The sequence below is a fragment of the Diabrotica virgifera genome, chromosome 1 (genome assembly GCF_917563875.1).
Source record: "Diabrotica virgifera virgifera chromosome 1, PGI_DIABVI_V3a".
NCBI classification, from domain to species: Eukaryota; Metazoa; Arthropoda; class Insecta; order Coleoptera; family Chrysomelidae; genus Diabrotica; species Diabrotica virgifera.
This window is the reverse complement of record NC_065443.1, coordinates 250492960-250624641: the sequence shown is the minus strand read 5'-3', so window position 1 is coordinate 250624641 and position 131682 is coordinate 250492960. Positions and strand designations below refer to the sequence as shown.

At 32.4% G+C, this 131682-nt stretch overlaps 1 protein-coding gene across 2 annotated transcripts; it reads left to right on the top strand.

Moving 5' to 3' along the window:
* Positions 1-39940: 39940 nt before the first annotated feature.
* On the top strand, positions 39941-114441 carry LOC114329101 (cytochrome P450 9e2). 2 transcript variants are annotated; one of them, XM_028278114.2, is made up of 6 exons: positions 39941-40191; positions 71997-72373; positions 81582-81913; positions 95365-95572; positions 101064-101300; positions 110576-114441. In XM_028278114.2, exons 2-6 carry the CDS (start codon positions 72010-72012, stop codon positions 111010-111012), a joined length of 1578 nt encoding a protein of 525 aa, XP_028133915.2. In that variant the 5' UTR covers positions 39941-40191; positions 71997-72009; the 3' UTR covers positions 111013-114441. The 2 variants fall into 2 exon arrangements, with proteins under 2 accessions (XP_028133915.2, XP_028133916.2); XM_028278115.2 differs by lacking the exon at positions 39941-40191 and adding an exon at positions 60137-60235.
* The last annotated feature ends 17241 nt before the right edge of the window (positions 114442-131682 follow it).

Sequence of the window (131682 nt, the reverse complement as noted above, 5' to 3'; positions counted from 1 at the left end):
AAAAATTATAGCATGTGATCTGTCTTTAAAAAGACAACCAAATGCAACGATGACAGTCAAATTCTCGCGTTAGAGATTCCATAGTAAATCACGAGGGAAAACCAGGAAAAAAACTTCGTGATACTATCCCGACATCGTAAGTATTTGGTCTTACATTTAATTTACTTTCAAAAAACTAATACCAAATTCTGACTTTATTATGTTTAAATTTTAAATAATATTAATAATACATAGATATACAATAAGTAATACTAAAATATAAAATTTGTACTAACTCGATATGTTATTGACTTACTAATCGTGGTATTTTCTTTCTATTGACTTCCTCTTTCAGTATGGGTAACCACATCCTACTGCATTCTACCGAGGAATTTGTGACACAATTGGTTTCATTTAGCATAATTAGAGCCGCTTCTTTGATTTTTCTCTTTTTACTATCTGATTCTTTCAGGACTATACTTGAATCTCTCCACTGACCTCTATGTTCATTATCCCATGCGTGTTGACATATTTGAGATCTATCAAATTCTCTCTTTTTAATATAAGACTGATGTTCACTTATTCTAACGTTTAATGGTCTTGGTGTTTCACCTAAATAAAATTGTTCGCATTCACAAGGTATTTTATAAATGCAATTATTTGTTCTTTCTTGTTCATTGTTAGGATTAAGTAGTTTTAGATAGAATAGATCTCAATGTGTTTGTTGTTTTGAATGTTGTTGAAATGTTGAATTTATTTCCAATTGTTTTATGTTTCTCGGAGTGTTCTCGGTATGTCTATTTAATAACAGCGGAGTAAACTTGCCTGCGGTTGAACCAATTAGAAACAAGCATTACGGCGCGGTAAATTTGAGTCACTCCTCTTGGTTAAAAAACAAACTGTAGATAGAAAGATCTTAGTCGGAGAGATAGAAGCTGATTTTGTGCGTGATAAGTCATACGGAAAAACTATACAGGGATATGTTGAATTAGTTGTGTGCATGACTTTCCACAACGGCCGGAAACCAGAGTGGGGGACGAGGCTAGTTATAAGTCGTCAAATATCGCGGTTTTTATTATTTTTTTTGTGACGCTCATGATCGAGATAGTGCACCAAAATTTGGGAATAAGTAGGCCATGACGTAACTAAGTAGAATCTCTAGTGGCGGAACGCTGCGTGGTCGACAAAGGGGTGGGGATAGGGTGAATCTTAGTGCACCAAAATTTGGGAATAAGTAGACCATGACATAAATAAGTAAAATCACCAGAGCCGCAAACCACACTGGGGGACGAGGGTAGTTATAAGGGGTCAAAGTCGCGGTTTTTATTATATTTTTTGTGACGCTCATGATCGAAAGAGTGCACCAGAATTTGGTAATAAGTAGATCATGACGTAACTAAGTAAAATCTCCAGGGGCGGAGCCCTGCGTGGCCGAGAAAGGGGTGGGGGCAGGGGTAAAAATAAAAATTATAAGGGATTTTTTGTGACGTTCGTGAAAGAGATAATGAACCAAAATTTGGGAGTAAGTAGATCATGACGTAACTAAGCAAAATCTCCAGAGGCGAAAACCAGTGTTGGGGATGAGGGTAGTATTAAGCGGTCAAAATCGCAGTTTGTATTATTTTTTTTTGTGACGCAGCACAACATTTGTCCCTCACGCAGCGTTCCACCCCTGGATATTTTATTTAGTAATGTCATGATCTACTTTTTCCCAAATTTGGTGCACTATCTCTATCACGAACGACAAAAACCCCTTATATTTTTACACTCACCCCTGCCTATCACCCCTTTGTACCCAAAGCAGCGTTCCGCCCCTGGAGATTTTACTTAGTTACGTCATGACTTACTTACTCCAAAATTTTGGTGCACTATCTCCATCATGAGCGTCACAAAAAAAAATAATAGAAACCGCGACTTTTACCCCTTATAACTACCCTCATCCCCGGCTCTCGTTTCCGCCTCTGGGTATTTTACTTCGTTATGTCATGTTCTACTTATTTCCAAATTTTGGTGCACTATCTCAATCCCGAACGTCGCAAAAACCCCTTATATTTTTTATATTCACCTCTGCCCCACCCAATTGTCGGCCCCGCAGCGTTCCCCCTTGGAGATTTTACTTAGTTACGTGATGACCTACTTATCCCAAATTTTGGTGCACTATCTCGACTATGAGCGTCACAAAAAAAAATAATAAAAACAGCGACTTTGACCCCTTATAACTACCCTCGTCCCCCACTCTGGTTTTCGGCTCTGAGGATTTTACTTAGTTATGTCATGGTCTACTTATTCCCAAATTTTGGTGCACTATATCATCACGAACGTCGCAAAAAAACCCTTACATTTTTTATATTCACCCCTACCCCTACCCCTTTGTCGGCCACGCAGCGTTATGCCCTTAGAGATTTTACTTAGTTACGTCATGACCTACTTATTCCCAAATGTTGGTGCCCTATCTCGATCATGAGCGTCACAAAAAAAATAATAAATACCGCGACTTTGACTCCTTATAACTACCCTCGTCCCCCACTCTGGTTTCCATCCGTTGTGGAAAGTCATGTACACAACTAATTCAACATATCCCTGTATAGTTTTTCCATATTACTTATCACGCACAAAATCCGCTCCCAGCTCTTAGACTATACCGTACGATCTTACCGTCAATACGCTCATTGTTAATAGTTAAAAATAACAGCTTAGTAATAAATTAATGACACAAATTTCTTTAGGATCATTTAACGGGGGGCTTTAAAATTTGATTTAGTCTCTTTTTGACTTTCATAATAATAATTTTTAACCGAGTTATTAAGTTTAAAAAATGGCTATATTCGCTTTTTACAAATTTGTCCAGATTGGTGGTTAACGTAGCTTAAACCCCCATTTTCGTGTCAGATCTTTAGCATACGTAGATCGTATGATTGTGATTTATTTTTTGCACTATTTTGAGTTTGACCCTAAATACTCCCATCAGTGGAACGTCGTCGGTCTCTAAGTCTGCTCCAAGATAAGTCTTGATAGATGTAAAGTTGTTTCGGAATCTTTTGTTTACTAAAATGAAATCTATTTAATTTCTAATATTTCTCCCGGGTTTATCTTGAGAGGATTTCCACGTGTACAGATTTCGAGGTGGTAATTGGAAAAATGTGTTGGTGACAAAGAATTCTGAGTCTTCTGCGAATTTTTCTAGGAGGTCTCCTCTGTCGTTTCTGACTCCAAGACCATGTGACCGATGTACTGCGACTTCAATCTTGGCATTATAGTCCAGTCGGGTTAGACGAATAACAGCCCTAACCTTGCATTAGGAGCTGCCCCAAATTTTATTTTTCTAATCTTTAGGGCGGATTAATATTAGTATAAATTTAAAATCTCGACTGAATTCCACCGTTGCGTTAGCCGCCATCTTGATTTTAAACGAGAACCGTTTTTGCTCAATATCTCCGCCATTTTCAATTTTTTGACAAAAAGTATAGAAACTGAAATTCTTGAAAATGCGATTTTCTATAATTTCATTTATTCTAATTTTTTTGTGCGGTCGATATTTTCCGAGTTATGAGGGGAAAATAGTGACAGTTGGAGCATAATTATTGAATTATTGAATTATCTCGTTTATTATTAGTTTTACAACAAATATGTACCTATACAAAAATTAAGAGAATTAAATTCTACACAATTTTGATTTCTTTAATTTTTTTTGCTAAAATTAATATTTAAGGTAGTACGTATGCGGTAATGGCGCGAGCGTAAGACCGGATTGATTTTATAGCAATTGTTTTTGTTCAATATCTACGCCATTTTCAACTAAAATTGTTCAAAATATAATTTCCTACAATTTCTTTTAAACAATTTTTTTCATGCGATTGATATTTTCCGAGTTACATGGGAAAATAGTAAAAAGTTGTGGGGGGATCATAATTATTGAATTGAATTTTGTTTCCGAGCTGCCCCAAATTTTATAATTATATCCTTTATGAGAGATCAATAGTAGTGTAAATTTAAAATCTCGACTGAATTCCGCGGTTGCATTAGCCCCCATATTGATTTTAAATGAGAACTGTTGTTGCTTAATATCTCCGCTATTTTCAACTTTTCGACATAAATGGTAGGAAAGAAAATTGTTGGAAATGCAATTTCCTACAATTTCTTTGGCACAATTTTTTTATGCGATCAATATTCTCCGAGTTAAGGGGGAAAATAATGGAAGCGGAGGGGAGGCATAATTATTGAATTGTCTCATTTATTATTAACTTTACGACATAATTGTACATAAACAAAAATAAAGAGAATTATATTTTATACGATTTTTGAAACTTCCAATGAAACGTCAACCAAACTAAGTATATAAAAGACATAAAAAGACATTATATGCATTAAGTTCACTTAATTTTATTAACTAACGGGTTTTATTGGTTGAATTTGTCGGTCGATATTTTAAGTTTTATGTCAGCTAATATATTGTGATGTTTCAACAATTTTTTTTAAATTTTGGACCCTCTTGGGGGAATTTTCCCATTCCCCCCCCCCTTTAGACCCGCCACTGGTTCTCTCGAAAAATTGTAGTAAATCGTAATTGCAACACTTTCAGTTCTTACACTTTTAGTCGAAAAGTTGAAAATGGCGGAGATATTGAACAAAAACAATTGCTACAAAATCAATCAGGTCTTACGCTCGCACCTTTACCACATACGCACTACCTTAAATATTGATTTTATCAAAAAAATGAATGGCATCAAAATTGTACAAAATTTACTTTCTATTCATTTTTGTATAGGTATATATTTGTTGTAAAACTAATAATAAACGAGATAATTCAATAATTAAATAATTATGCTACAACTGTCACTATTTTCCCCTCATAACTCGGAAAATATCGACCGCACGAAAAAAAAATTATAATAAATGAAATTATAGAAAATCGTATTTTAAACAATTTCAGTTTATACACTTTTTGTCAAAAAATTGAAAATGGCGGAGATATTGAGCAAAAACGGTTCTCGTTTAAAATCAAGATGGCGGCTAACGCAACGGTGGAATTCAGTCGAGATTTTAAATTTATACTAATATTGACCCTCCCTAAAGACTAGAAAAATAAAATTTGGGGCAGCTCCTAATGCAAGGTCAAATGATATCCCTTCTGGGCTATTAAATTATTATTATTATAATTCTGTTGATTTTTTTACAAAACTCAATAGCTTCTTCCTTTTCTTTGTCTGCAGTGGTAGCGTAGACTTGCATGATATTTATATTAACGGGGTTGACTTGTACTTGCAGTAACATCACTCTCTCTGATATTGGCGTAAAGTTAGTAACTCATTTGGCAACTTTGGATGATACGATAAATCCCACTCCATATGCATGTGATCCATCACTTTTTTTTTCGAGTAGTATACCTTGTGATTTTCCACTTGTATTTCTCCAGAATCTGGCCATCTCATTTCTGCTATTCCCATGATTTCAATATGCATTCTCTTCATCTTATGTATTGAATTGTGGATTTTTCCTGCTTTAAATAAAGTTTTGACATTCCACGTACCGGGTGTCCCAATAAGAAGGAACCGTTTATAATACAGCTTTGAAAAAAAAATTTATAACAAAAGTTGCCTAGGGAAAAGCCTGGAAATTATTTTCATAATTGTAGCTATACCGCTAGAGGGCGTAATTGAAAATTAAAAAGATCTAAATTTTACAAAATTTGCCAAATGAAAGGGCACTGATAATCCGATTATCATATTCTTCATAAAATTCTGATATTTTATTTCACAAGTATAAGTCCAGCTTTGCAAATAAGAGGTGGGGGTGAGTAGGACCCTTGTTATGAATAAATGGCTGAAAGTCCGGTTCTTCTTAATCGAATTTTGCAAACTTGGTCTTGTTGAAAACAGCTCTTTTTCTTCAATGTAAGAGTTATAATTTAGAAACAGCCTAATAAGTAATATGCCAGCTAGGAGGCGTTACTTAATTTTTTTCAGAAATCTAGTTTTCTTTGGAAAATACTAAATACAAGTATGCATTTTAAATTCTGTATTACAAATTTAGACCCAATTACCAACAGAATAGCGAAAACCGCATGTAGATACCTTTTTTTCTGTATCGAGATATGTTAAGAAATGTGTACTTACCTAAATTTTGAAAATAACTTACTGTCACCGGTAAACGAAGTTAAGGAAAAGTAGTGTGCTATGGAAAAAACAAAGGAAAATTTTTCAGATGTCAAAGTATATAATTAATTAAAACAACAATAAGATAAGCAACACTATAAAATATAACAAAGAAATAAAAACAACTACTTAGTGACGACCTATATGTTCAAATTGTTGCCTAAAATTTTCGATGCAAGTATTTACTCTTTCAGTCATTTACTCTTTCAGAGTAAATTAAACAGCAATCTCAATGTATGCTCTCAAAATGCTTTGAATGGCCTTTGGTATTCTTTGGATAATCTTTTCCCGAGTAGCGGGCCTAGCTACAAAAACAAGGTATTTAATCCGTCGCTATAAATAGAAGTCTAAAATAGTTAAATCTGGTCTGGCCAAAAAATAGGCTTCCACGTCCTATCCATCTTTCAGCGAATGCCTCATTTAAAAAATTTCTAACTACTCCGGAGAAATGAGGGGCAACGATCGTGCTGAAACAACATAGACTTACGAACTGCTGGCGGTATATCTTCCAGAAGAGGAGGCATAATTCCTTAAAAAATTTAGATGGCGTTCACCGCTAATAGCATTATCGAAAATAACGGGTTCAACTGTTTGGTTCATCTGACCATCACCAGGTTCAACTGTTTTAGACTTTTATTTATGGGGACGGATTAAAGATCTTAATCCGTCTTATTAAAGTCAATTAAAGTTTTTGTAGCTAGGCCCACTACTCGAGAATAGATGATTCAGGGAATATGAAACGCCATTCTACATCGAGAACAGAAATTAAGACTACTGTTCAATCTACTGGTGAAGAGTATGTAGTAGAAAGAAATATAGCGACCCGTCTGCCTTCGGAAACCTAATCGCCATTCGGGGTCGGAAGAAACAAGAGTTAGCCAAGAGAGGCTGATAGGAAAGATTAAAGACATTTCACTCAAGACAAGTTGAAAAAGAGCAAAATGTAAAGGCCCTTATGATCCGCCAGTTGAGTTTCATAAGCGTATTAGTATTGATACACCTTGTATTCCCGCTCATACTTCGGTGTGTTGACTACAGACTGTATGGCTCGTCCAGCATGGCATAGCATGGAGTATAGGGTGCACGCCATTTTTTTCGAAACCGATCAAGCATAGACCAAATTAACACAGACTAAATAATTGTAGAACAATCACAGGAATTCAACTCTCCACTCTTCATATATTATGCTTCGTGGACTTCATGAGAGCTTTAGATACGCTCATATATCTAGGGAGAAGTTGACGTAAGGAGGATTTCGGGTAGAAGAAGAAACTCGTGGATGCAAAACCTAAGCGAGTGGTTCAGCCCAACATATAGGTATCCAATTATTTATATATATTGTTATATTCCTATTTGACATAAGAAATAAAAGTCTATAGTTATATTTAAAATTCAAATAAAAATAAAGGTTCTCGTTTTTCTCGACCGCGGGCATGTAAATTTTGAACACCCTGTATAAAACAAAATTTGTATAGGTAGTTTTTAAGAAAGTGTTTCGGAGAAGTGTTTACGAACCCCAGGAACAATACGACTCAAGTAAACAATTAGAGTGACGTTTAAAAAGAAAGTGTTCGTGGAAAGGTTTGTTCAATAACCACCGATAACTCATATTCTAGTAAATAAGATAATAGGTTATTAAATTTGTAAAGAGGATTAATGTGGAAAGTAAAATTGAAATGGGGAATATTATTTTTTCTTGAAATCCATTAAGATATTTAGAAGAAGGAAAGTTTGTGTTGGTAAATACGGATAATTGAAAGTTGCTTTGGATTGGTTGATTTTTGAATGCTGGAAGGGGTATTTGAAGGAGGAGAATGAATGAGCAATGAAAGTCAGTGTGTTTTGAGCGATCGAGAGGCGAAGTCCAGTTTTCGAGAAGAGTGTACACAAAAGTGGAACGCCGGGTTGGTTAGTTTTGTCTTTAAAAAAATAAAAAGTAAGATATCGTGGAACGAGTGATAGGCCGAGTCGAGATAGTATATAACTCCTTGAGTCTAGAGTATCCCGGTTTTGTTGAAGTGTTTAAAAAAGGTAGAACACGGCATCAGGAAAAGGCAGGAACGAAGGCTGTACGAGGCTTAGTTTTCAAAGGAGCAGAGGCATTACTGGAAGACTTGGACGAGTCTTTGGATCGCAACCCAAGCCAATAGGAAACGTGTTTTGTGTGAAGACATTGTCAAATCATCAGTAAAGGTCAGTCTATTTTGTTATGACATGAATGTATGGTTTGTGTATTAAATAACACATTGAAAATTGAGCTACACAATCACTATAAAAATTTCATCAAACCTCAATCAATTTGTTACTGATAAATCATAATAGTTCATTATAAATAAAAGAAATTTGGAGACAAAAAGAAATAAGATTCCTATTTTTGTAATTGTTGTATTAAATAAAGATAGAAAGATAAGATATTAGAAATATTAAACATTTATTGCCATTTAGAGAAAATAAACGATTTTTATAATTTCTAATTGAAATCCGTATGTGTGTATTATTTTGCTCGCTTTTATCTATCCCGATTAGGAACCCACTGAGAAATACTTTGAAGCCACGAAAGTAAGTAATTGATATTATAATTTAGCCCTGAGATTGACACTCTATTGGTATTTGATCTGTTTGATTAAAGAGATAATTATTGATTAATTAATTAAGATAAATTACATCTGAGAACATCATTAGATTTCAAAAGTAAGATCACAACAATATATATATATATATATATATATATATATATATATATATATATGCTTTCTGTTGTTTTCCGGGTTTGACTCCGCGTTGAATAATTTTGGTTTTGATAAAAACCATTATTTTGACGACGTTTCGGCAAGATCTCACTTGCCATTGTCAAGTCAGGTAGTTCCGCTTCTCGCTGCTGCTTGAAGTAAACTGAATTTTTACTCACGATACCGTCGCTTATGTAGTTGATCCTGATGCTGCTTGCCCTGCGCGAACTCTGGCTCTTGTTATTGGTCCGGTGTAGGTTGCAGTCGTCGGCGGGATGTTACGCGTGGATGTTGCGGCCTGATTTATTTTGGTCTTTTTCTTCAATACCGTTTTCCAAGTTGTAGGAAGCCGTTGCGCATCATCTCTTTGGTTTAAGCCGTTGGGATTTCTTTCAATTTCTATCGATTCTCTGATTTCCCGTTTTCTTTTTATTTCGATGTTAGCTAACATCGTTGTTTGGTTCAGGTTTATTGTGTGTCCTGTATTTGCGACATGTTGAGCCAGGGATGACGTGGTTTCTCCCCTTTCGATAGCATTTCGGTGTTCTTCTCGTCTTACCTGGATTCTTCGGTTGGTCTGTCCAATGTACGACTTTCCACAATCCCCACACGGAATCTCGTATACACCTTGGCTTTCTAACGATATTTTGGTCTTTGGTGTTGGTAAAATAGTTGAGATCTTTCTGTCCGTATTAAATATCGTTTCTATGTTGTGTTTTCTCAGCACTCTCCCTATTTTCTCTGTCGTACCCTTCACATATGGCAGAATGGTTTTGCCGATCGGCTTATTGTCTTCTGTAGGGTCCTTATCTCTTCTTCGAGCATTTTGAGCTTTTTCGATGTTGTATGTTGAGAAGCCGTTTTTTCTTAACGCTGTTTTCACGTTATGCATTTCTTCATTTTGATGTTCTTGGTCTGTCAGTCTTTCGGATCTTGTAATCAAGGTTTTGATGACTGAATGCAATTGTGCAGGATGGTGGTGTGAAGCAGCATTTAGATATCTATATATATATATATATATATATATATATATATATATATATATATATATATATATATATATATATATATATATATATATATATATATATATATATATATATATCAAGCAGTAATTCTTGAGGATGCAGTCAATTTTTGGCCCACAAGACAATGAAAACTCTTTGATATAATATATATATATATATAGAATACCATAATCTTATATATATATATATATATATATATATATATATATATATATATATATATATATATATATATATGGCTCACAAATGATAGGAAGCCCGCTACAACCTGCCGATGAATGGAAGCCCGCGGTTTACGGGGTAAGGGGATTGTAGCACTGTCTTATTCCTACAGTCTTACGAAGCCCACTCGTATAAACGCGTTCACAGTGTATATGGATTACGCATTATACGAAGCCCGACGATGTTGCCATGTTTTAATTTACGTTTAAATAATACGACTGTTCTACGAGATCCTTATATGTGTATATAAGTCGTCATATTGCCTGTTATAAGAAGCCCAATTCTATTCAGCAATCTATACGAAGCATTTTAGAAGAGTCAAGATATAACGAAAAGATGCATTGTTTCGGAGCAATTCAAACAAGATTATCTTTTTATAAAACTTTTTTTGTTAGTTTATATACATGTTAAAGTAAAAAGTTCTACTCACAGATTTTGCCGCTAATTGTTTATTATTTGTTTAAACAATATCAATAATTGTTTTGTACAGTGTGTCCAATTAACACGTTGTCGGACACTGCGTCAAATGTATAAGCAAGTGTTGTGACACTATATGTATTTTGCAAAGTAGAATAGGGAAAAATTCAACGTATATAGACGTTGTGTCACATTACATCAATGGAAATTAGACGACTATAGACGTTCTGTTCGTCAACGTGAAAAGTTGTGCATGGTCTAAGTTCAAAATAGAACCATCAGTTCATTTTTTTTAAGCCGTATACGAGATATTATGTCAAAAAATATGAATTTTACTCAAGAGTAAAGTAGCTTTATTATTCAAAATATTAAAAATTGTTGTAATGAAAAGTTGTTTGGAATTAAGAACTATATTCTAATATGCCACTTCATCTTTCTAATTAAAAAAAAGTTGAATTTTTTTTAATTATGGATATACAACATTATTTTCAGTTATTTCAATTATGATAACTATTTTATTATAGACCAGTAAGGATCTGTGAAAAAACGTCTATTTTTGGATGTGAAAGGTGGCATTCGAATTTTTGCAGATAAAGTAAGGTGATAACTTCGTTAATAATAATTTACTTATGCTCCTTCTCAAATATGGCCGGAACATTAATAAAAAAAATAAAATATTTAAAAATTCGAAAAACGTCGATTTTTTTCTGTTTCTTTGCTTATAACTTTAAAACGATTCCTTTTGGAACAAAGTCGTAGAGAAATAAAATAAAGATAATTGAATTTTGTATGATATCCGACTGGTCAAAAATGTCTTAACTTATTACCTTTTCTGCAATATAGCAATAAATACAAAATAAGGGGGCAAAATATGCCTGTTGTTATTCAATGCTTTTAACCACTTCGGTGGTACTTAGAACCTTAGTAATTCGCTTAGGAAATTCTTTGTAACATACTTAAACTGTGTACCAAATTTCATTAAAATCGACCTAATAGATTTTGCATAATAAATTTGCAATTTAAATGTTTTTAAAAAAGTTCAAATTTTTTAAAATCTTTCTGAACAAAAAGTAGACCATTTAGAAGTTGTCTAATTTTTTTACATATAAAGAGGTGCTTTACCTATCTAATACACTTTACAGAATTAAAATCGGATTATTTAAGGGGCCTCAGCAATGTTTTAAACTTATAAATAATTTTTTGGCTTATAAACAAATAGCTTTGTTTAATAATAAAAAATTAATTTTTAGCAATGCAAATAATTAAAACCGGTATAATTTGATTTATACTTTCAAATTCTGTCAGCAGAATTGCTATTTTATTTTTTAATCAAAAGTTATTCACGTTCAAAAATTGCACTTTTTCGATTTTTTGAAAGTTCCATTGCGTTTATCTCGAAAACTATGCATCCTACGAAAAAACTTGTAAGAACATTTTTTGCTTAGACTTACCCAAGAAATATAAAAAAGTATTTTATTTTGCGAAAAATCGATGTTATGTAATTCCTCAAGTTGTTTGTTTATAACAATTTTATTGACATCCGGATCAACTGTTACCCAAAAAAATCGTGTTCCACGGGTCAAAAAATACATAGAAATCTTGGGTAAGTCCATCTAAATAAAGGAGCCCGCAGCACCCCCTCCTGGCCACAGGACTAATTTGTTTATAAGCCAAAAAATTGTTTATAACTTTAAAACATTGCTGAGGCTTCTTAAACAATCCGATTTTAATTCTGTAAAGTGCATTAGATAGGTGGAGTGCTTCTTTATATGTAAAAAAATTGACCAATCTTTGTATACACTAGTTTTTGTTGTGCAAGATTTTAAAAAATTTTAATTTTTTAAAAAAGTTTAGATTGCAAAATTATTATTCAAAATCTAGTAAGTCAATTTTAATGAAATTTGGGGTACGGTTTTAGCACATTACAAAAATTTTCTAAGCGAATTAGGAAGGTTCCAAGTGTAACCTAAGTGATGGAAAATAATTGAATAATAACAGGCTTGTTTTGCCCCCTTATTTTATATTTATTGCTATTTTGCAGCAAGGGTGATTAATTAAGAGATTTTTAACCAATCGCATCTGATAGAAAATTTAATTACCTTTGTTTTATTCCTATACGACTTTGTTCCAAAATGAATCGTTTTAAAGTTATAAGCAAAAAAATTAGAAAAAAAAACGAAATTTTTTGAAATTTTTAAATATTTTATTTTTTTTATTAATGTTCCGGACATATTTGAGACGGAGCATTAATCAATTATTAATAACGAAGTTATCACCTAACTTTATCCGCAAAAATCTGAATGCCACCTCTCACATCCATCTAAAAACAGATCCTTACTGGTCTATTATTAATTATACGAAAAAAAGTTATCCTTTGTAAAAAGTTGTGCATGGCCAAAGACCTTAAATACAACCATCTTATATCAATTTTGATTAATTTTATACGAGGTATGTCAAAAAAGATAAATTTCGATCAAGAATAAAGTACCTTTATAGTTCAGAATATTTCAATGAGAAGGATGGAATATTGGAAGATGGTTTTTAGTTTTGTTCTGAAGCTATTTTCTTGTGGCATTTTTATAATTATTTTGATTGGGAAATAAGCCACAATTAAATTGAAAAAATAATTTTATTAACGTTTCGACGCCCAAATCGGATGTCCTTGTCAAAATACAAAATATTACCGAGTAAATATTAGTAATATTTTATATTTTGACAACGACATCCGATTTGGGCGTCCAAACGCGAATAAAATTATTTTTTCAATTTAATTGTGGCTTATTTCCCAACCAAAGATAGATTCCCAACCTAGCGAGCCGGCATTGGTCGCTAGGTAGATTGTTACGCGAGTGGTCGCGCGTGAGATTTTCTCTCACATATCCAAATTTTACCTTTTTTTACAAAATAAAGTTTTTAAAACAGTTTTTAAACTTTTTTTATTAACTAATAATAAGAAAAAAAAAATGTAACATAATATAGATAATAATATAATAAAATAAAAAGAAATAATCGGAATTAAGCCAATATTAATCAATCTCCGTATCTTGATAATTTACGGCACAGCACACAAATATAACAAGAATGCTCTGGAAAAATTGATTGATGACAATTACAATTTTTTTTACATTATTTTAGGTTTTAAGTGCCAAAATAAAATTAATTTTTATGTACAGTTCGTAACGCGGGTGGTCGCTTGATGAGAGAATGTCTCACTTGAAGCGCGCTGACTCAACAATTGGGTGATATTAGGTCAACTGAGTCACTATCTAAGCGGACGATTCTATTAGATTGTCGAGGGAGGATAGTTAGGAGACTAGAAGGAACTACAGATCTTATAATTTCCCAGAAAAAAAATTCTGTGCAATTTTCTGAAACCGTGAGAGAAAATCTCATATAGCGACCACTGGCGGGTTAATTATGGTTTTTAGTTCTAAACAAATTTACATAAGCACAATTTTCAATATTGTGAAAAATAAGGGTATATTATTTAAGTACTCTTGGGAAAATTCATATTTTTTTCATATACCTCGTATAAAATTAACAAAATTTGATATTAGACGGTTGTATTTTAGGTTTTAGACCCTGTAGAACATTTTATAAAGAATAACTGTTTTTCGTAAAATGAATAATAAAAGAGTTTTCCACCTACCTCTACCGAAAGTATACTTTTCCGGACCTGATTGTAGGGAGCAAAGTTGTACTTTTCCTCCCTAGGGAAGAAAAGTAAAAGTGACATCATGGTATTTCATTCATAAAAATATAACTTATTGACGCCCTGTACAATATCTATTTTCTATTACGTAAGTTTGTATACATTTTAACGTTTATTTATAAAACACTCTGTATTTCACAGAATGGTAAAAAACTGTAAATTGTTATTTTGATTTAACAATGTTTACATTTTTATTTTGACTTACATTTGACAGTTGACAGTTATATTGTACGTACTTATTAGTTTTAGTTCTAATAAATTTTGTTGGTTAGTTACATAAATAAATTAAGTATAAATGAAAAAATGACTTGTTATTTGAGGAAGGTGGAAAAACCATATGTATAACATGGGAGTAAAGTGCCTTTTCCTCCCTTGAATGATTACTGCCCTCCGCTACGCGTCGGGCAGTAAACTTCATTCTCGGGATGAAAAGAAGCACTTTCCTCCCTTGTTATACAAATATCTATATGTATCATAATTGAAATAAACAACTAAAAATAATGTTGATTAGAAAAATTTTCAAATTTTTTTTTTTCATTAGAAGGATGACATTGCATATCAGAATATAGTTCTTAATTCCAAACAATCATGTTAAATTATATAATTTAAAATAATTTTAAAAATATCGTTGAATTTTGTTTGTATTTTTTTTTGATTATGCTGAATCCGAATATGGCATTACAATTTGAAAATGCTTATAAAGAAACTCTTCTACACTATGTCTGCGTAGCAAGGAACCATATTTGAAACATTTTTATTACAAATTTTACGAAAAAAAGTTTATTCTTCATAAATTGCTCTGCATAGTCTAAAATCTAAAACGCAATCATCAGATATCAATGTTGTTCTGAAGCTATTTTCTTGTGGCATTTTTACAATTTTAACTATTTAGAATGGGAAATAAGCCACAATATTATTAAAAAATGATTTTTATTAACGTTTCGACGCCCAAATCGGGTGCCGTTGTCAAAATACAAAATACTATTAATATAAACAAAAATGTTGTTGCTTAGTAAAAAAATTCTTCTAATAATTTATTTAATTTGACTCATTTATATCGGCAATTCAGATACATATGATACATTTTAAAGTAGAAGACTTTAAAATGATATTGCCAATATTTATGAGTTGCGTTCCTGGGACGACTTTACTGAAAGATAGTTCATTCGATTACATGAAATCAACCCCAACTCAAGAATATCCGTCACAAAAAAAATCATAGCATGTGATCTGCCTTTAAAAAGACAACCACATGCAACGGTGACATTAAAATTCTCGCGTTAGAGATCTCATAGTAAATCACGAGGGAAAACCAGGAAAACCTCGTGATACTATCCCGACATCGTAAGTATTTGGTCTTACATTTAATTTACTCTCAAAATTAATACCAAATTCTGACTTTACTATAATTTTGTTTAAATTATAAATAATATCAATAATACATGGGTATATAAGTAATACTAAAATATAAAATATGTACTAACTCGACTATTGACTTACTAATTGTGGTATTTTCTTTCTATTGACTTCCTCTTTCAGTATGGGTATCCACATCCTACTGCATTCCACCGAGGAATTTGCGACACAATTGGTTTCGTTTAGCATAATTAGAGCCGCTTCTTTGATTTTTCTCTTTTTACTATCTGTTTCTTTCAGGACTATACTTGAATCTCTCCACTGAACTCTATGTTCATTATCCCATGCGTGTTGACATATTTGAGATCTATCAAATTCTCTATTTTTAATATAAGATTGATGTTCACTTATTCTAACGTTTAATGGTCTTGATGTTTCACCTATATAAAACTGTTCGCATTCACAAGGTATTTTATAAATACAATTCTTTGTCCTTTCTTGTTCATTGTTAGGTTTAGTTTTAGATAGAATAGATCTCAATGTGTTGGTTGTTTTGAATGTTGTTGAAATGTTGAATTTATTTTGTGACGGATATTCTTGAGTTGGGGTTGATTTCATGTAATCGAATGAACTATCTTTCAGTAAAGTCGTCCCAGGAACGCAACTCATAAATATTGGCAATATCATTTTAAAGTCTTCTACTTTAAAATGGATCATATGTATCTGAATTGCCGATATAAATGAGTCAAATTAAATAAATTATTAGAAGAATTTTTTTACTAAGCAACAACATTTTTGTTTATATTAATAGTATTTTGTATTTTGACAACGGCACCCGATTTGGGCGTCGAAACGTTAATAAAAATCATTTTTTAATAATATTGTGGCTTTTTCCCATTCTAAATAGTTAAAATCAGATATCAAGTTTTATCAATTTTATACGAGGTATGTCAAAAATACGAATTTTATTAAAGAGTAAAGTACCTTTATATTCCAGAATATCAAAATATGGGTATTATAAAAAGTTGTTGGGAATTAAAAACTATGTTTTATTATAATTACATCATTATAATTGAAAAAAAAAATTCAATGTTTTCTCAAATTACGGATACCCATCATCATTATTTTATTTCAATTATTTCAACTATTTTATTATTAATTTTACGAAAAAAAGTTATTCTTCATAAAATACTCTATTCTGGTCTAAAGTCCAAAAAACAACCATCAGATATCAAACTTTTTCAATTTTATACGAGGTATGTAAAAAATATGACTTTTGCTTAACAGTTCAGTATGGTTTGTTCAACAGTAAATGGTTGAGTTCAATTAGTGCGGTCGTAAATATTATTAAATTTATCTGACCTGGTCCATTGTTAAGACCCACCCGGAGCGATAAGCAACCGAGGTAGACAGAGTTGGTCTTTTGACAATTAACACTGACTAGACGGTAATCCCATAATAAAGCAAAGAAATTGTACCAGAAAACATATTTAAATTTTACCTGAAACCGGACCTTTTATACTATTATCGGTTATTCCAGGATGTTTATAGTGGTAACTAATTGAACTCGACCATTTACTGTTAAACATACCATACCTTTATAGTTCACAATATCTCATTTAGAAGAATGTAATTAAACAGTGAAACATATTTTGTAATTCCAAACAACTTTTTTTAATAACAATTTTCGATATTGTGAAATCTAAAGGTACTTTACTCTTGAGTGAAATTCATATTTTTTTACATACCTCGTATGTCAAAATGTAAAATCGTATGTAAAACCTCGTATGTAAAATTAATAAAATTTGATATTTGATGGTTGCATCTGAGATCATATACGATGCAGAGTATTTTATAAAGAATAACTTTTTTCGTAAAACTGGTAATAAAAAAGTTATTAATAGGTTCGAAGTTACGCAGACATAATGTTTAAGAGCTAAAAATATTTTTTTGTTGAAAATTTATTATTGTTCAAGCTTATTATTAAATTTATTTTAGGTAAGTTTTAGAGAAAACATTTTTGATCACTTTTTATAAACAATTTTTTAGTTGGTAATTTTCGGTTTTTGTATTAGGTACATTTTTGTTATCTTTCTTAATTTTTGTCAAAAAGGAATAGTTTCATTCATAGTTTCATTTCTAAAATAAAATTATTGAGTAAATTTTAAAAATACATCAAATGCTTTAAAAAATCACCTATAAAATTGTAAAAAATCTTTTCAAACTTGAGTAATACCGTTTTAAAGTGCTGGTAATTCTGTAAACTACGTTTTTATTTAAAACTTACGTAAAAGTTTTCAAAAATTGCATTTTTGCGTCATATCATTTGAATTAAATTTTTGGCATTTTTTTGAATGAAACATTGTTTAGTAAGATGTTTGAAAGGTCAGTTGTGCAAATTTGAGAGCTTTATAAGAAAAATTTTATTAGTTACACATTTTTAAATAATGTTTAAACAAAATTCAGCCCACACCGTACTTATGCCCATACATTTTATTTCTTTTTATTATAACCATAAGATAGCTTAATTGTTCTTCTTTCCAATTAAGCTATCCTTTCTTGTTCCTTCTCTTAATTTCCTTCTTTCTTGTCCAATTTGTAAAATTCTATTTGATCCATTAATTAGAGAAATACACTGAAATAACTCAGCCGTGCACTTCGCTAGTTTACAATGCGCCAATGTTTGTGAGAAGGGTGACTTTAGCGTTATAAATAAAAAATTATAGAACCTACAGATTTAATTTTATAAAAATTTTAATCTTATATTTAGGTTTTTTTCAATAGTCTGAATTTTTCAAGTCAAGTCAGTTTTTTTCTAAAATTTATATTTTCGGGGTTATTTAAAGAAACATGCAATTTCGCAGTTCATTTGTTTAATAAAAAATTAAGTGCCCACTTCTAGAGTAGAACTTTTTAATATGTTGTTTATTAAACATTTCTTAGGGCCATCGGTACATAATTCGCAAATATTTTAAGGCTATCCCCACTCTTTCTGTCTTTACACGGCAAATTACGTGTAGTAAAATTGTCACTGGTATGGATATGTAAACTTTACTTGACAATTTCATCATTAACTGTAAAGATGGCTTTTGAATGTTCTTGGATAACTATTACTAGTATAATTAATTGCCTTAATTGTTAATTCAGTTAATTAATATGATTATTTCATATTTCCGACCAATAGAAAGCTACAGAAATACAAATTAAATTGATCATTTTTGATAATATCCCATCGTCAAGTATATTACGGCAGATGCCCTTCGTTGCTGTGAAAAAATACATTCAGTGACATTAATGACAATTACTGTTTTAAAACTTATAAAAGTGATGACTTTCAATCGTCAAATATTTATAACAACTGTGTGTTTAATTGTACTAATTTGTACTTACATAAATAAATTACAATAAAATTTTGGTTTTAAACAGTTTTATTCATGAAATAATCGCAGCAAATTGCAGCTCGATCTCTGAAATTATTATCGAATTGTTTCCCTCGTGCCACTTGACGTAATTTCACTCCCCTTCGGGTCGTGAAATTAATACTGTCAAAGTGTCACTCGGGAAAAATTCGATAATTTCAGAGCTCTTGTTCAATTACTACTGATAATTTTTTCACTACCTATGTATTCAGTAATAATTTATCTACTGTACAACAAAAGCTAATAATCAATCGAGAAAAGAGGAAAAGTGATAAAGTGATTTTTTAATAATATATTGTTACTATGAAACGCTTACAATTTTGAACATCTGTAACAACACAATACTTGGATCACTGAATATATCCTGGTGTGTTCTCTGCTTTGGATCTTCCATAAATAATAAACAATAAATAACTTTTTATTAAGTTCACGTCTTAAATAAATTATTTATTAAACACATTATCAATATTATTTAATCAACAACTGAAAATATTCCCAATGCCAGGTCAAATATTTAAAATTGTCACTGTCTGACTGACAAAGATTTGGAAAATATTACCACGGACATTGTGTTCATTTTTTTTCAAATCCTGAAAAAAAAACAATAAATATTTTTGAAAAATTTAAACGCAAAATGAAAGACTAAATTATTACCGAGGGCCGAAAGTCTCTTACAATAAATAAAAAGTTTATTTTGAATGAGATATTTTGAAATTAAAAGTCACACTAAATTTTCTTTTAGTTTTTTAGCCCTGTAACTTATTAAAATAAACATTATAGAAGTTCTCAGGGACTTTCGGCCCTCGCTAATAACGTAATCTCTTATTCTGAGTTTAAAATTTTCAAAAATAATTATTAGTTTTCTCAGAATTCGAAAAAAAAAATGAATTCCATTTGAGTAGCATTTCAGCAGAAACTACGTGCCCATTCCCTTAATGAAATTAAAAAACATCTATATTGTTTGATTTTTTCCGAAGGGAAAATCTATATGCATTATTGTATTAAATATTTTGTATTTGTATTAAATGAGGCGCTCAGAGCAACACTGGCACAGTCCACAAATTGAGCATTTTTAGATTAATACATCAATAAAAGCAGAAAAATTGGATATATGGTTCAACAGTGGTCTACACAATGTAGCTCTATATTTGGCAATATGGCACTACATAATGTATTGTTGCCTTGACAAATACTAAAAATACGAATGAAACAGTGGCCTAACCCTCAATTGTGTGGCTCAGACCCATCAAACAAGTGTTCATCGTATCAGAATCAGAATAATACGCATAATTCATAAGAATGACTATTTTTAATTTTATAAAGTAATATTTAATAATAATAACTTTAACCCCGTCCTTGACTGAGTGGTAAGAGCGCCTACCTTTGGATCGAAAAATCCGAATGGTTGTGAGTTCGAATCTCACCAGGGTCAGAAATGTTTCATTTATTATAAATTAATAAATGAAAGTAGTTTCTGTCCTTGTGGGATCGGTACTCACCGGAGGAACCGCAGACGTTCGGATACAGTTAGCGTCTCTTTGCAAAGACAATGACGTCAACTTTGCAAAGTAACAAGACACTTACTCAACACACACACACACACTACACATTACACTAGGTACCTAACTGTTAAAAATTACCGTACCTACCATGCCAATGGCAATTAGTTGTCGAAGCATTAACCTTTTTTAAATAAAAAAAAACAATAATTTAATTTGTCATATTAATTTCCTATTTGGTAGCAAATTTTGTGGCTTATTACAAACTAAAATAGTAAATTAGTAATACAAAGTATTAATTTGTATTAATTGTATCAATTAAAATAAATAATTCTTTTGCGATTCAATTTTTAAATCTTTTTTCTGTCGGCATCTTACTGTGTACAGGTAATGCTAAGAATTACCATAATCTGTTCTCGGGAGTCTTAGTACACAAGATTAATGACGATGAACGACCCAAAAATACAAAAAATATGCATTGCCAGGTAATAATAAAAATGTTTACAAGCTAATAGTACTTTGAGGAATACGCAAAAACGTTGCCAAACTTCAGGGCTTCTTATAATCGGTAGCTCAATGTGGGCTTCCTAACGCTGCTGAACTTCTACAGAGTATATACTTTTTTTCGCAGCGCAAACTGGTGGTAGATACCATGAACTACGAGTGTATGTTTTGATAATAATTCCAGGCATAAGCAGCCCGGGCTTCGTATTGTTAATCATGATTTCAGAGCTACCTATGGTACATTTCTAAAATTTGTCCGAATATATATGAAGCCCAAGCGTATTCACATGTTCTGAGCTTGGTTAAAATATCGAGAGATGGTGTAAAGTACGTTTTTTGGGGAAATAATATTAAAGAATTACGAAGCCCGAATCCGGGCTTCGTAAGGAGGTATCGGGCTTCGTATGACCGGTGCGATATAGCGTTTTTGGCTTCCTAAAGTCGGAATCCATATATATATATATATATATATATATATATATATATATATATATATATTGTCATGATTTTAAATAGTTATTATGATTTTTTAAGATACTCAAACCATAGAATAGTTAAAATAATAGATAATTTAGTAATTTTAGTAAGCCCAAAGTATATGGATAATTTTTTTTATTATTGCCACTTTTGAGGGGTATCGTTGATTGGAAGGTTGAGAAGAATGAGAATTATAAAAAAAACTAAAGTTATGAGAGCACTTAGTAATAATTAAATAGTTATAAGATGGTTTTATTTAAGTGTATAAAGGTAGAATTACATAAGAAATCAAAATAGGTAATCCTATATCAAAGATGATATTTCAATGACATATAAATTAGAAATTAGTAACTAGAACATATAATAATTTGAATTTTTAATTTTACCAGAGAATGACTTCTATTTGTATCATACAATAGCCTTATTTGTTCGTAAGAATCATCAAAAGGTTCCATTTTTCCAAAAGTCACTTCGAAAGGAACTTCGTTAAGGTGATACGTCTTGCATCACTTAGCTGCATGTGTGGATTTGTGAAATTATGTTGAAATAGACATCAATCTAAAATTTGAGAACAATAGTTAGTTCAATATTAATAGTATTAGTATAAATTTTAATAAAAAATGTGGAATATAGTTCAATAGAATCATAGCTTTGACAAGTGTCGAAACTCTAGGTCAAATTAACGTATAAGAATGATATTTTGAGGAAATGGCTTATGCATATTCAATTGCTGATTTATTTTGTGTAAATTGAAAGTTATTTCAATCCTTTGTATGTAGTAATTGTGTAAATATTTGAATTTTAATATGTGAGTGTAAGTGTTAAAGAAACTAAAAATGAAGTGTCGGACGTTGAAGTGAACCCTAATAGAACTTTAATAAGGGCACCTAGCAAGAAGGACATTATATCAAAATGAACTAGAAAGTTTAATCTATTCAAATCCCAGATTAGATTATACCCAAAGATTAGGATAGAATCACAATTTGGGTTCATATTTCCAAAATTTTCATCAAAATTATCATTTTGATGAAATGTCAAATTTATGGGAATTTTTTTATTGGTGAATTCAAATTTTCATAGCAAGGATTGTTATTAATAATTAATTTCCATTGGCTGTGAAGGGACGCCAAGCCAAAAAGAATCCATTTTGAGGAGTTTTGCAAACCTTTGAACAGGCAACACCTTGTTATAAGTAGCTCCGCAAATTTTTGAGCAAAATGCGGTAAATCGTAAAAAATTAAATTAAAAGACTTTTATTCTACTAACCTGTATAAATAATCTTCATGGTGAAGCAAAATTTTTCAAAAAATGACCCTCAATTTAATAAGAAAAGTGAAAAAGTATTCTGATGCGGGTATCTACCATAAAATTTAGAACATTGTTCCAGTGAAGGAGAAGGAGTTGGTTTCTTCTTGGATCCGAAGAGACTACATCATGAAAGGTTGTACTGAACAGATTTTTAATTGATCATGATCGAAAGTCAATGTTTTTCATTTTCTAGCTTTAGTATAACAAATTTTGAATATTCAAGATAATTTTGGGTTATCTTCGACTTAGTTTTTTTTTTTGTCAAATATTCTAGTTTATTTCATAATCAAATTCATTGCATCGTATTTCTTTATTCAGATTTTTGAATAGATAACATAAAATAAATAATTTAGCGTTAGATAAGATCAATAAATTTTTTCAAGTTAATATCATATTGATCTGATATATATTATTGTATAATTACCTTGTATTTTTGATGTTGCATAACAAAGCCTTTATTTTTCAATATATTTCCAAATTTGTGTACAATATTCGACAGTTTTTTGTTATTTATCCACCATTTCATAGCTTTATTTTTGTGTCGTTTGTTCAGTTGATATTTCAGAAATCTTTTTCTCACACCTCTACGGATGGGAGATTTCATGCAGGTATTGACATTATAACTGAGCTAGTTAAGGTAAGTGATTAATAGATGGCGCCGGGCAAAATCAATATTAAAATCAATTATTAAATCGATATTTTAAAATTAAAATAAACTAATATAAAATAAATACAAATCAGTATATTTTAAAAATATAATAAATAAAAATAAATAAATATAATTCTATAATAATTCTATAATTAAATTAAAATTAATAAAATAAATCAAAATTAAATATATATGTTAATTGGCTACCAATGTGGGAGCTAAACACAAAGGAAGCTAAGCTAAATAAATAAATAAAATAATTAATAATAAAATTATAAATAAATAAATAAATTAAATTAACATATAAAAATCTATGATAATTGGCACAACCAACGTGGGACGATAAGATAAATATAGGGCAAAATAGTCACATATTAAATAATCAATATTAAATTTTGAGTCTGATATATTCTACAAAATGGCAGATGGACGTAGATCTGTTTCGAAGACGACAAAGGAAGAAGAGGAACAGAAACAAGAAAAGTCTGACCTTGAAAAATTCATGGAGTTGATTAACAAAAATGGAAGAAAATAATGGTAAAATAGAAAGAAAATTAATTCACTTGGATGAAAACAACAAGAAAATGGGAACTAAATTAGAGGGAAATAGTAAATCAATAGAGCAAAAATTAGAAGAAAATAGTCGAAAAACAGAAGAAAATAATAAATCATTAGAGCAGAAATTAGAAGAAAATAGTCAAAAGATGGAAGACAAGTTAGAAGAAAATAACAGAAAAGCAGAAGAAAATAGTCAGAGGTTGGAAAAGAAACTTGAAGAGAACATTAAAAGAATAGAAGAACAAATGGAACAGAGAATAAATAAGAGTATTCGAGAATTGAAAATGTTGTACGGAGAGATCATGAGTAAACATGAAAATTTAGAAACTAAATTAACTGTTGAAAATCAGGAGATAAAAACACAAATACAACAGCATAAAGAAAGAATAAATATAGTAGAAGAAGATATAGAAAAGGAAGCAGAGTGGACGAACAGAAGATTCATCATGGTAGATGAAAACATAAATCAAATCAAGAAAGATCAGAAAACATCCAAGGAAAAGGAGGATCAATTGGAGAATAAATTAAAGTTTGAAGTAAAAGAAGTTAAACAAGAGATAGAAAAGATGGAGAAGAAGATGAGGAATACAACAAAAGGAACAATAGTCCATACTATAGAAACATCGGAGAACAGAATTTATTTTAATGGGGACTATAAATCTCAACATCCTGTACCATTTATTCGTATACTCACAACCAAATATTTGCAATACAATGACTTCGACGAATTTCGTGAAGTCATTAGAAATCAGCTGAAGGATGAAGCGTTGATTTGGTATACGAATGTGGAGAATGAGATCCAAGATTTTGATGGTTTTAAAGTGAAGTTTTTGGAATTTTTCTGGGGACAGTCCAGACAACAAGTTGTGAGAGCAGAATTGTTTGGAGGAAGATATAACTCCAACTCTAGAACAAGCATGCATCTGTATGCTATGAGATTATATAGTGCTGCCCAGTATCTGGATGGAACACTCACAGAGAAGGAACTGGTGAACCACATAATAGTCCATTTTGAAAGTCAGATAGAGAATATCCGACTAAATTTCCATTTTACCGACTTCAACATGCTCTGCAATTTTCTTATTGAAAAGGAAAAAGCTTTTCAAAGTTATAGAAGCAGAAATAATAATAATGGCAATTTTCAAAATTTTATTGATAGTAATAATTACAATGACAACAGATATGATAATAATAATAACAATAATCAAACTTGGAATAATAAAAATAACAATAATAATAACAATAACTATAACAATCAAAACAGAAGTCAAAATAATAGATCAAATAACAATTATAATAATAATAGAAATAACAATGGACGTGGAGGTTATAATAATTATAACCAAAATAATAATAATAATAGGGGATATAATAATTACAGAGATAATAATTATAGAAATAATGGTTATAGAAATAACTATAATAACAATAATGATAATTTTTATAATAATGGTAATAATGGTGATAGCAGACGATCACCAAGACGAGACATGGGTAATTCGAGTTCGAATCAGCCTTCCAACCAAAATGGTAGAAATAGTGATAATAGGGCACAATTTAGTGTAAATAATGTAGTCATGGATGGTGAAATTTCTGGTCAACCATCAACGTCATTAGGTGTTCAAATGGAGTCATTTGAACAGAATTTTGTAGATCGCACCTGCTAGGCAATATAGCAACCAAACTGTACGAGCATCATAGGGAATTTTTGGACATGGGAGCTAATGTTGTATCGAAAAAGTTCAGGGGATTAATTTTTATTAAAGTTCAATTTTGTGGTAAATATTTTAAAGTTTTATTGGATACAGGGTCAGAGATTTCCTTAATTAGTCAAGATGTCATTAAAAATTTGAATTTAGAAGATTCATGTTTTAAAATTCCTAAGTTAAATTTAGTAGGTGCAAATAATAAAACGATTACACATGTTAATAAAAGTATTGTTGGTCATATTAAATTAATTAAAAAAGATTATATTCTACAACTGATTGTCATTGATAAGATGAAATATGATATTATGATTGGATCGGATATGTTAGACAAAATGGGTATGGTAATCAATTATGAGAAAGGTTTGGTACAAGTAGAGGAGGAGTGTGTGAAATTTGAGGAAGAATTATGTCCAGAAAAGGGCAAGGAATTGATGAATATGAGGAGAATGTATATGGAGGATAATGAAATATTTAATGAATTAAGTCCAGAAAAGGGCAATGAATTGATAAATAATGATTATATAGATATTAATAATGTATTATATGAAGATGTTGATGATGATATGTGTAAAAGTAGTATGGATATAATGGAGGAGGAAGTAATATGTAAGAAAGAGTGGATAGGAGAAATGAAGAAAATATTAATAAAGTATGAAGGACTCATAAATGAGGAAAATAGATTTGCTAGTGATTATGTTCACAAAATAGAAGTTAGAAATATCCAAGATTTTAGACCGAAAACATATCCGATACCATATAGATACCGAAGTGAGGTAAATAGAGAAGTAGAAAAGATGTTAGAAAATGGAATAATAGAAAAATGTAATTCAAGAATAATAAATCCAATTGTTGTAGTCAAAAAGAGCAGTGGAGAATTAAGACTTTGTCTAGATGCAAGAAATTTAAATAATCACACCATACCGCAATACGAAGCACCTGCTACAACGGAAACTATTTTCGGGAGAATAACGGGGGCAAAATATTATAGCAAAGTAGATTTGAGACATAGTTTTTGGTTAATTCCTTTAGCCCATGAATCCAGAGATTATACAGCTTTCATGATAGATGGTGTTCTGTACAGATTTTGTGTTGTGCCTTATGGTTTGCAAAGTTCATGTAGTGCTTTAGTTCGTGCTCTTCATAATATTTTAAATAAATATGATGATTTTATTCTTCATTATATAGACGATATCCTTATACTTTCAAAAGACGAATTTTCACACCTAAAACATATTGAAATATTATTAAGAGAATTAGATTTAGCGGGTCTTAAAATAAATATAAAGAAATGCCAATTTTTTCAAGATAGTGTTACATTTTTGGGATATAAAATAGATAATTTGGGAGTTTCAATGGATGAGGAAAGAGTAGAAAGAATAAAGGAGTACCCTACTCCTAAAAATATTAAAAATTTGCGTGGTTTTCTTGGTTTGATCAACTATTTTAAAAGGCTTGTGCCTGATTTGAGCCAAAAGATAGTTCCTTTAAATCATTTACTCAAGAAGGGAGTGAAATGGTATTTTTCATTATTTTAATTTGCGGTTGAAAATATTTTCTTAATATAAATGATTTGTATAAATAATACCAAGGATAGATTAAAGTTTATAGGATAAGTAATTTTTTTAAATAAATATAATTTATATAATAGTTAAAATTTTAAATGAAAAATTTAAATTTTACTTTTTAAAATTTTTAATTTTTAAAATTTGCGTGGTTTTCTTGGTTTGATCAACTATTTTAAAAGGCTTGTGCCTGATTTGAGCCAAAAGATAGTTCCTTTAAATCATTTACTCAAGAAGGGAGTGAAATGGTATTTTTCATTATTTTAATTTGCGGTTGAAAATATTTTCTTAATATAAATGATTTGTATAAATAATACCAAGGATAGATTAAAGTTTATAGGATAAGTAATTTTTTTAAATAAATATAATTTATATAATAGTTAAAATTTTAAATGAAAAATTTAAATTTTACTTAAGAAAAATTATCAATTTTTCATTTAGGGCAATTGTCATGATTTTAAATAGTTATTATGATTTTTTAAGATATTCAAACCATAGAATAGTTAAAATAATAGATAATTTAGTAATTTTAGTAAAGCCCAAAGTATATGGATAATTTTTTTTATTATTGCCACTTTTGAGGGGTATCGTTGATTGGAAGGTTGAGAAGAATGAGAATTATAAAAAAAACTAAAGTTATGAGAGCACTTAGTAATAATTAAATAGTTATAAGATGGTTTTATTTAAGTGTATAAAGGTAGAATTACATAAGAAATCAAAATAGGTAATCCTATATCAAAGATGATATTTCAATGACATATAAATTAGAAATTAGTAACTAGAACATATAATAATTTGAATTTTGAATTTTACCAGAGAATTACTTCTATTTGTATCATACAATAGCCTTATTTGTTCGTAAGAATCATCAAAAGGTTCCATTTTTCCAAAAGTCACTTCGAAAGGAACTTCGTTAAGGTGATACGTCTTGCATCACTTAGCTGCATGTGTGGATTTGTGAAATTATGTTGAAATAGACATCAATCTAAAATTTGAGAACAATAGTTAGTTCAATATTAATAGTATTAGTATAAATTTTAATAAAAAATTTGGAAAATAGTTCAATAGAATCATAGCTTTGACAAGTGTCGAAACTCTAGGTCAAATTAACGTATAAGAATGATATTTTGAGGAAATGGCTTATGCATATTCAATTGCTGATTTATTTTGTGTAAATTGAAAGTTATTTCAATCCTTTGTATGTAGTAATTGTGTAAATATTTGAATTTTAATATGTGAGTGTAAGTGTTAAAGAAACTAAAAATGAAGTGTCGGACGTTGAAGTGAACCCTAATAGAACTTTAATAAGGGCACCTAGCAAGAAGGACATTATATCAAAATGAACTAGAAAGTTTAATCTATTCAAATCCCAGATTAGATTATACCCAAAGATTAGGATAGAATCACAATTTGGGTTCATATTTCCAAAATTTTCATCAAAATTATCATTTTGATGAAATGTCAAATTTATGGGAATTTTTTTATTGGTGAATTCAAATTTTCATAGCAAGGATTGTTATTAATAATTAATTTCCATTGGCTGTGAAGGGACGCCAAGCCAAAAAGAACCCATTTTGAGGAGTTTTGCAGACCTTTGAACAGGCAACACCTTGTTATAAGTAGCTCCGCAAATTTTTGAGCAAAATGCGGTAAATCGTAAAAAATTAAATTAAAAGACTTTAATTCTACTAACCTGTATAAATAATCTTCATGGTGAAGCAAAATTTTTCAAAAAATGACCCTCAATTTAATAAGAAAAGTGAAAAAGTATTCTGATGCGGGTATCTACCATAAAATTTAGAACATTGTTCCAGTGAAGGAGAAGGAGTTGGTTTCTTCTTGGATCCGAAGAGACTACATCATGAAAGGTTGTACTGAACAGATTTTTAATTGATCATGATCGAAAGTCAATGTTTTTCATTTTCTAGCTTTAGTATAACAAATTTTGAATATTCAAGATAATTTTGGGTTATCTTCGACTTAGTTTTTTTTTTGTCAAATATTCTAGTTTATTTCATAATCAAATTCATTGCATCGTATTTCTTTATTCAGATTTTTGAATAGATAACCTAAAATAAATAATTTAGCGTTAGATAAGATCAATAAATTTTTTCAAGTTAATATCATATTGATCTGATATATATTATTGTATAATTACCTTGTATTTTTGATGTTGCATAACAAAGCCTTTATTTTTCAATATATTTCCAAATTTGTGTACAATATTCGACAGTTTTTTGTTATTTATCCACCATTTCATAGCTTTATTTTTGTGTCGTTTGTTCAGTTGATATTTCAGAAATCTTTTTCTCACACCTCTACCACAGAATAACTAACCATACAGAAGCGAAACTGACTGTCGTTTCCATTGATTGTGTGGGAACCGAAATATTTGACCTTGAGCCCTAGTTACAGAATGGAACTTGATGTTCTAAGGAATAGACCAATTCAAATGATGTGATATTTTGACAAGTAGTTATTAATTAATATTGAAATATAAAATTTAACTATAAAATATAAATAAACTATAAAATAAAACATATATAAATATAAAATTTAACTAAAAACATTTGTCACTGTCAGTCTAAAAGTGAGGTTATACCAGTTACATTGACACATGAGCATGAAAATTATGTTACCATTTTGGGCCTGAGTTTCGCTTCTGTATGGTTAGTTATTCTGTGCCTCTACGGATGGGAGATTTCATGCAGGTATTGACATTATAACTGAGCTAGTTAAGGTAAGTGATTAATAGATGGCGCCGGGCAAAATCAATATTAAAATCAATTATTAAATCGATATTTTAAAATTAAAATAAACTAATATAAAATAAATACAAATCAGTATATTTTAAAAATATAATAAATAAAAATTAATAAATATAATTCTATAATAATTCTATAATTAAATTAAAATTAATAAAATAAATCAAAATTAAATATATATGTTAATTGGCTACCAATGTGGGAGCTAAACACAAAGGAAGCTAAGCTAAATAAATAAATAAAATAATCAATAATAAAATTTTAAATAAAAAAATAAATTAAATACAATAAAATATATGATAATATATATATATATATATATATATATATATATATATGATAATATATATATATATATATATATATATATATATATATACAAGCTATACGCTCCCGAGGAAGCTGAAGCTGTTTTCACTTGAAGATCCTTTTTGTGGGGATCATCCCATTCTGAGTTTGGTTTTACAGTTGCTGGTGTGACTTCGCTTTTTCCACTAATTTTCTCCATTCTTCTCTGTCTTTGATTTTCCTTCCTATATTTCTAATTTCCATACTTCTTAAGTCTTCTTCCACTTGTCTCCATCTGAGTTTAGGCCTGCCTCTGGTTCTTGTACGTGGTGGTATCCATTCGGTTATAACTCTTAACGGATTGTTCTTCTCTCTTCTCATTATGTGTCCATAACATCTAATTCTCTGTGCTATTATTGCTCTAACAATATTCTCTTGACCCATCCATTCTTATATTTCGTGGTTCATCCATTGTCTTGCCTCCTCTTCGTTTTCCCTCTTTGGTCCCAGAATTTGTCTCATAATTTTTTTCTCAAATACTTTCAGCTGCTCTTCTTCTCTTGCTGTTAATGTGAATGTCTCCAAAGCATATAGCACTATTGGTCTTAAGGTCGTTTTTGTAGATTTTCATTTTTGTATTTCGGCTTATCGTCTTATCTTTGAAAATTTTTTTATTTCTGTAGAATGCCTTGTTTCCTACTTGAATTCTTCTTTTCATATCTACACTTTCATTTCTACTATTGACTAATGCTCCCAAATATTTGAAAGTTTCAACCTCTTCGAAGCTCTGTGCGTCTATTGTCATTTCTGTCAATGGTGTCTTCTTTTTCTTACTTACATTCATGTATTTTGTTTTATTTTCATTTATTTCCAGTCCTCTCAGTTTGGATTCGTTTTCTATTTCCTGGAAAGTTTTCTTTAATGCCCTTTTATCTGTTGCTACTATGGTTATATCGTCCGCATATTCAATTATTTGTACTGCATTTTTGTTTATAGTTCCTGCGTTTGACAACTTTTTTATTATCTTGTTTAATGATAGAGTAAATAGTACCGTTGAGAGCGCATCTCGTTCTCTTACTCCATTTTTTATTTTTATTATTTCTGTTCTCTCTTTTCCGGTATCTACTGTTGCTTGGGAATCTCGCATTGTCATTTCTATCAGTCCTATAATTTTATTTGGTATTTTTCTCTCTTGTAAGTCTTGGATCATTTTTCTTCTACTTAGTTTGTCAAAAGCCTGTTTAAAGTCTAGGAAAAGTATATGTGCTTCTCCGTCGTACTCGTATGTTTTCTCTATCGCTTGTTTTAGTGTATGGATAGCATCTATCGTAGATCTTCCTTTTCTGAAACCGTACTGGTAGTCTCCTATGCTTTGTTCTGTGTATATTGTTAGTCTGTCTCTAATTATACCAGTCATTACTTTATATATTACATTCAGTAAATTAATTGCTCGGTAGTTTACATATCCTGTGGTCTCCTTGTTTTGGGATTGTCACAATAATTCCTTTCTTCCGTTCTTCGGGCATTGTTTCCTTATTCAATATATTCTGTATTAGTTCATAAATCTTTCTGTATAGTGCCTCACCCCCGTATTTTATAAGTTCTGCACGTACTCCGTGGTCTCCAGCTGTTTTACCGTTTTTAAGTTTGCATATTTTATCTATTACTTCTGTATAGGTATAGGTCAATTCTTCTTCTTCACCTTGTTTCGGGGTTCATTATTGTTTCTCTTTCTTCTTCTATATCCGTTTCTTGATATAATATTTCTTCGCCATGTTTCTGCTTCTATGGCTACATTAGCTGTCCGTTTTCTACTAAATAGCTTTATTTTTCTTTGATTTAAACAATTTCTTTGTCTTTTTCCTTTGATCTTGGTATTTTTCTCGTTCCTCTTCTTTGTCTGTTCTTAGCTATTTCAATCTTGTTTTATTCTTTTCGTCCACTGCTAGTTTGCACTCTTCGTCAAACCAATTGTTTCTTCTTTCTCTTTGTATTTTTCCAACTTTCTCTGCTGCTTTGTTTATGCCTTGTTTGATTTTTTCCACTGTTCCTCCATTTCTGGTTTCTCCTTGAACTTCATCTCTGCATTTACTTTTTTTACAAATCTTCTTTTTACTCATTTCTCTTTCAATTTATCTACGTCCCATCTTCCCTGTGCTTTTCGTCTTTCATTCTTTGTTGTTTTTATTTTACATTTTGCAATCACTAGCATATGGTCCGAATCGATATTGGCCCCTATGTGAGATCTTACGTCATTTATCGACTGTTTGTGTGACTTTTTAATAAGTACATGGTCTATTTGATTCCCCTCCAGACTGACTGGTCTCATCCATGTTATCTTGTGTATGTTTTTGTGTTTATATCTCGTGCTACTTATGTCCATGTTTAATGCCGCTGCTAAATTACATAGTCTTTCTCCATTATTGTTTGTTGTGCTATGTAATGACGTAATGAGTTTTCCCCTGCACCCTCACTAAAGCATTTTTCTTTGCCTATTTGTGCGTTGAAATTGCCTATAATAATTAGTATGTCTTCTCCCGGGAATTTTTCGGCATTGTCTTCTAGTGTTTCATAGAACTGTTGTTTTATTAAGTCATCACTGTTTTCTGTGGGTGCATAGACATTTATTATGGACAACTTGCTCGGTTTGCTGTTTACTCTTATGTATGATCATCTTTGACTTATGGGTTTAAATTCCATACCTTTATGTCTCATTTCCCCAACACCATAAAAGCAGTTCCTCCATATCCTTGTTTTTCTTCTCCAGCATACCATACTGTTTAATTTTCTTTTTCGATTTTTCCATGTCCCCCTCACCTAGTTTCCTGAATTCCTGCAATATCTATCTTGTATTGTTTCAACTGTGTCGCTAGTTCGTCCATTTTGCCTTCTTCTAGCAGTGTCCTGACGTTCCATGTTCCAATTTTTTTTGTCGTTTTCTTAATTCTCTTCCTTTTTTTTTGTATTTTTTTTTATTATTTTGAATATACCGTGACTCATTTACCTCTTCGTTTGCATTGTCTGTTTCCTTTTCATCAATCCATTCTATTTTGTCTAGTTTTTTGGAACACTTTCAATTTCTATGAGTTTATTTTTTCTTGCATTCCATTTTAGCACCTTGTCATTTATTTGTAATTTCTGGTATCTGCTTTTTAATTTTGCTCCTTTGCTTCTCTCTTGTTTTGCATGTCTCTGATTTCTTTTTGTATCTTTGCTTCCTTGATAGTCCATTCTTTCACGGTTTTTGCTCTAAATTTTAAAGAACCGCTTGGTTTGACATGAAATTTGGCATACGTATAGCTTACATGTCGAAGAAAAAAAGTGATATTGTGCCGATGTGTGCTTTTGCCCTGGGGGTGACTTTCACCCCCTCTTGGGGGTGAAAAAATATATGTCCAAAATAAGTCCGGAAATGGGTAAACTGACTAATTTTAAGTAACTTTTGTTTTATAGAGTTTTTCGCCAAGTCAACACTCTTCGAGTTATTTGCGAGTGAATATGTTTATTTTTCAACAAAATAACCACATTTTTGGACGGTTTTTCACAAATAACTCAAAAAGTAAGTATTTTGTCGAAAAAAACGTTCTTAGTAAAAATATAGCACATAAATAAGTAAAAAAAAAAATGGTGTAATCGTTAGGTCTCTGAATCTCGTAGAACCAGAGTTATAGCCAATGAAAAATATATTCATATTCACCAAATTTCAAATAGAATATTTCGACGTGAAATATCCAAAAAATTAAGCACTTTTTGGGGAAAACCTATTATAACTTTTTTAAAGTGTTTAAAAAAATCTTTATTTCTGTTTTTACAAAAAGTTTCTAGCATTAAACTTCAGCAAGTTACGCTCAAAACAAAGTTGGTCCCTTTTGTTTTTGCAAAAAAAGAATCGGGAAGACCACCCCCTAATTAGCAACTTAAATGAAATTAATCGTTACCGCTCCACAAATTATTTTACTTATGTTGTGTTTATATGATCTGTAAGTTTGATCGAGTCAAAGTGCTTATTTTTGAAACAATTTGGTTTCAAAATAAAATTTATAAAAATTTAAATTTTGAAAAATATGCTTTTTTTCAAAATAACTTAAAAATTATTAGAGATACCAAAAATCTCGAAAAACAAAAAAAGTCAGATTTGCTTTTCTGAATATCATGTATTTTTTTGTTTTTCTGTTAGACAAAAATTGATTAAGATTTGGTGTTTCTAAATTTGCATACATTCGTGATCAGTGACTCGTTCAACCCCTTTTAACTACAGCCCTTTCAATAATAAGGACTTTGAACCGATAAAACTTACAGATCATATAAACAATATATACACGAGTCAAGAAACTTGTGAAGTCGTAACGATTAAGTTCATTTAAGATACTAATTAGGGGGTGATTTTCTAGATTTTTTTACCAAAACCAAAAGAGACTAACTTTATTTTGAGCGTAACTTGTTTAATTTTGATGTTAGAAATTTTTTTTATAAGACAAAAATGAAGATTTTTTTAAACACTTTAAAAAAGTTGTAATGAATTTTCCCTGAAATGTGCTTAATTTTTGGTTATTTCACGTTAAATTATTCCATTTGGAATTTGACGAATATGAACCTATTTTTCACTAGCTATAACTCTGCTTATACTAGGTGTAGAGACGTGATATATACACCATTTTTTTAAATTTTTTACAGGCTATATTTTTTCTTAAAATGTTTTTTCGACAAAATACTTACTATTTGAGTTATTTACGAAAAATCGTCTAAAAGCGTGGTTATTTTGTTGAAAAAATGAACATATTCACTGTCGAATAACTCGAAAAGTATTGACTTAGTGAAAAAACTCTATAGAAGAAAAGTTACTTAAAATTAGCCAGTTTATCCATTTCCTGACTTTCTTTGGACGAATATTTTTTCACCCCCAAGAGGGGGTGAAAACCACCCCCAGGGCAAAAGCACATATCGGCTCAATATCACTTTTTTTCTTTGACTTGTTAGCTATGTGTATGCCAAATTTCATGCCAATCCAAGCGGTTCTTTAAAATTTAGAGGTTTTGCAATATTTTACCGTTAAAGAACGAACTATGAACGTCAGCGCTGCATCTATGTATATTTCTCCAATTATTTAGACAAGCAAAAATGCGAATTATTGTAAAATTAATAGTTAACGTCCATCGATATTTTAAATATCTCGTACCGGCAATCACTTCAGATAACGATACCACAGAATAGATAAAAAGCAGAATTCAGGCAGCAAACAGATGTATGTATAGCCTCCACGATACTATTAAGTCCAAGACCCTAACACGAACGTCAATAATCACAATATAAACAAACCAGTGTTCATGAATGGGTATGGGACATGGACAGTAACAAAAGCAGTGGAAAGAAAACTATGTTTTTTTTAATTAAAATCCTTTATAAAAGATTCATAGTTTATTAAAAATTTCCTTAAAGGGCTTCATCGCATATGCAGAACGTGTTCGATCTAATACAGATCATCATCAGTGCTGAACAGGATGTTCACATTCTAAGCCATCAAATTGAGTCTATATGGATAAGGACCCTTTAAAATGTTCATCATCATTACCCAGCCCCCTGCGTCCACTGCTGGATATAGGCCTCCCTAATTTGTGTCCATTGTGCTCTATTTTGAGAACTTTCCATCCAATTTCTTGACATTTTATTGAGATCGTCAGTCCAAAGAGTAGGGGGTGTCGATAGGGTGGACGGTCGATAACAACTCTTGTTGTTCTACCTATGCATATCATACTATCGGCAACTATGGATGGGAAAAACTTACCGGTTTAAACCTAAAACCGGTTTTTTTACTTCGCAATAACCGGTTTTACCGGTTGTTTTTTTGTCCCGGTTATAACCGGTTTTTCTTTTTAAAGTTAAAACCGTTTATTAGGTTTTTACGGTGATTAGGAATAGGTTAGGTATTATTTTGGATCCCAATCATAATTATTATTCTCAAGTAATTATTCCAAACAAAACCATAATTCAAATTTTATTTTATTTTATAAAATACAGAAGCAAACTGAAAGTGCAATCTCACATCAGCCAGAAATAATTATTAATTTTTATTATAATATTTCCTTGAAAAGGTATTTGTAATCATAATATTTACATAAGAAGTGATCTGGTTGAATTAGACGCAAACATCATCTATTTTTCACACTTAACTCTTGACATTGAAAGTGGGTGAATGACTTTTTCTGATTACCAAAAATAATGCACTGACTATGGATATCGAATTACTGATTACGAATACGAATCTCCAAGAATTTCGCTAGGTTTTCAAAACGATACACTCATACAGGAAGTATTAAATGAGTTAAAATGTACCTATGCTATAAATATACAAACGTGTTAAAAGTAATACATGTTCTTTCGATAGTACTAATTTTGGTCATATTGATATCGAGTCGAATGGAGTATCGCAAACTAAAGTGTATTGTAAATGTAACTTTGTAACCTATTGGATTAAAAAAACCGAAAACCGGTTTTTCCAAATAACCGCCAAGTTAAACCGTAAGCAAAAAAACCGGTATAACCGAAAACCGGTGTTTTTTCAAAAACTGCCATCCCTAGTCGGCAACTGCAAAACAGTTATTTAAATAATTGTTTATAAGCAAAAAATTTCAATGTTTCTGCAATCAAGTTTTGCAATGTTGGAAATGTTTTGTTTTTTCATTTTTTCTAGTACCAGTAATGAATTTTGGGCTAGATAAACACTTGTGTGTGACTTCTAAAGTAATTTTTCCGTCGACCGTTTATTTATGATCAATTTTAACACCCTCAAAAACTCAAAATCATTGATTAATGACCCCTATTAATGAATGATTTTCTATTAATGAACGATTTCATTATAGGCAACACAACATACATTGCTTGCCTAAATTAATTAAACGCTCTGTGATTGGCAGTGACCTGTGGTTTAGGCAACCAAACATATACCTATTTATATTTCCACTAAAAAATTTAAAATCAAGTAGCCGCTGTTAGTACTATCTGTCATTGTATGTCATTATTTACTGTATTGTTTAAAAAAATTCTGTGTATTTGAAAAATCAAAAGATGGATATATCTTTATTTCTGAAAAGTACGGTCAACGGAAAAGTTTTGTAACGAACTCGTGAATTAAAATGGCGATTAACAATCTCGAACATTAACGCGCTCGCTCAGCTCACGCGTTAAAATATCTCAATTGTTAATCGCCCTTATTAATACACTTGTTGGTTAAATAACTATTAATGACTATATTATTCCTTGTTGAGTAAAGTTTATTTTGTTCTTGGTCACTGGAGGTTTTCAACTCCGATTTCGTTGAACCTTCATCGATTTTCATGAAAATTGGTGAGTAGTTAGAAGATACTTCAAGGAACAAATGTGATATGATATCAACTTGCGCTTTTACCCTGGGGGTGGTTGCCACCCCTTCTCGGGGGTGAAATTTTTTTTATTAAAAATAATACCAGAAATCGATAGAGGGGCAACTTCTAAGCAAAATTTGTTATATAAAGTTATTAACATAAATCAATACTTTTTGAGTTATTAAATATCAAAGATTTTATTTTTTCTTAAAGAAATGCATGTTTTAAAGTTGTTTTTCACGTATTACTCAAAAACTACAAGCTTTTGTAAAAAAGCTATTATTACCAAAATTAAAGATAATAAAAAATTTAATACACTCCCTACTTAAAGAACTAAACTATTTGTTATTTCAAAGTGAGTTATGGGTAATTGAATGTATATTTTTTTCGACGAGTACTCAAATCTAAGTATTCAAGCTTACATAACGGGAAAATGATGCATTTTATAGAATATACTTGTTAAGTACTTGTCAAAGTACTTCGGAATACCTATCAAATGAGCTTCAGTGGAAGTTAATAGCATCAAAATTAAGCAAGTTATGATGAAAATAAGAGAACCCTTTCGATTTTTTTTAGGAAAAAGTGAAAAATAAAACATACGCCATTTCCACTAAAATTAAAATTTTTAGTAATCCTCACAAAAAATTCTTTAAGTTATCATAGTTAATTATTTCAACAATTTTGACCGGTTTAGAATGCATATTTTTGAAAAAAAAAATGTATAATTTAAAAAAATCAGAATTTTTAAAATTATCGTACTTTTCATTTCTTTTGATAATAACTCCAAAAATACTCAATATACGTAAAAAATGATAAATAACTAAATTTTAGGTTTTTCTGTAACAAATACTTTACCCATTTTACTATTTCGGTAGAGTAAAAAATAACCGAGGTAGAAACGTTTAAAATTTCAATTTTGCTGCGAGAACCATGTAACCGGGGCCATTTAACCTTTTATTTTTAAAAAAGTAAGAGGTTTTAATGACTATTTTGACGTTTTTTGATAGCTCTTGGAATAAAATTTTAACCAGTTATTAGATGAACTTGCTACTTTAAAATTTAACGGAGTTATTTACAAAAAAAAACAATAACATTTTTTAGAAAAATTTTTAAAAGATACATTTTGAAACATTTTTGGTGCATAAACTTTAATGCTATTAACTTGTTCGAGCACTTATTTGATAGATATTTCAATGAGCTTTGACAAATGTTTAATAAGTTTATGTTATAAAATGCATCATTTTCCCGGTATTTAAGCTTGAATACTTAGATTTGGGTACTCGACGAAAGAAATATACATTCAATTACCTATAACTCACTTTCAGTTAACATTGAAAGGTTTTTCTAGTAAGGAATTTATTTGATTTCCTATTAGCCTCAATTTTGACAATAATAACTTTTTTGTAAAAACTTATAGTTTTTGAGTTATTTATGAAAAATCGTTTAAAAACATGCATTTTTCTCACGAAAAATTAAAATATTTGATCTTTAATAACTCAAAAAGTTTTGATTTATTTTAATAACTTTATATAACAAATTTTGCTTATAATTTGTCCCTCTATCGAATTGAGGGGTTATTTTTAATAAAATAATTTTCACCCACGAGGAGGGGTGGCATCCACCCCCAGGGTAAAAGCGCAAGTTGACACCATGTCACCTTTGTTCCTTGAGATATCCTCTAACCACTCACCAATTTTCATGCAAATTGATGGAGGTTCAACGAAATCGGAGGTAATAGCTCATATCCACCTTCAGTGACTGCACTAATAGTTTTATTTTGTTTAACGTGCAATTATTAGAACTAATTTAGGTAAAATCAATCGAATTCCTGAAAATACAAATTTATATTTTAAGGATGATTTCCCAAGTGTAAATCGGAACATGAAAATAAACATATTTTTATCTAAAATTGTGGTTAATTCCCATAAAAATAGTAGATAATACTAGGAGGTTATCAGAACATAAATTAATATTATGAGAAAACTGAATATTATGAGAACATTCTGATCTTAGATTCTGATCTTAGAACATTCGTAGTAAAACATTGAAGACAAACATGGTTTGAATAAACAAAAGCAGAAATGTTGAAAAATGAATAAGATTAATCAATGTCCACCAAAATGGTAAATAATTAAATTATATTTTACAATTTTTTATGGGTAAACATGTTGCAATTCGCCAATGCACCGCTCCTGATATGCTGTTTCCAATTGAACATTTTGACCACGGATGATTCAGTGCTGGCCTTCCAGAATTAGTTTGCGGCTATTAAAACCACACGGAATAATATAAATTGTATTTCCATTTGTTCGAAAAGTAAACAGTTTTCTTCGCAAGTTAGTATCTAAATTCCATATTCCATAAAGTATATTATATTTTGCAAGTGCTTTTGACATATCAACGGAAGTATTAGGCAGGTATCTAATTAGGATTATTTTCTTTAAAATTGATATTGAGGAATAAGAAGAGTTTTCCAAATTTTCATGACCTCATAAATCAAGTAAGTTATTAGCAATTATCTAAAAATAACATGATAATATGAGCAATAACGTTACACATGTAATGTGTAAAGTAAAATTACCATCCATATTGTTGTAAAATAGATTGTAACAAAAAAGGCTACACTGTTAAATGAGAGAATGGTAATATTTTGACCTCTAGAGCAGCGGTTCTCAAACTTTTTGAGTCATGTACCACCTACAGTTATTTTTATTATTTTTGGTACCACCTATATTTTTATATTGTATTATCTAGAATCTAGACTTACTATACTTGCTTACTATACTTTTTTCGTGTTTTGTGTACCACCGCAAATGATGATATGTACCACAGATTGAGAACCGTTGCTCTCTAGAAAATATTAAAGAATATTAATATGGTAAATGAAAGTATTAGCCCAGTAAATGATCGGGAAATACGGCGATACCGTGTAATTTTAAGGGGCAGCACCGAATTGCAAAAAAATTTGTGTTTAGGTTCTACTTACCCTCCACTTCAAAGTTGAAATTGTGTCGTTGGTTGCTTTTTATTTTTTAGGGGTAAAAACTACCCCATTAGAAAAAAAATCGTATAATTGATTCAAATCATCTTTTGATAAAGTGAATGAATGCCAATTAACATGAAATAACATAGTTTAGGATTTTATCATAGTTTAACTCTTAAATCTCACCCTCTAGAATAGTTATAATTCAAATAAACCATGTCATTGAATACCTTGTCGTTACTGATTTGCATGGCAATTTGGATTTAGGTTATATTTACCCTCCATTGCAAAATTAGAGTAATGCCGTTGGTTTATTTCAATTTTTTCGGGGTGAAAACTACCCTATTATAATTGAATATTTTCACGGCCACCTAATAAAATTTGACGTAATTTTTGTTGCAACTGATGTTTGGTTTAAAGAATCACAAATAACTCACAAATGAAAGCATTTTGATATAGGCTTAAGAAATAAAAAAGTACCATATAATATCATTTCATTAAAATGCTTAAATATAGTGTGTTCCATTTAAGAAAACTCAGAAAATACTCATTCCGAGTTCCGACCAACCCTGTACAATAAAATCAAACATTTTGCTATATTAATAATGTTTAACAATAATAAACTATATCAAAAATCCTTTGAACATAAATAGAAATTTTGATGTCAAGTCACTTCAATTCTACAGGGTGTGAATGTTGCTACGAAATTATCATAATAACGTAATGATATTTTAAACTACCTCATATAATATTACAAAATACTATATTTTAAGAAAAAAGACATCAAGCAGAATGCAAAAATGTAAAAATATACAGAGTATTCCATTAAAAAAAAACAAAGGTTTCTGTCACCCTGTCAATACGAGTGTCCCTGTATATTTGAAAATATTTTTAGGGTATGGTGTATGGTTCTGTCTGTGCCCCAACTTTTACCTGAAAAACTTTTTTTCGTATCTCTTACGATAAACGAGTTATTTGACTTCCTCACAGTATGTATGTGGTTGGTTTGTTAATCATTGTTAATCATAATTCCGTTACTTTTGAAGCTATAAAGTGCTAAAAAAACATTTTGTAAACTGTTTCAAGGGCAATAAGATTATTAAAATTAATTTTTTTAGGGCCAGTTGTTCAATCAGTAGTTAACTCATGGATTAAGTAAACCGTAATTTTTAATCTAAAGATTATGTTTTAAGAAGTTGTTCAATGTTAGTTAACTTTCGGATTTATTAAACCCGAGTACTGAAGCGGCGACAACGTTGCCAGTTATTAATTAACGACTTGGAACAAACTTTATCATGAAAATTGTACATAAAAATGTTTTCCGTGTTATAAAGTTATGATTTTTGACATTTAGTGTTTAGTACATGTCAACTACTACTGACAGAGATTTTAATTTACATTATTAAACATATTTAAAATGGAAGAAAGTATTAAAAGTATAACTGCTAATTTTGCGTAAAAAAACATTAGGTCTGGATCCCGCGTATGAAAAAAAGTTGATTAATAGCAAGCTGAACATTTGTTAATAGCTTAAGGGTGTCTAGTTGGATAAACTTTGATATACGGGAACACTGGAACAGGGGCAGTTTTAATTGTGGAACAGGTTAAAAATTTGGAATGGCCAGACCACGAAAACGGCACATTTATTTTGTCCGACAGAACAGACTTAAACTCTCCGAACAGAGATTAAACTCTCCTGCAAAAATCAGACTGCTATTTATGACCTGTCATAATTCCTGTCATTTGACATATTCTACATGTTCCACTCATTAAGATGTCCATTTGGTGATAAATAGCAGTCTGATTTTTGCATGAGAGTGTAATCTCTGTTCGGAGAGTTTAAGTCTGTTCTGTCGGACAAAATACATGTGCCGTTTTCGTGGTCTGACCGTTCCAAATTTTTAACCTGCTCCACAATTAAAACCTCCCCTGTTCCAGTGTTCCCATATATCAAAGTTTAATTACTTTTTTACGTTGTAAATATTATATGACACCAGCGAAGCTCAGAGCTTATAGATTTTTATTGATTATTTTTTATCCACAAGGAAGAAATTCCTGTAGCTGGCTGTATACCATTAAATTACAAGTAAAATTTAATAAAAAATTTTGTCCTGGTAAAAGGTATATTAGTTTAAAAAGCCCCTATTGGGCTACAAACATATAAACAAAACGTTTTCGCTCTGTAAGAAGAGCATCATCAGTGTTACAAGCACATGGTGAGCCACCCAAAAATACAAAGGTTGAAACCTTTTACAAATAGACTAAAAGTCTTATATAAATATACTTACTTACTTACTTAGTCCTAAGCCTTTCTACCTTTAGGTGTAAGGCTGGTGGAGTTGAGTTTGGCATTGTAGTCTCCATGCTTTCCGATCTTGCGCTAGGTTTCTTGCACTTTCCAATGTCAATCCCTTCTTCTCGACTTCTTTCCTGATTTCATCTACCCACATAACTCTTGGTCTCCCTCTTTTGTTTTTCCCCTGCACTCTCGTTTCGAACACTCGTTTTGTTAGCCTCTCGTTCGACATTCTACACACGTGCCCGAACCATCCAAGTTGTCCTTCCACTACTTTTTCATTGATTGGTTCTAGTTTTAGGTTTTGTCTAATTGTTTCGTTTCGTATTTTGTCTGTCCTCTTTCTGTTTGCTATTTTCCTCAGGAACCTCATTTCCATAGCATTGACTCTGGATTTTTGTCTCCCCGTCAATGTCCATGTCTCGCTGCTATACATGATTGTTGGTCTAACTACTGATTTAACGACTGCCGTTTTTACTTTTTCCGGTATCCCTTTTTTCCCAAAAAATGTTGTTTTCATAGTGTTAAATAAGCTTCCTGTTCGTCCCATTCTCTCGTTTATTTCCATGTCTTGTTTACCATTTGATTCGATTATTACTCCTAGGTATTTAAAATATTCCACTTGCTCTAGTTGTTTCCCGTCTAATTCTATTGCGTGTGTCTTCCTCGTATTTGAAATTATCATTGTTTTTGTTTTCTCTGCATTAATTTTCATATTTATGTTTGACAGCTCCTCCTCTAGGATTTCAAGATTGTTCTGTAAGTCTTCTCTGTTTTCTGCTATCAATACCATGTCGTCTGCAAATAGTAGCTCCGATAGTTGAGTCTGTTTCATTTGCCAGTATCCTAATGTTAGTTTTCTCATTCTTCTCTTGGCTTTCTTTATCGCTTCATCCAGTACCACTGAGAATAGCAGTGGACTCAGCACGCATCCCTGTTTGACGCCTTGACTTGTAGAAAATTCTCTGGATTCCTCGTTATTGGTTCTTACTGTATTTGTATTATTTTTGTACATATCCTTTATTACTTCTATTATGTGTCTGTCGACTCCCCTTTCTGTTAGTGTCTTCCAAACGTCCTTTCTTCGGATTCTGTCAAACGCCTTTTCCAGGTCAATGAAGCACATATGTATCTCTCTATTTTTCTTGATTACCTTCTCACTTACTTGTCTTAATGTGAATATTAGGTCTTGCGTGCTTCTGTCCTTCCTGAATCCACACTGTGTGTCTTCCATAGTTGTTTCTATTTGTGTTTTTATTCTTGTCTCTAGTATTCTTGCTAATACCTTCCCAGGGATACTTGATATGGTGATACCTCGGTAATTATTACAGTTTCTCTTGTCTCCCTTTTTGTGTATTGGTAATATAATGTCTTTCTTCCAGTCCTTTGGTAATTCTGCTCTATTTATGATATCATTCATTAGTTCTTTCATGCTATCCATTCCCTCTGTCCCCATGAATTTTATCATTTCCGGGGTGATATGATCCTTGCCTGGTGCTTTGCCCAGTTTTACTCTTTCTATTGCTTTCTCTAATTCCTCTCTTGTTATGGATTCCACTTGTTGTTCTTCATTCCTTTCTTGTATCTCCCCTATGTTGTCCTTGTCTACATGAGTTAGCTCTTTGAAATGTTCTCTCCATCTTTCCATTATTTGTTTTTCTTCTGTTAGTACGTTTCCATTCTTGTCTTTTATATTCGGCATCGTGTGCTCTTTCTTTTGTCTGAGTTGTTTTAATGCGCCGTAGAAGAGTTTTTGGTTTTCCCTATAATTTTTTGTCATTTTTTGTCCAAATCTCTCCCATGACCTTTCCTTTCCTGCTTTCACCGCTATTTTAACCTCTTTCCTTTTTTCTTTATATGCTTCGTAATCTTCCGGGTGTTTTGTGCTTAGGTATCTTTTCCATTTGTCTTTTTTGTTCTTTATTTTCTCTCGTATTTCTTCCGTCCACCATTCTGTTCTCCTCATGTTAGTGTTTGCTATTTTTGCTTTCCCGCAAGTTTCCTCAGCTGCTTTGATTATGCTGGTTTTTAGATATTCCCATTTTTTTTTCTATATTTGTATTTTTTGCCCTACCTTTCAAAGTATTATCTAATTTTTCTTGGAATTTCTTCTTATATATTTCCTCTTTTAATTTGTAACTTTTTATTTTTTCATTTACTACCTTTCTTCTCTTTTCTTCTTTTTCCTCTGGTGTTCTCATTCTCATTATTACTAGATGGTGGTCACTGCCAATCTCCGAGCCTCTTTTCACTTTCGTATCCTGTACTCTTTTCCATTTGTTGCTGCTTACCAAAAAGTAATCTATGATTGATTTTTCGTTTCTGCTGTCTTGTACTCTCGTGTATTTGTGTACTTCTTTATGTTTAAATTTTGTATTTGTTATAACTAGTTTATTCTCCATACATATTTCTATTATTCTTTCACCATTTCTGTTTAGCATTTCTTCTCCTTCTTTTCCCATGCACTCCTCTATTCCGCTGTTGTTGTTTCCGACTCTACCGTTTAGATCTCCCATTACAATTATGTTTTCTTCCCCATTATCAATTTGCATTTGGAGCTCCTCGAAAAATTTATCTTTCTCTTCCTTTCTTGCATCTTCATTTACTCCGTAGGCTGTTATTATTGTCCATATTTCTTCGTCCATCAGTTTAATTTTCACCGATAATATTCTCTGGTTAACATATGTTTCTTCTATAACGTGTTGTAGTCTATTCGGTGCAATTATTATCCCGACTCCTTCTTTTGCTCTCTCTTTTGTATCCGCTCCTACCCAAAGTAACCAATATCCTTTGTGTATTTTCTTAAGACCTTTTCCTTTCATCTTCGTTTCTGTTATTCCTAGTATTTCTATTTTTTGTCTTATCATATCTTCTACCAGTTCTTCCTCTTTTCCATTGATGCTTCTCACATTCCATGTTCCCATTTTTATCTCTCCTTTTTTCTGCAATCTAGCTTTCCCCTTTTTCCTATTTTCATCCTTGTTTACCTTTGCATCATCTTTTTCCCTATCGCTTTTCCCATTCATTGCCTTGGTTGTCATTGTTGTGGGTTCGGTCTCATTATTTTCTTTTAGTTTTTTGAAGTCCCTTCCCCGATATTTCTGTGAGTTAGTATAAGTTTCTCTTTATTATGGTCCCATTTCCACTCCTTTCCATTAATCTCCAGTTTCATATATCCTATCTTCGTAGTATTACCTTTGTCTTTTTCTTCTTTTGCCATTTTCCTAATTTTTGCTTGTATTTCCCTTTCCTTTCTTGTTAAATCTGATTCTATATACACCTTTTGTCCCTGTAGATTTTTCAGTTTTCCTTTGTTTTTTAGTACACTCATCTTATCCGTTAGGTTTTCCATTTCTGCTACAAAGATTTGGTCGCCGATCTTCACCGCTCCTCTCAGTCTGACCTCTAATTTCAGATTTCTTCCTATGAAGTGTTCTACTGACTCCTTTACAGGCTTTCCGTCGGTAGCATCTAGTGTTACGCCTTTTAATACTATATTATTTCTCCGTCTATCTTTTTCCAATTGTTCTATTCTATTGTTTGCCATTTTTAAACCTTCTTCCAATTTTTCGTTTTTTTCTTTCAGCTCCTTAATATATTCCATCGTTTCTTTTTGGTCTTTCCGTATGGTTCTTATTTCTGCCATCATTTCATCATTTTTCCACATAACTTCCCGCATCATTTTTATCATCTCTTCATTTGTGTCGTTGCTTTTATTCGGTGTTCGTCTCGTCAGGTTACTCTTTTCAAAATATAATTTATCTTCTTTATATATAAATATAAACATCCTAAAATCCAAAGGATGGCTAAAATTCCTATGGATGCGGCTTTAGGGCAACATATGACTCCCACAGGTGGTACGTGGGTCAATTAATTAGGTCATTGTGTTATAAGAGGTGACAGGCTGTCACCTGTCTGGCCTGTCTGCCTGTCTGGCCTGTCACCTCTTATAACACAATGACCTAATTAATTAACCCACTTACCACATGTGGGAGTCATATGTTACCCTCAAGCCGCATCCATAGGGATTTTATCCATCCTTTGGATTTTAGGATGTTTATATTAATTTATGTAAGACTTTTAGTCTATTTGTAAAAGGTTTCAACCTTTGTATTTTTGGATGGCTCACCATGTGCTTGTAACACTGATGATGCTCTTGTTACAGAGCGAAAACGTTTTGTTTATATGTTTGCAGCCCTATAGGGGCTTTTTAAACTAATATGCCTTTTACCAGGACAAAATTTTTTATTAAATTTTACTTGATTATTTTTTAATAATTTTAATTTCTAATCATATAGTAAGATTTTTCATCACGTGTTTAATTCTGTCCAATCAGATTATTATGTATTATATTGGGAATAACCTACTTAAATTTTTGTACTGAGAATAAGTTTCAAGTATTTTTTTTTTTCTAAAAAAAGACCAAGTTTTTAATCTAATGGCATATAAAACAACATAATGTTGCTCTACATCCCACCAGACTGAAAACAATGGGAACCTTCTCTGGTTACACCTCCGAGGCTTCTACAATTTGCAAGCCATAACGGATGCTGAGACTAAGGAAGATGAGGGAATTTTACAATTTATAATTCACGTCCCATCTGCTCAGCGCGGTAAAGTTCCAACAAGAATGGTTCCCATCATACTCCAATAAGAGTAAACAGGTAAATTAAAAATGAATAACCATTTTCAATTTTGGGAGCATCATTACAGTTGCTTTCCTGATGAGAACAAAAGAGTTCGAAATGGTCCATAGAAAGATGGTAATGATTTTTGAATCGAAATTAAATATAATGCAATAAAATTAACATGAAATAAAACTCCCTAGTGTAGTTGGTATATTTAATAAAAATTCTAAAAAATTTTTAAAAATCCAAACGGATTACGTTCAAAACGTTTTCGGACTTATCAGTCCATAATCAGTGAACCTAAAAGTAAGTAATCTCACTTAGTAAAATTGAAAAGGGTGAAATTTTGAATGTTAAAAATTGAAAAGTGTGGTTACGATTACTTACTCTCTGTCCTTGCTAAATAGTCACAATACCAAACACTGGTCAAGATGTATGTTCTAACTACATGGTGAAATCTGTTAAACAATTTGGCTTACATTGGATGCCAACGGATTAGTACTAGGTACATGATGCTCTACTCCATTCGGGTATTATCCCGTTTTATTTTTTTTTTAAATATAATGCCTTTTATCTATTTTTAATTTCGTTGCAAAACGAAAATACAGCCGCATCATATTCTAATCCAATCAGAGAGTGCAGCAAGCACTACCCGTTTCGAAACTTATTAGTCTCTCGTCAGGAGGCACATATGCTGCTCTCTCTGATCCAACCAAAACAAACCCCGGCGTGCAGTCACGGATTGCAACGAACGAAAAGGCATAGATGCCCTAGCGGCAACTGCTAGCAAAAGATTAAGTTTTCAATCTAATGGCATAAACTTAGTCTTTTGCTAGCAGTTGCCGCTAGGGCATCTATGCCTTTTCGTTCGTTGCAATCCGTGACTGCACGCCGGGGTTTGTTTTGGTTGGATCAGAGAGCAGCAATATATGCCTCCTGGTGAGAGACTAATAAGTTTCGAAACCGGTAGAGGTGCTTGCTGCACTCTCTGATTGGACTAGAATATGATGCGGCTGTATTTTCGTTTTGCAACGAAATTGAAAATGATTATTCATTTTTGATTTACCTGTTTACTCTTATTGGAGTATGAAGGGAACCATTCTCGTTGGAACTTTACCGCGCTGAGCAGATGGGACGTGAATTATAAATTGTAAAATTCCCTCATCTTCCTTAGTCTCAGCATCCGTTATGGCTTGCAAATTGTAGAAGCCTCGGAGGTGTAACCAGAGAAGGTTCCCATTGTTTTCAGTCTGGTGGGATGTAGAGCAACATTATGTTGTTTTATATGCCATTATTGAAAACTTAGTCTTTTGCTAGCAGTTGCCGCTAGGCCATCTATGGTTGGTTGGATTAGAGAGAGCTGCATATGTGCCTCCTGATGAGAGACTAATAAGTTTCGAAACCGGTAGAGGTGCTTGCTGTACTCTCTGATTGGACTAGAATATGATGCGGCTATATTTTCGTTTTGCAACGAAATTGCAAATGGTTATTCATTTTTTATTTTGTTTCTGTTTAATTACAACGAGTTTTATAGTTTTGACTTTAAGAAAATTAACCAAAATAAACTTTTAGGTCTGCATTAATGTCAGATTGTCACGAGGGAAATACAAATCGGCAATTTTAAGCGCTCGAGTGTAATTCAGTCAAATTATTTCATGAATAAAACTGTATTTATAAATAATTTACTTACTTACTTACTTACTTAAGCCGTCCTCTTGTACCTTACGGTGTCGAGGTAAGTGGAGAAGTTAGACGTCTCCATGCCTTTCGGTCAGTAGCTAGTCTTTCTGCTTCTCTTCACCCAATATTCCTTTTTACGCAAGCCTTTCCAATATCTGCGTTCCACGTTCTTGCTGGCCTGCCTCTTCTTCGTTTGTTGTCGGATGCCGCTTTCCATACCCTCTTTACAGTTCTACCTTCACCCATTCTCGTCATATGTCCGAACCATGATAACTGTTTCGTTTCAAGTCTGTCTAAGGTCCTTCCAATACCGCACCTTTCACGTATGTCTTCATTTCTTATACGATCACGTCTGGTCACCCCGGATACCGCACGTAAATATCGCATTTCGCATGCTTGAATTTTACTACGGATGTTGTCATTCATTGTCCACGTTTCACTACCGTAGAGTAGCACCAGCTCGTATACAGTTTGGAACACTTTCATTTTTGTTTTCAGGCTTACTTCTTTCTTCCTAATAAAACTTTTATTTAGCGCATAGTACAATTTTGTTGCACTCATTACCCTGCTGTTTATTTCTGGTTCTATATTTCCTTGTCCATTCATTGTTGATCCTAAATACTTGAAGTCCTCTACTTGTGTAATGGTCTCATTATTCAGCTTTACATTTATATTTTCTTGAGTTTTCGATATTACTAAAGCTTCTGTTTTTTCAATATTTATTTTCATCCCAAATTTCTTAAAGGCTTCATTCCAAACATTTACATTCACTTGCAAGTCTTTTTCTGATTTTGCCACAATTACCAGGTCATCGTTATGTCATCATTATCTTGTTGTTAATTTAAATTGTACTCCTCCCTGTCATTTTTTATTTCGTTGTTGCCTCCCATTAATAATTCCATAAAATGTTCTCGCCAGCTTTCGGTAATCTCTTCATTTTTTAATAATATGTTACCATCTTTGTCCTCTAAACCTGTTACTCCGTTTGATTTCTTTTGTCTTAGGGTTTTTAGGGTCCTATAGAGCAACTTCGCGTTACCCTTACTATCACTTTCCATTTTATTTCCAAATTCTTCCCATTGACGATTCTTAGCTTCTTTAATTTTATTTTTAACCATTATTCTCTGTTCCTTATATTCTTGATAATTACCTTCACTTTTATTACTTATATACTTTTTCCACAATTTTTTCTTCTTCGAAACTTCCAATTTTATATCATTATTCCACCAAGCTGTACCTTTCAGATATCTTCCTTTCGTTACATCACATACTTTACTCCCAGTTGCATACACCAGCTCCATAAAAATATTCCATAATATTTCTATATTCTCCTCATTTTTCCAATTTGTTTTTCGTATTTCTTCATTTAATTTACGACAGTATTCTTTTCTAATATTTTCAGACTGAAGTTTGTATACTTTAATACTTGGTTGTTCATAGCGATTTTCTTCATTTTTAATATTAAGTGTCTGTTCTCTCCTTGTCTTTATTTTAGCTTCAACGAGAAAATGATCTGAACTGATCTCATAACCTCTTTTAACACGAACGTCCGATATTTCATTTTTATATCTGTTCTGTACTAATACTAGATCAATAACGGATTTTTCGTTCCGCGAATCCATCACTTGTGTGTATTTATGAATCTCTTTGTGTTGAAAAAATGTGTTACTAACTTGCATATCATTCATGATGCAAAACTCGATAACTCTTTGTCCATTATTATTCCTGACTATTTCTCCATATGGTCCTACAGGGTAGTCATATTCATTGCTTGACCCTACTCGCCCATTAAAATCGCCTACTATTATGACCTTATGATTTATCTGGTTCATTTCGTCCTGTAATTGTTCCCAGAAGCTATATTTGAGTTCCTTGGCTTCATTTTCCGATGGTCCATACCCAACAATAATTGTTGTCTTCTCGTTTTTACTGATATCTATTCTAAGAAGTCTTTCCGAAATATTTTTCCATCTGGTGATATTTTTATGCTCATTTCTGTGAACCATTAGGGCAACTCCTGCCCTCGCACGTTCTGACTCATTAAAACCTCCAAAAATCATGTAGTGCTCATTTCTCATTTTAATACATCTAGTTCTTTTTCTCTTTGTTTCAGTCAATGCTAAAAAATCCATTTTTGTGTTTTCAAACTCATCAATAAGTTCTTCTTCTTTACCATTTAGACTTTGTATATTCCACAATCCATTTTTCCAATACTTATTTTGTTTTTCATTTTTTGCATTTATAGTTTTTTCATTGTTTGTATCTTTACGGTTTAGTTTTTCATATTTTTGTCAAGACTCTTATCGATTTTTTTATATTCTCTCATGTCCATAATCTGTGCCACGTTCGTATCCATATCCATCCTCGAATTTGCATTAACTAGTAGTTTTTTGAACCAGTTGCTGCTACATTATCTCTGGCTATTTCTATATCATTCGTACTATGGTTCCATCTCCATTTGATGTCTTCAATAACGATAAAACCCTAACCCATTTTTATTCTTTTGCCATTTGCCTTTTCTTTTGCTGCTATATGTCTAAGATTTTTCTGCATATCAATCTCTTTAAGTGGTAAATCGCATTCAATGTATACGCGGTGTTGTTTATAACTTCTTAGAAAACTTTTTGCTTTTAGTACTCTTAGTTTGTCTTCAAACTTATTAAACTCAATAATGCACATATTGTCGTTGATCTTTTGTACCTTATTTAACTCTGCCATTATTCGTAGCTCTTTATTTAAAAAGTTTCCTATTTCATTCTTAAGCTGTTCCATATCAGACGTACTTATTGGCAAACCCTTCAATATTAAATTATTTTTCTTTCTTTCTTTCTGACAGATTTCTAAAGTTAGCTCTAATTTGTCCATTTTTTGTTTCATACTCATCATTTCCTTTTTTAAATTTTCATTTTCTTGAATTATTTGTTTAAGCTTTTCTTTGTACTCGCTATTCTCTTTTCGGAGTTCCTTCATTTCTCCTACCAACTCACCTACCATGTTTTTTATATCCTCTAGTTCCTTATCTTTCTTTTTATTATCAGTTATTAGCGTTTTCATCATTTCTGTAATTTCATTCTCTCTACCTCCAGCATTCTTTTTATCGGGAGATCGATACACTTTTCTGCTCTTGCTAAAGATTTCGTCAAATTCATTTCCTTTCCTTTTACCATCCTCTGATACATAAGCATCGCTGCCGCTGTCCGTCATCTTAATTTCAATTCCTCTACTATTACAAATTACTCTCAGTCTGATTGGACTAGAATATGATGCGGCTGTATTTTCGTTTTGCAACGAAATTGAAAATGATTATTCATTTTTGATTTACCTGTTTACTCTTATTGGAGTATGAAGGGAACCATTCTCGTTGGAACTTTACCGCGCTGAGCAGATGGGACGTGAATTATAAATTGTAAAATTCCCTAATCTTCCTTAGTCTCAGCATCCGTTATGGCTTGCAAATTGTAGAAGCCTCGGAGGTGTAACCAGAGAAGGTTCCCATTGTTTTCAGTCTGGTGGGATGTAGAGCAACATTATGCTGTTTTATATGCCATTATTGAAAACTTAGATCTTTTGCTAGCAGTTGCCGCTAGGGCATCTATGGTTGGTTGGATCAGAGAGAGCTGCATATGTGCCTCCTGATGAGAGACTAATAAGTTTCGAAACCGGTAGAGGTGCTTGCTGCACTCTCTGATTGGACTAGAATATGATGCGGCTGTATTTTCGTTTTGCAACGAAATTGAAAATGGTTATTCATTTTTTATTTTGTTTCTCTTTAATTACAACGAGTTTTATAGTTTTGACTTTAAGAAAATTAACCAAAATAAACTTTTAGATCTGCATTAATGTGAGATTGTCACGAGGGAAATACATATCGGCAATTTTAAACGCTCGAGTGTAATTCAGTCAAAATATTTCATGAATAAAACTGTATTTATAAATAATTTTAACTAATATTTTATTGATATATTCGTCTGCATATTTGCTAAAGCTGTTCATTTTGACAAGTTGCAAATATTAATTGTGATAATTGTCACTGAATGTTTATTTACAAAGACCTGAATTTTGTATGTGAGTATTACAAAATAATCTTACGAATACTTAAATAAGAAAATATTGCTCCACTTTTTTTCTCAAACTTGTTGCCATTTGGCAATAGTCACTTGAACCCTGCGGGCTCTCGTGTCTATTGCCAGGCAACAAATGATCGAAATACTGTCGCATTATAATTTATTCTCACCCTCTTATGATATTATTGTTGATAATTTGTCACCTCTACTATGTAGTTTCATATCTTTTTATTTCACAACGTATTATGTTTTCCGTCTCTTGCGTTATTTTGACGGTTATTAGCGCACTCACCACCGTATAATTGTACATCAATTTTTTTCACGCTGTTAATTTGCAGTGATAGATACGTAACTTGAAAGATTCACAAACTAACTTCAGACTGTCATTTTTATTTTGTCGGTGAACGTATACTACAGACTGATTTTTCTTAATTCGCTCTCAACATTTTTCCCAATCGCGCTTAAAGAAGTATAACTTCAAAAATGACCGATCGTATTTATTTATAAGCTAGACTTAAAATGATATCTTTCATTGACATAATCTATTATTTAAACATTTTTGTCAGTCTTGTACGATCATTGTGTTCAGTGCTATGAAGTGTTTATTATTTGTTTTGTGTTTATATGGTGGTGGTTTACAATAATGGGTGAAAACTCTCCCCCTGATAAAGGGGGAACCCAAAACATGCACCAGGAAGAAGAAGACGATAAGACCAAGGAACCAGAAAATGAAATCAAGATGTTCAATCAACAAAAAGGGTATCTCTATACGGATAAGGTATATTATGTATTCATTGAAAAAATAAATGAGGAGCAGATTGGAAAAATTCACCCTATGAAGGTAGGTCATATCTTACATAAACAATTAGTAATTAAAAATATTCTTAGTATTGATAGAGACAGAGTATAAAGTAGAGACTCTAGACAGAGTAGGAAAAAATAGGGTAAGAGTCAGTGGCGGCTTTTCTTTATGTGCTGCTGAGCTGCAGAACTACCAAACAACCATAGCAAATCTTAATTATTAAAGAATAATTAATATAGTTTTATTTCAAATCTGCCATATTATCATATTAAACATCAACTGTTAATAATAATTCACCAACAACGATGATTAATATTATTTTTTTTACGTATTTACACTAAAACACTGGCAGCGGTAAAATGCATTTATTAGGCAAACGGCGATCTTAGCCGATGTGCTTCGGCAATCGGCTGATTAACGGCATCGGAAATGTGTTTGCGAGCTGCAATTCACGACAGTTATTCGTGACCGTTGCATCTGTGCCGTGTTTAGAAATTCTTAGGTTACAATTTTATTCGGCGCAGATAAAGAGGAAAAATTGTGGCGCGAGACAGGACCGGCGTATTAATTTCCAATTTAGAAAAATGCAATAAATGTAAGTTAATCAGATTTTTATAGCATGTCGTTATTAGTTACTATTAATTAGTATTAAAGCTAATTTTATTGTTTTTGTTTTCGTATGTTATTCTATTTCTATTATTTTATATTGGCCGTGGTTCATGCAGCACACCCTATAGCAGATGTCACGAGCCGCCACTGGTAAGAGTACAACTTAAACGCCCCAAAGATGCAAATTATCTAGTTAAGAATGAGAATTTAAAAGAGGAACATCTAAAAGCATTATATTCCAAATAACCTGCTTCAAAGGAAAGGCATTATAAGAAACGTAGATACTGCTTTCCGTGATGAATATCTTTTCGAAAATATAATGCCTAATATATCAGTAACAGAAGTCACTGAACTTAAAAGGAAAATTGAGATAATGGAGAAAAAGCATATGAACCTAGACAAATGATATTACTTACTTTTAAATGTAACATTTTACCCAGATATGTATATTTTAACAGCGTGGTCTGTTCCGTAGAACCCTATGTGCATAGAGTTATCCAATGCTTTAAATGCGTGCAACATGGACACGTATTTCGTAGTTACAACAGTACAAAAGCTAGATATATTAACTGCTCACAAGTGAAAAATGATGATCATAACGGTAGAGACACGCAAGACAGTTATTGAATACACTGTGACCTGGACCCCATATTTTTGATTGCCTAAAATACAGGGCCCAATCCAATGAGTTGTTCAGAAAACATCTACAATTAAGCATTGAAAGCCCGTATAACATAATGTATCTTCTTGCTTTAAACAGAAAAGAAATTTACTATAGTTTGTTATATTTCGTCAGAACAACAAAAATAAAAATTTAACAAAACCTTTTGCTGCTACCTTATCTCTTTCCTTAATGTATAGGTTCGCAGATCGAGCTTGCGAAGGTTTGTCATCGACGTACAGTTTTCTTGGGCCTGGGACGGGTGACTCAGCGCCAGATGTTAATTTTTACGTGTTTTTGTTTGCGAGATGGAAGTATCTGAAATGAATACGGATGGTAATTACAAGTATTTTCTCCAGCTAAGAGACCGCTTTGCAATTAGATGCTGATAACTTTAATACCAGCGGACCAGATAAGCGGCGATATATTTTACACTATCTTTATGAATACCATTTTATTGCTTTGTTGTAGCACTACTCAACAAGTTTTCGTTTATTCGTTGTTTTAATATTTTATTGGAATAGTAGGGAATATAATATATTTGTATATATATAATATATAAAACAGTGAATTTATTACATGTTAATTATTTTTAATTTCTTGTGACGTATCTAATGTAGGTTTAGCCAATAAATCAAAGTTATGCGTTTACAAGAGCATATTATTTGAAAAATAAGGAGTACCATAATGTGTCATAATTATAATCTCCTTTATACAGGTAAAAACATTGTTTAATATGTATTTCTTAAATCCACACAATCATTGGAAAATTATTTATGGTATTTAAAAATATCTGTTAATGACACTGTTATCGACAAAATCGATCAATTTCAAACTTATCATTATATTAGATTTTTGTTTATCGTTAAAAATTAAATGATGGTTGTGAATTGTATTTTTTGTGTTATTTAATATTTAAGCAGAATACATAATCAGCAAAAATCCTATTTAAAACATGCGAACCGTTTTTGCAATCACAATCAATGCAGTGTTTAACTTATGCGATTATAAAGGTATGTAGAAATAAAATACTCAGTGTAAGATATCTTTTTATGCACCTGCTTATGATCAAATTTGACGTTTTAGAAAGTCATACCGCTACGACTACTAGGGACGTGTAAGATATTTTTAAAACGTTACTAGTTACAAGTACGGAACTACCGATTTTAAGTTGCCTACTCAATTCAGTAAATACAAGGATCAGATACATCAGTATTTTGTAATCAGTACCACTTAAAACCGGTATCAAAAGTAACCGGTAAGTAAAAAAAATTAATTTTTTAATGTGTACTTAATAACTATAAAATTATATTAAGTAGTATAACTCACGCCATTTACTTGGTGTCTGTTTCTGTTTTGTTTGTAGTTTTTTATTGTTTTTTATTATTTTTTGTTTTTTATTGTATTTTTTATTTTGTATAAGCTTTGTCCACAAATTGGAAAATTTTTTGACAATAAAGCATACCTTACTTACTTACCTTACTTACTTACCGTCACATGTCCGCACTGATTTTGCGAACAAGCGAACCGTTTTTGAAATCACAATCAATGCAGTGTTTAACTTATGCTTGTTATTATAAAGGTATGTAGAAATTGAGTGTAAGTGTAAGATATCTTTTTATGCATACGCTTATGATCAAATTCGATGTTTTCGAAAGTCATACCGCTACGACTACTAGAGACGTGTAAGATATTTTTAAAACGTTACTAGTTACAAGTACAGAACTACCGTTTTTTAGTTGCCTACTCAATTCAGTACAAGGATCAGATACATCAGTATTTTGTAATCAGTATTTGTACTCAGTACCACCGGTATCAATAGTAACCGTTACACGTCCGCACTTATTTTGCCCGTCTCTATTCGTTACGGCGACAGCCGACGGTCGGGTTGGCTTGTGTTCAATATGCGGCACGCTAGAAAAATAACTGCACAGGTCACCAGTCCCGCCGGCGCAGGTTGTGACTCGCTTAGGTTCAATTTGCGCCGGGGCTTAATCGTTTATAAAATGCCCTGATCGGCCCCTGGGCGAGAAGAGTGTAATGACACTCTTAGGCCGGGGCTTAGCCCCGGCGCAAATTGATCCTAAGCGAACACCACCTGGCACCGGCGAGTTGCGTAGAGAGTTCTGCGCATCCTAATATCAGTGAATACAGTGCCAGGTCTAGCATGCAAACGTTTGTCATCGGAACACAATTTTCTGGTGTCGTGGGAAGCGTGACTCAATGCTCAGTTGTGGTTTTGTTTTCGCGATGGATGTAGAAAAGCTAATAGAACTCGTTCGGAATTACTATTATTATAAACACTGATTGTGATTGGATTGTCGTTGCAAAAACTGCTTACCTATTACATATATTTATATCTCGTCTACATATTTTATTTTTAAGCATGAACAAGCCCGGTATGATGACACATTTTATTTGAGGGTAATGCGATATTCACAGATATGCTTAACGGTTTTTAATAATGAATCATTTCTAATGACAATGTTGTGTAGATTTAAGAAATGAATGATATTTACAAAATTTTTATACCTATAGAAAAGGGATTACGCCATAATTTGTGACATTGTATTTCTAGGTCTGGATCCCGCGTACCAACAAAAAGTTGATTAATGGCAAGCTGAAAATTTGTTAATAGCTTAACGGTGTCTCGTCAGACAAACTTTGATGTACGGGAACACTGAAACAGGGGAAGTTTTAATTGTGGAACAGGTTAAAAATTTGGAACGTCATACTACGAAAACGTCCCATGTATTTTGTCGGACAGAACTTCCAATTGATTTGTTACCCTTTCATTAAACTCTCATGCAAAAATCAGACTGGTATTTATCACAAACTGGGCATTTTAATAAATCCGACAAGAGAACATGTCAAATGACCGGAATTATGACAGGTGATAAATAGCAGTCTAATTTTAGCAAGAGAGTTTAATGAAAGGGTAAGAAATCAATTAGAAGTTCTGTCCGATAAAATACATGGGAAGTTTTTGTAGTCTGACATTCAAAATCTTTAACCTGTTCCACAATTAAAACTACCCCCGTTCAAGTGTTCCCATACATTAAAGTTTGTCCGACTAGACACCGTTACGCTATTAACAAATTTTCAGCTTGCTATTAATCAACCTTTTTTGTTACGCGGGATCCGGGCCTATTCGTTTTAAGTAACGTTTTTTTTTCTAATAATGTGTTCTTGTAAAGGCATATCTGTTATCGCCGTTTATTTTGTCTACGAGTAGGTACCTAATAAAGTTATTAGAATTTTAATGACAAAGCGGTGTTGGGTTTTGATTATATTGTACTAATATTTATTTATCACAGTAAATTGGACTTACCATTCGTATTAAGTTCATTTCCGATTTTCTCCCATACTTTGTCTTTTTAAGTTTCGTCCTCATGTAATCCTTGTGGCTGGTATCATATACAATGGATATATTTCGTGAATGATTGATTCATTTCGTGATGAATGGATTGATTTCGATATTACCATAAATTTAGTTTTCTTTATGTTCAAAGATAGTCCATATTCTTCGCTGCAGTCTGCTATCTTATTCACCAATGTCTGTAGCTATTAAAGTGTTTCTGCGATCAGAACGGTATCGTCGGCAAATCTCAGATTGTTTAATCTAACACCATTTATTTTAATACCTACGAATAGGAATAATCTTCGGAATAGAGATTAAACAGGGTTGGTGACAGTATACACCCTTGTCTCACACCTCGCTTTATTTCAATTTCTTCAGTGGTATTATTCTCTACTCTCACTACTGCTTTCTGATTATAGTACATATTTGCTATTAGTCGGATATCTCGTTTATCTAAATTCTTTTCTGCCAGGAGTTTGATTAGATGATCATGCCGCACTTTATCAAAGGTCTTGTTATAATCTATGAAACACATCAGATACAGATACATCAGTATTTTGTAATCAGTATTTGTACTCAGTATCTACCACCTATCACTGAGACCCGGTATCAAAAGTAACCGTTACACGTCCGCACTGATTTTGCCCGTCGCTCTATTCGTTGCAGAGAATGCCAACGGTTGGGTCTTGTTGTGATCAATATGCGGTGCGCTAGAAAAATAACTGTACGGGTCACCCGTTCCGCCGGCGCAGGTTGTGACTCGCTTAGGTTCAATTTGCGCCGGGGTTAAGCTTTGTGTTAAATCCTTGTACTCTCTTTTAGAAAATTTGTATCTGGATGTGTGGGTTTGACCTTAAGGCCAAAAAACATCCTGGAATCTTTATAAGTAATCCATTTGGCTGGTTTTTAAAAAGTTTTTTATACACCTACCATTAAAAACTCGAAGTTTTTACTTGTTTGTAAGTTTTTTAAAACTATGGTATACAGTATACAGCCATCTACTAGAATTTTCCCTTTTAATTTTTTTTATTATATTCATTAATTATTTCTAACGCTACGCCTCTGACCTTTTTTATAATATAAATCTTTTGTAGGTCGATGCCATTTTATCAGTAGGCTAGGTAATGTAATTAACTATAATAGTGGCGCTGATTTTGGCTGTTTTTGCGTTTTGTGTATCACCCGCAAATAATGATATTTATGTACCACCAGTAGTACATGTATATACCACAGATTGAGAACCGCTGCATTATATTATTGATGCGTTGTCTCACTCATTTTGAATATTTCTCACCTAAAGTGTTTAGTCCAAATAATGTCCCTTGATATATTTATTATCTTATTATTTATTCAGGATTGGATCTAGATAAACCTAGATAAAACTTTTAATAGTTATTTATATTTAGTTGTTAGATAAATTAACGAACTATAATTGATAGAACTGTAACCATAAAATTATTGTAAGTAAAAATACTTTATATTAACATAATGTCTGTACCTTTTAAGATTATTCCACAATAATTGTAATTATAATTATTATCTTAAGTATTATTCACATTATCGTTTGTTCGATAGAAATCTCAGCATTGTTACTAAGAATTGTTACTTTTCAATAAATAGTAATAACTATTGTAAAAAACGAACCTACAACCTTGATTGCGTGAAGAATTAGGTCTTATGATGTTAAAAATGTGATTAAAATTTCAGAGTGATCCATTAATTAGTTTAAAAGTTACTAAATTGGTTTATTCCAAACAATTTTATTTGCAATAACATAAAGCAGAAAAAAATGTACTTAAATTATTTTACGGGTAGCATAAGCAAAAGAGACAGAGAGGGAGAGCCATTATTAAAGAAAAATAAAAAAAAAAGAAAAAACTAATTGAAATATTTTTCTTATAAACAATTTGAATATTTTGTTTGCTATTCGCCAGGAAAAACATATCTTTTATTTATACGAAAAGCTCGCCTCTAGTCTTTTTTTTTTCAAATAGGCGATATCGAAAACTGAAATAGGAAGTTCAACCATCAGCTATAAAATCTCATCGGTTTTGTTGATGTATTTTGACGTTTGTATTTATAATTCATATATGTATTTTTTTGCGTACATTACGAATATGTTGTTTGTTAATAAATTTAATGTTACAATAATTTCAGTTTCCTGTAACTATAATATTTATAGTCATACGTAAATAATACTGTACTGCAATATTATGAACAATTTTAATTTTATCAATCATTTATGATTTATCAATATAGTGCGGCAGATTCGTGCAAATATTATAAGAATTGTGCATTTAATGATAGAAGCATATAATTTGAACCACATATACTACACATATAAAGGTTCAAAATTAGGTACGAGGCCATCTCAGATTTTGCCTTTTACAAAAATGGCGGGCATTCAAATTGGAACTATACATATGTGACTAATAGCGCGATAACTTTTGAACGAAAATTCCGATTTCAACCAAATTTGGTATATGGGTTCTTGTTTTGATGTACAAGATCGAGTTCCTGAACCGGAAGAATCGATTTAACAGAAGTTGTGTTTTTCCTGATTTTTTATGTAAAAATATGTTGTTTATTTTTTCAATTCTTTGACCCTGTATACTGTATATATTAATTTTTCAAAAAGGTAATACCGGCATTGAAAACAGCGTAAACATATTTTCTAGGAGATATTTTAAACTTTTTAGTTATATTAATTACCATGTAATAAATGCATAACTTATCTTCACCTGTACCTATGTGCGGCAGATTCGTGCAAATATTATAAGAATTATTGCGCATTTAATGGTAGAAGCATATAATTTGGACCTCATATACTACACATACAAAGGTTCAAATTTAGATATCAGGCCATCTCAGATTTTGCCTTTTACAAAAAAGGCGGGCATTCAAAATGGCGTCTATACATATGTGACTAATAGCGCGATAACTTTTGAACGAAAAGTCCGATTTCAACCAAATTTGGTATATGGGTTCGATTTTTGATGTACAAGATCGAGATCCTAAACCGGAAGAATCAGTTTTTCCTGATGTTTTTGTAAAAATATGTTGTTTATTTTTTCAATTTTTTCACCCTGTATATATTAATTTTTCAAAAAGGTAATACCGGCATTGAAAAGAGCGTAAAATATTTTTTTATTAAATATATTGAACGCTTTAGTTATATTAATTACCATTTAATAAATGCATAACGTATCTTCACATGTAGTGCAAATAATAATATAAGAATTATTGTGCATTTAATGGTAGAAGCATATAATTTGGACCACACATGCTACACATACAAAGACTCAAATTTAGATATGAGGCCATCTCAGATTTTGTCTTTTACAAAAATGACGGCCATTCAAAATGAATCTGCCGCCCATAGGTACATGTGAATATACGTTATGCATTTATTAAATGGTAATTAAAATAACTAAAAAGTTCAAAATATTTCCTAAAGAATATTTTACACTCTTTTCAATGGCGGTATTACCTTTTTGAAACATTGTTAAATGTTGTAAAAGTTATTGTCCTATTAGTCACATATGTATAGTCGCCATTTTGAATGACCGCAATTTTTGTAAAAGGATCAAAAACTGAGATGGCCTCATCTAAATTTGAACCTTTATAAGTGTAGTATATGTGGTTCAAATTATATGCTTCTACCATTAAATGCACAATAATTCTTATAATATTTGCACGAATCTGCCGCACATAGGTACATGTGAAGATACGTTATGCATTTATTAAATGGTAATTAACATAAATAAAAAGTTCAAAATATTTCCTAAAAAATAATTTTACGCTCTTTTCAATGGCGTTATTAACTTTTTGAAAAATTAATACATACAGGCTGAAAGAATTGAAAAATCAACAACATATTTTTACATAAAAACCAGGAAAAACACAACTTCTGGTAAACCGATTCTTCCAGTTCAAAACCTCGATCTTATACATCAAAAAATGAACCTATATACCAAATTTAGTTGAAATCTGACGTCTCGTTCAAAAGTTATCGTGCTATTACTCACATATGTATAGTCGCCATTTTGAATGCCCGCCATTTTTGTAAAAGGCAAAATCTGAGATGGCCTCCTATCTAAATTTGAACCTTTATATGTGTAGTATATATGGTAAAAATAATATATTTCTATCATTAAATGCACAATTGTTTCACATATCGGCTGCACTAATATTTTATCAATTGTTTACAAGTTATTGGATATTCAAGTGTAAGTAATCTATTCCTGTAAGTGTAAGTTCAAAATTTTTTCTGGTCGAAATTTGTATAAATAAATCACTTCTTATGAAGGAAAGGTATTTTTTATTAAATGCTTCATTAATAAAAAAAGGATGTAATAGATATAAATGCAGTTAGTATTAATAGGATAAAAGACATTTTCAAAACTTATATTGCAAATATAATAATTTAATAATGAATTATTAAATAAGAATGATCTTGGATATTCCAGACACCTGATCATCTAATCTGTATAAATAATTATGTTAATGTTTATAAGCAGGGCCGCCGAGAGAAACGAGCGGGCCCCGAAAAGAAGTGAAGAGCGGGCCACCGACAAAAAGTGAAAAGCGAAAAAATTGTTTTTAGAGAAATAAAACTATCAATAATAAATAATAAGAAACATTTCAAATATAAGTTTTATTCAACCAGTGGCCCGCGGGTCGCATGCAGCCCTCTAGCGTTTTTTATACGACCAGAAAGGTAACTAAAAGGTCCTGTAAACGATAAATTATTTGTCAAATTTCGTGTTTGTAAAAAAGAACTATTTAGAAAGGCAAAAACTGGTGTATTTATTTATCTTTTAGATATGCATCAATTTCATCAATTGCGAATTTATAGTACCAGTCATATGCGTGTTTTTGGGTAGGTAAACGGTTATTTATGGCATAACTTTTGTTTCTTTATTTTTAAGCATTTTTGACAATAGATCATTAAATTGAGTTATTCTAGTACTAAAAATTAGTCTTTCATTAAGTCGGTAAAATACACCGTCTATTTTAAAAAGAGATTTTCAAATTCAAACAACGAAAAATTTTCAAATCGATTTTTCTAGAAAACAGTGCATTCTACCGACTTAAAAAGCAAGAGTACTTTTTAATTTTATAATACCTCACAATTTAATAATCAAGTGTCAAAAATGCTTAAAGGTTAAAGACAAAAAAGTTATGCGATAAAATAACCTTTGCTCTGCCCCAGAACGGACGTCTATGACCGGTACTAAAAATTCGCAATCAATGGAATCGATTTGCCTCTGGAAGATAAATACGCGTGCCAGTTTTCGTTTTTCTAAAAAGAATCGTTCTGGAAATATTTAAAAAAAAGTAATTACAAGACGCCATCTTCAAAGAGCTCTAGCCCCCCTAGGAAGCATTTCTGAGGAATCTCCGGTCTTCGTTTGTCAGGAGAGTCTGGACACCCTATATATTACTTCACCTGGATTGCGGTCCGCAAGCTGTGGCAATAACTACTATGTGGCCCAGGGAAAAAAAGGTTGAGTATCGCTGATGACAATAAAATACTTCACAGCGAAATATTGCGCTGGGTTCAAAATTATTATCAGTCACGTCACTGTCAATCATCAAAAAATCTAGCAGGCTTCTTGCGTGGTTTTGCTTTATTTGATGTAAATTCCGGATTAAATCTATAATTTCTAGCAACTAATTGGCAATAAAATAATAAAATATATTTTAAAATACAGGTAGAGATATTATTAAATATAGCTGAGTATTGATTAAACGCGAATTATGAATGTTCTTTGGAAAAACACTTTTTTAAAAAACTAAACTTCACAATTAAACTTTTATTTCGACAAACAAAGATTTTAGATACAACTCAATAATTTAAAATCAGACTTTACTTTAACATTTAAATTAGACTTTTATTTAGAGATTTTAATCAGACTGAAAAATATTGATTTTTACATGGTGTTTTATAATTTTATAATTGCTGATCTTGCTGTCCAATACGTCGCAATTAGGTCCAGAATGTTCAACGCTGCGACGCGGCGTAGCCTCGTGTTGATTCCACGTGGTAGAATATACTGGATGGTAGCGGTCGTTGTACTATAACTACTCCATCCCCTGAAGAAGTTTTGTAAGGGATGAACAAAACTTTTGGATTGGAATCTTTTGGAATTTCGTTGCTAGAATTTGTTTTTTGTATCTGTAACATACACAAGGCAAATAATTTTAATAAAAATCTATACAGGAGTTAACCAAAAATGGCTATGGCTATGGTTCCATAATTTCGGGTTATTTTTTCTGGATGTTCTTCTTCCTTCGGAGAGTTTATGGAATTTTTCTAAAGGGATATGGTCTATCTTGAATGGTTTGAATTTCTGTAGTCCTAATTTTTGGGAAGTATTCGCGATTTATCTGGAACGTTTGCTCTTGATTTTAATAACTCTGGATATTTTGAAAAGTTAAATTTATTTTTTCTTTACCATTTTTTTTGTTGTCTGTTAGTAATCTAAATCCTTGCTTGTCCCAGGTTGAGGGGAATTATTTCTGGTTTGTTTTTCAGTTTCTTTATCTTTAATTTCTTTCCTATCGTCTGGCTGATCTTGTGAGGAAGGTTCCGAATTAGTTTTTGATTTAGGTTGATGTTTTATGTTCTTCTTATGTACTGTGGCTTTTGATGTTTTTACAGTAACTTCGTTATTTTTCTTTATAAGTTTTGCAGAATATCGTGGAAGTAATTTATTCCTAGTGACTGTTTTTCGGGTATAAATTTTTGTACTTGGTTTATACGTAATAGGGTCTTGTCTCGATTTGTTTCTATTTTCGATGACTTTATTTTTATTTTCTTGTATATGCTGATTTACTTCCTTGTATAATTCCTTTGTTATCTCTCTATGATTTTGAATATAATTATTCAGTATTACTTTCTGTATGTCAACGTCAAAGGGATCTTTTGCGTCGATATGGCCGTTTAATATGTCAATGGGTCGTAACTTCGTTGCGGAATGTATGGAATTATTGTACCCAATTATAGCGTATAGCATTTGTTCTTTTATCGGGAGCTTTGCCTTGGTGTTCCTTAGGATTCGAAGATGTTCGATTAATGTAGAATGAAATCTCTCAATCATCCCGTTGGATTGCGGATTCTCTGGTGTCGTATAGTGGATTGAGATTTTATGAGAGTCTACAAATTCTTGTATTACTCCATTTTTGAATTCTGTACCATTATCGGCTACTATAATTGTTGGGAGTCCATGATGGGTTATAAAAATTAGTAGGGCGTTGAGTACATTGATTGCGTTTCCTCCATTTATTGGATAGGCTTGTCCATAATTCGAAAATGCGTCTATTATGGTTAGAAACTTCTGTCCATCAGCCTGGAATAAATCGATGTGAACTATTTCCAGTGGTTTAGTGGGAGTTGGTGTAACCATAAATTTTGGTTTGGGAGGAAGTCTGTCATATTTATTTTCTTGACATATATCGCAGAAGTTTATGATATCTTCTATGTCTTTCTTCATATTAGGCCAGTAATATCTTCTTCTTATTTGGCTTTCTGTTTCAGCTATTCCTCTATGGTTCGTTTTACCTTCATGATAGTTTTTTATAATTTCTTTTTGTTGTCCTTCTAGATTAACATCTTCCAATAAAAGATTACATTTTACTAAGTCATATGCGTTGTTTTTGAAAGTTTTTCTGATAATTTCGCAAATTTCTGCAAAAATTTCTTCTTCTGCTTCAAATAAAATCGCATAATTCTTTTTCGGGTTGAGGTGTTCCTTAAAAATCTTTATGGTATCAGCTTTTAATTGATCTTTCGATAGCTGGATATGATAACGTCTTTTATTCGGAAAGGTTTGTATAATTGCTGGAGGTCGTGGATTGTAGTTGACGATTTTGACTATAATTTGGTTATTGTAGAAGTTAAGTGGTTTTTCCGAAATAGGTATACCAAGAATTGGGTTTTCTACTGCTGTATGTGTTGTTTCATTCCCGTCTTCATCCATGTTTTGATCTTCGTTTTCAACATTGTCTTCTGGGATATTTTGATCTTCGTTTTCAACAGTGTCTTCTGGGATGTTTTTTGGGATTAATTCTGTTGCTTTTTCTTCTACAATCGCGTTGATTATTCGATCTGCATCTGGATTATTAGTCGTTGACCATCCATCGTCTTCCATGTCTACTAAGTCGTCAAAGACTTCCTTAATTTGTGAATCGATGTCCTTAGTTTCCTTTGTGTGAATTTCGATTCGAGACAGTGCGTCGGCATTGGTATTAGCTTTTCCTTTTTTGTAAATTACCTCGTAGTCAAATTCTTCTAATTTTAATCTCCAACGTACTAGTTTGGAGTTGGGTTCCTTTAGGGAAAATAGATATTGCAAGGGACGGTGGTCTGAAAGTATTTTAAATTTCCTTCCAAATAGGTAGGGTCGGAAATACTTAGTTGCCCACACCATTGCTAGCATTTCCTTTTCTATTGTTCAGTATTTGGTCTCAGTTTCATTTAGTGTCCTGGAAGCGAAGGCAATTGGTTTATCACTGCCAACTGGTCCTTGGGAAAGTACTGCTCCGATAGAAAAATTGCTGGCATCTGTTGTGAGGTTAAAAGGTTTGGAAAAATCTGGATATTGCAATAAAGGCTCATTCATTAATAATTTCCTGCATTTTTCAAAGCATTCTACGAGCTCGGGTGTATGTTTGATCTTTGAGTCCTTTTTCAAGCATCTTGTTAGAGGTTTTGTGATTTTTGCGAAGTCTCGAATAAACTTTCTGTAATATCCCAAGAGTCCAAGGAATCCTCTAATTTCTTTTGCTGTTTTCGGTATTGGATATTTTTCTATTGCTTCAATTTTCGCTGGATTCGGTTTTATTCCTTCTTGTGTGACTACGTGTCCCAGAAAATTAACTTGCTTTTTTAAAAATTCGCATTTGTCAACTTGGATTTTTAGTCGGGCTTCTCTTAATCGTTGGAATACTTTTGTGAGATTTACTATGTGTTCCTGTAGTGATGTTGAGTATACTATTACGTCATCCATATAGACGAGACATATTTCTCCTTGAAGTCCCTTCAATACGTTGTCCATCATACGTTGGAACGTGGACGGAGCGTTCTTAAGTCCAAATGGCATTCTTAAATATTCATAGTGTCCATTTTCCACATTAAATGCTGTTTTGGGAATGTCTTCTTCAGCCATCTCGATTTGATGAAATCCGCTCGCTAAGTCGAGGGTCGTAAAATATTGACATCTTCCCAATTTGTCCAAAATATCGCTAATGTGAGGAATTCTGTATCGGTCGTCAATTGTCTTCTCGTTGACCTTTCTATAATCTACCACTATCCTCCACTTTATTTTACCGGATGAATCTGGTTTCTTTGCCACAATCCAAATGGGCGAGGACAATGGCGATTGGCTTGGTCGAATGATCCCTTGCTCTAACATTGAAGAGATTTGTTTCTTTACTTCTTCTTTGTGCACATACGGATACCGGTATGATTTCGTATATACAGGCTCTTCATCCTTGGTTTTGATGTGGTGTTTAACTTCGTTAGTAAAGCTGAGAGGAGTGTCTGGTTGATGAAATATATCGGAGAATTTTCGGCATAGTTGACGAACTTGATCCTCTTCTTCTTCGTTAAGATGTTCGGTTTTAATTAAGTCGTCGATATCTTGTCTGTAGTCTGGTCCGGAGGTTGTTTCCATGGAATATATATGGAAATCTTGAATGTCTATTTCCTGGCTTTCGAGTGGTTCCATAAGAGAAAGGTGAATGGGTTCTGACGTGAAGTTGGCAATTTCGGTCCAGGCGAGGTGGTTCTCGGCGTTAGTAAGGGCTTCTCGTACTACGACGCCTTGTACTTTTTGAGTTGGAATAATGATGGTTCCTTTTTCTTCTTTGACTGGAATTTTGACTTGGCTAATTGAATTTGGTTCCAAATGGATGTAATAAAATTGTGTTTTGTTTGTTTCATAATATTTGATAGGGATTGTAGAATCTTTTGTAACTAGAAGTGATTTAGGAAAGTTTAATTGGGCTTCGAAGAGTTTTAGATTATCGAGGCCAATAAGACCATCGAAAGTTTTGTGAAACTTGAAGAGATAAAATTTCATTTTGCTGTCAGAATTAAATTCTGAAAATGAAGGAATTTCAGCACAATATTTTTGGGAATAATTTTGAAAAATTGATGTGACGATGAAGGGTTCGTATTTTATATAATTTGGAAAATATGAAGAAGCTATTTCTGGATTAAGAAATGACTTTGTGGATCCTGTATCGATTAAAAGTCGTAAAGAAGGCTCAGAAATTTCAATGTAAGGTAGCTCCTTCTTGTCGGGAAATGAATGAAGTTCAATTACGTTTCGGCTGCTTCTGGTGGGTCCTCTCGAAAATTTACGTTTTCTTCGTATTCGGTTGGTTGATTTTCGTATGTATCTTGTAGAAAATTGTCGTATTCGGGTTCATAGTAATCATTGTAGTCGGCATTCTCTTCTTGCTCATCTCCGTGGCATTGTATATTGTAAAGTTCTTCTACGGTGAATTTTGGTTGTGCTCGGTAATTTGGTGTAAATTTTTGACGGCCTCCGGTTGTGGTTTCTGATATTCCACTCATAGGTGTTGGTCTAGGCTGCTTTGGCTGTCCGGGTTTGGGTGCCCATACATTTGACTGGTTCTGGGTCCTGAATGCTGGAGGGTTTGAATTTTGTCTAAATTGGTTGAAGTTTTGTTGTCTATGGGGTTGTTGAAACTGATTCTGTGGGTAGAATTGCCTGATTGGTTGCTGCCATTGCGGAAGTGCAAAATTTTGCTGTTGATAAAATGGTTTTTGGACAGGTAAAGGCATTTGCTTTCTCTGAGGTCGGCGTTCTTGATAATTTTCGCTTCTTCCTGATGTTGAAGGTTGACTTATTTGATTTTTTTGAAGATATCTAACATTATTTTCTTCCTGTACGTATTGTATCGCCGTAGCTAAACTTCCTGGTCTCATTGCTCTGATAACAGAGCCCATTGGTTCTCGTAGGCCTGCTAAAAATGTTGTAAGAGCTTGTTGACGGAAAAATTCCTGTTTGCTTCTTTTAATGTCGGCATTTACAGTATGTAATTCTAAGTAATTGTTGATACAGCTTAAAAGTCCCATTATTTTTTCGTAAAAATGCATGATAGATTCTGTTGCTCCTTGTCTTAAATTTACTAAGTCTCTTGTAAGCGAATTTTCGTCTCTTTGGTCTCCAAAATTTTGAATTCATGCATTTTTTATTTCGTCAAAAGTTTCGCATCCATATACAGATATAACTTCTTTGGCTCTACCTGTTAATTTACTTATAATACCATGAAGCAAAAATTTATTTTGGATATTAGCTGCATTTAGTCTATCATAATAATGGTTTAGAAGTATTGTAGAAACTTTAATAAATTCATGTAATTCATTTGGGTTTCCGTCGAAATTTGGAAGAATGCATAAATTTTTCACGTCAAATTGTGGAACTGCCATATTTAAAAAAAATTTCAATATATATAGTCAATAGTCAAATACGTATAGTAATTTCAAATATATCAATCTTAAACTGCTTATTATGTATCTATTAATCTCTAGTGTTTATTAATATATAGTATTTATTAAGCTATTCAAATTTTTCTTTAAATAAATTTCTAAATCTGGCTCTAAAGTCAATCTAAGGACTTAGAGGAGATATTTCTAAATTATTTTAATCTTTCTATTAATTTATTCAAATCTTTGTTTTTATCTTCTTAATCTAGCTCTGATTCAATCTAAGGACTCAGAGGAGTCTGATTTAATAATATCTCTTTCAAAAATTAATCTTCTTAATTCTAAGTAATAATAAAAATCGCTTACAGGATAAAGACGATGCCGATGTGCATTCCTTTGCTCCTGAAGGCTCCTAACTTCTATTTCTAACTGCTAATTCCCTCGGGTGAACTCTGCAACGGTTTCCCTGGGGCTGGTTCTTGGAACAGTGGACAAACACTTAAAAGTGACGAGGATCTGTAAAGACTCTTCCATTTCCGTACTGACTCTGCGCCAATTATGAATTTTCTTTGGAAAAACACTTTTTTAAAAAACTAAACTTCACAATTAAACTTTTATTTCGACAAACAAAGATTTTAGATACAACTCAATAATTTAAAATCAGACTTTACTTTAACATTTAAATTAGACTTTTATTTAGAGATTTTAATCAGACTGAAAAATATTGATTTTTACATGGTGTTTTATAATTTTATAATTGCTGATCTTGCTGTCCAATACGTCGCAATTAGGTCCAGAATGTTCAACGCTGCGACGCGGCGTAGCCTCGTGTTGATTCCACGTGGTAGAATATACTGGATGGTAGCGGTCGTTGTACTATAACTCGCGTTATGCACATAAAGGAAAGAGCAAAAAAAAACGGGAAAAATTACGATTTTAGTATGGTCGAAGCCGGGCCCCTTACATCGCCGGACCCCTTACATCGCCATGCCCCGGTAAAATGTACCGGCTGCACCGCCCTCTCGACGGGCCTGTTTATATGTATTACTGAATATAGAATAGATTACTTTTCCAATGAGCTACACAAAGGCACAAAAATATCATCCACTCAGTGCAGTAGAGAGAACAATATTACTTTGGTATCTAAGAAGAAAACGACTTATGGGCATAGGAGAGCAACAGAACAAACATGCTGCCAATTTAACAACCTATTAAGATAGGGACGTACTATTGATAGCCTTGTTATCAATATGCTCCTGGCAGAATGCTTGAAAACGACTACTACAAGCTATACTGAGACCGGAGTTTGCTCACAGCCTTAGAGTATCCTCAAAATATTCTGGACGACTTACACCACCAACGTAGAGGTATTGCGCCGAATGAGAAAACAAAAACAAATCTCTTTCACAATTAAGAAACGCAAACTTGAATACCTCGGTCATATTATGAGACATGACAATTATCATATACTCCAGCTGATAACACGGGGTAAAATAGAAAGCAAACGCGGACCCGGAAGAAGAAGACACTCATGGCTTCAAAACTTACGTCAATGGTTTGGATTAACATCGATCGAGTTATTCAGAAACGCCGCAAACAAAATTAAAATTGCTATTATGATAGCCAACCTCCGCAACGGACAAGGCACATGAAGAAAAAGAAGAGTTGGTGTAGGAATGTTTTATGTTCATGTTGTGAATAATATTTGTGTTATAAAAAAATGTTAATTTTATTTACATGTAATATTTTTGTTTTAGAAAAAAGTTTAAAATGTTTTTGATCCTTGGAGTAATACTATTAACTACTCTTATCTACTACTATATGATAAATCCGCTTTCCCACTGGAGAGAGCGGGGTATTCTACAGAAAGGCGTTTTAGAATCTTTCCACTTTTCATGGTTTGGTATTTTTTACCGCGTTTCTATGGCAGACAATATAATAAAAGCCTACAATGACTTTCCTGGAACCAGATATTATGGTTTATATCAGTTCAATGTTCCTACAATGCTACTCAAAGACGTCGATTTGATCAAGCAAATGGTGATAAAGGACTTCGATCATTTCAATGAACATCGTGCTTTTGCTAGGGAAGATGTTGATCCCATGTGGGCCAAGAATTTGTTTTCATTAACAGGTGAGTTTTTATATTGGTTTTTTACAAAAAATGTGTTTATAGTCCAGTTGTAAACTGTATAAAAATAGCTTAAATACATACCTATAATTAGAACGTCATTACACTACTAGAAAGTTGAAATGCCGAAACTCAACAAAAACCCGACTAGTAACGAGGTAGGATTTTCATTCTATTGAGAGACAATTGTGGCCTAGATATTTAAATTTCCTTTGTTTTATTGGGCTTACGATTTCTTTTCTTCTGCATTTCGTATCCAAAAAAAGTTGGGGTGCAGACCAATATATTTCCTTGATGCTTTATAGATCCTACATACGATCCATTCTAAATTATGGCTGTATTGTTTATGGTTCTACTTGCAAAACAAATCTTTTAACACTAGACAGAACACAATATAAATCTATAAAAATATGTCTAGGAGCTATGATGTCCTCACCAAGCCATGCAGTTCTAGCAGTGGCTCAAGAACCACCCTTATACATACGTAGGAAAATATTAGCCAACAAATGTCTAATAAAATACAGAACGTTTAATACAACTATGATTTACAATATAGGTCTACTTTTGACAGAAAATTTAACAAATTCTTACTGGAGGATCAAAAATTCGCCTCCTCTTACAGAATCTTTTATCGGTACGAATCTTTACCAACCTTATATTTTACAGCTACCAAAATTTCCTTTTTTCGAACATGACTTTGAAGTTCTGATTGACAAACTAACCATTATAATGCAATCTTATTCAGACTTGCCAACTTTAACAAATCTTATATTTAAATCCATACTAAGCAAATTAGGGAAAAATTTAACATTAATTTATACAGATAACAGATAAAGATTGGAATCTATGAAACTCCCTTCTGTTCGTGTAACAATGAGTCCATCGGGGATCTGAACCATGTATTCTTTGATTGTATTAATCATAGGGATCAGACTCGAAACTTATATTTGGGTTGAATTGACCTCAACATTAGCCTTCCAGTTAACATCAGCAATCTTTTATCTTATTCTGACAAATCTACATACAATATCTTAATCAAGTCTATTAATGATTCTAAGATAAAAATTTAAACATCTTTATAACAAAATTCTGTAGCAAAAAGATACTTTGTCTAATGCTATCTCTTTCTCTCCACACATACACAAACGATTTCTTTTTTCCAATTCTGTGGAGAACTTTTATATTGGTAACATATTCGATCCAGGATGCTTCTAGTTTTTTCATGCTCGTCTCTGTCAAGGCACGTATCCACTATGTTGGCGCACCGTGCTCCCTGTAACTGCTTCATTCGATACGGCATGCGCTCCTCTACATATAAACTGCCACGGAGCGCCGAGGAGAAGCGCGCATTGTTGCACTGTCCCGGAGCGCCAACGTACCCACTATGTGGAGCAGGTGCGGGAGCTCAGAGTAGGGATGGGAAAAACATACCGGTTATAACCTGAAACCGGTTTTTTTAATTCGAAACAACCGGTTTTACCGGTTGTTTTTTGTCCCGGTTATAACCGGTTTTTCTTTTTAAAGTAATAACCGGTGATTAACCGAATAAGTTACCTGTGGAAAAATAATTAATTTGGAGAAAAATTAAGAAATTTCTATCTATTTTCGATCTCAATCATATGTCTGTATTATAAATAATATGCGAAGTAATTAACCCAAACAACCATAATTCAACTTTTATTTACTAATAGAGAACTGGACGAAAATGTCACATCAGCTTTTATGAAACAATTTTGGGAATAGTTATTTAGATTTAGATGATAATATTTACATAAAAAAGTAAGTGATCTACTTGAAATCGATATTCCAACCATCATCTAAAAAATTGTTTATACTTAAGTACTTGAGACTCTTGTATGAAATGTGAATACCGAAATACGACTAGGAAACTCCATTATGTAATTTTTAAACAATAAATAATTCTTAGGAAATACAAGGTAAGTATTATACATAAGTATTAAAAAATATTACCTACTGAAATTTTTTGATGACAATAGAGAAGTAGATAATGAATTGGTTTATCGTATTTATTTTTAAGTAAAATATAAGTCATTTGGATATTTTTTTTAAACTCGATAGATCCAAGGGACATTTTGGTATATGGTAGATCTGTAGGATCATCACTTTTGGGAATATCCCAATTATTGACAACGCAACACATATACGCCGACGCCGTCTACAACGAGCGACGAATCAGAGATTGGGGTACTTTCGCCCATTTTTAGGGTGATTTGAATAGGGGTCGCCAAGTTCTTGAAAAATTCAAGATCTTGTCTTGATTTCAATCATAACTTTCATTCTTTTAAATGAGAAAGTACATCATGTGACACCTCATTTTTTTTTTTTTTGTTTATTGTGTCTCAACAACAAGGTTATTGACACTGGGCCAATTTTGTTACATAAGTTATTACATTAGATTATTGTTTACAATAGAGAGAAAATACCTAAAAAGGAAACATTAAATTTTATAGTACATATTGGTTTCACGCAGAAAGTCAAGTACATTCTGAACATGTTTCAAGTCACTGAGTATCACATTCGTAAGACCCTGTATCGAGTATTTTTTCGACAGACGAAATCCAGATTGAGCTGAATCTAAAATTTTGTATTTTGAGATACCATATTAGTCTTTTGTTTATTAGTTTTTCTAGGAGTTTACACAAGGTGCATGTTAGTGAAATAGGACGATACGAATTTGGGTTAGTAGAGGACTTGTCTTGTTTCTTGATTGGTATAACGATAGATTTCCTCCATAATGTTGGAAATTTTTGATCGGTCATTATTATGTTATAGAGTATTAGAAGTTTTTTGATGGCAGACGTAGGAAGATTTTTGAGGAATACGAAGGGGATGTTGTCGGGACCTGCAGCGGAATTCTTACAAGTTGGAAGAACATTTAATAATTCCTGAAGTGTAAAAGGAGTGTTTAAGACAGTAGAGTAAAATTCGAGTGATTGAGAAGGATATTGTACAGAAGGGCTTGCCTGTTTGGGTATGTTCTTATTTTTAAACCGTTGATAGAAATTTTCGGCAATTACGTTAACAATTTCTTGGTCATCCGTAACTAAATTGGTTTTATGTAAAATAGCTGGAATTTTTGTGACACCTCATTTAAAAGCTTTTGAAATACTGATTACAAAAATATATAATACTTGTGCAAATTTTCGGTCCATTGCTTTTTAACTGCATTCATTTGTTTTTGAAACATGAGAAAACTAATAAGAATGTTTGAAAAATTTAAACGCAGAATAGTATAGTATATGGCTTAACACCCCATGTGGGGTTTCGCCGCTTTCGCTTTCTAGATCCATTTTACAGGGTGAATCAGTCCCCATGATCATTGTATTTGTTCACTAATATGTCTCCATTTCTTCCGGTCTATTGCCCTCTCTTTCCATTTTGTAATTCCTGATCCTCTTAAGTCCTCCTCTACTTCAGTTAACCATTTCGATCTCGGTCGACCACGTCTCCTTTTTCCTCCTGGTTGCCACAATATCATAGCTTTTGATACTGATTCTGGTCCTTGTCTCCATATGTGACCTAGCCATTTGGTTCTTTGTACTTTTATTTTCTTTACTCTATCTTCACCATTTAATTCTTCTAAAATTTCTTTATTCGTTCTCCTTCTATAGTCTTGTTCTTCGATTCTCACTGGACCCAGTATTGTGCTTATTATCTTTCGTTCATTTATCCTTAATTTCTCTTCTTCTTTTTTTGTCATAGTCATGGTTTCTGCTGCATACATCGTTATTGGTCTTTTTATTGTTTTATATATATTCATTTTTGTTTGTTTGGTCAATATTTTACTCTTTAGTAGTTTTCTATTTGCTTGGAATACCCGGTTTGTCGCAGTTATTCTTTCTTCGATCTCCGTTTTTCTTTCCCCTTTGTTATTTATCATAACGCCCAGGTATTTAAATTTCTGTACTTCCTCGAATTTTTTATTTCCTATCCTTATCTCTCTGTTTTGTTCTGCTTTTCCGAGTCTCATGAATTTTAAACGCAGAATGAAAAATTATATTATTACCGAGGACCCAAAGTCCCTGAAAACTTGTATAATGTTTATTTTAATAATTTACATTGGTAATAAAAAGATAAAGTTAAGTATGATTTTTTTAATTTCAAATATATCATTTAATGTTGTTCTGAAGTTATTTCCTTGTGGCATTTTTATAATTACGTATTTTTTATGGGAAATAAGCCACAATTTTACTAAAAAATGAATTTATTAACGTTTCGAAGCCCAAATCGGGTTTCGTTGTCAAAATACAAAATACTATTAAAATAAAACAAACATGTTGTTGCTAAGTAAAAAAATTCTTCTAATAATTTATTTAATCTGACTCATTTATATTGGCAATTCAGACGTATATTATACATTTTAAAGTAGAAGACTTTAAAATGATATCGCCAATATTTATGAGTTGCGTTCCTGGGACGACTTTACTAAAAGATAGTTCATTCGATTACATGAAATCAATCCCAACTCAAGAATATCCGTCGCAAAAAATCATAGCATGTGATCTGTCTTTAAAAAGACAACCAAATGCAACGATGACAGTAAAATTCTCGCGTTAGAGATTCCATAGTAAATCACGAGGGAAAACCAGGAAAAAACCTCGTGATACTATCCCGACATCGTAAGTATTTGGTCTTACATTTAATCTACCTTCAAAAAACTAATACCAAATTCTGACTTTAATATGTTTAAATTATAAATAATATTAATATTACATAGATATACAATAAGTAATACTAAAATATAAAATTTGTACTAACTCGATATGTTATTGACTTACTAATCGTGGTATTTTCTTTCTATTGACTTCCTCTTTCAGTATGGGTAACCACATCCTACTGCATTCTACCGAGGAATTTGCGACACAATTGGTTTCATTTAGCATAATTAGAGCCGCTTCTTTGATTTTTCTCTTTTTACGATCTGATTCTTTCAGGACTATACTTGAATCTCTCCACTGAACTCTATGTTCATTATCCCATGCGTGTTGACATATCTGACATCTATCAAATTCTCTGTTTTTAATATAAGACTGATGTTCTCTTATTCTAACGTTTAATGGTCTTGATGTTTCACCTAAATAAAATTGTTCGCATTCACAAGGTATTCTATAAATGCAATTCTTTGTTCTTTCTTGTTCATTGTTAGGTTTAGTTTTAGATAGAATAGATCTCAATGTGTTTGTTGTTTTGAATGTTGTTGAAATGTTGAATTTATTTCCTATCGTTTTAAGTTTCTCGGATAGTCCTTTTATATATGGTATTGTTATTTTCCTCGTATTATTTCTTGTGAATGTTGTAAGATCCCGTTCTAAGTTGTTCTGTTCCATTCGATCTAATCTTGGATATTCTTGAGTTGGGATTGATTTCATGTAATCGAATGAACTATCTTTTAGTAAAGTCGTCCCAGGAACGCAACTCATAAATATTGGCGATATCATTTTAAAGTCTTCTACTTTAAAATGTATAATATACGTCTGAATTGCCAATATAAATGAATCAGATTAAATAAATTATTAGAAGAATTTTTTTACTTAGCAACAACATGTTTGTTTTATTTTAATAGTATTTTGTATTTTGACAACGAAACCCGATTTGGGCTTCGAAACGTTAATAAATTCATTTTTTAGTAAAATTGTGGCTTATTTCCCATAAAAAATACGTAATTATATCATTTAAGTAAAATAAACTTTTTGAACATGAAGAGAAGTATTCACATTTCACAAATTCTTGTTCAGCCGAAACGCGTCCAATTTTATTGATCTTTTTAGTAAAAAACTTTGTGGTACCTACTTCTTCGAGTTTTTTGTACTTTGTTAGAAACTTTCTGTTTATTCTAAGGTATTTTCGGCCCTCAGTAATAATGTAATCTTTCCATTGGTGGTGTATTGGCTAAACGTGCAGGACAGGGCAGGGTATGGTGCTGATAGAAAAGGCATTCAGGCATCAAATATCCAAAAATCTTTTCAGGCCATAATAATGAAAAGACCTTCTCCAAACGAAATAAAAACTTATACTGAAATGATGGCATCTCCTGAGGTAAAATGTTCCGGAAGTAAAATGAGCCTCCATTCGGATCTCCGGGTGAGAACTATCTCAGGGGGAACACCATTGCAGGTTAGAAAAATCAGGATAGGGTCTTGGAATCTTGGTAGTCTTACAGGTAAGAGTCTGGAGTTAGTGGATGCGCTCAAACGAAGAAGAGTTCAAATTGCTTGTATTCAAGAAACTAGGTGGAAAGGACAAAGGGCGAAAGAACTAGGTGATGGATATAAATTGTGGTATGTAGGGAGTAGTAACACTAGAAATGGAGTTGGTATAATTGCTGATAGTGAAATAAAAGATAACGTAGTAGAAGTTGTAAGAACGAGTGATAGAATGATGTCAGTGAAATTTGTAATTGATAAAGAGGTATTGAATGTTGTGTGTGTGTATGCTCCTCAAACAGGTCTGGGTGAGAATGAAAGAAGAGCTTTCTATGATCAATTAGGAGACGTACTGAGTGATATTCCAGCGGAGGAGAAAGTTATAATAGGAGGTGATTTCAATGCACATGTGGGCCAAGCCAAGACAGGATATGAAACAATACATGGGGGATTAGGCTTTGGAACTAGAAATGAAGCTGGAGATGACATGCTAGAATTAGCAACAGCATTGGATATTGCGATTGTTAACACATTCTTTAAAAAGAGAGAAACTCAACTTATTACCTACAAAAGTGGACAATATCAATCCCAAATAGACTACTTCATGATAAGGAAAGAAGACATACGTGAATGCAAGGACTGCCAGGTAATAGTTAGTGAGACAGTAAGCCAACAACATAAGCTGCTTGTTCTGGACATCGAAGTAAAAAGCGAGATTAAACAAAAATATCGGAGAGGACCACAAAAAATCAAGTGGTGGATGCTAAAAAAAGATGAGAAGGAAGGTCTATTCAGGGAAAGAATAGTAGGAAAAATATGTTGGAACATGAAAGGAAGCCCTAATACAATTTGGGGAAGAATGGCCAATATTATTAGAGAGACGGCTATTGAAATACTTGGGAAAACGTCAGGAAAGAAGTTTGAGGATAAAGAGACTTGGTGGTGGTCAAATGAAGTACAAGGAAAAATAAAAGAGAAGAGAAAATTATATAAAAAGTGGCAAGAAACCAGATCGGACATAGATCTTCAAAACTATATGGTCGCCAAAAAGGAAGCGAAAGTAGCAGTAGCAAAAGCTAAAGCAGAAGCGTATTCAAACCTATACGATCACCTTGATACCAGGGAAGGCGAAACGAAGATATATAAAATAGCCAAACAGAGAGCAAAGAAAGCAAAAGATTTTAATCAGATTAGATGTATCCGAGATGAAAATAATAAAATACTAGTTCACGAAAGGGATGTCAAAAAGAGATGGAGAAAATACTTTGACAGCTTATTAAATGAAGAATTTGACAGACAGCCTGTAGAGTCAACGGAGACAGTAGCAGCAATGGTCACCAAAATAACCAACGAGGAAGTGGCTCAAGCGCTTCAAAAAATAAAGAAAGGAAAAGCGGTAGGACCAGATGATATTCCTGGGGAATCAATTTGGCTTTATGCAGGGTAGATCAACAACAGATGCAATTTTCATTATAAGGCATTTGATCGAAAAATATAGGAGTAAAGAAACAAACGCTCATATGGTATTCATTGATCTTGAGAAAGCATATGATAGAGTTCCTCGAGAGATTCTGTGGTGGGCACTCAATAAGGAAGGAGTCCCTGGTGAATATGTAAAGATTGTGAGGGATATGTATGAGCGAGTAACGACTAGTGTTAGGACAGGTGTGGGAGAGACTGATAAATTTCATGTGAAAGTAGGATTGCATCAAGGTTTTGTGCTTAGTCCGTATTTATTCTCATTAGTTTTGGACCAGATAACAGCGAAAATACAGGGTAACATTCCATGGTGCTTAATGTATGCTGATGATGTCGTGTTAGTAGGAAATAGTGAAAGAGACTTAGAACAAAAACTGGAACAGTGGAGACAAGCTCTGGAGAAAAAAGGTTTAAAACTTAGTAGGACAAAAACAGAGTATTTGGAATGTTCATTTAAAGATGGAGCTACTACAAATAAAATGGTATCTTTGGATGGTGAAATGATTGTAAAAAGCAATCATTTTAAGTACCTAGGATCGGTATTACAGAGTAATGGAGAAATAGATGGAGATGCATGCAGTAGAATTAGGGCTGGATGGATGAAGTGGAAAGAAGCGAGTGGTGTGTTGTGTGACAGAAAAATTCCAATGAAGCTGAAGGGAAAATTCTATAAAACAGCCATAAGACCAGCTATGATGTACGGAACTGAATGTTGGGCAGTGAAAAAGAAAGAGGAACAGCGAATGCATGTGGCGGAAATGAGAATGCTTAGATGGATGAGTGGAGTGACAAAGAAAGATAAAATTAGAAATGAGTATATTAGGGGAAGTCTAGGTGTGGCACCAATTGATGCCAAAATGAGAGAGCATAGGTTAATATGGTTTGGTCATGTTCAACGTCGAGACGTTAACCACCCAATAGGAAGAATAGCTGAAGTGCAGATTCCTGGAAGGAGTAGGAGAGGAAGACCAAAGAAGACCTGGGGGGAGACGATAAGGCAGGACATGTTGGTAAATGGGATTAACATTGATATGGCCCAAGATAGAATTGTGTGGAGAAATGCAATTAGGGAAGCCGACCCCGCATAGGGATAAGGCAAAGAGAATAATGAGAAATAATGTAATCTTTCATTCTGCGTTTAAATCTTTCAAAAATTCATAGTCATTAGTTTTCTCAGGATTCGGAAAACATTAATGCATTTAAAAAGCATTTGACCGAAATTTGGCGCAAGTATTATACATTTTGGTAATCAGTATTTCGAAAGATTTTAAATGAGGTGTCACATGATGTACTTTCACATTTAAAAAAATCAAAGTGATGAGTGGCACCTGAAGAGGGATCGCATAAAGTTGGCAACATAAAAGTGCAACCAGATTATGAAGGAGTTATTTTCATGTTTTACATAAGATCTTTAGTGTTTCGCAGTGTACATAATTGTTCGGACATGGTGCCTTGTTATTTTTCAGTGTTGCAATGATCCATTATACCAAATCGAATCGAAAAGTATATTTGTGATACCAAGCAGAATGACAATAAAAACTTTATAATATTTAATATATTTTTTGTAGGTAACAAATGGAGAAACATGCGATCCACCCTTAGCCCTTCTTTCACCAGCAGCAAGATGAAAGGAATGTTTGTCTTAATGAAAGCTAACGCTGAAAGATTCGTCAATTTTTATCTCAATCAAAACAAAGAGATTATTCAGGTAGAAATGAAAGAAGTATCTACACGATATAGTAACGATGTTATAGCTTCCACAGCCTTTGGATTCGACTGTGATTCCCTGGCTGAGCCAAACAATGAGTTCTACATAATGGGAAAAAATCTCACCGCCTTTGGTAGATTCAGTACGATAATTAGATTTCTTTTTAGCATGTTTCTACCAAATGTAGCTAAGGTAAATATGAGGGTGGGGGGTACAATAAATAAACTAGCGTGTGGTTCCTCATAGATGACTTATTAGTCCAGTCTTCAGAGACAAAAATGCCACTGAATTTCTAATAGTAGGGGAGGAAAGTATGCTAAATTTGCAGTCACTCGAGCGCTTTGGGGACCTATTGGGTTGTGATTATTAGGTCCTAAAACTAAAAAAGTTAAGTAAAATTTTCCATTTTAGTGGGGATTTTCCATTTTTAATTTAGTTTTCAATTTCCAACAATGGTTTTTTCGATTATAGCTCCATCTATCCATAATTCGAAAAAATGTTTCGAATAAAAGTTGCTTATTTTTTCGTAAAGAATCCAAACCTGTAATAAAAATTTGGGGCTCCTATTTAAGATTTTAAAGTAACCCCCCACCCCACCTCCGCGGGGGGTCGAGTTTGGTACCATTCGATAGATTTTTTAAAAATATTGAATAAGTGTAGTTTGCGTTTTTCGATCTGATGTTTATTTTGCGAAATATTGCGGGATTTGTATTTAAAATTTTAAATTTACCCCCCACCCCTCTCCGTGGGCGTCATGTTTGGTATCACTCGATAGATTTTTGAAAAATATTGAACACGTATTTTTTAGTTTTTCGATATGACGTTCATTTCGCGAAATATTCGCTTTTTTGTGAAACTTTTTGACCCTCCCATTTCCTTACTTGTTTGTTCAATTGCTCACTTACTTCACCAATTGCTCAATTCGTCAGATTTTTGAAATATACACTCTTTTGCATGTACCTACTTAACTTACCTGATCTTAATCTGACAATTGAGGCGTTCTTTGCAAAAACCTATGGTATTGAAGGACTAATTACCTACGTTCTTTGCGTAAGAAAATTCCATTAAAACCACAGTAATCCAAGATATAAGCGACAAAAATATAGGTGATTCCGCATAAACCCCATATATTTCGCAATTTCCTTCAAAACCACCGTTGTTAATGACTATTGATGTTTTTGCGGGAAACTTTATCGCTTGGCTGTCAGTAGGTTTTTACAGGTTAACGTTCCTTCGAATAGTTGTGTTGTGTGATTTTATAAGTAAACACCATTTTTTGTTCATTTTTTATTTTGGTTTATTACTATAAATATCATTTTTCCTATAAATTAATGAAAATTTCCTGCAAAAACCCCATATGTCAAATGAATAAATGCCCTTCATAAAAAAACCAAAGGAAAAAATAATGTTATTTATATTGTAAACTGTGTGTAATCGTCAAAATAATAAATCACTAATTTGAGAATTTCTGTAAGCTTAATACGGTTCAATTAAATAACTTTTTTTTAAATATCTTTAATGTTGTAAATAATGACAAATGGGGTTTTTGTAAAGAACCCCTGAATTTCGAGTATTTATAAGGGTAGATTTTTTTCGGGCCCCCCTTAACGAACGCCCCTGTGTTAAGAGTCAATATATGGTAGAAGTACATCTGCAGGGTACCAGGTTTCTCCCCATATGATAATCTGACGCGCTCGAGTAACTTGAAAAAATCCCCGCTTGGGTCCCCTACCATAAAAATCATACAAACAAGATGAATTTTGTTAAGAATGTAAATTTTTTGCAAACCCGAAACGACGAACTAACATAAACATATGATGCCGAAACCCAAAAATAATGAATTAAAGAAACACAACAGATGATTAAGGACAGAAGCTGCATGGATCGAAATTCACTAGAATATAATGAATTTAATAGGGCAATAAGAACAAGAATAAGACAAGACATCGGGGGCAACAATATCGAAAAAATCAAAAATATTATAGAGAAAAACCGGAGTATGAAAGTGTTAAAAACTCTAAATATCAAAGGCCGACAACAAATACACCAAATAAAGAATAAGAATGGAATCGTTATAAACGACAAAAATCAGATAATAAACATTATTGAAGATTATTATACAGAATTATACTCATCCAGCGTAGCAAAATCCGAAACCAATGATATGGAACGAAGAATACCAAATGTAGGATCTGAAACACTACCAGAAATTACCCCCTTAACGAACGCCCCTGTGTTAAGAGCCAATATATGGTAGAAGTACATCTGCAGGGTACCAGGTTTCTCCCCATATGATAATCTGACGCGCTCGAGTAACTTGAAAAAATCCCCGCTTGGGCTCCCCTACCATAAAAATCATACATGAAGATGAATTTTGTTAAGAATGTAAATTTTTTGCAAACCCGAAACGACGAACTAACATAAACATATGATGCCGAAACCCAAAAATAATGAATTAAAGAAACACAACAGATGATTAAGGACAGAAGCTGCATGGATCGAAATTCACTAGAATATAATGAATTTAATAGGGCAATAAGAACAAGAATAAGACAAGACATCGGGGGCAACAATATCGAAAAAATCAAAAATATTATAGAGAAAAACCGGAGTATGAAAGTGTTAAAAACTCTAAATATCAAAGGCCGACAACAAATACACCAAATAAAGAATAAGAATGGAATCGTTATAAATGACAAAAATCAGATAATAAACATTATTGAAGATTATTATACAGAATTATACTCATCCAGCGTAGCAAAATCCGAAACCAATGATATGGAACGAAGAATACCAAATGTAGGATCTGAAACACTACCAGAAATTACCAACGAGGAAGTTATAATGCCTTGAAACAAATGAAAAATGGAAAATCTCTTGGAGACGACCAAATAACAAAAGAAATGATTACAGCTGGAGGTCAAATTACTGTGGAGGCAATTAAAATCCTAATGAACAAGTGTCTCTTTGGGGCTGCTATTCCAACCTCTTGGCAAAGTGCGCAGGTACTTTTACTTAGAGATGCATCAAGTCAAACTAATTTGATTTTACTCAACAAACTTGACTTGACTTGAAAATCAAACTTTTTGTATAAAAAAGTTTGACTTGACTTGATTCCGATATCTTTAGGTTTGACTTGAATTCAAACATCTTCAAACAGTTTGAAAAGTTTGAATATTACGCAACGAGTTTATTTTCAATTTTAAATGAGACCGCCTACGCCTTTATTTGTTCAGTGGCGGATCAACGGGGGATGGGGAGGGGTAGGGGAAATTCCCCCCTCCCAACAAGCTCCAAAAATTTTTTTGACAAATTTCAATAAACATAGAAATGTATTGGCTGATACGATATTTAAACCGCAGACAGACAAATAAAACCCAATAAACGCGCCAGGTAGGATAATTATTATTAAGAAAGCTTAATGCATATTTTTTATACATTAATTTTTTTTAAATTTACACCCAACATTTGTAGCCTTTATCCGAAAAAAAATTTAAATTGTAGATATAAAACCATATAGACCTGGATCCCGCGTACCAAAAAAAAGTTGATTAATAGCAAGCTGAAAATTTGTTAATAGCTTAACGGTGTCTAGTCAGACAAACTTTGATGTATGGGAACACTGGAACAGAAGAAGTTTTAATTGTGAAAAAGGTTAAAAATTTAGAACGTCAGACTACGTAAACGTTCCATGTATTTTGTCGGACAGAACTTCCAATTGATTTGTTATAGGTCTGGATCCCGCGTATGAAAAAAAAGTTGATTAATAGCAAGCTGAAAATTTGTTAATAGCTTAAGGGTGTCTAGTCGGATAAACTTTGATATATGGGAACACTGGAACAGGGGAAGTTTTAATTGTGGAACAGGTTAAAAATTTGGAACGGTCAGACCACGAAAACGGCACATTTATTTTGTCCGACAGAACAGACTTAAACTCTCCGGACAGAGATTAAACTCTCATGCAAAAATCAGACTGCTATTTATCACCTGTCATAATTCCTGTCATTTGACATATTCTACATGTTCCAGTCATTAAAACGCCCATTTGGTGATAAATAGCAGTCTGATTTTTGCATGAGAGATTAATCTCTGTTCGGAGAGTTTAAGTCTGTTCTGTCGGACAAAATACATATGCCGTTTTCGTGGTCTGACCGTTCCAAATTTTTAACCTGTTCCACAATTAAAACTTCCCCTGTTCCAGTGTTCCCATACATCAAAGTTTATCCGGCTAGACACCCTTGAGCTATTAACAAATTTTCAGCTTGCTATTAATCAATTTTTTTTCATACGCGGGATCCAGACCTATTACCATTTCATTAAACTCTCATGCAAAAATCAGACTGGTGTTTATCACCAACTGGGCATTTTAATGAGTGGAACACGAAGAACATGTCAAATGACAGGAATCATGTTGGTTAGTAATAGCAGTCTGATTTTTGCATGAGAGTTTAATGAAAGGGTAACAAATCAATTGGATGTTCTGACCGATAAAATAAATGGGACGGTTTCGTAATCTGACGTTCCAAATTTTTAAACTGTTCCACAATTAAAACTTCCCCTGTTCCAGTGTTCCCGTACATCAAAGTTTGTCCGACTAGACACCGTTAAGCTATTAACAAATTTTCAGCTTGCTATTAATCAACTTTTTTTTGGTACGCGGGATCCAGGTCTAATAACCCAATGGTTAGTTTTGAATTTTAAAGAAATACCAACGAATATACAACAATACTAACTTTTGTAATGTGGTACGGTATTTTCGAGTGAACTGGCAGCTTGGTACCACATGTTTTTTCGAACTGGCCCTAAGATAAATAAATGCCTTTTTTAATAAAAGAAAGTCATAAAAATTCCAAATCATTTTATTTTGAGCTGTCCATTGAAAAACCAAATAGTGTTATTTTATTGTAACCCTTAAGGACATAGGCGTAACATGTCGCTTATCAAAATGTTCAATGTGTTTTAAATGTATTAATTTTTTTCAAATCCTAAGAAAACTAATAAGAATTTAAAAAAAAAATTAAACGCAGCATGAAAGATTACATTATTTCTGAGGGAAGAACATCCCTGAAAACTTCTATAATGTTTATTTTAATAAGTTACAGGGGTGAACATAAAAAGGAAAATTTAGTGTTATTATTAATTGCAAATATTTCATTCAAAAGAAACTTTTTATTTATTCTAAGAGACTTTCCATTCGGCCCTCGGTAATAAAGTAATCTTTCATTCTGCGTTTAAATTTGTCAAAAAGACTTATTAGTTTTCTCAGGATTCGAAAAAAATAAATATCTACATTTAAAAGTTTTAAATTAAAACACATTGAAAATTTTGACTTTTATGTGGCACTCATTGTATTATTAATTTTCTTATCTTAATTGGCAACTAACATGTCTATCTCGACAAAAAAGTATATCTACTAAAATTATTTTTCAAACTCTTTCAAACTAGTTTGACAAACAGTTTGAATTTTCAAACCTGTACAATTGACCAGTTTGACTTGACTTGAAATATTTGTCAGAAGGATTGACTTGAGTTTGACTTGAAATTAAGTCAAACTCAAGTCAAGTTTAAACATTCAAGTCAAACTTGTGCAACTCTACTTTTACTACATAAGAAAGGAGACAAATACACACTCGAAAATTACAGACCTGTTACCACATCCATACAACTGCTTACCAAGATAATTACCAACATGCTATCAAATAAATTCGATAGTTACCAACCTGTTGAACAAGCGGGATTTCGCAAAGGTGATAGTACCATAGAACACCTGCAGACAATAAGGACATTCATCGAAAAGTGTAATGAAAACAACGAACCTCTTTATTTGGAATTTATGGACAATAAGGCATTCGATTCCATAGAACTCTGGGCCGTATTAGACGGAATGAATAACGCAAGGATTGATTCCAGATATAGAGTCCTCCTAAAATACATATACAACAATGCAACTATGCAAATAAATGTAACAGAAGGCCTAACAACAAGCAAAATAAGAACGGAAAGGGATGTTAGACAGGGATACACCATATCTCTAAAGTTATTTACTCTTGCATTAGAAGATGTGTTAAAGAAGTTAAATTGCGACCAACGTAGAATTAAAAGTGATGGCAGATTTTTAAGTCATCTGAGATTTATCGATGACATAGTACTCATAAGCAACAATACAGAGGAACTGATATGCATACTTAAAGAACTTAAATGAGAATGTGAGAAAACGGGTTTAAAGATGAATTTGAATAAAACAAAAGTGATGATAAATCAAAATATCACAATCGATAGATGGAAGTGAAATCGAAGTGTCGAGTATACAGGGTGTAACGAAAATACAGGTCATAAATTATATCACATACTCTTAGACCAAAAATAGTTCGAATGAACCTAATTTACCTTAGTACAAATGTGCACATAAAACAAGTTACAGCCCTTTGAAGTTACAAAATGAAAATAGATTTTTTTGAATATATCGAAAACTATTAGAGATTTTTTATTGAAAATGGACATGTGGCATTCTTGTAGCAGGAACATCTTAAAAAAGAAATATAGTGAAATTTGTGCACTCCATAAAAATTTTATGGGGGTTTTGTTCCCTTAAACCCCCCAAACTTTTGTGTACGTTCCAATTAAATTATTATTGTGGTACCCTTAGTTACGTAAAAATTGTATGGGGGTTTTGTTCCTTTAAACCCCCCAAATGTTTGTGTATGTTCCAATTAAACTTTTACTGTGGTACCATTAGTTAAACACAGTGTTTTAAAAACTTTTTTGCCTCTTTGTATTTTTTCGAGAAGGTACGTTTTATCGAGATATTACTTCTTTTTTAATATGGTTCAAAATATACCTAAAAATGTAAATCATAAATAAATTTTCATATTATTACCAAGTCTCCATAATCGTACTTAGCCATATACAAATATGTGGTGGATTTGACAAATATTCAAAATATCTCAATAAAAACTGACTTTTCGAAAAAGTACTAAGAGGCAAAAAAGTTTTTAAAACATTGTGTTTACCTAATGGTACTACAATTATAATTAAATTAAAACGTACACAAAAGTTTGGGGGGTTTAAAAGAACAAAACCCCCATAAAATTTTTATGGGGTGTCCAAATTTCACTATAATTTTTTCTTAAGATACTACCACCATAAGAATGCCACATATCTATTTTTAATAAAAGATCTCTAATAGTTTTCGATATATTGGAAAAAATCGATTTTCATTTTGTAACTTCAAAGGGCTGTAACTTTTTTTATGTGCAGATTTGTACTAAGGTAAATTAGGTTCAATTGAACTATTTTTGGTCCCAGAATATGTAATTAAATTTATGACCTGTATTTTTGTTACACCCTGTATATTCCTAGGCCACACGATCAAACTAGGCAAATATAATCAAACGGCAGAGATAACTAAAAGAATCCGAATAGCTTGGGTAGCAGGAAGAAGACTCAACGATGTGTTAAAAAACAAAAAGATACTCCTAAATAAAAATGCGTTGTAGAGTGCAAGTTGCCATAAAACTGTTAAAGAAATAAACGTTGCTCAATTTTTTGCCATTTTTATGATTCTCATGAGATCAATAAAATGTATCATAGTTCATGTGGTGAGACCGCTCCCGTCTGAAAAAATTTCTGATTCGGTTTCTTTGTGGATTCCTATTCAAAAATATCTTCTTTAAACAAATCTGAAGGGTGCCAGGCGGAATTTTTGGGCAGAAATTGTTTAAAAAAAATTTTTCAAACAAATACAAAAGATCACCTTTTTTGACACGACGAATATTTTTTTAATTTTTTTGGGTCATTCTAAACAAGAAAGGTATCTTGTGATTTTTCTTAAAAATTGATAGTTTTCGAATTATAGGCAATTTAAAATCTGAAAAATATTTTTTTAGTTTTTTTGGGTCATTCTAAACAAGAAAGGTATCTTGTGATTTTTCTTAAAAATTCATAGTTTTCGAGTTATAGGCAATTTAAAGTCTGAAAAATGCGAAAATACGCATGTTCAAGGCTTAAAAACTCATATTTAAATTAGTATTTTTGAGGTTGCCAAGTACTTGAATTGTAGTTTAAACTTAAACATTCATTTTCAAGATTTCAGACTTGTTATTTAATTGTTAATTATGCGTGTCCATCCGATTTTTTGCCGGTGCGGAGCGCACTATTCCCAAAAATCTCCTATTTTCCTCCGAAAAATATATTTTAAAATTTTTTGAGACGTTCTAAATAAAACAGGTTTCTTGTCATTTTTCTCAGAAGTTAATAAATTTCTTCATTCTCAGAAGTTTTAAAGTGATAAGCGATTTAAAATCCGAAAATGCGCTTTAAATCGCTTATAACTTTAAAACTATTAACTTTTGAGAAAAATGACAAAAAACCTATTGTATTTAGAATTTCCCAAAAAATCTAAAAAATATATTTTTCGGAGAAAAATAGGAGCTTTTTGGAAAAAGTGCGCGCCGCACCGGCAAAAAAATCGGATGGACACGCATAATTAACAATTAAATAACAACGGTGTAAATTGAAGTTAGACCCGATCAGTCTGCAGAATCTTGAAAATGAATGTTTAAGATACAATTCAAGTACTTGGAAACCTCAAAAATACTAATTTAAATATGAGTTTTTAAGCCTTGAAAATGCGTATTTTCGCATTTTTTAGATTTTAAATCGCCTATAACTCGAAAACTGTCAATTTTTAAAAAAAATCATAAGATACCTTTCTTGTTTAGAATGACCCAAAAACCCTAAAAAAATATTCTTCGGGTCAAAAAGGTGATCTTTTGTATTTGTTTCAAAATATTGTTTAAACAATTTCTGCCCAAAAATTCCGCCCGCCACTCTTCAGCTTTGTTTAAAGGGGACATTTTTTAATAGGAATCCACAAAGAAACCTAATCAGAAATTTTTCCAGACGGGAGCGGTCTCACCACATGGACTATCACTTCTATATTGACCGATCAAGATGGTATTTTCATTACTAGAGCCTATTCTTTAAAACTATGACATGCAATTTCGACTATGAGTTTGGGCCTCAAATATGAGGAATTTTACATTATTGAACTGTACCGAACAAAGGATCTAAAACGTTTAAAACTGCTTCTTTTCTATGGTATAAGTACGTTTTTCAAAACCATATTAGGTATAACCTCATCTACAAATTGGTGGAAACTCATCGGGGAAACATTTCCCGTGACGTACGATATTTTGTAACGTGAAAGTTTAAATTCAGTGTTTTTAGTCATATTTCAAATTACTCACATTTGTTACCAAAACTCAAAAGAAATTTCAAAGATTAGGCTCTAAAAATGGAAATTCCACAGTGGCCAGTCAATGGAAGTGATAACTTTTATTGATCGCATAAGAATCGTAAGAAAATGGTAAAAATAGCGCAACGTTTATTCATTTATAGACTTAGGCAGGTATGAAATATGAGCATAAATATGCAGTATTTTACCCAAAAATATGCACCTTATTCCAGAAAATATGCATATAATTAAAAAAAAAATATTTACATATTTTTTTTATTTACAAACATATTTACAATATCTCCACATGGTGTATTAATTAACATGTAGATATTTTACTAACTAAGCTAATTGGTTAAATATTTAAGTATTTAAGTATTTTAACAAATAAATAATTGATATTATTTCAAATTGTGGTAACAATAAATAATTATCAAATGCTGTTCAAAATGTTCTAACAAATACTTATGGCTTCTATCTGATTACATAGAAAAACTTCTTTCGATATTAACTGATGTAATTGGGGTATTGCATTGTTCAAATTTACGATAATAGTTGGTTCTAAATTAAGTGCTTGGAAAAATGTCCCAGCTAGTACTTGAACCACTTGAGAAAGAATCTGGTAATAACCACTGTTTTTTTTTCATGGTTGCTTTAAACTTTTGAAAAATTTCCTATCCAATATGTATTACTTTTAACGTTTTGAAAGAATGATTCAAATTCTTTTATTTAAAATGTACTGTCTAACAATGATAATTATTTGGAGGATTCTATTGAGTAATAGTTTTCTGAACAAAACTATAGTTTGATTTTATGAATGACACCCTGACACTGAACTGTCTATTTGCGGCATCTTCAAAGCACAATAATTATTCACAATAACGAAGACACGTGTTCAGTTTATTTTACAACAAGAGCGAAATGGGCCGTCAAAATAAAAATTTTTACCTAGAGATATAAACTGGCTGATTTTGGAACCTTTGTAACCAAAACGTGACAAAACTGTGTACATATAATAAGCCGCTCTTTTATTAGTTACTACATTCAGGTACCCAAAATTTGAATATGTACCAAGAGATTATAAAACAAAATTAAATATTGAGATTTCCAAGCTACTTGTTACAGAAATATAAAAATATATGTATAGTTACAACCAAAATTTGAAATTATATGCACTTTATGCACAATTATATAAAAAAATATGCGACATTGGAAATTTTTACATTTTTTATGCATTATATGCAAAATATTCAATTTGCATATTTGCCTAAGTCTGTATCATTTTAAGAGCTTTATTAAAACTAACATATTTTTTGTTTAAAACATTTTTTCCACGGCGCGCAAAAAAATAAGTTTTCCATTTCTATTTTTGGAAATTTCTATTTTTGGGATTTAGATGGAAACCCATGGAAAGGAATGTCAAACTTTTTGCATCTTTTTGGGAGTTCCAAAATTGACATCCTGGGCAAAATTCAGCTTGTTCGTCTTAGACCAGTACGGATCTGTTTTGAGGTGGATGTGAGAGGTGGCATTCGGATTTTTACAGATAAAGTTAGGTGACAACTTTAATAATTATAATTGACTTATCGACGCCCTAATTAACAAACCACGTAACTCACATTATCCTGTTTTTACAGGAGCAACAAAAAACTAAATAAACTTGAAAAAGTAGGACCTACTGACTTTATACCTATTTTTAAAAACACCAATATAAATATAATTCTAATATCAGTAGGATCGTTTCTTTGTATAAATATACCTAATACAATTCTTTATTGGAGTTATGAGTTTTTCCAGATTTAGTTACGGCATTACGTTGCATTACTTTAACAGATACGTGGTACTTTAACAGTACATTGTTAAGTAACAAAACCAGTAACTCCGCTGAATAGGAAACTAACCAAACATTTTGATTCGTAAGCAAACAAAGTACCTATAATGCCCTTGGAATTTATCGATTTGCTAATATATTTGGGCTTAAACAGGCGATAATAAGCTGAGGTTAGAACGTTAAAGTAACTTACCATCAAATTTGAGAGTCACTGGATGAACTGGAAACATACATTTACACAGGCAGAATGAATCAGCCAAGCACCACACAACGCACATGCTACACTATGGAAATAGGCTGCCAGTCAGGAGTTACCAGGTTTGCATTAACAAATTTCCCACCAAAAAAGATTACCCTTATTTACTATTATTACACGCCCAGATGGATGACGTCACTGGTATGATATATACAGGGTGTTTGGTAAAGAATGGGCCATAGCTTAACCTCAGGTTCCGGGGGTTAAAATAGGCCGATTTAAACTAACTTACCTTAGTACAAAGTTTATAATAACCGAGATACAGGGTGTCAAAGTTAAACTTTTTTTTATTTATTATTGAGTATTTCCTGACAGGTATGAGATAACAACATGAAATTTGGTATGTGGGGTTTTTTTGGGTCGAGAAAACTAAATTCCCTACCAAAAATTATGTATTGCCCAGAGGGCGCCACATACTCCTTTCAGCACTCATTTATTAAGTTCAATTTTTTTTATCCCTCACTCTGTATAATTTTGACATTAAAATTTTTATTCTCCTATTAGTTTTACTTAAAAAATATATATTTCTTTCATCTCCCTAAACTCAACCGTTTTCGAGATAAACGCATTTTAAATCTGCGATATACCATCATTTTTAGCATATTAATATCATTGTAGTTACACCCAAAATATAACTTAAAACCATAAAATTATTCAAAAATGTATCGCAAATTTCTTCAAATGAAATTTGCGATGCAATGACATAAATTTGAGAACTGGCACAATTATTTTGGTTTTAAGTTATTTTTCGGGTGGAACTACAATGATATTATGGTAAAAATGATGGTGTATCGCAGATTTAAAATGCGTTTATCTCGAAAACGGTTGAGTTAAGGGAGATGAAAGAAGTATACCTTTTTTAAGTGAAACTAATAGGAGAATGAAAATTTTAATGTCAAAATTATACAGAGTGAGGGATAAAAAAAATTGAACGTAATAAATGAGTGCTGAAAGGCGTATGTGGCGTCCTCTGAGCAATACATAATTTTTGGTAAGGAATTTAGTTTTCTCGACCCAAAAAACCCCACATACCAAATTTCATGTTTTTATCTCATACCTGTCAGGAAATCAACAATAATGAATAAAAAAAAAGTTTAACTTTGACACCCTGTATCTCGGTTATTATAAACTTTGTACTAAGGTAAGTTGGCTTAAATCGGCCTATTTTAACCTTAGGAACTTGAGGTTAAGCTATGGCCCATTCTTTACCAAACACCCTGTATACCAAAAAATTGGAATTTAAAAATAAAAATCGACCTGTTTCGGGATTTATCTCCAGAGACGCCTATTCTCGAGAAAATGAATTTATGTCAACTCAAGCGTCCTCACTGTATTTGTTTATAAGCGAAAAAATTGTTTATAAATTGAAAACAGTGCTGAGGCCGCTTAAATAATCCGATTTTAATTCTGTAAAGTCATTAGTTGTGTAGTTATTAATCAATGGTAAAGTGTATTAGATAGGTAGAGAACCTCTTTTTATGTAAAAAAAAATAGCAAACTTCTAAATGGTCTACTTTTTCTTCAGAAAGTTTTTAAAACATTTGAACTTTTTTAAAAAAAAATTAGATTGCAAAATTATTCTGCAAAATTTATCAGGTCAATTTTAATGAAATTTGGTGAACGGTTGAAGTATGTTGTAAGAATTTTCTAAGCGAATTACGAAAGTTCTAAGTGCAACGAAAGTGGTTGAAAAACATTGAATAAAAACAGGCTTATTTTCCCCCTTATTTTGTATTTATTGCTATTTTGCAGAATGGGTAATAATTTAAGACATTTTAACCAGTCGTTTATCATACAAAATTCAGTTATCTTTATTTTATTTTCCTACGACTTTGTTTCAAAATGAATCGTTTTAAAGTTATAAGCAAAGAAAATAGGAAAAAATCGATGTTTTTCGAAATTTTTCAAAATTTAAATTTTTTTATTAATGTTCCGGGAATATTTGAGAAGGAGCATAAGTCAATTATTATTGTTGAAGTTGTCACCTAACTTTATCTGCAAAAATCCGAATGCCACCTCGCACATCCAAAAATAGACGTTTTTCGCAGATCCGCCTTGGTCTATCTCGTTTTTACAGATCAAGTTTCTAACGACTAACTTAACGACTATATTAGAACTTATTATTCAGTGGACATTACTTTCTGAGCAAACAAACATACATTTTTAAAAGGCTGATTCCTTTTGCTCTCTTTAACCTACACCTATTTTTCTCTCGAAATAAATTACTATGAGATCTTTTGTTTACTTTATTTTTTTAATGGCAGTCGTAAAAAAATCATAATCGATATTTATTTCATATATGTATGTATTGTGATTTCTAGCTTTTTAACATTCGAATCATCAAACAAGAAGTTGGCAACTTCTTTACCAAAATTATTGAAGATTCTATTAAAATGAGAGAACAAAAAGGATTAGTCAGGCCAGATATGATCCATTTACTGTTAGAGGCAAGAAAAGGAAACTCAAAAGCAGACGATCAGCATACTACTGCTGATACTGGATATGCTACTGTCGAAGAACATCTTAAAAGTAAGTTTTATCTAAATCATTTTTTTTATCAATGTGGTATTAGAGCTATCAGAACGAAGTGCTAATGTTCCATAGGTATAGTAAAAATGATTCTAATTTTACGCCAAGTTTATGCTTCTAACTAAGTTTATGTTACTAGGATCTTAAAAATTATTATGTAAGCAGAACCCTGACCGAATTAAGAAACAAGTAATAAGAACAGATGACTGACCTTCAGACACAACGAATAATTTGACCACAAATTCTACTCAATAACAATTATATGTAAACTAGAGTAACATTTACTTCTTCATCTTCATGTTCCATCCCCTTTAAGAAGTCCGGCAATCGTTACAGAAATATGCGCCTTTGATGTTACTGCTCTAAATACTTCAATGGAAGCACATCTAAAGCACACACTCAAATTATTCAACCACAAGGTACGTCTTCCCCCTCGGCTTCCTTTTTCTTTTTTTCCCTGCATTATCACTTGAAGCAGATTTTAAAGTTCACCTCTCTTGCCATATACCAAGTACATATATATTATAACTTACTAATTTTAATAGCATTCAGCACTTCCCTCTATTTTATCATTCTTCTTACATCGACATTTCTGACATGATCCACCCAACTTATTCTTAACATTCTTCTGTAGATGCATTATTTGAGTGCTTCCAATTTGTCTGTGATTCTTTAATCCACGTTTCCATGCACTAATATAAAACATAAAAAACATAGCATCTTGATAGTCTTATCTTTGTGGCGTTACATTTTTCTAGCTCAAACTTTTGATAAGTGCGGTACCTAGCTACTCTATTTTTTGGATTTCCATATCAGTGACCCTGTCTGCGTTTAAACTATTTAGAAAAAAGAGTAATGTTTCTTAATTTCTGGCTACCCATGTAATTCAATTCCGTCTGAAATCGTCAAGTTGAAACCCGTTGAGTAATGTAAACACAAGATCAAATAGGAATGTTTTTATCTTCACTTAATTCTTAATAAGTCTGGTGATCGGTTATAAATTAGCGCACACCCCGATTTCACCTCATTTCTCATTTTGTTGTTGCAATGGCCACTGACGTCAATTTATAAGTTTTTGGATAAAATTCAGTAGTGAAAAACCACGTTTGTGGTAAGTTTAATTTTTTTGCCAATTCGTAAGCACGATATGAAGAAATAATATTCTTTTATTCCCAAGGTTTTTTCAATGCACGGCTAAATACCGAAATATTTATAAACTATTTCATCAATTTTACGTTACAGTTTTTTCTGCCGACGTGAAAAGAGGAGCATGATTTCAATCTTTTATTTCAGTACCCTTTATTTTATTCTTCGTCGCTTTTGAGATCTTTTACCTGCCGTTTTTTGCGTTCAAATATGAGAGGAATGCTTTTCAATTCACCACTGGCAGGGACATGTTTTAAAGGCTATCTTTGTTTTTTTATGGTCGATTAAGGAGATAGTGTCTGATTCATTTTGTATATTAAGAATTATTCATTACGTTTTTTGAGAATATTAATATACAGTCGGAAAAATGAAAGAATACCCATGAACGATCACAGCAATCACTTATTTTGTATTTGCTGTCTTTTTCTACAAATAAACTTTTGTTATAGAAAAAGACAGCAGATACAAAATAAGTGATTTATGTGATCGTTTATGGATATTCTTTCATTTTTCCGACTGTAATTGAATTAAGAAATATATGATTCATTTTTTATTTATCGAGAAATATTCCTGTATACAATCAGATTAGTACCACTTTATCGAGAAAAGAAGGGGGATTTCAATCTTTTATTTCAGTAGGAATGCTTTTCAATTCACCACTGGCAGGGACATGTTTTATAGGCTATCTTTGTTTTTTATGGTAGATTAAGGACACAGTATATGATTCATTTTGTATATTAAGAATTATTCATTACGTTTTTTTTGAGAATATTAATATAATTGAATTAAAAGTATATGATTCATTTGTTGCACATTTGTTGCACACGAAACGCAAAAAACGGAAAAACTGTAGGTCCAGACGAAATACCTGCGGAATTACTGAAATGTCTAGACGATGTTACTCTACCGGTACTACTGGATCTGTTTAATGAAGTATATAAAACCGGAAAAATCCCTCAGGAATGGTTGGTGTCCATCTTTGTAACAATGCCAAAAACAATATATGCCAAAGATTGTTCGGACTAAATAGGACAATATCACTAATAAGCCATACCTTCAAAATATTTCTAAAGGTGATTCATGACATTTCTAAATGATACCCAATTTGGGTTCGGCAAAGGACTTGGAACAAGAGAGGCATTGTTTGCGTTTAATGTCCTCTCTCAAAGATGCTTAGATATGAACCTGGATATTTATTCTGTTTCATAGACTTCGAAAAAGCGTTCGACAGGATCCGACATGAAAAACTAATAGAATTATTGAAAAACAGGGATATAGACAGACGAGGTTTACGAATTATCATCAATCTGTATTGGAATCAAAAGGTCAATATAAAGATAGAAGAACAAGAATCCGAGAATATTGATATAAAGAGAGGAGTAAAACAGGGTTGGGTTCTGTCGCCGCTACTGTTTAACCTGTACAGTGAAGCCATATTTCAGGAAGCGATAGCGGAGCTAAGTGATGGAATCTCTATAAACGGAAGAATAGTAAATAACATAAGATTCACTGATGACACCGTTATAATGGGAGACACCCTGGAATCGCTACAAGAATTGCTAAATAGAATTAACGATTATTGCATTCGATACGGACTAAAAATAAACAAGAAAAAAACTAAATTTATGATTGTCCCAAAAACAGAACATGTAAGTGAAAGGTTAATGATAGAGCAAACCCAAATAGAAAAAGTTAAGACATACAAATATCTGGGAATCTGGGTTGATGACAAAAATGATCAAAGCAAAAAAACTAAAGTCCGAACTGAAACTGCAAGGCAAGCATTTATAAAAATGAAGGCACTGCTTACAAACAAAGACCTTCAGTTGCTTCTCAGATTGAGGGCTCTAAGATGCTACATATTTTCTATATTGCTCCGGAATAGAAGCTTGGACATTGAAGAGACAACACATAAGAAGAATAGAAGCGTTCGAAATGTGTTGTTACAGAAGAATATTGAAAATTCAGTGGGTTCAAAGGATTACCAATGTTGAAGTGCTACGACGTTTAAATAACGAGAAATTATGAAAAGTATAAAAACTAAAAAACTGGAATATTTGGGTCACATTACCAGAGGAGAAAATGTTGCTGAGAATTATTATGCAAGGGAGGATCCAAGGAAGAAGAAACATAGGAAGAAGACGCATATCCTGGCTGAGGAACCTTAGAGAATGGTTTAACTGTAGTTCATTACAACTATTCAGAGCAGCGGCCAACAAAGTGACCATAGCCATTATGATATACAACCTCCGATAGGAGAGGGAACTTTAAGAAGAAGAAGATTCATTTATTATTTATCGAGAAATGTTCTTGTATACGATCAGATTAGTACCACTTGGACTCACTCTTTGTCCACGTAGGGATAATTGAGGAGTTTGCTGTAAGAAGGATGCAGCTCCATATTTAGACCGTTTTGGGTGGAAACTTATGCCATAATTAAAAAAAAGTTTTCGGATTGACTGGTATAAGAACGATGCAGATCCGATAATAAATAAAGGAAATATACATCTTTATGGATCTGCCTCCTCAGTCATTTGGTGCAAGAAGGGTGCAGCTCCGGACCTGCATTCTTTTTGCACCAAACCAATGTGAATGTTCGGTGATTTTCGTGAAATGCAAGGTCACAAAAATATTAACCCAAAATTCCCTATGACTTCTACTATGAAGAAAACTTCATCTACAGGTTTGGCTCACCTCGATCAGATACCTGCAAAAAATGTGATGTCTTAGATAACAAACTCAAAGATGTGACCCTCGACGAAAATGAACGAAAAGTTTTAGCAGCGGAAAAGAAGTTGCATGAAATTAAGCAGATTTGTTTTTCAATGAGCTGAAGGAGAAAACCACACTGTGCAAGCAAAGCGACGAAGGGGAGGTTCTGACCTTTGACTTCCAACAAAACCTTCCACTTCCAAAAAGTCCTGCTGGGGAAGGCCTTTGACTTCCAACAAAACCTTCCACTTCCAAAAAGTCCTGCTGGGGAAGCTTTCTACAAACGCCAGTTGTGAACATACAACTTTGCGTCCAATCTGGTAAGACAAATCAAGCACCCTTTTATATGTATCATGAAACTACAGCTCGAAAGTCACCAAACGAGGTAGTGTCATTTTTGTACCACTATATAAAAGATGTACTCCCTAAAAATGTTAAAGTTTTATACTTTTTCTCCGATAACGCTGCTGCGCAAAACAAAAACTCAGTAATGATTCAGTTTCTGTATTTGCTGGTGAGAACTAAGTCTATTGACAAGATAGAGCACCGCTTTCCTGAGCCAGGACATAGCTTTTTTCCCTGTGATCGCTGCTTTGGAGTGATTGAGGGGTTTTAAGGAAGAAGGACTACGTTTTTAGCTCCCAACAATATGCTGATTTTGTTAAACAATTATTCAAACAGTTTATTTCCATTCTGGTAAAACAAAATATGATCCTGATCTTTAGTGGTCACTATGAAGGACATTTTAAAAAAGTTATCTCAGATGCAGAAAAGCAAAGATTCCAGATTTCCAAATACTGAATTTTCCAGTACAGCAATGAACATTTAGTATTAAAGTCAGTATAATATATCTACTGGTCTTCCGAGTTTTCACTTAATCCAAATCTTGAAAAACCTTGATAGCGACCTCTCAATTTCTTCTATTCCTGTCTATTGCAATCCTATACCTGTCAAAAAAGCCAAATATGCAGATGTAATGCAGTTGGCAACACGATTCGTTCCTATGGACCAAATGGCTTTTTACACCCGCCTCACAAGTGATCACATGGCAGAGAACCAGAAAACCGAATCATCTGGAACGGATGATGACGACCAGGTGGATGAATGAAGGATGTGTTTTTCCGTGTGCTTAATGATTTTTTTAATGCTATTTTTTTGACACCGACCTGTTCCTTTTTACAGATTTTTTCGTGTTTGTGTAGTAGGAAAACCATAGTCGTTTGATTGTTGTAACCGAATAAAAAAATTTTTGTTGGGAATTTGTTTTTTTTTTCTCAAAAATGGTGGTAAAGAAGCATTCTTTCACGTATTTGGTGTAAGAAAGATGCAGGTCAAACGTTTTTTTAATTTCTTTTCTTATTTTTTCAAAATTTATCTACTTGAAAATAAAAACTTTTATTAAAACAGTTTTTTACAATTTCCCAACAATTACCAAATATGGAGCTGCATCCTTCTTACAACAAACTCCTCAATTATCGTTTTGATCTTCGTTTGTGTCATTCGAGACTATTATACTTAAATGATATTGTGGTTGTAATGTATCTTTAAAGACATTGTGATGTCTCTACTACACATAACTATCTTCATTTTGTTAAATGCATTTCTTGCTATACTAGGGTATTTTAATTTCCAGCTGAAATAAAAACTGATATCACCAACGAAGACATCGTCGCCCAAGCTCTTGTCTTCTTCTTTGCTGGTTTCGATTCCAGTTCTAATTTGATGAGCTTCATGGGATACGAATTATGTGCTAATCCAGATATCCAAGACAGGCTAAGAGAAGAAATTAAAGAAACTTTGGAAAACTGTAACGAAAAATTAACATACGAAGCTCTTGTTGACATGAAGTATATGGATATGGTAGTGACAGGTAAATATATTCTATTCAATTTTTTGTACTACCTTTATAACTGTTGAGAAACAATTACCTACAAGTTAGATATTATTCTAATAGATAATTATATCAAAGAATACATATCTCCCAAGAACCGACACAAACGGGTTATCTATGAACTAAATTTTTATGCGCATGTGCCAGATCGGCCATTTCTCAATTTGCCTGAATAGCAAATAATTTTGGTGACATTTGTCTTGTACAGGATCGGCGTTTGTTGTTTGTTTGGCTTGGCTTGGCGTTAGTATTTTGTTTTTGTATCAGTTTGTAGCTCATAATATTTTGTATAGACTTATTTTCTAGATTTTAAGTTTAGTTTTTACTTTATTTGTGTATAGTGTATTAGTTTATTAGTGTAGTATTTATTCGTGTGTACATAGTTAAGTTTGGTTAAGTGGTTCATTTACTTGGAATGGCTGCCAAACGACGAGGGTTTTCTTGTATATTTCGTGGTGCCAGACAAGAACAGGGGATGGTTTAAGCCTATTTTCAATCCCAAAAAATCAGGAACGGTATGTAGCAATTTTGTTATACCTTATTCTTTATCGATAGAGAAGTTTGTTATGTATACATAATGGTAATAATACTGCAGTATAGCGACACGAGTTGTGTTGGAATCATATGAGAGTGAGTACAAAGACACACAGAATAATTTTTTTCTAATTCCACTTTAAATTTACCGTACCTTCCATCAAAACTATTACCCAAGAAAGTTATCATTATTATCACAAGAGAGTGAGAGTAAATTAAAAATAATGCAAGGCATAGGTATCTCTATACTGCAGAGTTAAAAACTAGGTACCTAGGTGATACTTAAATGTTCAGTATTTTAAACTCCAAATTTGATCTTACTGTATCCTTCATTTATTACGTTATATTTGTATTTCAGGGCTGATCTGTGGTTAAGAGCTGCCATTAGGATGGACTTGATGGAAAAGAGTATTGAAAGCTTGCACAAGTATTTTAAATTGTGTGAGCTGCATTTTGAATCAAAATTCATGTCATGTGGTAATGACAGAAAAACTTTATTTGTGAATGCTTTTCCTACCATATTTCCTCACATAAAGAGACATGCAGATAACCAAATTTCACATGAACATTCTCAACAAGTATTAATTGATGCATGTAAGTATTGTTTGAATTAAAATAATTTAAGCACAATATACAGCAATGCATAAAGTGATGATAAATGAGTATATAGTATTTTTACTACAAAAGCAAGATTACGTAGGTTAAAATTTCTGACGTAAAAGCACTGTCAAAACATTAGAATGTGACTTTTCATCATGGCCACGTATTCTGAGATCCAAGTATTTTGTTGTTGAAGATGTTCAAAATTAATCTAAGCGTTCCATAGTAACAATATATTAATTAAAAAAATCACTTTTTATCTTTTCTCGATTGCTTATTAGTTTTTATTGTATACTATATATCTTTTTTCAGTTATTACATCTTTATATTTATAGAAATAAAATAGTACAATACTTATTGGTTTTTTATTTACTTACCCCGATATTCTACTTTAAAGAATGTACCTACTTTTGGCTGGTTTCCAAGACAATAAAAATTGAAAATATTGACATTCGATTTGTTACAGTTTCTTGTTGTTGATCACGAACATTTGTCATCCAAAAAGAATTGGATTCCGTGACGGTTACAACGGCTGTTATTTTTCGATTATTTTACGAAATAACGAATATAATGAATTAGGAAATACCTCGACAAACAAGTAATTGGTCCTAGGTTTTCACCCAAAGTAATCGAAAGTAGAACTGGAAGTAGATATTGCAACTCTTCGTGTAACTTTGCGTCGTTTGATCTACGATTTTACTAATTTTGTCATCTTGTTTTACATTCATATCATATTTTGAGTGACTTTAAAACTCTAAAACCGAAATTCGATGTCAAATTTCTCATCCTTAATACCATCCATGGGTTATAAGCTTTCATTCGACACCTCATTTGTCATTCTATCAGTATTAGTAACTGAGGAGTTGTATTCGCGGTCGGACGGACAGACAGTCATGAAACCAGAAGTATATATTTGTTCTCGTCTTGCGAATGCGCGTCGAATAATATATCACTTATGCTATTGCGGTGACTTTAAAAGAGTACTTCCGGTCGCATTTCTAAAACCGGAAGTCCTAGGTCAAATTTCTTACTTTTCTTTTCTTACTTTCTTACTCTTAATAGGTCACCTTTAGTACCATCCTTGGATTATGAGCTTTCATTCGACACCTCATTTGTGATTCTACCTGGTATAGTGACGGATGAGTTACATTTGCGGTCGGACGGACAGACAGTCTAGGTCAAATGTCTCACCTTGAGTACCATCCATGGATTATAAGCTTTCATTTGACACCTCATTTGTCATTCTACCTGGTATAGTGACTGAAGGAGTTATATTCGCGGTCGGACGGACAGACAGCCTATTAGGTCACACCAAGTCGTTCAAATTCTCACCAACTTGTTCACACTTTTTCAAAATTGGTGAAAACAACAAATTATATTTTGTATCGTTGTATCAATATAAGCCAAAAAGAATAATTAGTGAATGTCACGCCACTATAATATATTTTATTATTGGTCTTTCAATGCTAAAATCAGGATAAAAAAGGTATTTTATCCATGGTTTTAATCAATATAATTCTCACCATTACTTTGTGTTGTATTTGCAACCTTTTGTAAATCAAAAATAATTCCACCATATTAAGAATGTCAACAAAAGCCGGCCCTGCATGCAACCTTTTTCTCAGTGCAACTAAAATTTTATTGATACACGCCAGAAATGTGCGAGACTTTTCTCAGTGTACTCGTGTGTACACTTGCCAACTCGATACTAAAATTAAGTACATGCTAACAACAAAATAATCGTCGTCCGTGTCGGTTCTTGTGAGAGATATGTATTCTTTGATTATATTAATATTAACAATTGAGGGGTATAACATCAAAACTCGCTTTCTCCAAAAAACAAGCCAATACAGTTAGCACACGGATTTAAGTTTCATATTATAGAATTTAATCGTAGAAATTGATATTACAGATTGAGTGAAATCCAACTTTCGTCAATAATTAAATAATTGGAATTTTTGTTTGGAGAAAACTAGTTTTGCAGCAAACTTTTGAAGAAAGCAAGTTTTGAAACAAACTCGTTAGAAGAAAGCAAGTTTTGAAACAATTTCTCTTTTTGGATATGGAATTTTACAACTTTTGTTTTTGCCTTCATTATCCTCCTCATTATCATTTTCTCCATTTACATTGTTAATAATATGAATATAAAACTGCAGTTCTTCAATACTCCTCCAGTTATTTCCATAATGTTTTTTTAGTAGTGTGTCTACATTGTCTTTTCAAGAGTAATTAAATCTGTGTGAGTCCCCTCCACTCACTTTACATACCTCCTATTGGTCGGTTGGAGAAAGACGGATTTCACGGAGAACTGTCATAAGAGAAAGAAGGGTTTGATTCAAAAGCCTTCTTTAACATTGAATTCATATTGGATAAAGCTAATTTTGAGTCAAACTAGTTCTGGATTCGTGTAGGGTTCAAAAAACTGATTCAGAAAATATAAATAACTCAATTTCGACTATGGATGGAGAAAGCGAGTTTTGATTCTATACCCTTCAGTTATTCTAATAGCAATATTTAGATTGTGAAAAATACTTTAACAAGAAACTTTCTATTCATATTGCAAGGAAATTTAAGTTCTATGTAATTTATTAATTAATTTTACACCTTAGTATTAGTTTTAAAATAAACCTAAAAAATTAAAGGTAAAAAGTTACAACAAACTAATCACTTAAAGATTCTTCTTTTTTTTGTATAGGGGGCTTCTTCTTTTTTTGTATAGACATGACTCTGTCTGTTTTTTTAATGTGCCTTCAGTAAGTTGTCGTTCCATCGTTTTCGTGGTCTTCCCACTGATTGTCTTCGTATTGGGAAACCGTAGGAATCTTACTCTTCTGTAAATCCTGCCTTTTATTTTTTCCAATGTTTTTATTTATCCATATTGGGGTGTATTCTGTAACACTTCCGTTAAATTTTAGAGGCCTCTAAAATTTTAGCGCCCGCTAAAAATACTTTGGTATTCTGTAAATTATGGATGCGCTAAAATCATAATCTAAACCGTTAAAACTCCCGCTAAATAGAAATATTTTAGAGGGTGTCAAAACGTACCCGCTAAATTTTTAGCAGTCCGTTAAATGTGGTTTGATTATTTTTGTTTGGTTATGTTTATACAGTGCGGTGGAATAAGTGTTGCCCCCCCCCCTGTTAACTTGTTTATTTTAAGAATATAAGCAAAACGCTCGGACAGGTCGATTTTTAAACTAACCACAGTATATTATAGCATCAACGTTTTGAACTTTATGCGATCCCTCTTCAGGTGACAGCCAGAACTTTGATTTTTTTAAATGGTAAAGTACATCATGTGACACCTCATTTAACAGCTTTTGAAATAATAATTTCAAAAATGTATAACACTTTAATCCTTTTTGAGATCGTAGGCGCAAAATTTCGGTCGAACACTATTTAAACGCATTTATTTTTTTCGAATTCTGAGAAAACGAATAAGTATTTTTGAAAAATTTAAACGCAGAATGAAATATTAAATTATTACCGAGGGCTGACAGTCCCTTAGAATAAACAAAAAGTTTCTTTTGAATGATATATTTGAAATTAAAAATCACACTAAATTTTCTCTTTTTTTCACCACTGTGACTTATTAAAATAAACATTATAGGAGTTCTCAGGGACTTTGGACCTTCGAGAATACTGTAATATTTCATTCTGCGTTTAAATTTTTTAAAAATATTTATTACTTTTTTCAGGATTCGAAAAAAATGATTGCATTTAGAAAGAATTCGACGGAAATTTTGCGCTCTCAAACAGGATTGAAGTGTTATACATTTTTAAAATCAGTATTTTAAGAGCTTTTAAATGAGGTGTCACATGATGTACTTTCCCATTTAAAAAAATCAAAGTTATGGCTGTCACCTGAAGAGGCATCGCGTAAAGTTCGAAACGTTGATGCTATAATATACTATGGTTAGTTTAAAAATCGACCTGTCTAAGCGTTTTGCTTATATTCTTAAAACAAACAAGTTAACAGGGGGGGGGGCAATACTTATTCCACCGCACTGTATGAATACTTAGTAGTTTAGTTTCTTATTTATAGGTCTGGATCCCGCGTATGAAAAAAAAGTTGATTAATAGCAAGCTGAAAATTTGTTGATAGCTTAAGGGCGTCTAGTCGGACAAACTTTGATATATGGGAACACTGGAACAGGGGAAGTTTTAATTGTGGAACAGGTTAAAAATTTGTAACGGTCAGACCACGAAAACGGCACATGTATTTTGTCCGACAGAACAGACTTAAACTCTTGGAACAGATATTAAAATCTCATGCAAAAATCAGACTGCTATTTATCACCAAATGGGTGTTTTAATGAGTGGAACATGTAGAATATGTCAAATAACAGGAATTATGACAGGTGATAAATAGCAGTGTGATTTTTGCATGAGAGTTTAATCTCTGTTCGGAGAGTTTAAGTCTATTTTGTCGGACAAAATATATGTGCCGTTTTCGTGGTGTGACCGTTCCAAATTTTTAACCTGTTCCACAATTAAAACTGCCCCTGTTCCAGTGTTCCCATATATCAAAGTTTATCCGACTAGACACCCTTAAGCTATTAACAAATTTTCAGCTTGCTATTAATCAACTTTTTTTTCATACGCGGGATCCAGACCTATTATGGCATTCAAAAATGGCAAATGGCATTTTATAATGTACCTATTTGGTGACCAATAATAAATAATAATGAAGTCTCAGTTTACTTTACAATCGACACACTACACCTACATATAACAAAATTAAAATTTTTGTTTCTTTTCGTAGAGCTGAATTCAGATTACAATAAAAACAAAAAGTAATGACCTGACTGAAAGTAACAATAATTACCATTTCAAAGAAAGTGGTACCTACCTACATACCTAGAAATGTGATTGAAAAAGTGTTGTAACCAAGATGTTTGTCAAAGCAATAGGGCTTTTCATCGATTGTCATTTGTTTCGAGCTTCTGTCATATGTTGTATAATCTGTGTATAATATTAATATACACGGATTATACAACTTATGACAGCAGCTCGAAACAAATGACTGTGAATGAAAAGCCCTATTAAATCCTATCAATGCAGGTAAAACTATTTAAACTTATTGTGGAACAGTACAAAACGTATCAAATGTTTGTAAATATGAAGTTCCAGAAGGTTTAGAACCAAAATATGCAGATGACCTTTTATGTAATTGAAAATAGACGATTTGACCAAAATTAGTGTATAGAAGGGGAGAAGAAATACAATATGCAATTTTTCAGCAATATTTTAATGTATAACTTTATAAATAATAGTTATTTATGTACCAAGTCAGTAAAGTGACTCTTTATCGAACGAGTCTGATATTACGAGAAGAGCGAGCGTAGCGAGCGATGCGAGTAACAGACGAGTTCGATAAGGAGTCTTTACTGACGTGGTGCATACAAAATTGTATCGCCAACATATTTTTTTTTATTTAATGTCGTCCGAACCACTGGGGTTATAAACGACAACAATGGAAAATACATATTAAAAATAAAAAGAGATTATAATATTAAGTAGATACATATGTACTAACAAAAAGTATAATCAAGTATATTCAAATGGGAAATAAGCCACACTTTTACCTAAAAATGATTTTATTAACGTTTCGACGCCCAAGTCGGGTGTCGTTGTCAAAATACAAAATAATACTAAATAAACAAAAATGTTGTTGCTTAGTAAAAAATTCTTCTAATAATTTATTTAATCTGACTCATTTATATCGGCAATTCAGACACGTATTATACATTTTAAAGTAGACGACTTTAAAATGATATTGCCAATATTGATGAGTTGCGTTCCTGGGACGACTTTACTAAAAGATAGTTCATTCGATTACATGAAATCAATCCCAACTCAAGAATATCCGCCACAAAAAATCATAGCATGTGATCTGTCTTTAAAAAGACAACCAAATGCAACGGTGGTACTGAAATTCTCGCGTTAGAGATTCCATAGTAAATCACGAGGGAAAACCAGGAAAAACCTCGTGATACTATCCCGACATCGCAAGTATTTGGGTTTACATTTAGTTTACTCTCAAAACTAATACCAAATTCTGACTTGATATTTTAAATTTTAAATAATACTAAAATACTAAATATGTACTAACTCGATATGTTACTGATTTACTAATTGTGGTATTTTCTTTCTATTGACTTCCTCCTTTAGTATGGGTAACCACATTTGATATAAATGAGTCAGATTAAATAAATTATTAGAAGAATTTTTTACTAAGCAACAACATTTTTGTTTATTTAGTATTATTTTGTATTTTGACAACGACACCCGACTTGGGCGTCGAAACGTTAATAAAATCATTTTTAGGTAAAAGTGTGGCTTATTTCCCATTTGAATATACTTGATTATAAAAATGCCACAAGAAAATAGCTTCAGAACAACATTAACAAAAAGTATACCTGAAAAATTTGCGATACAATTAAATGTCTTTTATTCCTATTCCGTTAAAAATTGTATGATATTGTTGATATTTGTAGTATCTCTAAGAAGCTCAGATATGTCTCTGGGAAGGTTGAGTTTACTTCTCGTTTGCTGGTATATTTGACAATCGGTTAAGATGTTTTTTTGACATAAAATACTATTTGCCAACATAATTTAATATTGGTTTTAACACTTACTTGCAATTTACAATTTAAGAACTTTTTAAATTTTAGACGTCATAATAATTTTATGGCAGTGATGACAGATAACTTGCATAATGGCCGCTTTCGATTTTTAATCGATAGTTATCAATATTGAATAATTACTAAATCGGTAAAGTTTTAGTTTATTTTATATGAATATAATTACAAAATACTACAGAATTTCACTTCTTCACATAAATTTAATTGACAATATCGCAAATTGCGTACAATATTTTTAATAATTAAAGTAAATAAATTTTAAGTCCACTCAAATACTCACCATTCGATTACTGTCATCGACCACTTACATTCAATCTCGGTTAATTTGATTAATCGCGGCCTGTAAAGTAAAATTCTTTTTTCAGTACAATAAAGTGTTACTTTACTGCCGCAAATGAGGGCAAATGAGTACAATAATGAATGACTTTAGTGACGGTTGGCGATAAAAATGTTTAATTGGAAAATATGAGTTTTACTAAAAAATAATTAAAAAAAAAATAAGTATTTATGTACCAAGTCAGTAAAATTACTCTTTATCGAACGAGTCTGATATTATGAACAGAGCGAGCTTAGCGAGCGAGGCGAATAACAGACGAGTTCGATAAAGAGTCTTTACTGACGTGGTGCATACAAAATTTTATCGCAAACAATTTGATATTGGTTTCAACACTACTTATTTACAATTTACAATTTAAATTTTTTTTAATTTCAGACGTCATAATAATTGCATGACATGACAGTGATGACAGATAACTTTTGCATGACGGCCGCTTTCGATTTGTAATCGATAGTTATCAATATTGAATAGTTACTAAATCGGTAAAGTTTCGATTTATTTTATATGAATATAATTACAAAATACTACAGAATATCACTTTTTGCAGGCCTCTAAATTTAACGGAAATGTTACAGAATACACCCCATTGTGTTTGTTTAAGCAACCTGCGGCCTGTTTGCTGTATTCACTTGATCTTCCTGTTCTGTTAGAGCTTTCCGTAGCTAGATAGTGTGATGCCTAGATATTTATACTCCATCACTTGTTCTATTATCTAACCCTCCAGCTCTAATTTATATGTATCTTATTAGATTTGCTGTTATAACCATGCATTTTGTCTTTTTTGGGGAAATTAGCATGATAAATTTTTTGGCGGTTATATTAAATTGGTGCAGAATACGTTGTACCCAAATTATCTTCACTTTGAGAGATGTGTATTGCATCGTCTGTATAACAGATTGTTTTTTAAGTAGTTTTTCTTCCATTTGGTATTCTTTCTTACTTCTTACTTTTTTTATTATCTCAGCCATGATCAGGTTGAACAATAAACGACTCAGGGAATGTCACTGTCTTATCCCATTTCCAGCTTCAATTGGGTCAGTTTGTTCATATTCTACTTTTAATTTTATTGTGTTGTTCTGGTAAATAAGAGTTAGTAGTTGGTCGCTTAGGACTAAACAGGTTAATGCACGTTTTAGAGACTCTACGAAAGTGGCCAGCAATGCCAGCAATGGACAGAATCTGCACCAAACCATATACCATCGAACCAGTTCTACCTGAAGAAAAGCCAGTTCAACTAATACCAGGAGACATAGTAACTCTACCCATATATTCCATCCATCACGATCCTGAACTGTTTCCAGATCCAGAAACTTTTGATCCCGAAAGATTCAGCGAAGAAAACAAAGCGGATCTTAAACCTTACTCTTATATGCCATTTGGTTTGGGGCCTAGGAATTGTATCGGCTCCAGATTTGCGCTTCTAGAAACTAAAATCCTATTTTTCTACATTTTAAAATATTTTAAAATAGTTCCTGTTGAAAAATCTGATATACCTATCAAATTAGATAAGAGTGTATTTCAGTTTGTACCAAGTAAAGGTATTACTGTAGGATTTGAACGTATTAAATTATAATTGATTCAGTGAATTTGTACCCTACGAGCTCCCTAGTGGGAAAGTTTTGGGGTAGTTCTGATTTCTTTCATTATATATGGATTTTGGGCCGCTGAATCTGAATATGAGGTTTGCGGACAAAATTTCTTGCCGGAACATTGAAAAAATCGCGAAAAAATCGAAAAATTTCATCTTTTTTCCGATTTTTTGCTCAAATCTCGAAAACTATTAACTTTTAGTAAATGGTCTGTTAATAGAAATTAAAGTACTTAAAATTATCTACAAACACCACTATTTACTTCTTTTTCAGACGAACCGTTCGGTCTAAAGTGCAAGTTGAAAATTGCCAATTTTTAACGGTCTCGGCAAAACCCACTTTTTACATTCCAACACTTTAGTTTTTATTAGAATGCTGTCATTTGATAAATTTCTCCTAGTTTTCTGTACAAATTATAAATGTTAGTTCATAATATGAATATGGTATGTCTCTTCTCACAGCTTCCATGAATCCATTCCATCCTAAAATACCGATAATGTCTCTGCTTTTCCCTTAGAGCCACAGAAGATCAGGCACAGATGGAGTAACAGTTTCAGTTGGTGTGAACATTCCCTTCGAATGTTGATTTCTGATAAACCTTGAGGTTTTGTCCTTTCAAAATGTAATAGTTGAACAGCTCTCTGACTTCCATAAACCTCAGGTGCGGGTTTAGTTTTTAGCCGAGGAATGGATTGGTTAGGAGCTATTGCATGTTTAGGTGCAATACAAGAAATGCCACCCATGACGTAAAAAGTGTGGTATCCGTTCATTATATGTACGTTAACCCTTTCTGTCCCAACGCTGCATATATATGTTTTTGAAAAAGTGGGTCTGTATTCCCAGCCGCCGTATATATACGTTCAAGGTGTTATGGTCTCAATTCTCAATTTTCCAAAAGCCGAAAATATGCGTTGCTTATAAAATTTTAGACTCATTGGTGTCCCAAAGCCTCAAAATGTTGCCACCTAAGACAGGTCATGCGGACCCATTGCCGTATATATTTGTTCACATATTTTAGATATATATATGCTATATTGTAGCACTGGTGGCAACGCTTATAGGTAGCTGCTAGGAGTTGAAGCGTTTGTAGCCGCAGAAAAGACCAGAAAAAAAGAAGCGAATCGAGATACATGTGTGCAAGATGCGGAGTCGGCCTTTGTGTAGTGTCATGTTTTGAGGAGTACCACACAAAAGAAAACTTTTAATGTTAATTTACATTACATTATTTTTTTTTAAGTTAATTACATTTTTTTAAGTTTAAGTTGGTTAAAAAAAACTCATTAAAAAACATGTTTCGGTCATTTATTTGTTTATTTATATGCGACGTATATACAGTGCTAGTCAAAAGTCCGTACCCCCCTCTTATCTTTTGAACGGTTATACCTATAATAGTGAAATTTGGAGCGAGAAAATAAACGGACGTAAGCTTCTTAACTAGTCATGACAGGTGACGCAATAGTGACAGATGACATTACAGAGCCACTGTGACCGATATTTTTAAATGGGACCTTATGGCAAGTGATACCTCGTTTGAAAGGTATTCAAAATACCTATTCAGTCATACTAATTTTTTGGGTTTAAGTTGATTTTGATTTTGGTGAATAAATTAAATTAATATAATATTGTAGTTTCGCATTTAATTAATAAAAATTCAAATGTCCGCCTATGTTTTTTTTTTGTCAAAAAAAGTTGACGTTTTTCAATTCTCTAGTAGTTTTTACGACAACATCAACCTTTTTGACAAGTAATCATAGGCGGAATTTAGAATTTTTATTAATTTTAAATGCGAAACTACAATTTTATATTATTTCATTTATTCATCAAAATTAGCTTAAACTCAAACAAAATTAGTATGTCTGAATAGTTATTTTCAATACCTTTCAAACGATGTATCACTTGTCATAAGGTCCCATTTAAAATTATCTGTCACAGTGGCGCTGTATAGTCATCTGTCACTATTACGTCACCTGTCATGACTAGTTAAGAAGCTTACGTCCGTTTATTTCCTCCCTCCAAATTTCACTATTATAGGTGTAACCGTTCAAAAGATAAGAGGGGGGGTACGGAACTTTTGATTAGCACTGTATAAGGCAATGGGACTCTAAGCATGAAAAAACCTTTGGGACTGAGGGACCAACATGTAAATTAAGGCCTGGCATAGAAAGGGTTAAAATCAGCGTTTTCGAACACCTGTTGTGTAAAGCACGGCTGGTCAATTTTCTGCGGATCGCCTGCGATTGCTGACACTTCCAGATAAGCAACGCGCTTGCTCAAAGTCTTGTAGCGGCAGTAAGGACCAGATAGTTGGTCTCACCATTCCTTGCAGGGTTGGCCGTTTTCTCTACAAAAAGTACGGCTTAAGAAAATAGGTTGATGTAGTTTCCTCTTTGGGGTTTTGTTCATCCTATACAGAAGCTGTTCGTCTGGAAGTGTCAGCATTCGCAGGCGATCCACAGAAAATTGACCTGCCGTGCTTTACACAGCAGGGTACGATAACGCTGATTTTAACGTACATACAATCGACGAATACCACACTTTTCACGTCATATGTGGCATTTCTTGTATTGCACCAAAACATGCAGTAGCTCCTAAGCAATCCATTCCTCGGATAAAAAAGAAACCCGCGTCTCAAGCGCGAGAAACAAAACCTCAAGGTTTATCAGAAATCAAGATAACAGATCCGAAGGGAATGTTCACACCAACTGAAACTGTGACTCCATCTGTGCCTGATCTTCTGTGGCTCTAAGGGAAAAGCAGAGACATTCCCGGCAACTTAGGACGGAATGGACTTATGGAAGCTGTCACAGGAGACATACCATACCTATGAACTAACATTTATTATTTGTACAGAAAACTAGGAGAAATTTATCAAATGACAGCATTCTAATAAAAAATTAAGTTTTGGAATGTAAAAAGTGGGTTTTGCCGAGATCGTTAAAAATTGGCAATTTTCAACTTGTACTTTAGACCGAACGGTTCGTCTGAAAAAAAAAGTAAATAGTGATGTTTGTAGATAATTTTATGTACTTTAATTTCTGTTAACAGACCATTTACTAAAAGTTAATAGTTTTCGAGATTTGTACAAAAAAGCGGAAAAAAGCTGAAATTTTTCAGTTTTTTCGCGATTTTTTCAATGTTCCGGCAAGAAATTTTGTCCTCAAACCTCATATTCAGATTCAGCAGCCCAAAATCCATATATAGTGAAAAAAATCAGAACTACCCCAAAACTTTCCTAGTCAAAACACAATTTTATTGAATCAAATCTATTCCATTGATCATAGTAACAAAAAATATAATGTATTATTATTTTGTAGGTATCAATGAAATATTTAATTAAATAATAAGGTTTTGTGCTATGTGCTATAGGTTGATGGATGTTTTGTAAAAATAAAATATTTTTTTAAAAAGCAAAACATTTGGTTTTTATTTACTTGGTTTTAATGTGGGATAGCTGGGATATACAGTGTGTCAATTTCAAAAGTGACCACTGTCTATAATTTGGTTCCTATAGAAAATCTAAAAACACGCAAAGACACGTCAAATTTATTCGTGAGGGGGACATTTTGTAGACCAGTTTTCAACTAAATTACATCAACCCTATAGCGGGGCCGGACACAACTCCCAAAATCATTAATGGAAAGGGGGTTCAAAAATAAAGACTATAATATAAGAATATAAAAAGAATTATATTTCTTCTCAGTACTTTTGGAAAAATCAAAGGAAACCGTATCTACAGATGTTAAGTATCGAGTTCAGAACTCCAATTTTTTTTTAAGTTTGTGGTAGCGTTCCCTGTCTAGGTCGTCTTTTTATTTGTTTGGAACATAAGTCTTTGGATCTTGGAGCATAAGCTGGACATAGTTGGCTACTCTAGTAATCTGGAAAACAAAAGCTGTAAAAGAATGACCTGCATTATGTATGTATTGTAATGTGTTCCAATATATTATAAATGTTACGATTCTCAATGGAAAGTATTATCAATAAATTGTAGATATATTGTATTTATAAATATTATAGCTAGATAAATATTATAGCTAGATATAAATATTATAGCTAGATATAAATATTATAGCTAGATAAATTTAATGAGATGCCTTTTGGGCTATTCCACTACGACCTTTTCAGATCAATTGTGGTCCTCTAGCTCTAAATTACATTATTTAGTATCAGACTAAAGACCTTTCCTCTTTAGTGTTAGACCTTTTTAAAATGTCTTATAACTTCGAGACTGAACCTTGTAGGTAGCTTCGCCGGTAGCTTTTCTTTGCCTCATGCAGAGAACTGCGCATTTGGGGGGCTATCACACTGACATAAAATGTGCTCTGTTGTTTCTTTTTCTAGCTGTCAAAATCTGGATAGGTCATCATCTGCCAACTCCATCAGCTTCAACTCCTTATTCAGTTTACAGTGGCCTGTTAGTAGACCTTCTTTGCCTTTGACACTTTTCCTGTCTTTTGCTGTCGTAAATTTTGTTGTTGCCGAAATGTTCTGAAATGAACTGTTTCGCCTGTCTTTGTCCTGGTGAACTCCTTTATCATTCCAGAGATTTTTGTTACTGCCTGTGTAAAGCCACAAAAGAGTTTATGTCCAACGAATGGCATTGATGAGTCTTATTTGGCCATTTAATTCGCTATTTCATTGCCCTTATGACCCTCGTGCCCCGGTACCCAGCCTACTATAACCTTGCTACAGTCTCCTAGTTTAGAAAACCGTTTTAGAAAACGGAAAACGGAAAAGATGGTTTTGCTTGCTTTCGATTCAGAGGGATGCACAATCGCTGGACAGCTGTTTCTGTCATTGCAGGCTTCCTCAACAGCGCTACGTGCACACCTCTAAATCGAAAAACAGCTCGACCATCTATTTAAGGGAAATTTCAAAGATCATTGAAATTCCCACTGGGACACAATCCAGCCACATCTCTTAAACAAACTAAAAAGTCTCAGATGCAGAATTCACCATTATAATAAAAATTAAAATGGTAAATAGTTATTTAAATCTGAAACTTTAAAAAAAACTTTAAAAAGGATAGAAAGAAACTTCCTAGTACTCAAATCTGAGTAGAGATAGAAAAGTAGAAGATGGTTTTGCTTGCTTTCGATTCAGAGGGATGTACAATCGCTGGACAGCTGTTTCTGTCATTGCCGGCTTCCTCAACAGCGCTAGTGTGCACACCTCTGAATTGAAAATCAGCTAGTCCATCTATTTAAGGGAAATTTCAAAGATCATTGAAATCCCCATTGCGACGCAATCCAGCGACATCTCTTAAACAAACTGAAAAGTTTCAGACGCAGAATTCACCATTATAATAAAAAATAAATAGTAAATAGTTATTTAAATCTGAAACTTGTCTTGTTGAAAGTTTTTTCTGGTACATCCTTAATCTGCGACTTTTATATAGTAGAGTCCTTTTTGTTTTCTATATTCGTCGTCTGCTGTCTTATAAATTGTAAAAGTCGCAGATTAAGGATTTACCAGAAAGAACTTTCAACAAGAAAAGTTCCAGATTTAAATAACTATTTACCATTTTAATTTTTATTATAATGGTGAATTCTGCGTCTGAGACTTTTCAGTTTGTTTGAGTAAAAAAGCTATTAATACTCCGGTCAACTTACGCATCCGAGGCTACAAAAATTACCATCAAGCTGAAAATTGGCAGTATGGTTCAAAATACCATCATAAATGAAATCTAAAAAGTCCTCATAAATCCGACCCGTGCTACAAATTTTACGCGGGGTCAAAGGTCACCAAATATGGTTTTTAGCGATTTTCAGCGAAACCGTAAGTTTTATCGTAAAATTAGTTCTAACAAAAAATGTAGATTAGATAATTATCTATAAATCAAGTATATTCAAATGGGAAATAAGCCACAATTTTACCTAAAAATGATTTTATTAACGTTTCGACGCCCAAGTCGGGTGTCGTTGTCAAAATACAAAATAATAAAAATAAAAAAAAATAAAAATGTATACCATTTTTATTCATTCAGTTGCGGTGCGAAACCAAAACTGTCTTAATTTTCACTCAGATCAGAGAGTGCAGCCAGCACTCTTATCGACGATTTCACCTCTTGTTAGAGGTTTATCAGAGACTGCATAGGCTGCTTTTCTCTGGCCTAGGTAAAAATTTGCGACATATCCATCTCCCACCGCAACTGACGAGATGGTAGTAGGTGCCTAGCGGCATCTGCTAAATAAAAGACTAAGTTTTTCAACCTAATAAAAATATTTGTAAATTAAATATTTTTAAAAGATTTTTAATTGAAAAACTTTATTGGCCCATTTCCTGGTGACAACCTCCAAGGCTTCTACAATATGCAAGCCAAATGGATGCTGCAGTGAAGACTAAAGGGAAGGAATTCTACACTATGCAATTCACAACCCTCGTCTGCAGCGTGGTAAAGTTCCAACGGAAAACAAAATAAACAAAATAATACTAAATAAACAAAAATGTTGTTGCTTAGTAAAAAATTCTTCTAATAATTTATTTAATCTGACTCATTTATATCGGCAATTCAGACACGTATTATGCACTTTAAAGTAGACGACTTTAAAATGATATTGCCAATATTGATGAGTTGCGTTCCTGGGACGACTGTATTAAAAGATAGTTCATTCGATTACATGAAATCAATCCCAACTCAAGAATATCCGCCACAAAAAATCATAGCATGTGATCTGTCCTTAAAAAGACAACTAAATGCAACGGTGGCACTGAAATTCTCGCGTTAGAGATTCCATAGTAAATCACGAGGGAAAACAAGGAAAAACCTCGTAATACTATCCCGACATCGTAAGTATTTGGGTTTACATTTAGTTTACTCTCAAAACTAATACCAAATTCTGACTTGATATTTTAAATTTTAAATAATACTAAAATACTAAATATGTACTAACTCGATATGTTACTAATTTACTAATTGTGGTATTTTCTTTCTATTGACTTCCTCCTTTAATATGGGTAACCACATCCTACTGCATTCTACCGAGGAATTTGCGACACAATTGGTTTCATTTAGCATAATTAGAGCCGCTTCTTTGATTTTTCTATTTTTACTATCTGCTTCTTTTAGGACTATACTTGAATCTCTCCACTGAACTCTATGTTCATTATCCCATGCGTGTTGACATATTTGAGATCTATTAAATTCTCTATTTTTTATATAAGACTGATGTTCATTTATTCTAACGTCTAATGGTCGTGACGTTTCACCTATATAAAATTGTTCGTATTCACAAGGTATTTTATAAATACAATTCTTTGTTCTTTCTTGTTCACTGTTAGGTTTAGTTTTAGATAGAATAGATCTCAATGTATTTGTTGTTTTGAATGATGTTGATATGTTGAATTTATTTCCTATTGTCTTAAGTTTCTCGGATAGTCCTTTTAAATATGGTATTGATATTTTCTTCGTATTATTTCTTGTGAATGTTGTAGGATCCCGTTCTAAGTTGTTCTGTTCCATTCGATCCAATCTTGACAATTCCTTATTTATAAACGATATGGGATAATCATTTTTTAATAAAACAGATGTTAACAATTGTTTTTCTTCTAAAAATGAATTTTCGTTAGAACAAGTAATTTTGGCTCTATCATATAAGGATTTAATGATTCCCTTTTTAACGTTGATGTTATGATTTGATTTGTAATTGAGATATCTGTTGGTGTGTGTTGGTTTTCTATACACTTGAGTCGCATATCCAGTATCCTTCTTTGAGACCAAAACATCGAGGAAAGGTAGGGTGTTATTGTATTCCTTTTCCATTGTAAACTTTATTGTCTCTTCTTGATCGTTTATAATATTCAGGAACGTATCCAACAATTCCGATCTATGAGGCCATATGGAAAACACATCATCTACATATCTCCACCATACTGTGGGTATGATATATATGATAGAGCCAAAATTACTTGTTCTAACGAAAATTCATTTTTAGAAGAAAAACAATTGTTAACATCTGTTTTATTAAAAAATGATTATCCCATACCGTTTATAAATAAGGAATTGTCAAGATTGGATCGAATGGAACAGAACAACTTAAAACGGGATCCTACAACATTCACAAGAAATAATACGAAGAAAATATCAATACCATATGTAAAAGAACTATCCGAGAAACTTAAGACAATAGGAAATAAATTCAACATATCAACATCATTCAAAACAACAAACACATTGAGATCTATTCTATCTAAAACTAAACCTAACAGTGAACAAGAAAGAACAAAGAATTGTATTTATAAAATACCTTGTGAATGCGAACAATTTTATATAGGTGAAACGTCAAGCCCATTAGACGTTAGAATAAATGAACATCAGTCTTATATAAAAAATAGAGAATTTAATGGATCTCAAATATGTCAACACGCATGGGATAATGAACATAGAGTTCAGTGGAGAGATTCAAGTAGAGTCCTAAAAGAAGCAGATAGTAAAAAGAGAAAAATCAAAGAAGCGGCTCTAATTATGCTAAATGAAACCAATTGTGTCGCAAATTCCTCGGTAGAATGCAGTAGGATGTGGTTACCCATATTAAAGGAGGAAGTCAATAGAAAGAAAATACCACAATTAGTAAATCAGTAACATATCGAGTTAGTACATATTTAGTATTTTAGTATTATTTAAAATTTAAAATATCAAGTCGGAATTTGGTATTAGTTTTGAGAGTAAACTAAATGTAAACCCAAATACTTACGATGTCGGGATAGTATCACGAGGTTTTTCCTGGTTTTCCCTCGTGATTTACTATGGAATCTCTAACGCGAGAATTTCAGTGCCACCGTTGCATTTGGTTGTCTTTTTAAAGACAGATCACATGCTATGATTTTTGTGGCGGATATTCTTGAGTTGGGATTGATTTCATGTAATCGAATGAACTATCTTTTAATAAAGTCGTCCCAGGAACGCAACTCATCAATATTGGCAATATCATTTTAAAGTCGTCTACTTTAAAATGTATAATACGTGTCTGAATTGCCGATATAAATGAGTCAGATTAAATAAATTATTAGAAGAATTTTTTACTAAGCAACAACATTTTTGTTTATTTAGTATTATTTTGTATTTTGACAACGACACCCGACTTGGGCGTCGAAACGTTAATAAAATCATTTTTAGGTAAAATTGTGGCTTATTTCCCATTTGAATATACTTGATTATAAAAATGCCACAAGAAAATAGCTTCAGAACAACATTATCTATAAAAATGCCTTATTACTTTTTTTCCTGAGAGCCACCGTTTTTGAGATATAACGATTCAAAAGTGGTAATCGTTATAATATGCGCACACGTTTCCACACCACCTTTGAGGTAGTGTACTTAGCGCGTTTTTTTAACGTGGTTTCCCCAGTAGGCCTATTCCACGGATCTATTACGATTCTGTTTAATTTAAAGCTATTCAATAATTGATATTGGCAAGGGATAAAAATGATAAAAGTTATATAAAGCGGTATAAATTAAAAAAAGGGAAATTTATCAAACTGGTTCATAATTTTCTAATACTTCTGCTTCCCTTGTTCTTCTTCTCATTGTTCTTTTTCCTCTTCTTCATCTTCTAGTTCTTCTTCTAGTTCTTCTTATTCTTCTTTTTATTCTTCTTCTTCTTCTTCTTCTTCTTGTTCATCTTGGGTGCAAGTAAATTGTCCCAATAATGACACATCGCATGGCTCCTCGATAGAATCAAATGAATCCTCAATTGTTGGTGATTCAACATTGGAGCACGACCGGTTTGAACAATTAGTGCATGCTACCGAACAAAACAGTTCAACTTTTTTGCAACCACATTTAGCGCTACATCCCTTTTTACAGTTGCAAAAAATTGTGTTCAGGGGTTTTTCCGGCGCATGGGGGAGTAAAGTTTGAATTGGTTCTAATGAACTGTCGACTAATTTCCATCCCCAGTCTTTTGGATCTAGCTGATAACCAAGCCCACTTGAATTTGGTAATATACCCGAAAAAGATGTTGATGAGCAGCCGCTGATGTTGGAGGAAGACAAGATAACTGCACTTGTTTTTTGTTTCGAGTACTTTGTAAAAAACATGCATATCGAAACTTATCTAAGCACGTAGTTTTCCTAGGCGCTCCATACATAGAGAGAAGAAAGCTAATTCCGCTGGAAATAACTTCTTGTGGAGTTGAATTAGTTTTTTTTAAAACTTCAGCACATTCAAGTAAATCTTGTTTTTACTCGTTTTACCCCTCCTGAAAAATGCAGATGTCGTATCACAGCCAGTTATTGCGTGTAAAAATAGTATATGATTTTGACATTTTGCAAAAGTAGATACACTTCTCGATGAAAATATTTCCGATTGGTGTTGAGCTTTTCCAGGTTTAAAAAAAAAGATAGTTTTTTCGATTGGAGTTCTACCAGTGAGTAATACGAGCAAGTCTACATCTTCACCTACAACAATAGTTGTATTTGTTAAACTGAATTGCTCTATGGCTGTTTCAATTATCATTACGTCAGCATCATTATTAGCTTGTTTTATCGATATATTTTCAGCAATAAACTTATCTTTCAGCGTTGAAATGAACCGAGATTTGTTGTGAGTATTTGCAAGAAATTTCTGTTGAGTGGTAGATACTGTCATAGATTGATCAAATAAAATATTAGAAGATGAAGATGTTGCTGAAGTTCTACGACGTTGTTCTGCAGCTTTAATATTTCTCGTAAAATCATTATAGCCATCAAATACGACAGTAACTCTGGGACCAAAATGACGCCGTACATACTGAACGTATTTATCTAAGATAACGTTGAATGATGTTTCTTCGCTATCCCACACAATGCGATGTAATAGATATCCTCCATCAATGATGTATGTACTTAGCAATAAACATTTTGCCTAGAAAGTTGTCTTTCATTATTATGTTCAAACCCTTCTGAGAAAAGAATAGGTAGGGTGATTAGATTAGCCGACGAACGTGTTTATTCCGACAAACCCCTTATTTACAAATTGAACTAAGGCGCATAAATAAAAAGAATTATTATAAGTTAATACTTTGTCTTATTAATTTACTATTTTTGTTGGCATTAAGCCGTAAAATTCAAATAATTCTTATTATTTTCGCGTTAAATTCACTTTGTAAAGATTTTTTGTTGGCACTGTAATATAATACAGCTAATACATTGCATCCCTCGGTAGACCGCCAGCTGTATAGTAGAAACATTATCATATTTATAATCTTATATTATTATGTGTAATATAAGTTAAGTTGACCGATAGAATTAGTCCTGTCGCCAGGGGGGGTACAACGGCCTCCTTAATTCAGATGGACTTACCCAAGTTTTTTTATATATTTTGACCCGTAGAATACGAATTTTTTGGGTAACAGTTGATTCGGATGTCGATAAGATTGTTATAGACAAAGAACTTGAGGAATTACATAACAGCGATTTCTCGCAAAACAAAACATATTTTTGTATTTCTTGGGTCATTTTAAACAAAAAATATTCCTACAAGTTTTTTCGTAGAATGCATAGTTTTCGAGATAACCGCGGTTGAACTTTCAAAAAATCGAAAAATTGAAATCTTTGAACCCGAATAACTTTTGATTAAAAAATAAAGTAGCAATTCTGCTTACCGCATTTGAAAGTTTAAGTCAAATTATATCGGTTTTGATTATTTGCATTGCTAAAAATTAATTTTTTTACTGCTGAACAAAGCTATAAACACATAGTGTTTCCTGTGCCTAATACATGCGTTTTAACGCATTCTACGTAGAAATAGCCTCGCTTGCACTTGTAGCTACTCTACATACTCGTTAGATTTTAAATGAGAAATCATTGGAAACATCACTCACGCACTAGGTGTTTGTAGCTTTGTTTACCAATAAAATACTAAATTTTTAGCAATGAAAATAATCAAAACCGATATAATTTGACTTAAACTTTCAAATGCGATAAGCAGAATTGCTACTTTATTTTTTAATCAAAAGTTATTCGGGTTCAAAAATTGCAATTTTTCGATTTTTTGAAAGTTCAACCGCGGTTCAACCGAAAACTATTCATCCTACGAAAAAACTTGTCAGAGTATTTTTTGCCTAGAATGACCCAAAAAATACAGAAAGATGTTTTGTTTTGCGAGAAATCACTGTTATGTAATTCCTCAAGTTCTTTGTCTATAACAATCTTATCGACATCCGGATCAACTATTACCCAAAAAATTCGTATTCTACGGGTCAAAATAAATAAAAAAAAACTTGGGTAAACTGAATTAAGGAGGCCGTTGTACCCCCCTGGCGATAGGACTAAATATTATTTTTACTTGTTTTACAGCTTCAGTGATGTATATACCTGGTGTACTAATACATATATTATGACGATTAGAAGTCTTTTAACTCTTTGAATCGTTGTATCTCAAAAACAGTGGCTCTTAGGAAGAAACTATTCAGATATTTTTTATAGATAATTATCTAACCTACATTTTTTGTTAGAGCTAATTTTACGATAAAACTTACTGTTTCGCTGAAAATCGCTGAAACCATATTTGGTGACCTTTGACCACGCGTAAATTTTTTAGCACGGGTCGGATTTATGAGGGCTTTTTAGATTTCATTTATGATGGTATTTTGAACAATCCTGTCAATTTTCTACTTGATGGTAATTATTGTAGCCTCACTCCTATTTCTGAGTCTAACTAGACCGGTCTATAAGTATTCTAAAAATAGTTATTAAGGTACCAAGGGTATTATAAGGATTATAACGCTTGAGGTCAATGGTGTATATACCAAGGGTCTATGGCCCGAGGTATATACGTTGACCGAAAGCGTTATTATCTATAATACCCGTGGTGCCTTCAACGTTTAATGTCCTACTAAATTCTTCTTTATATGCAAAAACTTTGAATGAATTTTGAATTAATTAGTTTTCAAATAAGTACATTTAGCAGCAATATAGTCGTAACGTAATTGTGGTAACCATAATTTTACTTAGGTTTTTATTTGTCAACTTGACAGTATTTAACTAGTTATTTAAATTTAACGCCCAAGGGCGTTATTTTTTCAAAATAACGCAGTAGGGCATTATATCATATTTAACTGACTTCGAAATAATGTCATTATTTGTCAAATAATATACCAGTCCGACATATAAATATTAAATTATTATATCTTAGTTCACGTACAAAACGATTGCAAAAAAAAATAAACATCAGAAAAACCATACGATAAAACAGTTATAATAATACATTGTCTAACATTATAGTTACGAAAATGATATCTATCTGAAGGTTTATAGTAAGTACATGATAATAAATTAAAGTTAAGTTTGAATATTTATGTTTACATTTATTTAGATCTGAAGAGTCTTATATGAATTTAAAAGTGGGTACATCCTTAAATATTTTTTAAATATACATATGTACCGGGTGTCCCAATAAGAATAGCCATCGGCCATATGTCAGTAACCGCTTATAGTACAGCTCTAAAAAAAATATTTATAACAAAAGTTGCCTCAGGAAAAGACTGGAAATTACTTTCATAATTGTGGGTCCACCGCTAAAGGGCGTAATTGAATATCTAAAATTAAAAAATCAAAATTTTACAAAATTTGCCTAATGAAAGGGCACTGGAAATCCCATCATCATATTCTTCATAAAATTCTGCGCATATTTGATTTCACAAGTTTAAGTCTACCTTTGCAATGAAGAGGTGGGGGTGAGTGGGAACCTTATTATGAAAAAATGGCTGTAAGTCCGGTTCTGCTAAATCGAATTTCGAATAGTTGGTCTTGTTGACAACAGCTCTTTTTCGTCAATGTAATCGTCATATTTTCGAAATAGCCTAATAAGTAATATGCAAGCTAGGAGGTGTTATTTAATTATTTTCAGAAATCTAGTTTTCTTTGGAAAATATTAAATACAAGTATGCATTTTTAATCCTGAACTACAAAATTAGACCAAATTAGCAATAGAATACCGAAAACCGCATGTCGATACCTTTTTTTTATGTCTAGATATCTTAAGAAATGTGTAAATATTAACCCATTAGCGCCGTGCGTTGCTTTAAAGCAACGGCAGACATGCCTGTATTTGGGAGGAGCTTGAAGTCATAAGACAGTCATAAATGAGGTGTGACCTTGCAAATTCCATCAACCATAATCGCTCACACTCGGTTATGCTTATCTATTTGGGGTGTTAAGAACTGTTTGTAAGTTTGGTGCATTTGAAGTTGAGTATAATATTAGAACGTGAAAATAATGGACTTTTGATTTGAGTAAGTACCATAATTTCGATATAAATGAAACTTATTATTTATATATGTTAAATTTGTGTTGACTATACTTCTAAAAAAACATATTTTAAATAATTTATATGAATTGATCAATAACTACTTGTCAGTGCCTGTTGAAACCCAGCCGTTGCCTTAAAACAACGCTAGGCGCTTGTACTACCTATACTTTAAATTTTATCATTTTTGTTCTAGACGAGGATTTTCGCTTGCTCAAGCCCTTGATATAATTTATAATGATGAACTAGGTGGCGATATTTTTGTAGAACCTCCAGATACAAATAATGTAGACACTGACGAGAATTAATATGAACCATTCGCGAAAACCGAGTTCCCAGAGGATGTCCGTTAACTCCTAAAAATGAGTTTCTGAAAAAAAATCGAGGTTATTTTGAAACAGCTATTGAACGAGATGATGGACAATTATATGTCCGGTGGATGGATCATCCTGCGGCACTCAAGAAGTAGGTCAAGTAAGAAGATTTTCTCAGAAACTCAAACGAAACATACTTGTTTCTAGACCCAAACTGATCGCCAAGTATAATACATTTATGGGAGGAACTGACCAAATGGATCAGAATGTAAGTTGCTACCGGATCAGTATTCGTGGCAAAAAAATGGTAATGGCCAATTTTTACGTGGATGCTCGATGTTGCGTTACAAAATAGTTGGATATTGTATAATAAAACTGACAGAGAAAAGGTATCGCAATTAGATTATATAAGAGACATTGTAAGCACATATTTAGCGAAGTACAGTGTACTTAGTAAAGGAAGTGGAAGACCGTCGGCTTCCTTGACAGCATCTGTCGACAGCCGAGTATCGGATGACATTCTTTTGGACACCATACCATCAATCATTTGATACAGTACATTCCAGATGGGAAAAAGAGAAGATGTGCGTCTAAAACATGTAAATCTATCGTTAGAACAATGTGTTTAAAATGTGATATTGGACTATTTACTTCTTGTTTTATACCGTTTCACTCTCGATAGTAAATTTTTATAATTAATCACATCGAATTACATTTTTTTATGAATAAATACCTATTTTTGTTTTATTGCCTACTTTACTGTATCCCAAATGCTTTAATTTTTTGGTTTATTATTTTCAACAAAAACTAGGTAGTGTAAGCGCCTAGCGTTGCTTTAAGGCAACACTTAATATCTCAGAAATGAACTATCTCAGAAAAAATATTTTATGAAGTTTTTTATTATTTAAACACAGTTCATTATTAATATTGCAAAAAATAATACAAAATAAATAATTTATTAATCTCGGCGCTAATGGGTTAAACAACTGTTAGTGTCACCGGTAGACGAGGTTAAGGAAAAGTAGTGTGCTATAGAAAAAACAAATAAACATTTTCCAGATGTAAACGTATATAATTAATTAAAACAACAATAAGACAAACAACACTATAAAATGTAACAAAGAAATAAAAGCAACTACTTACTTAGTACTTAGTGACTGTCTAAATGTTCAAATTGTTGCCCATAATTTTTGATGCAAGCATTTACTCTTTCAAGAGTAGATTGAATAGCAACAGATTTAACTGTTTCAGACGTTGGGTCTAGGACATTTCATCGCCGCCGTTTCGATGCCGCCAGTTCGATGCCGATGCCGGCCGATTCATCGCCAGTCAATTAATCGCTATCTGATATATTTCCGAATTTTGAACAGTTACAATTATTAGTTATTTTTAGTATTAATTAGGAATTCTAGGAAATGCGAGATTTGACGGCGATGAAATGGACTGGCGATGAACCGGCGGCATCGAAACGGCCGGCGATGAACCGGCGGATTCGAAACGTCTCATTCCGCAGACGTTTATTTATGGGGACGAATTAAAGACCTTGTTTTTTCCTCTAGGTCCACTACTCGACAAAACATGATCTAGAAAATACGAAACTCCATTCAAAGCATTGCGAAATCAGAAATTGAGACTGCTGTTCAATCTCTACTCTTGAAAGAGTAAATGTTTGCATAGAAAATTATGGGCAACAATTTGAACATTTAGGTCGTCACTAAGTAATTAGTTGCTTTTATTTCCTTGTTATATTTTATAGTGTTGTTTGTCTTATTGTTGTTTTAATTAATTATATACGTTTAAAATTTTTAGTTGTTTAAAATTTACACGTTTCTTAAGATATCTCGAGATAGAAAATATATATCGACATGCAGTTTTCGGTATTCTGGTGCTAATTTGGTCTAATTTTGTAATACAGGATTAAAAATGCATACTTGTATTTAATATTCTCCAAGGAAAACTAGATTTCCAAAAATAATTAAATAACGCCTACTAGCTGGCATATTACTTAGTAGGCTATTTCTAAAATAAGACTCTTTCATTGACGAAGAAGAGCTGTTGTCGACAAGACCAAGTATGCAAAATTCGATTTAGCAGAAGCGGACTTACAGCCATTTTTCCATAAGAAGGTTCACACTCACCCCCACCTCTTATTTGCAAAGGTAGACTTAAACTCGTGCAATCAAATATGCGCAGAATTTTATGAAGAATACGATAATTGGATTTTGTAAAATTTAGATTTTTTTTAATTTTTGTAATTCAATTACGCCCTCTAGCGATTGACCTAGAATTATGAAAATAATTTCCAGGCTTTTCCCGATGCAACTTTTGTTATAAATATTTTTTTCTCAAAGCTGTACTATAAACGGTTCCTGAGATATGGCCGAGAGCCATTTTTATTGGGACACCCGGTACAATATTTATATTTAATCTGTTTCAGTAGATGTGTGTATAGGTATGTAGGTATATAAAGAGGTAGTATCTGTAGACCAAAAATATGTTACAAATATGAGAGCTCGATAATAACAGCAAACATAAAAAGAAAATTAAGTTTTCGAAAAAAAAAATCTAAGATACATCTCTGGAACGATCAGCGAAAAAGATGATATTTTCTTCTTCTTCTTTAAGTACCGTGCCCAAATTTTTTGGCGTGGGTAGCTTCCATAACAATTTGCCGATATCGTTCTCAATCTTGTGCGGCATGTAACAATTGATCTGCTGATAAGCCAGTCCATTGACGAAGGTTTCGGAGCCATGAATATTTCTTCCGACCAATTCCTCTTTTTCCGTCGATCTTTCCATTGAGTATTAACTGCAGCATCCTGCATCTGCTACCTCTCATTATATGCCCCAGATATTCAAGTTTTCTCTTTTTTATCATCTTGGTTAAATCACCTTCGCCTTGACCTACTCTTTTTAAGACTTCTCTGTTTGAAATGCGTTGAACCCAAGATATTCTGAGCATTCTACGATTCGACCACATCTCAAAGCCTTCTAATTTGTTCATAATGTTAACCTTCATGATCCAGGTTTCACATCCATATAGTAATACAGAAGATCGAAAAAAGAGGCCACGGAGAGTATGGGTGATAGATACCTATATGGAAGTAGATGTGTTAAACTTGATGGAGGTATGAACTTGAAGGCGAATTATTTGTTATCACCAATGTTGGAGTCAGAAATTACAGAAATCCAAGGCTCAATTTATCTGTAGTACTATTGTAAAAGAAGAAGTAATTAATGATTTGATATAATTTCTGTAACTGCGGTTAAATCTTTATAACTGTTCACAATTATACTACCTTATCCCAATATTTAAATTGCACCAAAATCAACAAAGTTTATTACTTTAAGGTGTGCTAAATATTTAGAGTAAATAGGTAATACCTACGATCCTTTAGGTAACTTCTTTTAAAGCTATGATCATCATGATTTCGCCTTCCTATTTTATTATCAATTTGGTCTAACACCTCGATCTTCATCGATAAGTTCATTCTTTTTTTATCATTTTTTGACCCCATATTCATAGGTACATCTTAGTAGGTATTTGCGTTTCTGCTTTGTTTTTTCTACTTACCCAACTTTCAGACCGTACGTCATATAGCTGGTCTTACAAAATGTACCATAATTTATTTTTTCTACGACCGTTTAATAATATACTCATTATTCGCTCTTTTTGAATAGATAATAACGCCCATTACTTTACCCGTGAGTAATAATTCATTACTCACGGGCTGAAGTTACTCGCAAGTCATTACTCACGGGTTGAAGTTAGATTCAAGTGGTGCATGGCACCTTTAATATACCTATTAGCAAATAAAATTACTTAAACTTGTTTATTTAATAAAATATTCATTGTAATTTATATGAACAATTAAATTTGAAAAATATTTAAAGGATTTTTAACTTTAACAATGGGTTATATTAGTATATAACTTGAGTTATATTAGTATTTAACAATGGGTTATATTAGTATATTTTTTACGTTTAAATTTCAACATTTGACATTTTAAGATTGACGTTATAAAAAGGTAAACAATAAACAATCGGTATTAATTTCGTAAAAGGACTTTTATAGTCTAAGATCCGATATAAGATGGAACTGCAGCGATCTGTTTAATGGAAAAAAATATTTTATATGTAAATTAGTATGTTAAACATTATAAAAAACAAGGGGTGCCTGATATAATCCTGTTCTGACCATAATTAATTAATAATAAAAAAATGATTTTTTTTATAAATTTGACTGACGTGTTTAACAAAAAAAATTAACACTATCGGTAAGTGCAAAGCCTATAGGATATGTAAAAATAGGGGTGCCTGTAAAAAGCCTGTTCTAAATGGGGGTTGCCTAATTTTTAAAATTATACAGCGTCTACTTATGAATAATTGAACCTGTGTAAAACTTTGTTATTACTAATTTTACGAAAATAAGTTATTCTTTATAAAAAGTTCTGCATGATGTAAATCCTATGATTCAACCATCAGATATCAAATTTTGTCAATCTTATACGAGTTATGTCAAAAATTGTTAATTTCGGTCAAGAGTGACTTCGACCTTTCGAAAATTGTTATTATGAAACGGTATTAATAATCAAAAAATATGCATTAGTGCGCAATTACACCATTATAATTAAAAAAAAATTGCAAATTTTTCTGACATTAGATTCTAAACTTCATTTTTATTTCTTACAAGTAGGATAACTCTTTTATTATCAATTTTGCGAAAAAAATGCAATTGTTCATAAAGAGCTTTGAATTGTCTAAAACCTAAGGTGCAGCCATCATCAATTTTATAAATTTTATATGGGGTATGTCAAAAAATATGAATTTCGCTCGGGAAAAAAGTTATTCAGCATTAAAAGTATGTGGCAATATAGAATTATATCCTTAAAATTGGAATATTCTGAAATATAAAAGTATGAAACAACTCTTGAGCGAAATTCATTGGCAAAAAAGGAAAATCACTGGCAAAAGCTCGCAATATATGTAAGTACTTATATAATTACAAGTACTATGAAATATCCAATAATTTGGAAATATATTTACATTAGATTAATTAAAAAAACTGTAAACATTAAATATTGAAATATATTATAATATATTTTTTAATACAAATCCTAAAATCGGTCAGGAATTTAGACATTTTTGACAACTTTTTTGAAAGGAACGTTCGGTATTTCCATATATTTAGCTGTTGCCTGGAAACGAAAATATCTGTATGGAAATCTTATTTCCTTACAGGAATTTTCTGTAAGGAATAGTATACTGTACAACAAATGAGAAAAAACGACATATTTCTCACGAGCGCAGACATTTGTTGGCACGAGCCGAGGAACTAGGCGAGGGCCGCAAATCAAGCGAGGGAGAAATATGTAATTTTCTCATGTGTTGTACACTGTACTTTTTTATGGATGCGGTTTTGTCAAGAGTTCAAACTTCAAAATTTAATAGTTTAGGTGTTTTTAGGTATATTATATGCATAAATTGAAATAAAATCATCACATTTCCGACTTACTGTAGCCTTCTTTCTTTAATTGTAAGTTCAACCTCCTTCTCTTTACCTATTCTTCTCAGTACTTCATTGTCCGTAACTCTATCTACCCAGGAAACCCTCACAATTCTTCTATAGGTCCACATTTCAAAGGCGTTAAGTCGTCTCATTGTCTCAACATTTAACGTCCACGGTTCATAACTTATGGTTTTGAATTATAAAATTCTTGTACTGAATAAAATATCTTTAATAATTATTTTTTATTTTTTAATTTGAAATTTTTGACAACTGACATTGTTCATTTATATTTACATCCTTGAAAAAGATAAACGTTTCAAGTAACTATGTGTTGCTTTCTGGTTGCAATTTATAACGATATTTAAATGCTTTATTTATAATGAATAATATATGAGCGCACTTATAACCGGCAAAATAACGCAAACGATGGAAATAGTACATTATATACCGCGGGACTGAAGTAGTACATTTAATCCTGAAGGTAAAGTTTATGGCCCGACCGCAGGGAGGGCCATAATTTACCTGAAGGATTAAATGTACTTCAGTCGCAAGGTATATACGATACTTTTCGTACTTCCGGTATGATTTTATTAATTATTTCAAT

What these genes read in the sequence shown, in the direction of transcription:
- LOC114329101 (XM_028278114.2), top strand. Translation starts at nt 72,010, where the DNA reads ATGTTTTTGATCCTTGGAGTAATACTATTAACTACTCTTATCTACTAC. An exon ending in TTCTACCAAATGTAGCTAAG is followed by an intron (nt 81,914 to 95,364) that starts GTAAATATGAGG and finishes TGTGATTTCTAG; the next exon opens with CTTTTTAACATTCGAATCAT. An exon ending in TGTCGAAGAACATCTTAAAA is followed by an intron (nt 95,573 to 101,063) that starts GTAAGTTTTATC and finishes TTTAATTTCCAG; the next exon opens with CTGAAATAAAAACTGATATC.